At 49.6% G+C, this 137156-nt stretch overlaps 9 protein-coding genes and 1 long non-coding RNA gene across 25 annotated transcripts in view; 6 read left to right on the top strand and 4 right to left on the bottom strand.

The window, feature by feature from the left end:
• The window catches only part of Tm4sf5 (transmembrane 4 L six family member 5), a 6822-nt gene extending 3146 nt beyond the window's left edge, over window positions 1–3676 (top strand). The window contains exons 2-5 of the mRNA XM_052759706.1: window positions 2464–2544; window positions 2860–2996; window positions 3212–3392; window positions 3477–3676. Of these exons, the coding sequence (XP_052615666.1) occupies window positions 2464–2544; window positions 2860–2996; window positions 3212–3392; window positions 3477–3491 (414 nt within the window). The 3' untranslated portion in view covers window positions 3492–3676. The remainder of the gene's footprint in view (window positions 1–2463; window positions 2545–2859; window positions 2997–3211; window positions 3393–3476) is intronic.
• A 2439-nt stretch (window positions 3677–6115) lies between these two features.
• Window positions 6116–12769, bottom strand: Vmo1 (vitelline membrane outer layer 1 homolog). Of its 4 annotated transcripts, XM_052758112.1 has the most exons (4): window positions 12478–12769; window positions 11993–12221; window positions 6799–6914; window positions 6116–6490 (listed from the first exon to the last, which is right to left on the bottom strand). In XM_052758112.1, exons 1-4 carry the CDS (start codon window positions 12540–12542, stop codon window positions 6193–6195), a joined length of 708 nt encoding a protein of 235 aa, XP_052614072.1. In that variant the 5' UTR covers window positions 12543–12769; the 3' UTR covers window positions 6116–6192. The 4 variants fall into 4 exon arrangements, 2 of the variants coding, with proteins under 2 accessions (XP_052614072.1, XP_052614073.1); XM_052758113.1 differs by lacking the exons at window positions 11993–12221; window positions 12478–12769 and adding an exon at window positions 7018–8838; XR_008222449.1 differs by lacking the exons at window positions 6116–6490; window positions 11993–12221; window positions 12478–12769 and adding an exon at window positions 11221–11615 and having other exon boundaries at window positions 6806–6914.
• On the top strand, window positions 9018–12035 carry Gltpd2 (glycolipid transfer protein domain containing 2). Its single transcript, XM_052758111.1, has 3 exons — window positions 9018–10995; window positions 11245–11411; window positions 11498–12035. The coding sequence occupies exons 1-3, from the start codon at window positions 10714–10716 to the stop codon at window positions 12033–12035; spliced, it is 987 nt and encodes a 328-aa protein (XP_052614071.1). The 5' UTR covers window positions 9018–10713.
• A 3031-nt stretch (window positions 12770–15800) lies between the features above and the next one.
• On the top strand, window positions 15801–17967 carry Psmb6 (proteasome 20S subunit beta 6). Of its 2 annotated transcripts, none has more exons than XM_052756738.1 (6): window positions 15801–15935; window positions 16324–16391; window positions 16687–16818; window positions 16928–17057; window positions 17487–17631; window positions 17732–17923. In XM_052756738.1, exons 1-6 carry the CDS (start codon window positions 15837–15839, stop codon window positions 17794–17796), a joined length of 639 nt encoding a protein of 212 aa, XP_052612698.1. In that variant the 5' UTR covers window positions 15801–15836; the 3' UTR covers window positions 17797–17923. The 2 variants fall into 2 exon arrangements, with proteins under 2 accessions (XP_052612698.1, XP_052612697.1); XM_052756737.1 differs by having other exon boundaries at window positions 15802–15935; window positions 17752–17967.
• A 3839-nt stretch (window positions 17968–21806) lies between these two features.
• On the bottom strand, window positions 21807–31167 carry CUNH17orf114 (chromosome unknown C17orf114 homolog). 3 transcript variants are annotated; one of them, XR_008222226.1, is made up of 4 exons: window positions 30823–31167; window positions 30322–30540; window positions 25286–25458; window positions 22108–22214 (listed from the first exon to the last, which is right to left on the bottom strand). XR_008222226.1 is itself a non-coding variant. In XM_052756498.1 (2 exons), exons 1-2 carry the CDS (start codon window positions 22753–22755, stop codon window positions 22051–22053), a joined length of 237 nt encoding a protein of 78 aa, XP_052612458.1. In that variant the 3' UTR covers window positions 21807–22050. The 3 variants fall into 3 exon arrangements, 1 of the variants encoding a protein (XP_052612458.1); XR_008222225.1 differs by having other exon boundaries at window positions 30322–31167; XM_052756498.1 differs by lacking the exons at window positions 25286–25458; window positions 30322–30540; window positions 30823–31167 and adding an exon at window positions 22683–22755 and having other exon boundaries at window positions 21807–22214.
• Window positions 31168–31360: 193 nt separating this feature from the next.
• Pld2 (phospholipase D2) lies at window positions 31361–49984 on the top strand. Of its 2 annotated transcripts, XM_052756496.1 has the most exons (25): window positions 31361–31663; window positions 31895–32004; window positions 32099–32229; window positions 32342–32484; window positions 32877–32982; window positions 33068–33133; window positions 33455–33513; window positions 33634–33726; window positions 33816–33968; window positions 34930–35079; window positions 43336–43419; window positions 43628–43706; window positions 44651–44761; window positions 44910–45080; window positions 45833–45959; window positions 46571–46689; window positions 46787–46900; window positions 47019–47123; window positions 47311–47399; window positions 47491–47604; window positions 47773–47822; window positions 48041–48175; window positions 48368–48521; window positions 48905–49019; window positions 49196–49984. In XM_052756496.1, exons 2-25 carry the CDS (start codon window positions 31896–31898, stop codon window positions 49418–49420), a joined length of 2802 nt encoding a protein of 933 aa, XP_052612456.1. In that variant the 5' UTR covers window positions 31361–31663; window position 31895; the 3' UTR covers window positions 49421–49984. The 2 variants fall into 2 exon arrangements, with proteins under 2 accessions (XP_052612456.1, XP_052612457.1); XM_052756497.1 differs by lacking the exon at window positions 33634–33726.
• Window positions 49985–52771: 2787 nt separating this feature from the next.
• On the bottom strand, window positions 52772–55506 carry LOC128121655 (uncharacterized). The gene is made up of 2 exons (XR_008222227.1): window positions 55067–55506; window positions 52772–53987 (listed from the first exon to the last, which is right to left on the bottom strand). It is a non-coding gene; the product is annotated as an uncharacterized LOC128121655 (long non-coding RNA).
• Mink1 (misshapen like kinase 1) lies at window positions 54646–110851 on the top strand. 9 transcript variants are annotated; one of them, XM_052756492.1, is made up of 34 exons: window positions 54646–54907; window positions 92481–92546; window positions 94130–94186; window positions 94270–94395; window positions 96379–96489; window positions 96755–96845; window positions 97236–97366; window positions 97759–97813; window positions 97970–98048; window positions 98469–98644; window positions 98950–99019; window positions 100101–100323; window positions 102424–102540; window positions 102995–103081; window positions 103284–103514; window positions 103716–103889; window positions 104170–104433; window positions 104868–104953; window positions 105116–105226; window positions 105358–105476; window positions 105698–105786; window positions 105976–105999; window positions 106116–106279; window positions 106607–106712; window positions 106793–106930; window positions 107126–107234; window positions 108011–108178; window positions 108287–108430; window positions 108614–108748; window positions 108860–108960; window positions 109040–109189; window positions 109279–109438; window positions 109533–109672; window positions 110014–110851. In XM_052756492.1, exons 1-34 carry the CDS (start codon window positions 54851–54853, stop codon window positions 110095–110097), a joined length of 4143 nt encoding a protein of 1380 aa, XP_052612452.1. In that variant the 5' UTR covers window positions 54646–54850; the 3' UTR covers window positions 110098–110851. The 9 variants fall into 9 exon arrangements, with proteins under 9 accessions (XP_052612452.1, XP_052612446.1, XP_052612449.1 ...); XM_052756486.1 differs by lacking the exon at window positions 54646–54907 and having other exon boundaries at window positions 106610–106712; XM_052756489.1 differs by lacking the exons at window positions 54646–54907; window positions 102995–103081 and having other exon boundaries at window positions 106610–106712.
• A 467-nt stretch (window positions 110852–111318) lies between these two features.
• Window positions 111319–124871, bottom strand: Chrne (cholinergic receptor nicotinic epsilon subunit). The gene is made up of 13 exons (XM_052758216.1): window positions 124801–124871; window positions 124243–124328; window positions 115321–115463; window positions 115188–115232; window positions 114961–115070; window positions 114694–114849; window positions 114132–114232; window positions 113616–113816; window positions 113425–113539; window positions 112101–112215; window positions 111841–112027; window positions 111648–111754; window positions 111319–111560 (listed from the first exon to the last, which is right to left on the bottom strand). Exons 1-13 carry the CDS (start codon window positions 124869–124871, stop codon window positions 111405–111407), a joined length of 1593 nt encoding a protein of 530 aa, XP_052614176.1. The 3' UTR covers window positions 111319–111404.
• An 8716-nt stretch (window positions 124872–133587) lies between these two features.
• Window positions 133588–136259, top strand: LOC128121930 (platelet glycoprotein Ib alpha chain-like). The gene has a single exon (XM_052757016.1). It carries the CDS (start codon window positions 133746–133748, stop codon window positions 135906–135908), a length of 2163 nt encoding a protein of 720 aa, XP_052612976.1. The 5' UTR covers window positions 133588–133745; the 3' UTR covers window positions 135909–136259.
• Window positions 136260–137156: the final 897 nt, after the last annotated feature.

Below are 137156 nucleotides of genomic sequence, written 5' to 3'. Positions count from 1 at the left end.
CATTTTTTTTATTGTTATTGTTTTGAGGCAAGGTTTCATAGCAGACTCACCTTAAGCTTACTGTGCAGCCAAGGATGGACTTGAACCCCTGGACCCCTTTACCTCCTAAATGCTAGGGCTGCAGACAGGCATCACTAGGCCCACCTTTTTTTTCTTTTTGGTTTTTAAGACAAGGTCACATGAAACCCAGTGTGTCTTGAACTCACTACGTAACCAAGTATGGGTCCTGGATCTCCCTCCTCCCAAACCCTGAAATTATGAGCATGCAAGACTGCATTGGCTCTCAGCTGTCTGCAGACGAACGCAGGAGAACTGAGAGCTTACAGCCTGTGGAAGAGGCAGCAGAGAGAGACCCTTCCTTTTTTTTTTTTATTGAGTCCTTCCCTGTTGGGGACTGGCCCCCACATTTATTTACCCCAGGACTCTTGTTTTTTTTTTTTGTTTTTTTTTTTCAGAGCTGAGGACTGAACCCAGGGCCTTGTGCTTGCTAGGCAAGCGCTCTGTCTACTACTGAGCTAAATCCCCAACCCGAGACCCTTCCTTTAAAAGGGGAATGATGGTGCTGGAGAGATGGCTCAGTGGTTAAGAGCACTCGGCTGCTACTGGGCATGGTGACGAACACCTTTAATGCCAGCACTTGGAATGCAGAGGCAGGTGGATCTCTGTGAGTTCAAGGCCAGCCTTGCCTGCATATTGAGCTTTAGGACTACATAGAGAGATGCTGTCTCAAAATAAATAAATAAATAAATAAATAAATAAATAAATAAAGCGCTTGCTCTTGCAGAGCACCCATATGGATGCTCAATACTGCCTATAACTCCAGTTCCAGGCAGGGACACACTTTCTGGTCTCCAGGGACACCAGGCACCCATGTGATACACATACATACATACACGCAGGCACTCACACAGATACATAAAACAAAAAATAAAAAGTAAAACTTTTTAAATTTATATGTACGGATATTTGCCTGCATGTGTGCATCACATGCATGCCTGGTACCCACAGGGGTCAGAAGCGCATCAGAGCCTCTGAAGTTGGAATTACAGATGGTTGTGTGTTACCATGTGGGTGCTGGGAATTGAACTCAGGTCCTCTGGAAGAACAGTCAGCGCTCTTAACCACTGAACCATCTTTCCAGCCCCCATTGAATCTTTTTTTTTTTTCAAATAGAGTCAGATGTGGTGGCTAAGACCTGTAATTCTAGCACTTGAGAGGCTGAGGCAAAAAGGACTGTTGCAAGTTCAAGACCAGCATGGGTTCCATAGTGAATTCCAGGACAACCCAGGCTACAGAGTGAGACACTCTCTCAACAAATAAATGAACAAAAATCGGTAAATCAAAAGGGCAATGCTCTCCAGGCCTGGGGCATGTGCCTTTAAGCCCAGTGCTCAGGAGGCAGAGGCAGAGGCTAGAGGAATGATGAGCATCTATTAGGGAGGTAGAGAACATCTTCCTCGTGGAAGGGGAGTAGGGGCTGAGTGTGTGAAAGAAGAAAAAAAGGACTGAAAGATTTAGAAGCCACCAAGGCAAAGCACAGAAGACTTGAAGTCAGCCCTGGTATAGGAGGATTGAAATCTTCCAGCCCAGGTGACTTGGTGGGTGTTTTTCCACTGATGAAGACAAGAAAGACAAAAGGCAGATGAATTTGGGGGGTGTTGTGGGGTTACCATGAGGCTCGCCAAAGCTGAGTGAACTAAGGCATTCAAATGAGCATGTCCTTCAGGGGGTTTGGTATGGCTCTCTAGGTCCCTGGAAGTGACTATTAGGGTAGGGAACAGCTGATCGGTTCCCTGGGAGGGTATGTATTTCATAATAAAGGATACAAGAAGGAAAAAAAAAGATTAGAAGTTGACTCTTAGGAAACCCTGCCATCCACACCAGAATCTCTGTGCGAATCCTAACCCATTCGACCACAGTTCCCGCTCCATGTCCTATCGTACTGTTGAAGATACGTATCAGCATGGGCGTTCTCTCAGCCTATCATGACATAAATTCATCCTGCTGTCTCATTAAATTCTGAGAACAGTCTTTGGAGATAGGTCCTGCAGATCTACTTTCCAAGAGACAAAACGGATATCCTGAGAAAGCAATCCGTTCATAGAGTGGGAAGAAGGTCCTGACTCCCCTTCAGTAGGTCCCTATCATGCGACTATATGTGTGTGGAACATATAATATTGCCACCCCCTCGCCCAAATGTTTGATGGTCTTTCATCTAAGATAGGTATAGTATATTGGACCCAACCCTCCAGGAAGCTACAATCTGGAGAGAGATAAGTCAGGCATATAAATAATGATAAATTAAGGTTGAGTCCAACAATGATCCAGAGAAGTATAGATAAGGTTTTGTAGTCCAAAGGGCTGAGGGCATCATGGGCAGCTTCCCTGAGGAGATGGGCCATGCAAGGACAGCCTGGAGGATCTAGGAGAATGCTATCATCACCAACAACTCTCATCCCACAGGTGCTGTGTCCAGGAATTGCCGCAGTCCGGGCAGGGGGCAAGGGCTGCTGCGGCGCGGGTTGCTGCGGGAATCGCTGCAGGGTAAGAACCAAATTAAGACGTTTGGCTTTTGACTGCTTCCCCCCAAAGCACCGTCGTACAAGCAGGTCTCGGGTGCTACCTCACTCCCAGTCTTGGGTCTCAAATGGACCTGACCAGAGGGACCTAGAAGCCCCGTGAACCCCTGTGGTAGATGACTTTTAGGATTCGCTTAACTTCAAACCTGGAGTTTAAAAAGAAATGAATTTTTAGGCAAGCTGAACAGAAGTACTGCAATACGCGGGAGGAATTTGGCACGGGTGGCCCTCCAAGGGAGGCGGCGGGCCTACTCACCTTACCTTTCCACCCCGGCTCTAGATGCTTCGCTCCGTCTTCTCCTCTGCCTTTGGGATGCTTGGTGCCATCTACTGCCTCTCCGTGTCGGGAACTGGGCTCCGAAACGGACCCAAATGCTTAATTAACAACAAGTGGGACTACCACTTCCAAGAAACCCAGTAAGTCCTTCTCTGTATTTGTGTCCCCCGTCCTGTGCCTCTCCCCACCTGCCCTTCCTACGTGTTCCAGAAATGACGGACCAGACCGAGCTTCTAGAGAGTCCCTTCCACGTGGCCCATCGGGCCCTTTGCAGATCTTAGTAGACCCTTGCCCTGGGTGATGGTGGGGCCTGCTGTGTGATCAGCTTCTCTCCAGTGACCCTGTCCATCCACAGAGGCTCTTACTTGCGCAACAATACTCTGTGGGATTTATGCGAGGCGCCACCTCACGTGGTACCCTGGAACGTGACACTCTTCTCTCTGCTGGTGGTCGCCTCGAGTCTGGAAATAGTGCTGTGTGGAATACAGCTGGTGAATGCGACCTTTGGCGTACTGTGTGGCGATTGCCGGAAAAAGGTGGGAACGCACGGGGTGGAGTTGGGGGGCGGGGGCGGATTCGGTTTGTTCTTGGCCTGCCTCTTCACTCTTTTCTTCTTGCAGGGCGAAGATCACTGAGTTCCATGGACCACTCATAATACCTCATTTGTGGCAGTCTGAGTGGTCCTTCCACTCCCTGATTAGCCGGAATAAACTGCTTTTGTTGTTCGATATTCTTTGTGGTATAAACCGCCCCAGCACCCTTCCCCAGTTCTGATTACCCTTTTGGAAAGAGTGTGCATGGGCCTTCAGACATTTCTCAGCTTCTGTTTCTATTTGTACCCCCACCCCCTGCTTGTTATTTTCTTAACAAGTAGTTATTGTTCTGAAAATGAAATTCTGTGCTCTCAAGGAATTTAATGGGCCAATGATGAAAAACGAGCAATTTTTAATTAATTGACTTTACATTTATGTGTGTGTCAGGGAATAATGTGGGAGTTAGTTCTCATACCATGTGTCTTCTGGAGATCAAACTCAGGTCCTCCAGCTTGGCACCAAGAACCTTTACCTACTGAGTCCTCACTTCACTCCTTCCCACTGTTGGGTAATAGCCTCAGGTCAGGAGGTCAGGAGGAATTGAGTCAGGCTGTACTGGGCAAAGAGCCCCAAGCCATAAAGAACAGCTTAGCCCCAGCCTGACCCTTCCACTTCACCTGCAGAAACAAAATATTTCCAGGTACTGAAAACAACACACCCTGCTCACAGTCAGACCACACACACACACACACACACACACACACACACACACACACACACACACACACACACACCTATAACTTCTGTTTGCTTCTCTGTCTCACTTACACCAGCCACTGGCAATTTCTTTCTTTTTTCTTTTTTTTTTTTTTTTCTTTTTTTTTTTTTTTTTTTGGTTTTTCAAGATGAGGTTTCTCTGTGTATTCCTGGCTCTCCTGGATCTCACTCTGTAGACCAGACTGGCCTCAAATTCACAGAGATGACGCTGCCTCTGCCTCCCTAGTGCTGGGATTAAAGGTGTGCACCACCACCAGGCTGGCAATTTCTTTTTAAAGTGAAGGATTATTTCAGTTGCTGGTAAATGTTAGATCTCAAACCCTGTACAAATGACTGAGGTTGCCTATTTAACATATCAAAGTGGACCTGGCTGCCAGGTTCTCCTGGCATCCCTCAGTTTCTACATACAGGGTATGGCTAGCATACCCCACCCCCTACCCTAAGCCTCTCCAGCCCAGGGGCTAGGCTGCCCTTTTCCCAGCTGCCCTTCCCTATATAATCCAGCCATTTTGGTTACCCCCCCCCTTTTTTTTGGTCTTCCTTTTACCCTCCTGGCCTTTTGGTCTGGCTCTCCCCTCTCTCCTCCCCTCCCCACTCTCTTCCCGTGGCCCAACTCTGGGTCATGTGCCCTCTGGACTCTCCCAGATGTCTCTGTCTCTGCCTATGCACTCCCTTTTATCTACAATAAACCTTCTCCTCCACCATACCCAGGAGCAGCCATGTCCTTCCTTTTTTTATTATTAATTTTTTTATTCAATAAACATTTTTAAAAACATGTTGATAATGAGATAAGCATTGGCTGGTGGGTAGAAATACTTGTCATGATAAGGGAAGTCTCATTCTGAATATGGATACCTGGGAGATTCCAGACAGAGAAAACTACGTGGAAAGACTAAGTCTTCAATGGCAATCTCTGTTTAAAAAAGCCATATTTGGGCTGGGCGGCAGTGGCACATGCCTTTAAACTCAGCGCTCAGGAGGCAGAGCCAGGTGGATCTCTGTGAGTTCAAGTCCAACCTGGTCTACAGAGCGAGGTCCAGGACAGGCATCAACACTACACAGAGAAACAGAGAAACCCTGTCTCAAAAAAAAAAAGAAAGAAAGAAAGAAAAGAAAAGCCACTTTTTGGAATTTGCAAGGGGAGGGGAGATGGAGAGGGAGCAGAAGAAACTATGGGAAAAGATTCTTTAGTCTCGAAGCTCTAGAGAATTAAAATGTAAAGTCATTGTATTGTCATCTAATTAGTTGCACTGGCTCTGTGGGCACCTCCTACCCACTTGGGGACTTCCACACCAGATGCAGACCCCACCTGGCCAACTCAAACCTGGGGACTTCCACACCAGATGCAGACCCCACCTGGCCAACTCAAACCTGGGGACTTCCACACCAGATGCTACCAATAAGGGATAAATTGGATCCAATCACGGAGTTTCCCTGAGTACAGAGGTGGGGACTTCCATTCCACGCCTTAATCTGAAGTCATTGATACATCAGTTCAGAAGGGAGACAGCTCATGCTCTTAAAGGAGCATAGTATCTGCAGTCCTCAGAAAGCCAAAAGTCCAAAAAATTATGTATTTAAGTTCTTTGTTCTGAACTATGTGACCTACAACTCCTGAAGCCAAACCTGAACACTGACCTTGATCTATGCAGGGTCAAGAAGGACGCAAGGGGGGCTGGAGAGATGATGGCTAAGAGATTAAGAGCACTGGCTGTTCTTCCAGAGGTCAGTCCTGAGTTCAATTCCCAGGAACAATATGGTGGCTCATAACCATCAGTAATGAGATCTGGTGCCCTCTTCTGGCCTGCAGGTGTATATGCAGACTGTGTACATCATACATACATACATACATACATACATACATACATACATACATACATACTTAGATACATAAAAAGTCAGGAGGCAGCTTCTCTCATTTCTAAATCGAGCAACAGCAAAAACCAAGACCAAGACCAAGAAGCTTTAATAGTAAGAAGCACAGCACTGGCAGGGTCCAGTGGGAGAGTGGGCCGCAGCAACAGCATCAGGAGTTACAGCAGAATATCCTGACGTCATTAAGACCAGTGTCATCACGGGGGCCTCTAGGCTTCTGGATTTTGGTCTGCAAGCCACAGACACCTTTGGCACACGAGTTGCTCCAGTCTCCATAATCTCCCCAGCTCAGCCCAGGCCCCTCCAGCTCCACACCGTCCGAGCAACGGAAGCGCACGTTGTTCACCGAAGTGTTGTCCCCGGGAAATGAAAACGGTTCCACCCGAAGGGAGAAAGCCACTAGGAAGTGGGTGCCAGGACACCACAGAGGCTCGCTCCATGAGCCCCAGCTACAAGAGAAGGGAAGCTGTACTGGTTCTGTGAGCACCTCCTACCCACCCGGGGACTTCCAAACCAGACTGATTGGATCTAATCCCCTGTGTTTCCCTGAGTACAGAGGGGTGGACTTCCATCCCACTCCTCCGTAACTGTAACAGAGTTTACCTCGGGAATGTAACAGAGGGCACGGGGCGTCCCTTTGCACTAGCAGAGTGCCCTTCCATTGGGCCAGTGGGGATTGAACCTAGAGCTTTACACACGCTAGATAAATGCTATCCTACCTCTTTTTTTGGGGGGGGAGGGGGTCCCGAATTCCCACCTTCCAGATTGAGACTCCACAACATGGGTGTTTTGCTTGGCATTCCCTCGAGTACAGTGCAGCCGGATCCCGTTCAGAGCTGTGTCATCCCCAGGAATGCCCTGAGGGGGCTCCACCTAGGTAAGGAGGAGAGAAGTGAGGTCCAGTGAGGGGGATGCCATTCTCAGCTCTGCAATCTGGCATATCTGTGTCCTTTTAGACCCAGATCTGAGCCTTCACCTTGATGGAGAACCCACTGGCGAAGTATCCATCAGGACACATCTCAGGCCAGGCCCAGTCACCCCAGGTCCCACCGTTGGTCACGTCAACAATCGATGCATATCGTGCTTCTTTCACTCTCTGCGCATCTCCACAGTATATCACCCACAGCAGCAGCAGCAGCAGCTTGGCTCCAGCCTGCAACTCCATCCTGCATTACCTATGAATCTGGTCACTTACATGGGTTTATATCAACCCTGCCCCTATCAGAATTCAGGTTGCCGGTCTATACCAGCCCTGTCCTTTCATGGCTCAGGTTACGGAAGAACGACCAGGATTAAGTGACATTCAAAACTAATCTGCTCCAGGAACCCTGAAGATTTGATTCCCAGCTCCAGGAGACAGAGGCCTCCAAGAGCTTGGGGAGGAGGTGCAGTGAAAGCCATTGAGTTGGAATTAGCACCTACTGAATATTTACTATAGACCACTAGCTGTGATTGGCACTTTGCAGTCATATTTCATGTAATCCTCACAATGATTGTAGAAGACAGAAATTGTATTTCCTGGTTTGTAAATGAGAGAGCTGGGTCTCAGAAATGACAGGTGACTTGCCCCCAGTAAACTGAGGAAAATCCCAGCACTGGAAATGGGAGCCAAGGCTGGAGACTGTAGCGATCCAGTGGAAGTCTGCCAGGGACAGGATTAGGCAGGGGCAGTTCGAGGACGAGGGGCAACTTTACAGGGTGTGGGAAAGCATAGAGTTAGTAGATCAAGAGCCTGTGAGGTGTAGGGGCTGGAAAAGCTCTTCTTAAGTCCGTGGCCCTGATCCTTTGAGAGCCTTGTTCACCAGACGTACCCAGAGTGGGTCGCTGTCTTAGTCAGGGCTTCTATTGCTGTGAAGAGACACCATGACCAAAAAGCAAGTTTGGGAGGAAGGGTTTATTTAGTTGGCTTACACTTCCCCTGAAGGAAGTCAGGACAGGAAGTCAAGTGTGTCAGGAACCTGGAGGCAGGAGCAGATGAGAGGCCATGGAGGGGTGCTACTGACTGGCTTGTTCCCCGTGACATGCTCGGTCTGCGTTTTTTTTTTTTGTTTTTGTTTGTTTTGTTTTTTGCTTGTTTTTTGTTGTTGTTGTTGTTGTTTTGGTTTTTTTTCCGAGACAGGGTTTCTCTGTGTAGCTTTGGTGCCTGTCCTGGATCTCACTCTGTAGACTAGGTTGGCCTCGAACTCACAGAGATCCGCCTGCCTCTGCCTCCGGAGTGCTAGGATTAAAGGCATGTGCCACCACCGCCGCCGCCACTGGCTCAGTCTTTTTTATAGACCCCAGGATCATCAGCCCAGGGATGGCACCATCCACAATGGGCTGAGCCCTCCCCCATCAATCACTAATTAAGAATATGTCCTACAGGCTGGCCTGCAGTCTGGTCTTATGAAGACATTTTCTTAATTGAGGTTCCTCTTCTCGGATGACTTTAGCTTGTGTCAAGTTGACATAAAACATCCAGCATAGTAGCTCAGACGGACCTTGAATTCTCCACGGATCCCTCTGCCTCAGCTTCCCAAGTGCTGGGATTACCAGCAGGGGGCACCACACTCCGTGAGACAGGAATAATTCTAAGACTTTATGGACAGGGACTGAGATAACTAAGAATAGATGCGGCTGTTCTTCCTCTGCTTCTTGTATTCTTTTTTTTTTTTTAAAGATTTTTATTTATTATTTATACAATGTTCTGCCTGCATGTATGCCTGCAAGCCAGAAGAGGGCACCAGATCTCATTACAGATGGTTGTAAGCCACGGTGGCTGCTGGGAATTGAACTCAGGACCTCTGGAAGAGCAGCCAGTGCTCTTAACCTCTGAGCCATCTCTCCAGCCCGCTTTTTGTATTTTTTTTTTTTTTTTTTGGTTTTTCGAGACAGGGTTTCTCTGTGTAGCTTTGCGCCTTTCCTGGAACTCACTTGGTAGCCCAGGCTGGCCTCGAACTCACAGAGATCTGCCTGGCTCTGCCTCCCAAGTGCTGGGATTAAAGGCGCGCTTCATGTATTCTTTAAGACAGGGTTTACTATGTAGCCAAGACTGGCCTGGAGCTCATTGTATACCCCAGGCTGGCCTGGAACTCTTGATCCTTCTGCCTCAGCCTCCTAGGTTCTGGAATTATATTATCCCCTTTACCCGGCTCGGTGATATTTTTGCATCCTTTCCCAGAATGCCTTCCCTTCTATGACTAGCAGATGGACCCCTAATTCACAAAACAAGAAGACAAAACCTGGCTAAATTTGTCAGGGGGCACCAGGGCTGATTTACTGGCCTCATATACATTCTTGTTTCTTTAATGAATATTTGTTTATTTATAATGCATTCGGTGCAAGCAATATTCTAAATGCCTAAGATGACCGAGAAAAGTAAGGTGCCTGGCCAGGCCTAGTGGATTAAGCCTGTGTATAATCGCAGTGTGTGAAAGCTAAGGTCAGAGGATAGAAAGTTCAAACCCAATCTGAGATGTGGGGCATGGTGATGCATGCCTTTAATCCCAGTACTCAGGAAGCAGAGGCAGGCAGATCTCTGTGAGTTCGAGGACAGCTTGATCTATATCGTGAGTTCCAGGATAGCCAAAGCTACACAGAGAAACCCTGTCTTGAAGGGGGGAAAAAGGGCTTAATTTTTTTTAGCTTTCTGACTCTGTATTTGTGCTTTCAACACTCTCACAGTGGTTTTCTGCTCCTCAATTAGGAAAACACTAGAACCTTCATGAACACATTTATCACGGTGGAATCACTGAATACCCTGCTAACATTTTTATTGATGTTGTTTTAGGCAACGTCATGAGGACGTTAGGTCTCATGGCACAAACTCTTCAAAATCTGCCTGGACACACACCACATGTGCATTTTGCTGCTTTCTCACACTCCTTGGAATAAAAATTAACAATTCTGTTACCAGGGGTTCCAAACAGACATTTTTGTTAGAGTCCTTATTTTAGGGAGACCTATAATGGTATATCAAATGCTGGGCCATTCTGAGCATCTCTAAACAGTGTTATTGGAGTAGGAATGCCTTTTTATACTTTAAGAAAAATTTAAGGCAGAGTCTAGATAAGTTACACAGGCTGGCCTTGAACTTTTGATACTCTTACTTCGGCCTCCCAAATACCTAAGGTTATATGAAGGCCTGGGCCACCATGCCCAGCTGTGAAAACACTTTTGTATTCTGGGGAATCTAGTATAGGGCTTGCCACGGTGAAGTAGAGAGTAAAGGTTGATTTAATAAAGGAAAAACTAACGGGGAGCTTAAAAAATTAAGTCTTGAGACTGTAAAGGGAGCATCTACAGCCCTACCATCTCACCCCAGCAAGTAAGATCTGTTGGGCAACGGTGATCAGCTTTTCCACTTCCAATGCTTCCACTTGATCCTCACATGAGAGTTACAAAGACCCATTACCCTCAGTTTACAGTGGATTCATGCCCAGGGTTAAAGCAGGACCCATAAGAGGCTGCCTCTTGTTTCAGGCTAGCCCCACATGTAAAGGCAATACAGAGACATGTCACATGCCAAATCCCCCAGATCTTCATTAGGTCCCTCACCCCAGGGTCTGACCTCTGGGGCAAAGGACACAGGGGAGGGGGCCTTAATTGGTTAATTATTAACCATCTACACCTCTGGACGCCACGGGAAGCGAAAAGCCACCACCCAGCTAGGTGAGGTGTGCCAGCGACGGTCATGGGGGTCTCGCTGACACCCCCAGCCCTGGGACGCTGGTTCTGCCACGCGATTCCGTTCGCTTTCTTCACGCTGTTACTTCTTTACGCCAGTGTGCGGCTCTTCCCCGACCGGCCTCTTGTGCTACCGGCTCCGAGAACCCAGCAGGCCCGCCTGTGGGAACTCAAGCCCCCTTCTCCTTCTCCAGTCCTCACGGCCTTGCTTCGGTTCACCTCGGGTGTCCTGACAGGCTGCAGGCCCGGGATGCAGTCCTGCAACCCAGAGGGACCGCTACCTTCCCAGGTACGCTTGAGTTAAGGCCAGAGCCTGAGAGCTCTGAACAGGGAAACGGGGAGGGGCGCGGGGAGGGACCCAGACTGAGAAGCTAATGAAAGGAGGCGCCTCCCTCTCTGTTCCCCTCTCCCTTCACATGCCAAGAATAACCAGGAGGAACCCTGGCTAAACCCGAGGGGCAATTTTTTCAGAGCCCAATAGTTAAGTAGGCCTAGCAGGTTAGGAACGTCTTACCTATCTCTTATGTCTACCTGCCAGATCGGTCCAGAGTTGAGACCTCTGGTGGTCCCGGAGAAGGAGGAGCCTCCCTGCCTGGGGCCTCAAGGGGTGCTGGGTCGCATGATGAGCCCCTTCCTGGCCTGTATGAGCCCGGAAGGGGATGTGGAATTGTCTCAGTACCTGGCAGGATGGAGGGAACTACTCAGGTGGGTGATCTCCCTCCCCAAAGCCCGTCTTCCAAATGATTCCCTGCTCTTTCTCCGGTCATCACCTCCTTTCCACCACCAAACAGGTTCCTAACCCCCCTTGGCTCTGTCTTCGCCTTCGCCACCAGTGAGGCCGTCATCAAAGTGACCGCCCTCGAGGCTCGCGTGCATGGCCCCGAGGCTTCGCACTACACGTCGCTGGCGACTATGGCGACGTGGGAGCGGCAAGCAGGACTGCTGGAGCGGCCGGGGACCGCGCCCCGGGTCCCAGCCGGGTCCTCGGGCTCTCGAACGCTGCTTTTGCTGCACCGCGCGCTGCGCTGGTCCCAGCTCTGCCTCCACCGGGTGGCGACAGGGACGCTCGGAGGTCCGGACGCGGGCGTGCAGTGCGGGGACGCTTACAGCACCGCCCTGGCCGCGCACCACCCCTGGCTCATCCGTCAGGCCGCCCGCCTGGCCCTCCTCGCCCTCCCGAGTCGCGGCCGCTTGCTCCAGCTGGCGTGTCCCGGAGCCAGAGAGGCAGACGCGCGGGTTGCCTTGGCCCGGGCCGCCCGAGTCCTGGAGGACGTCTACAACCGTACCCAGGGCCTGCTAGCCGGCCACGGCCTGCTCCAGCTGGCTTGATGACCGCGGTGTCCGGGGACTGACCAGGAAGGCACGGCTGTAGGGAAGGATCGACGCACCGGGGTTTCACCGAGGACCGGGCGCCCTGGGTAGCCGTCCTCCTCCGTGACGTCACCACAGTTAAGGCCCGCCCCCAGCAGGGCCGAGTGCGTGGTGTATGATCCTCTCATCTTCAGCCTCCCGAAGCTGGAAGAAGCAATGAAAAATAAAGAATTCTTTAGTAGCTGTCGACATAGGGCGTTGTGTGTGATGACTTAGAGCTAGCTTAAGGGGGCGGCGGGGAATGTGGGAAGATGTGTTATCCCTGTTCTCTGCGTCTGATCCGCTCATATTCCCCAGAGTCTGTTTCAGTCACTCCCAACCTTCAGTTAACAGCCCTACACCAAGCCTCCAGTCCAGACCTGTCCTCCGAGCTCCACACAGCAAACGCAACACGTCCCACCTGAGTTCCACCAGAAGGACATCTCCTTTTGGGTTCTCTGTCTCCAACCTGAAGCTTTGCATCATGCCTCACACCAAACAGGCACTGGCTCCACGAAGTGTCTATCAAAGGTCTCCTTGGTCTCTCCCATACTCGTGAACATGAAAGAGTTAACCGGCCGGGCGGTGGTGGCGCATGCCTTTAATCCTAGCACTTGGGAGGCAGAGGCAGGTGGATCTCTGTGAGTTCGAGGCCAGCCTGGTCTTCAAAGCGAGTTCCAGGAAAGGCTCAAAAGCTGCACAGAGAAACCCTGTCTCGAAAAACCAAAAAAAAAAAAAAAAAGAAAAAAAAGAAAGAGTTGACCATTTCATATACTAACTCCAAAATTGTACCTCAAATCTGCTTTCTTCTGAATTCTATATATCCGACTGGCTATTCAGCATTTCCATTGGGATGTCAACTAGGCATAGCACACCTAACAGGTTCAGACTGAGTTTCTAATGCCTTCTTCTCCTAAAATATTCCCTTTGTCGTCTTGTTAGCTCAGTAAGGAATTCTATTTTTCCAGGTCTTCAGACCCAAAATCTTGTTAAACTGACCTTCACTACACCAACATTGAATCTGTGAAAATCTGACCATTCCCCACATTTCCCCCACGTTTCTTTGTCTAAATCAACCTACGTATCGCTTGGATTAATGAACTAACTTAATTGTCACCCTGTCTTGAAGTGAGAACCAGAGTTTGGATCCTCATCACCCACATTAGCAGGGTGGGTTCTGGACAGTGGTGGCACACGACTTTAGTCCCAGCACTATAGAGGCAGAGGCAGGCAGATCTCTGCGAGTTCGAGGCCAGTCTGGTCTACAGAGCGAGTTTCAGGACAGCCAGAGCTACATGGTGAGACCTTGTCTCGAGAAAAACAAACAAACAAAAAGCAGTGTGGGCCGGGCGGTGGTGGCGCACGCCTTTAATCCCAGCACTTGGGAGGCAGAGCCAGGCGGATCTCTGTGAGTTCGAGGCCAGCCTGGGCTACCAAGTGAGTCCCAGGAAAGGCGCAAAGCTACACAGAGAAACCCTGTCTCGAAAAACCAAAAAAAAAAAAAAAAAAAAAAAAAAAAAAAAAAAAAAAAAAAAAAGCAGTGTGGGCATGACAACCTACCTATAATCCCAACAAAATGAATGTAGAGGGAGGAAGATCGGGAGTTCAAAGCCAACCTTGGCTACACAGCAAGTTTGAGGCTACATGAGATGCTATCTTAAAAAAAAAAAATCAGAAAAGCCAAGCCTGGTAGCAGGGACTTGCAATCTCAGCTACTTGGGAGGCTTAACAATTTAACAACCACAGTGCCTGCCTGGGCTACAGATAAGTTCAAAGCTAGCTTTGGCAATTTAGGGAGATCCTTCCTTAAAATAAAAAAAGTAAAGAGTCCTGGGGATGGAGCTTAGTGATAGAGTGCTTGCCTAGGATGCATGCACAAGGTTCTGGGTTTAAACCCAGCAACAAAAGCAAAAGCTAAACAAAAATCTTAGAAAGCCAAGCATTGATGCAAAGGTTTTGGGGTATTAATGAAGAAACACAACCAAAAAAAAAAAAGAATAAATTTGACTTCACCAAAATGTAAAACTTTTTTTTTTTAACATTTAGTTATTTGTTGGGGGAGGGGAGGGTGCATTTGAGCCACAGTGATTGTGTGTGGAGGTCAGAAGACCACTTTCAGGAGTTGGTTCTCTCCTTCCACCTTGTGGGAGGGACACCTTTACTGGCCAAGCTATTTTACTTGCCCAAAATTTAAAACTTTTGCTGTAATCAAATGGTAGAAACATACCTGCAAATCATATGTCTGATGTTTCTAGTACCTAAAATATATAAAAAAAATAATACTCATGCCTTTAATCCCAGCACTTGGGAGGCAGAGGCAGGTGGATCTCTGAGTTTGAGGCCAGCCTGGTCTACAGAGTGAGTTCCAGGACTACAGAGAAACCCTGTCTCAAAAACCCAAAACAACAACAACAAAAACACACCACTTGCCCAGTAGTGGTGGTGATACCTTTAATCCCAGCACTCAGGAGGCAGAGGCAGGCAGATAGATATCAAAGCTAGCCTGGTCTATAGAGCTAGTTCCAGGGCTACCAGGACTGTTATATAGAGAAACTTTGTCTCAGAAAACAAAACAAAACAAAACCCACTTATAACACAACAATAAAAACACCAACTAACCCTTTCTTAAAGTTTATTTATTTTTATTTTATGTGCATTGGTGTTTTGCCATGGGTGTCAGAGCCCCTGGAACTAGAACTACAGACAGCTGTGAGCTACTATGTGGGTACTGGGAATTGAACCAGGGTCCTCTGGAAAAGCAGTCAGTGCTCCAACCCCTAAGTAACCTTTTTTTTTTTTTTTGAGCTGAGGATCGAATCCAGGGCCTTGTGCTTGCTAGGCAAGCACTCTACCACTGAGCTAAATCCCCAACCCAAAGTAACCCTTTTTAAAATGGGCAGACTTCGAATGGACATTGCTCCAAGAAGATACACAAATGGCTCACAGCCATAGGAATATGCTTAACTAATAATTATTCGGGAAAAACAATCAAAATCACAAGATTGCATCCACATGCACTAGAATGGCCATGATTGAAAAATATAATACAGAGGGGGAGTTTAAAAAAAAAAGATAATAATAGATAGATGATGGATGGATAGATAGATAGATAGATAGATAGAGATACAGATACAGATATTACACCGGTGATAATGCATGAAAGTGGAAACCCTCAGAAACGTCAGGTGTGGTTGTCAAGTAGGACAGATGATCCAGAAAACAATTATAGCTTCTTCAAAAGACCCAGAAAATCAACTCCTAACACACACTGCTAAGTTTGTGACCAAGAGGGATGAAAACATGCCCCGATCATTCCAATCTTTACTCTATCTTGAGGCTCTTGGAACCAGGACACCAATCAGGCGTGGCCACCCTTTTGACATCGCGACACAACGTTATCATCTACAAAACCTTCATACTCCAGACCACACAATCGAGTTACCAAAAACAAAAGCAAAAAAAATCACACACTCACACACACAAATCTCATAAAGTTGGGCCGCATTTACAACTATCTTTAGCCTCAGGGCTCCAGCAAGCCTCAGTAAGAGAAGAGGCTCCGCCCCGCCTTCCCTCCCCGTACCCACCTCTTTTTTTTTTTTTTTTTTTTGTAACTTGACACACTGCCGTCAAGCGTCCACTGTCGCAACCGGGCGGTCCGTTTTCCCTTCTGCCGTCAACCTCAGCCCCGCTTCCTTCCCAGAAGGCCTCGGAGAGCTACTACAGGGAGTGACGGAGCGCTTTACGACAGTTGCTTTGTGGCAGCAGTAGAAGAGGAAGATGGCGGCCACCTTAGCTGTTCGAGGAGGGGTCTCTGCACCGGCTTTTGGGCCGGAGGCTCTCGCCCCAGACTGGGAAAACCGGGAAGTCTCCACAGGGGTGAGGAAAGAGTTGGGATTCAGAAATCACGTAGTAGGCTTGGCGCGGGGGGAAAGCGTGGAGCCCGAATGGGTTCGGGCTTCGTGGGTTGGGAGAGAGGTGCAGTGTTGTTTTGCGAGAGGGTTCTGTGGAGGCTGGAGTGGGTGATACCTTCCGCGGGGAAAGGTGAACGGTGCACTGAGCGTAAGATTCTGGATCCTGGGATTTGAAGTTGGGGCTTTTTAAGTTCTTTGAAGTGTTGAGCGCCCCCCCCCCATATTTGATAATGGGCCCGCGGAGCACGCATTTTGTGTTCGAGACCCCGGGTGAGGAATCCCTGAGGTTGATGTGTGCTCGAGAATGTGGTAAAGGCTCAGCTTCACCTTTTTTACGCTCTGCTTTTTCCCAGACCACGATCATGGCTGTGCAGTTTGATGGGGGCGTGGTTCTAGGAGCAGACTCGAGAACAACCACTGGGTGAGCTCATAACAGAAAAAGGTCTGGCTGTGCCCCCACCCCATACACACAGCCCATTCTGCCCACCAGTCCATCCTTAGCGCCCTCAGACCCCTGTGAGAAGAGACGTTTCTCCTCTACCTGGAGATAAGGATTTGTTCGCAATTCTGTGGCTCACCTTTTGGTGAAACACTGACGAAGGGCTGGTCTCCGTTCACCTGCTTCATTTTTCAGAACTAATAGGTAGTACCAATGTTTCTCCCTGAAGCTGGTGGGAGGCAAGTGGGGTCCTTCTCACCGTTCTGCCATCCTGCAGGTCTTACATCGCCAATCGAGTGACAGACAAGCTGACCCCTATCCATGACCATATCTTCTGCTGCCGATCTGGCTCAGCGGCCGATACCCAAGCAGTAGCTGATGCTGTCACTTACCAGCTTGGTTTCCACAGGTGCTTGGGGGCAGGGGAGGAAAAAATATCCTCGGGGATCTGGGACATAAAGCACTAAGAGGCCTGACTCCAGGTCCTCATACAGCCTTCTTCCATCCCCACCTTCTAGTATCGAACTGAACGAGCCTCCACTAGTACACACAGCCGCCAGTCTCTTTAAGGAGATGTGCTACCGATACCGAGAAGACCTGATGGCAGGAATCATCATTGCAGGCTGGGACCCTCAAGAAGGAGGGCAGGTTAGGCCCTCCTGCACCGTTTTGTGTGTCTGTCTGTCCATCCGTCTGTCTGTCCTGTTGCACATATTCTTGTGGGTGTCTGCGTGTAGATGCAGATGTGTGTGTGGAGGCCAGAGGTCTGCTGGGAGTGTCATCTTCTGGTCTCTCCATTTCTTGAGACAGTCACGCTGAACATCAGGCTCACCCCCTCCGCCCGCTTCTCCCACTGCTAGGGTTGCAGGCATGCCTGGCCTTTAGACAGTGCTAGGGGTTTGAAGTCAGGTCTTCAGGCTGATCCAGCAGTCACTTTACCACCCGAGCCATCCCCAGTCCCACCCCAGCCATTTTTTGGTTTACCATAAACTTTCCCCAGACCAAAATCAAAAGGGACAGGTGGATGTACATGTGTGGGGTGCAACTAATGGTTTTTCTCCTCCCTCCCTCCGGCAGGTGTACTCCGTTCCCATGGGGGGTATGATGGTAAGGCAGTCCTTTGCCATTGGAGGTTCTGGGAGCTCATATATCTATGGCTATGTTGATGCTACCTATCGGGAAGGCATGACCAAGGACGAATGTCTGCAATTCACCGCCAATGGTGAGAATTTGGGCTTCTGTGAACCTCAGCCCTTGTTACCCAAGCCGTGCCAAGATATCTTATTCCTTGCCACATTCTCAGCACCTAACTCTAAACCCAATTTCCTCCTTTTGTCTACAGCTCTCGCTTTGGCTATGGAACGAGATGGCTCCAGTGGAGGAGTGATCCGCTTGGCAGCCATTCAAGAATCGGGGGTAGAGCGGCAGGTACTTTTGGGAGACCAGATACCCAAATTCACCACTTCCACTTTACCACCCCCCTGAATCCTAGTGTTCTAGGGTGTCATAAAAGATATTCATACTGATGCAAAAGTTAATAAACAGTTTGTCAAAGAGATGTTTCTGTTTTGGGGTTCTTTACTTGACTTCAAGCTTGAACTTGTCAGGTCCATTCTCTTGTGCAAACTACTGCACTGTCACTGAGCTTGGTGGGAATTAGAGAGGTAATGAGGAAGGTTTAGAAATGCTCTGTTCTTCTATTATTACTACTATCATTGAGTTATCTTGGGTTGGTTAGTTTTTGAATTAATTTTTTATTGACTTTATGTGCGTTGGTGTTTTGTCTGCATATATGTTTATGTGAAGGTGTCGAATCCTGAGCAACTGGAGTTACAGACAGCTGTGAGCTGCTGTGTGGGTGCTGGGAATCGAACCCAGGTCCTCCGGAAGAGCAGTCAGCACTCAGAACCACTGAGCCAGCTCTCCAGCCCCTTTGTTTTTCTATTTTGAGACTAGATCTCTTATAGCTCAAGCTGACCTTGAACTCATGGCAGTCCTCCTGCCTTTGCTTCATGAGTGCCCAGGTCACAGCTGTGTACCAATATATTCTGAATCTTTCTGTAGATCGTATTCCCTCTACATTCCCGCTACTGAACGGTTGATATGGGGCCTGCAGCAACCTCCTAAGTCCAAGCTAAAACTCCCCCTAGCCTAGCCTCTTGGTCCCCTTTTTCTCTCTATCACTTAATCACACAGCAATGTGACTTCTTTGTCTTTGGGGAAAGAGTGGGCCTTGTATACAAGTGGAAATTAAGGTGGATGCTAGGTGGCAGAGGGCAGCCATAGGGAGTTCTTTTGGCCAGTCTGTAAGCCACCGTCCTCATTTGGCTGAGAATGGACTCCAGCCCCTTCAGAGCTGTCCCCATTCAAACCAAGGACCTAAAGGAACTCACAGGTGTTCAGTGACTCATCTCCCAGTCTTACTTTCTCTAGTCCATTGATCAGGGTACCATAGAAGCCACATTTACAGACCTTGTTCTGGAGTAGTTCAGAGGGCAGGAAGGACGGTTCCTATGGAATCTAAGAAAGGAAGGGAGAGGAAGCTAAAATACTCTCATGAGCAATCATGGCAGAGGGGACACGGTGTGCCCATGAGCAGGAAGCAGTGCCACAGGGCTCCCTCTCTTTTTATTTATTCTTGGACTCCAGCCCATGGAATGGGGCACCCTTACATTTAGGATGGATCTCTCCACCTCAGTTAACTAATCTGGAAACTCCTTCACAGAAGTGCCCAGAGGTCTGTTTTCCATGGTGATTCCAAACTCATCAAGTTGACAACATTACCATTACAAGGGGTAAGGTCCTAATTAAGTGGAAAGAGAAGAAAGGGATCTCTGACTCTAAACATTTAACTAAAATACTTTAGATTTTCATGCCCAAACCTGTTCTTCCTAAATTCTCTCTCTTGTACTTAACCTAACAGTTCAGCTCTAAAAACTTCCTGAAAGTGTGTAACCGACTCCGAGCCCCTCCCCTCATCCATGCCTGCCCTTATGCAATCCTTTAACTGTAGATCTTTGTAAATATGAGCCCATGTTGCTTCTCTGTGGCACAGTTCTCGAGATCAGGCCAGGTGTAGCACTCACCTTTTATACTAGGCTGAGGCAGATGGTTCTCTGAGTTTGGGGCCAGCCTGGTCTACATAGGGAGTTCAGAGTTATCCAGGGCTACCTAGTGAGACCCTCTTTCAAAACAATAACACCCCCCACCAAAAAAAAAAGACAAAAACACTCCTTAGGAAATTGCCATTCCACCTAGAATACTGGCTACTTAAACCTAGAAGACCAGACAGCTGCCCCGGCTTTGACACTAATCACTGGTGCTTTTTCTGTTTTCTAAATTTAGGGATTTTGTACTTAAATATTGGTGGGTGGATTTTGCTGTTTGTTTTTGTTCTGCAGTGCCGAGCATCTGAGAAAGGGCTCTGCAGTGCTAGACAAGTAATTTACAACCGGACTACATCTTCTGCCCCATGAATTTAAACAAGGTTTCTCTGTGTAGCCCAGGCTGCCCCTGAGCTTATGGTCCTTCCTCACCCTCCAGAGTGCTGGGGTTATAGGTGTGTGCTACAATGTCCAGATTGCCAAGTTTCCTGAAACTCACTCTGTAGACCAGGCTAGCCTCAAACTCAGACATCCGCCTACTTCTACCTCCCGAGTGCTGGGCACAAAGGTGTGCACCACCACCACCCAGCCCCAAGTTTCTTAAGACAGATTTCACTCTCAGACTGGCCTGGAACTCACTATGTAGCCCAGGCTATCCTGGAACTTGCGGCAACCCTCGTACCTCAGCCTCTCAGACTTTAGACAGGAGCCACTGTGCTTGGCAAAACTTTATTTTTAATAGAGTATTTTGAGGTTTGCTGCAGAATTAAGTTGAAGTTAAAGAGACTTCCTAAATACCACTTGCCTCCACACATGCACAGCCTCCCTCATTTATCAACATCTGACACCAGAGCCACACTGACCTGTTAGTCAGAGACCTGCATTGACATATTGTAGCTTTCCCCAGCTACATTACCCTGGTCTCAGCTCAGAGGTCTCCTTATCAGGAAGGCCTTTTCTGATATCTTAAAATGGAAGAAACATTCCTGACCCCTGACCCGTTCTCACATTACCCTGTCTAATTTTCCTCCTAATTGTTATCTCCTGTTGGCCTGCTTGCTTTTTTACTCATCTACTGTCGCTACCAGAAAGTCAACTCAGGAAAAGAAGGAATTCTTCCTGATTCATTGATAGATCATTGTCACTGACCAGCAGGGAGTAGACAATTTCATACATTTATACATTATACCTTGATTGTATCCATTCCTCAGTGCCCCTTCTTTCTCATCTCTGGATCCTCCCCCAACATGTCTCTCTTCCATTTTCATGTCGTATGTATCGATACCCATCTAGATATAGATGAATGGATGGACGGATGGATGGATGGACGGACGGACGGACGCACGCACGCACGCCACTGAGTCCAGTTAGTGCTGCCTGAATGCACACGGGTATGGAGCCATCCACTAGAGCATGGCTAACATACCAGGGGCCACACGTCAAGAAAAACTGACTCCCTGGCAGCCAACAACTGCCCATGGCTCCTCAGCTAGGGTGGGGACTCGGAGCTCCTCTTCCATCCTTGCTGAAATTTTGACTGGGTTCATGAGTTCAAAGACCAGGCCACCTAAAAGCATTTCTCAGCATTCCTTCCCATTCTTCATCTCTTGCATGCTTTTCACTCCCTCTTCTCACTTAAAATTTTTGAAGGTTTTAGTGTGTGTGTGTGTGTGTGTGTGTGTGTGTGTGTGTGTGTGTGTGTGTGCACACGTGGTGTGTGTGCTCTCGTGTGTTCATGACACAGCACACATGTAGAAGTCTGAGGACAACTCTCTGGAATTGATTCTCTTCTACCCTGTTAAGGCAAGGTCTAGCTTGTTTCTTCCTATGCTTTGTACTGTCTCCACCTCCCGTCTCTCTAGGAGTGCTGTGCTGGGATTACAGCTGTGCTTTGGGTATCTGGCTTTTTACAAGGGTTCCAGTGATCAAACCCAGATCTTAAGGCTTTATGCAGCAAGCATCTTTACCCACTGAGTCTTCTCCCAGCCAACACTAGATAATAAATTCTTTAGCTGGGTGGTGGTGGTGGTGGTGGTGGTGGCGGCGGCGGCGGTGGCGCATGTCTTTAATCCCAGCATTTGGGAGGCAGAGACAGGCAGATCTCTGTGAGTTCAAGGCCAGCCTGGTCTACAGAGCAAGTTCCAGGATTGCCAAGGCTACACAGAGAAACCCTGTCTCAAAAACAAAGCAAAACTTAATTCTGTTTCCTGTCTTGCCCAGCCCCCAACTTCCCCCAGCCCACTTTCCCCACACTCAACTCCGACGCCTCATTTCAGTAAACTTAACTTTCCCATTGACTATACCTGGGATCTGCCTCAGATACACCACCCCCGTTTGATACACACTTCCCACCTCAGACTTGTTTGTACCGCAGACCTAGTATAGCCGTCCCAGTCAGCCCTACCCGACACTCAAACACGACACTTTGCAACTCTGGACACGTTTAATGAGGTCATGACAGACTTGGGACCACCGAGAAATGTGACAGAAGGTTGCCAAGACTTCCTGGAGTAAAGTGTAGCCCCTGGTGGTCCCTTTCAAATGGTAGAGTCGTTGGCGGAGGCCACGTCATGCAGCTGGTGGCGGAAGGAGAGCCGAGCTTTCCGGCTTAAGTAGGCACCGGCCCCTGGAGAGGACAGTCCTCCAGCCACAGTGGGGGTTACAGCTGGGCTGGGATCAGGCGGGGAAGCAGGTTCCAGGCCTAAAGAGGACAATCAGAAGAGGAAGGAGGGTTGGAGGGGGAAGGTCAGGGTTTAACTCCCCTATGCCTCCCATCATGGCCATAGAGGAGAGGTGACAGAAGAGAGTGAGACTGAGGGGTGTTGGTGACAGCACCCAGGCTGTGGAGAGGGAGCGTCTAAAGTGGGGACAGCTCCCCCAGGATATGGTTGAGCTGTTGTAGACACCCCTCCAAATCCCTCTCCTGCTCGAAAGCACCCCAGTGCTTGAGGCAGTAGTACTCTGCTGCCACCATCTTGAAATCCTTATGCTTTCACCACTGGCTTCCATCTTCCTGTTTTGCAGTAGTCTCTGCGAAATCTTCAGATGGCCCTGAAGAGACGCGAGAAATCTGCCTCCCACCTAGGCAACAGAATCCTTTTCCTTCCCTGGTTTGAGGGTTTATCTTTCCCCCCCAATTCATGTCAATCAGCCTTTTCTTCCCCCATACCTGTTCCTCCTTCAGTCCCCCGCTGTCTCCGGCACCCACACCATGGGAAACACCAAGCCCCCTTCAGACCCATCTCAATAGTGGAGACTGGGACGTTGGGAAGGGCCAGGAGGGCCCCAGGGGGAGGGGTGTGGTTTTCAAGTCCCCCCACCGTGGGCAAAACTACCACTTAGCCTCAGACCGCCTGGTGATTATAGGCGCCGGGAGATAGAAGGAGGGAAAGAGGGAGGGAGGAAAGGGTGGTGGACTACCCCGTTCAAATACTTGTATTTGGTGCCCTCTTGATTTGGGGGTTCTTTTACCCCCATGCAAATGGAGGAGGTTGGGAGAGATTTCATGACAGAGGCAGGCAGAGGGGTGCCGTGACAGTGAAAATTCAGTAGAGCAATACCCCTCAACTTGGAGTCATGCTGGACACTGCTGGGATGGGAATCTGTTTTGTTTTGAATGTTTGGTATTGGTAACAGAGCCCAGGGCCTCCTGTATGGGTGAGGGCTCGGTCGCTAAGCTATCCCCTCCCCACCACCATTTCTTTTCTTTTTAACGTTTATTTTAGGATGCAAATTCGAAGTGGCCAAGGTATACAAATTTAAAGAATACTAAGTTTTTAGCATGAGAAACTTTATCCAGAGAAAGAAATGTGTTCTCACTAAGTCTGATAACGCTTTGTTTTTTGTTTTGAGACAGTCTCACAATGTGACTCAGACTAGCCTGGAACTCTTGGTGATTCTCCTGCCTCAGTCTCTCAGTGCTGGGATCACAGGCATACACCACCAGCCCCAGCTGGTCTGGTGACTTGTCCCTGTTTGCTATTTGCTGTGATTGTTTTACAGTGTGGATCCCATAGTATTGCCCAAGGCTATCCCAACAGTAGGTGAGGGCTCTGTCACTAGTGAACTTCTGAGGTGCTGTTACTATCCTGATTTTACAGATGAGGAAAGGGGGGTCACTAAGAGATGGGTAACTTGCCCGAGGTCGTGCAGGCAGTTACCCAGAACTGGATAGATGCCTCTTCAGCCCCACCCTAAGTTGGCCTTACTCCAGATCTGACTTGTTAACTCTGCACTTGTCAAGTGTGTCACTTAGGCCCTGATGTCCTTAGCTAGGGGTCAGGGTGTGGGGCAGGACCCAGGCTGGGAACTTCAGGTGCTCAGCACTATGACCAAGTACCCTGTGTAGAGCTGCTCACGGTCCACGTCATCATTCCCTGAGGGTGCCCCCAGCAGGAGATGGTCAGAAGCCCTGCTGGTCGCTCTGTACTGAGAAGTCAGTGGGCTGTGTTGCTTACTTTTTGTTTGAGTTTTGCAGTGTTGGGGATGAAACCCAGAGCCTCTTATGTGCTTGGAAAGCTCTCTAGCCCTGAGCAAAATCCCAGCAATTTTTTGATTTGGGGGAGTGGTGTGTTGTTTTTTGAGGGAGGGTTGTGTTGTTGTTTTTCTCTTGTTGGGGGGCCTGCCACCCAGCTCCCAAATAAACCATTCCTGGAGGCTTATGAATGCCCGGCCTTAGCTTGGCTTCTTTCTTGCCAGCTTTCCTTATCTTATCCCATCTACCTTTTGCCTCTGGGCTTTCCCCATGCTCTTACTTCTGTAAATCTTTCTCTTACTCCGTGTGCTGTGTAGCTGGGTGGCTAACCCCTGGAGTCCTCCTCCTTCTCTGGCTCCTTGATCTCCTTCTCCCAGATTTCTTCCTCTATATATTCTCTCTGCCTGCCAGCCCCCGCCTATCCTTTCTCCTGCCTTGCTATTGGCCGTTCAGTTCTTTATTAGCCCATCAGGTGTGTTAGACAGGCACAGTAACACAGCTTCACAGAGTTAAACAAATGCAACATGAACAAAATATTCTACAGTAGGGTTACATGCCGCTGGCCTCAAACCCTCTATGTCGTCAAGGCTGGCCTTGAACTCCTGCTATTCTGCCTCTGTCTCCCAAGTGCTGCTATTATAGGTGAGGGCTACCACACTTGGGTTTTGCCTTTTGGTTTTTTTTTTTTTTTTTTTTTTTTTTTTTTTTTTTTTATATTTATTATGCATACAGTGTTCTGCCTGCATACATCCCTGCAGGCCAGAAGAGGGCACCAGATCTCATTGCAGATGGTTGTGAGCCACCATGTGGTTGCTGGGAATTGAACTCAGGACCTTTGGAAGAGTAGTCAGTGCTCTTAACCTCTGAGCCATCTCTCCAGCCCCCTGGTTTTGTTTTGAGCTGGCAGTGGTGGTGCATCCCTGAAATTTTAGCAATACTCAAGAGACTGAAGCAGGAGGATAGCTACTTCAAGTTCAGCCTGAACTATACAGTGAGACCTTCCTCCGAACCCCTGAAAAAGTACCTTATTGAAACAAGCGTGTTCATTAGTTTTTTTTGTCAACATTGACACAAGCTGGAGTCATTTGGGAAGAAGGGACCTCAATTGAGAAAATGCTCCCCATCCGATTGGCCTATAGGCAAGCCTGGGGCGGGGGGAGGGGGGGTGTTCTTGATTGGTGATTGATGTGGGAGGTCCTGGGCAAGTGGTCCTGGGATACAGAAGGAAGTAAACCGAGCAGAGCAGAGGAGCAAGCCAGGTAACAGTGTTACTTCTTGACTTTTGCTTCGGATCCTACCTTGAGTTTCCATCAGTGGACCTTGACCTGGGATACCCGAGCCAAATCAAAGTTCCTTTTTGTTTTATTTGAGTCGAGGTCTATCTATGTAGCCCTGGCTGTCCCGGAATTCACGATGTAGACCAGGCTGGCCTCAGACACACAGAGATCCTCCTGCCTCTGCCTTCTGAGTCCTGGAATAAAAGATGTGTGTCACCATGGCAGCCCAAGTTGTTTATGGTCTTTATCATATTAACAGACACTAAGTATGTACATCTTGAACACCTATATCACACCATATAGCTCCATTGAGTTTTGCAATCAGACATTTCTCGTGTGTGTGTGTGTGTGTGTGTGTGTGTGTGTGTGTGTGTGTGTACGGGGGGGGAAGGGTTATAAGTGTAGGTGTACATGCATGTGTACGCAGAGGCAAGGGGTTAACATCAGGTGACTTCCTCTATCATTCTCCATCTTTTTTTTTTTTTTTTTTTTTTTTTTTTTTTTTGAGACAGGATTTCTCTGTGTAGCTTTGGTGCCTTTCTTGGAACTCACTCTGTAGCCCAGGCTGGCCTCAAACTCAAAGAGATCTGCCTGGATCTACATCCTGAGTGCTGGAATCAAAGGCGTGCACCACCACCGCCTGGCTCTCCATCTTATTTTTAAATTACACTTTAAATTTATTTTGTGTGTGTGTGTGTGTGTGTGTGTGTGTGTGTGTGTATGTGTGCCACAGCATAGCATGTGTGGATGTCAGAAATCAACTTGCTGGAGTCAGTGCTCTTCTAATACCACGTGGGCCCCAGGAATTCACCTCAGGTGGTCAGACTTGGTAGCAGGGCCCCAGGGGTTCACCTCAGGTGGTCACACTTGGTAGCAGGGCCCCAGGGGTTCACCTCAGGTGGTCAGACTTGGTAGCAGGGCCCCAGGAGTTGAACTCAGGTGGTCAGACTTGGTAGCAGGGCCCCAGGGGTTCACCTCAGGTGGTCACACTTGGTAGTGTTTACCCTTTGAACCATCTCACTACCACCCCCCCCCTTAGTCTTCGAGAGAAGAAGGGTCTTTACTGAACTTAGATCGCCAGAGACCCACCTGTCTCTATCCCCTGGAGTGCTGGGGTTGCCAGCCACCATGCCCGGTTTGTGTATGTGAGGGTTTGGTAAGTGTGTACACTCACCTGACATCTCTCCAGTCCCCAGCCTGGCTCTTGTGTGGATCCTGGGGCTCTGAACTCGGGTTCTCACACTTGGACACCAAGCACTTTATCTATCGACTCATCTCCCCAGCCCTGGAACACATTTTCTATCACTCTAAGAATTCCCCTTATAAAAAGCCCCTTTTAGGCAATCTCTTCTCATGCCTTGCCTCAGGCAACTACTTATCTGATTTCCATTACTGTCAGTTGTTTTTGTCTGTTTCAGAACTTTGTATAAATGTAATCATACTGCATTACTCTTTTGTGTCTAGTTTCTTTCAGCATCATGGTTTATCGATAGTAACAATTTATGTGGTTTATAGTTTATTGCAATGTACTTCAGAACATACATGAAGTTCACCCTTTTAAGACACAATTCCATGGTGGTTTTTGCTATATTCACAGAGTTACATAACCATCACAACTAATTTTAGATTTTTCCATTACCCTCAAGAAACCCTTGTACTCATTAGAAATCATTCCCCATTCCTCCTTCTCCCTACTCCGACAGCCACTAATCTACTTCCTGTTTCTGTGGACTGTTTTTTTTTTATTCTGAACATTCCATATTGTGATGGTTAGCTAATTTTTTTAGGTCAACCTATCGACTAACTATATTGACAAGATACTTGTTGGCTATATGTTGAAGAGACATATAATACAAAAGACAGGAAAAGCTGGTCCATCCCTTTCCTCTTTCCTCCCTATCCCCCCCAATACTCCTCTTTGTGATTTGGTCAGAACAGGGCTTAGAGTGGTGATGGATAATTTGATTGTCAACCTTTTTTCCCTTGAGACAGGGTTTCTTTATGTAGCCCTAGCTGTCTTTTTTTTTTTTTTTTTTTTTTAATTTTCTGGAGCTGAGGCCCGAACCCAGGGCCTTGTGCTTGTTAGGCAAGCGCTCTACCACTGAGCTAAATCCCCAACCCCACCCTAGCTGTCTAGAACCAGCTCTGTAAGCCTTGAACTCACAGATCCGCCTGCCTCTGCCTCTGGGATTGAAGGCGTTCACCACCGCCACGGCCACGGCTGCCAGGCTTGAGTGTCAACTTGATTAGATTAAAAACCACCTAGGCAGGGCTGAAGAGACGGCTCAGCAGTTAGAAGCACTGACTGCTCTTACAGAAGTCCTGGGTACCCACATAGCAGTTCACAGGTCCCTATAACTCCCATTCCAGGGCCTCTGACGCCCTCTTCTGACCTCCTTGGGTTCCTGCATGCACATGTGTGTGTGTGTGTGTGTGTGTGTGTGTGTGTGTGTGTGTGTACATTACATCATCACACACACACACACACACACACACACACACACAAAATTTAAAAAAAAACAACTTGCCGGGTAGTGGTGTCGCACGCCTTTAATCCCAGCATTCAGGAGGCAGAGGCAGGCAGATCTCTGTGAGTTCTAGGCCAGCCTGCTCTACACATCAAGCTGTAGATCATCTTCTATAAACAGCAGCAGCAGCAGCAACAACAACAAAACACATAATTCATGGATGAGCATACTTTTGGCCAAGTCTGTGAAGATGTTTCCAGAGAGGAAGGTTGTTTGGTTTCTTGAGATAGGACCTCCCTCTGTAGCCCAGGCTAGCCTCAAACTCATAATGACCCTCAGCTGCCTCAGCTGGGAATACAAGTGTGAATCACAATTCCTGCTATCTAGACACATTGAGCGAAGAAGAAAGACGCGTCCTGAGTGTGGATGGTACTGTCCCATGTGCTAGGGTCCCAGAATGAATAGAAAGAGAAACAAGAAGAAGCCACCTTAGCACCAATATTCACCTTTCTCCACTTCCGGGTCCCCCGTGAGCAAGCAGGCTGCTGCTACAGCCTTTCTTCTGTGGTGGACATTTTCCCTTAAACCATGAGACAAAACAAAAATAATCAAAGCCCTCCAGTAAATTGCTCTCTGCCTGAGATTTGATCCCATCAAGGAGAAAGTAACTAATGTACTGTGGAGTCTTACAATATGTGGCTTTTTGTCCATCTTATTTTTTTTTAAACATGATTATTTATGTATTTTATCTTTATGGGTACTTTGTCTGCATATACATCTGCACAGCAAATGAGGGCATAAGACAGCTGTGAGCTGCCATGTGGGTGCTGGGAATTGAACCCAAGACCTTTGGAAGAGCAGTGAGTGCTCTTAACCACTGAGCCATTTCTCCAGCCCGTTTTTTGTCCATCTTATTTTACTTAGCTCACTGTTTTCAGAGTTCCTCCGTGTTGAGAGTACACGCATCAGTACATAGCTTCTCTTTATGGCTGAATGGTATGGTATATGGCTATATCTTCATCGGCTGACGTACATTTGTCTCCTTTTCACTTCCTGCCTCTTAGGAATAATGCTGCTATGAGCATTTGAGTATATATTTTTCTGTGGATATATATTTTTTAACTTTAAAAAATATACATACATGGGACTGGAGAGATGGGTCAGTGGTTAAAAGCATGGACTGTTCTTCTAGAGGACACAGGTTCAAGTCCCAGCAACCACATGGCAGCTCACAAGTGTCTGTAACTCTAGTTCCAGGGGATTTGACATCCTTACACAGACATACACACAGGCAAAACACCAATGAACATAAAATAAAAATAAATTTAAAAAATATACATGGGGGAGAGAAAGAGAGAGGGGGAGGGGAAGGGAGAGGGGGGGAGAGAGAGAGAGAGAGAGAGAGAGAGAGAGAGAGAGAGAGAGAGAGAGAATGAGAGAATGCATACCTTTAATACCAGCATTCTGGAGGCAAAGGCACCAGATCTCTTGTGAGGCCAGCCTTGTCTATATAGTGATTTCCAGGCCATCTGGGACTATATAGAGCAGTGTTTCTCAGCCTTCCAAATGTTGCAACCATTTATACAGGTTCTCATGTTGTGGTGACCCCCAACCATAACATTATTTTCATTGCCACTTCATAACTAATTTGCTACTGTTATGAATTGTAATGTAAATATCTATGTTTTCTCATGGTCTTGCAAAGACCCCCAAAGAGGTTTCGACCCAAAGGTTGAGAACCACTGATATAGAGATCCTGTCGAATATGTATGTATGTATGTATGGTTTTTAATATTAGAAAAAATGAACAGATATTTAAGCATATGAAATACAGTTAAGATCATTAATATTCAGAGATGTACAATTTTTTTTGGAGAGAGGATTTCTCTGTGTTAACGACCTTTGGCTGTCCTAGAACCAGCCTGGCCTCGAACTCACAAAGATCTGCCTGCTTCTGCCTCTTGAGTGCTGAGATTAAAGGCATGTGCCATCACGCCAGACCAGAGATGTACTATTAAGATTGCAATGCCAACCAGGCGGTGTGGCCCACACCTTTGATCCCAGTACTTGGGAGGCATAGCCAGGCGGATCTCTGTGAGTTTGAGGCCAGCCTGGTCTACAGAACGAGATCCAGGACAGGAAACAAAACTACACCGAGAAACCCTGTCTTGAGAAAAAAAAAAAGATTGCAATGCCACACCTTTCACACCACTTGATGGACCTACAGCGTTGGGTGTGCACCGTACTATGGAGTAACTATAATAGAAGTACCATGCACTGGTTTTTAGAAATGTAAAATAGACCTGGCTGTGGTGGCACACAACTTTAATCCTGGCACCTGGGAGGCAGAGGCAGGCAACTCTGAGTTGAAGGCCAGCCTGGGATACATGTACAGAGAAATCTTGTCTTGAAAAAAAAATTAAAAATTTTTAAAAATGTAAAAATAAAAGTAAAATAGAAGAGCCATTTTGGTAAGGGTTTTTAACTTAATTTTTCTTTATTTTTATTTTGTGTGTGTGCATGTTTTGTGTATGTGCAGTGTCCATGGTGGCAAGAAGAGGGCATTAGACCCTCTAGAACTGGAGTTACCTCTATTTGTGGGCAGCCTTGTGGGCGCTGGGAATCGAACCTCTGTCCTCAGCCAGCGCCTTGAAGCACAGAGCCGGCTCTGCAGCCCCTGGTTTTGTCTTTTGGCAGTGCTTTTCTGGGTAGCCTCAGCTGGCCTCCACCCCCAAGCTTTACAATCCTCTTGCAACATTCTCTTTGCTGCTGGGCGACAAACTGCCAAGCCCAGGTCGTGACAGTCTCCTGTAAGTTAAACATCCACTTATATGACCCAGTACTTCCACTTTAGTTATTTACAAAAGAGAAATTAAAACGTAAAGTCCACAAAAATGACTGGTACATGAATGTTCGTGGCCGCTTCATTTCCAGTGGACAAAAAAACCCGAAAACAACTCAAATGTTTATCAATGGAAATTTAGAAGAAAAGAAGGAAGGAAAACGACCTTTAGGATCTGGGGGGAAAAAAGTTTTTTCTAGACTGGCGCTGACAGGTAAGTAGGTTCTGAGGCTGATCTGTTACAGTACCTCAGCGTCTGGCTAATCCCTACTGAGCGACAAATGTTCTGTGAATGAAGAATGCGATTTCTCATACAGCAACGATCTTGGAGTCATCATCCTTCTGGTGTTTTATTCTCTTATTACCTCCCATCAACAAATGCCATCTGTACCGGGCTCAGCAAGAGCACACCGGCAGGTCCTCGCCACGGTGGCCGGTTCCGCCCTGATTCCAGGCAGCGCTGGAGACCGGACGACCCAAGGCCGGCTCGCGCGCGCGCAGTAGAGGAATGTGCGCACGGTGGATCGCACACTAAGGGTGCCGGATCTTGAAAGCCTTGTGCCCCGAGGGCATCCAGAGGGAGAGGACGGCCCTGGGGAGTGGGCGGCCCCGGGAGTGGGCGGGCCGGGCCGGGGCGTCCGTAGCGCAGGGCTGCCGGAGGGCGGTGGGGGCGGAACGCGGCTGACGCGACACCGGCGGAGGAGAGGCCGGGGGCCCGGCCCGCCCCCGAGGGCAGGCCCCGAGCCCCGGCCCCGCCCCGGCCTTCTGGGGTGTGGGCTCCTCGCTGAGCTCTGCTCCCCGGGCTTGCGAACCCGCGCGGGTGCGGGCACCCGCAGCCAGGGTGAGGGGCCGGGGACGTGGCGCGGCTGAGCTCGGGGACCGGGTCCGGCTGGAGCTGCTCCGCCTTCTGACTTCGGGACACCCAGATTTCGGGATTTCTCTCCTGGGCGGGGAGCGCGCCCTAACTTCCTCATTCCCGCCGGGACCCTAGCTTCCAGCCCATCTGGCCTGACTTTGAGCCCCGCTGTCACCCGGATTCCTCCCTTGGACTTACATCGCCCCAGTTCGAGGCCATCCCAGCTTGGCTAGGTGCTTCTTGGACCTTGGATATGGAATGAGAGGCGGGGCTGTTGGGCTCTGGTTGAAGGACTGCGGGAGGGACTGGGGGTTGCAGGGAGTGGAGGTTAGAGGGGCGTCGGGCTGCTACTATAGAAGTTGGGAGTCAGCTGAATGAGACGGGTGAGGACGGGGGCGTTAGGATGGGGAAAGGGGTGTTCCTGTATGGGCGAGTCCCTTTCTGAGGCTTCCTCATATTCCTAGGATGACTGCAACCCCGGAGAACCTCTTTCCCTATGGGGACTACCTGGACTCCAGCCAGTTACACATGGAGCCAGATGAGGTTGACACTCTGAGGGAAGGAGAGGATCCAGGTACATTTGGAGATTGGCCCCCAGGGAGGGGAGGATAGGGATCTGGGGCCTCTTAAGAGCTATACCCTTGGGCCTTTTTTTTTTCCCCTCCCAGCTGATCGAATGCACCCCTTTCTGGCCATCTACGACCTTCAGCCTCTGAAAGTGCACCCGTTGGTGTTTGCTCCTGGAGTTCCGGTTACAGCCCAGGTGGTGGGCACCGAAAGATACGCCAGTGGATCCAAGGTGGCTGGGCTGGTACCAGGGAGGGTGGGAGACGGGAGGTCTGGCCAAAGTGGAGGGATGGGTTGGGCCGGAAGACCCGGAAGACATGACTTTGGGAATTCTCATACCCCAGGTGGGAACCTGTACTCTATATTCTGTCCGCCTGACTCATGGTGACTTCAGCTGGACAACCAAGAAGAAATTCCGACATTTTCAGGAGCTGCATCGGGACCTCCAGAGACACAAAGTCTTAATGAGTCTGCTCCCTCTGGCCCGGTGAGTGGGACTAGACTGCTTCCTGTGTAAGGCAGATATTCCTCACCCCATGGCGGCCTTCACTCCAGTCTGCCAGTCTCAACTCCAGCTTACCGAAACCTTTTCTCCCCCAAGGCATTTTCCCTCCCCCTGCTCTGTGCTGGGCCCCCTCCCTGGACCCTGGTTCCCAGGAAACTTTCCCTGCCTGGTTCTCTCTGTCCATCGTACTGTGCCAGCGTTTCAGCCAGGCGGGATGCCCAAAATGTCCTTGGCAACACCCCACCCCACTTGCTTCCGTTCCCAGGATAGAGACCCCTTCTTCTGCCAGCCTTTCTCCCACTCCAAGGCCCCGTCTCCAGGGTGTCAGGCACTAGCCTGCGGGCCCTTCCCTGAGCCTTCTCTCATCTCTGTAGCTTTGCCGTGGCCTATTCTCCAGCCAGAGAGGCAGCCAATGAGGACATTCCCTCCCTACCCCGAGGAGGTTCTGAGGGCTCCACCAGACACACAGCCAGCAAGCAGGTATGACCCAACACCAGGTCCTATAGCAGAATGTGTCGCATGCACAAAGCTCTGGCTTCATCTGTTTCTTTCCCTTCCCATTCAGAAATACCTGGAAAATTACCTAAATCGCCTCCTGACCATGTCTTTTTACCGAAATTACCATGCCATGGTAAGGTCCAGGGTCTAGGGTCTAGATGCTTGGGTGTTGGGTGTGTGAGTCCCCGCCCCCAATAACACAAGGTCTTACTGTGTAACACTGGCTGGCCTGGCACTAACTCTGTAGACCAGGCTGGCTTTGAACTGACAGAGATCTACCTGCCTCTGCCTCACAAGTGCTGGGAGTAAAAGCATGTGCCATCATGTCCTAGGATGCCTGGGCTTTTTAAAGTAGATGAGGATCTTCGGATCCCCAGGGGACAAAGGGGTAGAGTTAGTAGGGCTGAGGGGCTGAAAGCCAAGTCTCCCCCTGAGCTTATTTCTTCCTCTACAGACGGAATTTCTAGAAGTCAGTCAACTTTCCTTTATCCCAGACCTCGGCTCCAAAGGACTGTGAGTGTGGGAACCCCTTGCCCAGCCTCCTTCAGGCATCACTCCCCATCTACCTGCTTGAAAAACTAAACACGTAGTACAGGTGTCTAGAGTCCCCAGCTCTCCTGATTGTCCCCATAGGGAAGGGGTGATCCGGAAGCGCTCAGGCGGGCATCGAGTTCCTGGCTTTACCTGCTGTGGCCGAGACCAAGTTTGTTATCAGTGGTCCAAGAGGTGAGGGCTGGAGCTGAGCAGGGATCAGTGGACAGGTGAAGAGGGAGGTCTGGAGGACCTGAAGCGTCTACACAGCCCTTCTCCTCCAGGTGGCTGGTGGTGAAGGACTCCTTCCTGCTGTACATGCGCCTGGAGACCGGCACCATCTCATTTGTTCAGCTCTTCGACCCCGGCTTTGAGGTGCAGGTGGGGAAAAGGAGCACAGAGGCGCGGTATGGGGTGAGGATCAACACCTCCCACAGGTAAGGCCTCCCGGTGTGAGAGCCTTCTGTGGCCTTGAGGGGAGGTGAGCTGGAGACACCATGGGGGAGAGGAAGGCTCTTCAGTCCTCCATGCCCTGGTCCAGCCAGAGCTTTGAATCAGGGAACTGGTCTATCCATATATTTAGGATAGTCCCAGAGTAAGGGCCTGTAGTGCAGGGGCTTGGACTAAATGGGGATGGGGTGGAGGCTGGAGAGAGAAGAGAGAGCAGTATTCTTGCAGAGGCCCCAAGTTCTGTTCCTTGCACCCATGTAGGATGGCATATGCCCACTGGTAACTCCAGCTCCAGGGAGGCTGATGCTCTCTTTTGGATTCTGTGGGCATCTTCACTCACACTTGCACACACACACACACACACACACACACACACACACACACACACTAAAAACTTGTAAAAAAAAAAAAAAAAAGGAGCCGGACATGGTAGTGCACACCTGTAATCCCAGCCCTTGGGAGGCTGAGCCAGGAGGATTGGCCCTGCAGAGCCTGAGCTCTGTAGTGAAGCTCTGCCTTAAAAAGGGAGAGAATTTGCCACGCGGTGGTGGCACATGCCCTTAATCCCAGCATTCGGGAGGCAGAGGCAGGCGGATCACTGTGATACCCGGATAGGCAGGACTGTTTCACAGAGAAACCCTGTCCTGAAAAACTTAAAAAAAAAAAAAAAAAAAGAAGAAGGGAGAGAGGGAGGGAGGGAAGGAAGAAGGGAGGGAGAGAGAGAAGGAAACTAAATTCCATTTGTTCATTCAACAATGTTGTTGTTGAATGAGTGCCTAACTGGGAACCCAACTATGAATAACACAGATATCCACACTATGTCTGTGGACTGCAGCTTAGGGGCTAATGGGGGAATTAAGAGAAGGTAATAGTCCAGAGGGGGAGTCTCTGGGCAGGACTGTCGGCTGAAGGAGAGGGATTAGTAGTACAGCTTCTGTTTCTGTCCAGGTCCCTGATTCTCAAATGCGGCAGCTACCGGCAGGCACGGTGGTGGGGCCAGGAGATCACGGAGCTGGCACAGGGTCCAGGCAGAGATTTTCTTCAGCTCCATCGGCATGACAGCTATGCCCCACCCCGGCCCGGCACCATGGCCCGGTGGTGAGACCCTGATGTCCTTTTTGGGCTTCTGTGTGGCTTTCTTTGGTATTCTCTGAGTTCATGATCCTCCCTTTTATCTCCTCTGACCTCATGACCCTACTTTTGTATCTCTCATCTCTCTGACCCCTGAACCCCCTTAACCACATTGATTTGTCTGCTTCCCCTTGATCTTCTAACTTGGCCCTCGCCTCTGTCCTCTTACCTCCCTGATTCTTAGGAGCATGTTAACCCCAGGAAGCTCCCCTCCCAAATCGTTTTGATTTGTTCTATCCCTTAAATACTTAATAAGCATTTAAATCTTAAGCACTTGCTATGTGCTCCGTCCGGTACTGGCAATAAGACACAGGCTTCTCTGGTTTAGGGAGGGAGGTGATCTAATGATAAAACAATGTGAACTCACCACATGGGTGGTAGATGTAGGGAAGGGTGTACAGAGGGGAGCACCTGCCCCAGGAAGGCTGTGAGGACAGGCTTCCAGAAGGCATAGCCCTCAGGTTTCTTTAGTAAGATACAGTGCAGAAGAGCGGTCCAGGCTGAAGGCCCGGAAGCTGGATGTGTTGGTGAAGAGGGGGACTGATCACAGCTGAAGAGCGGGGGTGGGGGTGGGGGTGGGGGGGGTGGGGGGGGTGGGGGCGGGGTGTGCAGTCAGAACCTGTGAGTCCGTAGCTCCAGATCTGAGTCCAGCATGCTCAGCCAGGAGGTTGAACTTCTTCATAGGCAAAAGTGGGCGTGAGAGGAAATTTTTCTTAGAAGTGGTGTTGAGGTTTTATTTTTTTATTTAATTGCCTTACTTTTGCAGTATTGGGGATTAAACCTGGGGTGCTACATATGCTAGGCAAGCATTCTACCACTAAGCTAAAGTGTATGTGTGTGTGTGTGTGTGTGTGTGTGTGTAAATCAGAGATTGACCTTCGGTGTCTTCCTCTATCATTCTCCATTTTTTTTTTTTTTTTTTTTTTTTGGTTTTTCGAGACAGGGTTTCTCTGTGTAGCTTTGCGCCTTTTCATTCTCCATTTTTAAAAGTTTGATTTTATTATTTTGTGTGTGGGTGTTTTGTGTGCATGTATAGCTGGGCACCACATACATGCAGTGTGCCCTAGAGGCTAGACAAAGGCGTGGGACCCCCTGGAACTGGAGTTATGGATGGTTGTGAGCCACCATATGGGTGCTGGGAATCAAACTTGGGTCTTCTGCAAGAACAAGTGCTCTTAACCATTGCACCATGTCTGCAGCACCTCCATTTTAATTTTGAGACAGTGTCTCTCATTGAACCTGGAGCTGATTTGGCTAGACTGGCCAGGCAGCAAGCCCCTAAGATCTGCCAGTCTGTAGCTCTGCCCCAGCACTGGATTTATAGACATGCACTGCTCTGCCTGGCTTTCTTATTTTGGTGCTGAGGATCTGAACTCAGGTCATCATGCTCGCACAGCAAGCCCCTTAAGCCATTGAACCCAGCACCCCGTTACCTTTTTCTTTTCTTGTTTGTTGGTGTGTGTATGTCTGGTGTGTGTGTACATGTTAGTGTGTGCAGGTGTGTGGGAACAAGTGTACATGTGCACGTGAAAACCTGAGGACAGCTGAGATTTTCCTCAGTAACTCCTCACCTTAGTTTTCACTGACTTGTTTGTCTACTTGCTTATTTTTAAGTGTGTGAGTGTTTTACCTGCGTGTATGTGTGCACACGCACCATGCGTGTGCTTGGTGCTCAGTGGTGCCAGAAGAGAGGTATCAGATCCTTTGGAACTGGAGTTACCGATGGTTGTGAGCAACCATGTAGGTGGGTGCTGGGAACCAAACCTGGGCCCTCTGCAAGAGCAGTAGGCACTTTTAACTGCTGAGATATCTCTCTAGCTCCAATCCACTTTTTTTTTTTTTTTTGAGATAGGGTCTCGCTGAACCTAGAACTTACTGATTTAACAGTAGTGGCTAGCAAGCAGGCTCTAGGGATCTGCCTGTGTCTGCCTCCCCAGTGATGGGCCAACAGACATGTGCTAACCTCATTTTGTTTGTTTTTGTAACTCTTGCTAGCTTGGAACTCACTATGTAGACCAGGCTGGCCTGGAACTCACAGAGATTCTCTTGGTTCTGGTTCAAGAGTGGTAGGATTGGGGCTGGAGAGATGGCTCAGTGGTTAAGAGCACTGGCTGCTCTTCCAGAGGTCCTGAGTTCTATTCCCAGCAACCACATGGTGGCTCACAACCATCTGTAATGAGATCTGGTGTTCTCTTCTCACCTGCAGGCAGAACATTGTGTACATAATACACAAATGAATCTTTAAAAAAAAAAAAAGAGTGGTAGGATTAAAGGTATGTGCTACCAGTGTGGGTCCTGGGGATCTGAACTCAGGTCCTCAAACTTAAGAAGGAAGCGTTTTACTGAATGAGTCATTTCTCCACCCCTTCCCCTCCCATCTTTTTTAAAAACTGTTTTGTTTGTTTACTTCTTTTAAAGATAGTGTTTCATGTAGTTCAACCTGGCCTTCAACATTTGCTTCTTCTTGCCTCAGTTTCCCTGAGTAGCAGCAGTGATAGGCCTGGACCAGGAGCCCTGCCTATTTGTTATTTATTCATTCATTCTTGGTTTTCTGAGACAGGATCTCATGTAGTACAGGATTACTGTGTAGTCAATGATGACCTTGACCACCTGACCCCCCTGCCTCCACCTCCCAAGTGCTGGGATTGAAGGCATGTGCCACCATATGTGGCTGTGTATTTATTTTATGTGTGCAGCATGGGTAGGGTCTCACTTTGATGTAGCTCCAGCAGAACTGGAAGTCAAAATGTAAATCAAGCTGGGCTTGATCTTGTGGTGATTCTCCTGCTTCTGCCTCGTGAGTACGGGCTTTAGGTGTGCACCATTAGACCTGGTCTATTTAAGACAGGCCTGACTATGTGGTATAAAATGGCCTGGAATTTGCAAATCCTGCTTCAACCTTCCAAGTACTGGGATTACAGGTGCATGCTACCACATATGGCTGAGACTTGTTTTTATTTTATGTGTTTTGCATGTACGTCCGTGTACCACATGCATGCCTGGTGTCCATGGAGGCCAGAATAAGGCATTGTATTCCCCTGGAACTGGAGTTAAACACTGTTGCAGACGGGGTGGTGGTGCATACCTGTAATCCCAAGCAGAGGCAGGGAGATCTCTATGAGTTCAAGGCCAGCCTGGTCTACAGAGCAAGTTCCAGAATGGTCAAGGCTACACAGAGAAACCCTGTCTTGAAAAAAAACCAAAACCAAACAAAAACTGTTGCAAACTGCCATGTGGGTCCTGGGAACTGAACCTGGGTCCTCTGGAAGAACAACCAGTGCTCTTAGCCACTGAGGCATCTCTCTGACCCTGCTTTATTTTTAATACACTAGTAATAGGCACTATTTATGTAGAGCTTACTGTGTGCCAGGAATGAAGCATGTTTCATATGGTAACCTATTGGATCCTCTGAACACTTTCCAGGCAAGTTCAGTTGTTATCTTGGTTTTATCCATGAGAAAATGGAGGCAAGGACATGCTGGGTAACTTACCCAGGGTCCTACAGCTTGGGAACAGTGGAACTGGGATTTGCATGTAAGCAGCTGGGAGTCAAGACTGCTCTTTACCACCACCCTCCTAGACTGAGAAGTCAAATGAAAGGGTGTAGCTTGGTGGTAGAATATTTGCTTATCACCAGGGAGACCCTGAACTTGGTCCCCAGCACTTAGGGAAAAAGAGTTGAGCAGTACAGTAACGTGTAAGTAAAAAAAATTCTAACTAGATGTGATGGTGGCTGCCAGTAATCCCAGCACTTGAGAGACAGGAGGATTGACATAAGTTTGAGGACAGCCTGGACACAGAGTACGAGGCCAGCCAGGGCAAGAGCTAACCTTTTTTTTTTTTTTTTTTTTAATTTGGCAATACCATTCAGTTCTACATATCAGCCACGGATTCCCTTGTTCTCCCCCCTCCCGTCCCCCTCACCTTCCCCCCAGCCCCCCCCCCTCCATTCCCATTTCCTCCAGGGCAAAGCCTTCCCCACAGACTGAGGTCAACCTGGTAGACTCAGTCCAGGTAGCTCTAGTCCCCTCCTCCCAGGCCGAGCCAAGCAATCCTGCATAGGCCCCAGGTTTCAAACAGCCAACTCATGCAATGAGCACAGGACCTGGTCCCACTGCCTGGATGCCTCCCAAACAGATCAAGCCAATCAACTGTCTCACCCATTCGGAGGGCCTGATCCAGTGTGGACCCCTCAGCCATTGGTTCATAGTTCATGTGTTTCCATTCATTTGGCTATTTGTCCCTGTGCTTTATCCAACCTTGGTCTCAACAATTCTCACTCATATAAACCCTCCTCATTCTCGCTAATTGGACTCCCAGAGCTCCACTTGGGGCCTAGCCATGGATCTCTGCATCCAGATCCCTCAGTAGTTGGATGAGGTTTCTAGCACAACAATTAGGGTGTTTGGCCATCCCATCACCAGAGTAGGTCAGTTCGGGCTGTCTCTCGACCATTGCCAGCAGTCTGTTGTGGGGGTATCTTTGTGGATTTCTGTGGGCCTCTCTAGCACTTTGCTTCTTCCTATTCTCATGTGGTCTTCATTTACCATGGTCTCCTATTCCTTGTTCTCCCTCTCTGTTGTTGATCCAGCTGGGATCTCCCGCTCCCCCAAGCTCTCTTTACCTCGACCCTCACCTTTCACTACCCCCACTCACATCCAGGTTGTTCATGTAGATCTCATCCATTTCTCTGTCATTGGGCGATCCCTGTGTCTTTCTTGGGGTCCTGTTTTTCAGGTAGCCTCCCTGGTGATGTGAGTAGCAGACAAGTCATCCTTGTTCTATGTCTAGTATCCTGCTATGAGTGAGTACATACCATGTTTGTCTTTCTGAGTCTGGGTTACCTCACTCAGGATGATTTTTTCTAGATCCATCCATTTGTCTGCAAACCTCATGATGTCATTGTTTTTCTCTGCTGAGTAGTATTCCATTGTGTATATGTACCACATTTTGTTTATCCATTCTTCAGTTGAAGGGCATCTAGGTTGTTTCCATGTTCTGGCTATTACAAACAATGCTGATATGAACATAGCTAAACAAGTGCTCTTATGGTGTGGTTGAGCATTCCTTGGGTATATGCCCAAGAGTGGTATAGCTGGATCTTGGGGGAGATGGATTCCCAATTTTCTAAGAAAGCGCCATATTGATTTCCAAAGTGGTTGTACAAGCTTGCATTCCCACCAGCAGTGGAGGAGAGTTCCCCTAGCTCCACATCCTCTCCAGCATAAGGTGTCTTCAGTGTTTTTGATCTTAGCCATTCTGACAGGCGTAAGGTGGTATCTCAGAGTTGTTTTGATTTGCATTTCCCTGATGATTAGGGATGTTGAGCAATTCCTTAAATGTCTTTCGGCCATTTGAGTTTCCTCTGTTGAGAATTCTCTGTTTAGTTCTATAGCCCATTTCTTAATTGGACTGTTGGGCATTTTGATGTCTAATTTCTTGAGTTCCTTATATATTCTGGATATCAGTCCTCTGTCAGATGTGGGGTTGGTGAAGATCTTTTCCCATTCTGTAGGCTGTCGCTTTGCCTTGTTGACTGTATCCTTTGAAGAGCTAATCTTAAAATACAAACAAACAATCTAAAAATACAAACACAAAACAATTGTGATCACTACTCTTTACCCCGCCCCTGCTGTTGTATAGCCCCTCCAATCAGTTGCATCTCTCTTTCCAGAGGTGACCCTTGGCAACAGTTCTGTGTCCTCCATCATCACCTGCATATCCATGTACTCATGTACACATGTTACCTTTTACTTTAACGGACATGGGATTGTCAACTCTATTTTGTGCTTATTTTTCTTCTGTTTAAAGATGGCTCAGTGGTTAAGAGCACTGACTGCTCTTCTAGAAGACCCAGGTTCAGTTCTCAGCACCCACATGGCAGTTCACAACTGTTCGTAACTCCAGTTCCAGGGGACCTAACACCCTCACACAGATGTGCTTGCAAAACACCAATGCACATTAAATAAAATCTTTAAAAAAAAAAGGACATTTAGCCGGGCGATGGGGGTGCACACCTTTAATCTCAGCACTCAGGAGGCAGAGCCAGGCGGATCTCTGTGAGTTCGAGGCCAGTCTGGTCTACAGAATGAGTTTCAGGACAGGCTCCAAAACTACACATAGAAACCCTGTCTTGAACACCCACCCCCCAAAAAAAACTGGAAATTTAGGGTTTTTTCTTTCTGTCTTTAAGATAACATCCCCCATAAACATAAACATGATCTTTGCCTAAATATTTAGAATATGTATTCCTAGAAATACAATCACTGGCTGTTGAAATGGCTCAGCAGGTAAAGGCACTTTGCCAAGCTTCATGACCTGAGTTTGGTCCCTGAGATCCACACAGTGTAAGACTACTGACCCCCTGAAATTGTCCCTGGCCTTCACAGTTGTGCTGTGAAACATGTACCTTCCCCCAAATAAATCAATGTAATAAAATTTTTTTTAAAGATACAAGCTAGGTATGATGCCCTACACCTTTAATCCCAGCACTAGGGAGGCAGAGGCAGGTATATCTCTGTGAGTTCAAGTCCAGCCTGGTCTACATAGATGGTTTCAGAGTAGCAGGCTGTAGAGTGAGATCCCGTCAAAAAACAAAACAAATAAAAACAAAAAAGTTACTATATGTATTTAATGGCATTAAAGAGTATGTATTGGGGCCGGGCGGTGGTGGCGCACGCCTTTAATCCCAGCACTCGGGAGGCAGAGCCAGGAGGATCTCTATGAGTTCGAGGCCAGCCTGGACTACCAAGTGAGTTCCAGGAAAGGCGCAAAGCTACACAGAGAAACCCTGTCTCGAAAAATCAAAAAAAAAAAAAAAAAAAAAAAAAAAAAGAGTATGTATTGGAAAAAAAATTGAGGTTTATGTTGGCCGGATGTAGCTCAACAGTAGAGTACTGTCATGTACGAAGTACTGAATTCAATCCCCAAACAGTTCAGAAAACAACAACAACAAAAAACAGTATGTGTTTTTAACATTGTGATTGATACTGTGGACTCATCTTCTAAAAAGTCAATATAGTCAACTGGGCGTGGTGGTGTAATGCCATCACTCAGAGGCTTGGACCGTAGGGTCAAAGCTTCAAGGCCAGCCTGGACTACAGTGAGACCCTGTCTCAAAATACCTGGAAAAAGGTCAATAACCAGTTCCCGTGGTCTGTGAGAATCCCCGCTTCTCCATACCCTGATGCTGTGTTACAGATGGTTTTCTTTCCTGGTTTGGTTTGGTTTTGTTGAAACAGGTCTCATGTAGTCCAGGCTGGCCTGGGCTTCACAGCAGTCTTCCTGCCTCGCCCTGCTGCATGCCGAGATGATAGACACAGAGCACGGCAGAGGCACTGGTTCCTTTTCAAAATTAGTTTTAAGTCAGGCGTGGCAGTGCACGCCTTTAGTCCCAGCACTTGCAAGGCAGAGGCAGTCGGATCTGTGAGTTGGAAGCCAGTCTGATCTACATAGTGAGTTCAAGGACAGCCAGGGCTACTTATTTAATTTTAATTTCTTGGGATTATACATTGTGTATGTGAGATATATATATATCTCCTCCACCACCTTCTCTTCTTCTTTTTTTTTTTGAGACAAGGTCTCACTATGTAGCCCGGGCTGACCTGGAAATCGCTGCGTAGACCAGGCTGGCCTTGAACTCAGATCCGCCTGCCTCTGCCTCCCAAGTGCTAGAATTGAAGTCATGTGCTACCGAGTCCAACTTTTTTGGTATTTTGGAGGCCGAGTCTTAGTATGTAGCCCAAGCTTGTTTCAAACTTTCAGTAATCCTCTGGCCTGAGCCTGGGATTACAGGCCCGTGCGCCACACCCTGCCCTCATTTCTTATCAGTGAGTGAACTGAGCATTTCCCCTCTGACTGACCATCCTGACATCTGCTGTGAACTGTCAATCTTTGCTCACTCTTCAGCTGGCGTCCATGTTTCTCTCTTCATTTGCCGCTGCCTATTGTTTTGCTGAAGCTACTTTACGTGTGGTGTATGCATCTTTGCGATCTCTGGCCAGTTTCTCTAATTTATTGTGCTTTGTCATTTTTATTTAGCTCACACTGGCACATCACACTGGTTAATCCCACCTGATGTGTTCGATGCACTCTAACCTCTCTGATCATTCCTGACCTCTGACCCTGCCGTCACCTCTGACCCATGACTATCCTCCGGTCTTCACTCTCCAGAACTTTCTGGCTTCTGACCCCCCTGACTTCCTTGGCTTGGCCTCCCCCCAGGTTTGTGAATGGGGCAGGTTACTTTGCTGCTGTGGCAGATGCCATCCTGCGTGCTCGAGAGGAGATTTTCATCACAGACTGGTGGTGAGTGAGGTCAGGTGCCCTGGAGAAGAGGGCGTTGCGGGGGAGGGAGTGGGGGGCAGAGTAGTGCAGGGGGGGGGGCGGGGGGGAGCGGGAGCGGAGAGAGGAGGGGCTGTCTTTAGGGGGGAGGGGGCAGAGTAGCCCACGGGTCAGGGTCGGGGGGGGCTCTCTTCTGCTCAGCTTGCTCCTTACCCACCACCCTGACTTCTAGGTTGAGTCCTGAGATTTACCTGAAGCGTCCAGCCCATTCCGATGACTGGAGACTAGACATCATGCTCAAGAGGAAGGCGGTGAGGACCGGTTGGTTGTGGGTGGGAGTTAATTGGAAGGACTTCAGCAGGAGTCTTCCAAGGAGAAAGTTGGGAATCGGAGGCTTCAGGACCTGGAATCGTACCCCTCCCGATCAGTGTTTGTCAACTATCACCTCCGGGTTCCCTCTTCAGGGTACTCGTATAGACTAGGTTCCCATTACTCAGACCCTTTTGGTACCATCTGGGGGTGTAGATGTCTGTGTCTCTTCCCTGAGGAACGTCACAAGTTTCACTAGAAAAGCATGGCACCTGTTGTGTATCAAGCATTTGTGAGTGCTTTGTTTTTAAGACAGGGTCTCACTCTACAACTTGACTGGCCTGGAACTCACTTTGTAGACCAGGCGGACAAACTCAGAGATCCCACCTGCCTCTGCCTCCTCAGTGCTGGGATCAAAGGCGTGCGCCACCACACCTGGCATTTGTGAATGTTGATGTGAATGTGGACAAGGATTCATGGATGATGGAGGGTGAATGGATAGATGGTAGAAAAGGAAATGGGTGTGGTGGCACCCACCTGTAATTCCAGCACTTGGGAGATGGACACAGGAGGATTAGGAGTTGAAGGTTAGCCTTGGCTATATACTGAGTATATACCAGCTTGGACTAAAGTCTGTGTCTGGAAAGGGGAAAAAAGAACAGGGAGATGGGTGGAAGGATAGGACTTGGGAAGGTGGAGGTGACTGGAAAGAATGATAGACAGTAGTTAAGATGATGAGTAAATAGTCGGGAAGGTGGCTGGCTAGATTATGAAAGGTAGGTGATAGATGAGTGGGTGAGCTGTTTGCTGTAAGCATCATGACGGGTGGGTGCACGTGGGAGAGCACCCAGGAAGGGTGGAGGCATGCAGGAATCCTGGGCATGGGGGTTGGATAGGGGCCACTCAGGGAGAGGCACTAGGATTTGCTTTTCCCACTTACTACCAGGAAGAAGGTGTCCGTGTATCCATCCTGCTGTTTAAGGAAGTGGAACTGGCCTTAGGCATCAACAGTGGCTATAGCAAGAGGATTCTGATGCTGCTGCACCCCAACATAAAGGTGATGTTTGGGCCTGAGTCCCTTCCTACACTACAGCCGCTTCCCATCCTCTCAGCCCTTCCTCTCCCTAAAAACTCTCGTCCTCCATCTTTTCCCACCCTGTCCTCTCACTGAAACCTCCCCCATGGACTCCTCCACCCTACTCTAGGTGATGCGCCACCCAGACCTTGTGACACTGTGGGCCCATCATGAGAAGCTCCTGGTGGTAGACCAAGTAGTGGCTTTCTTGGGGGGGCTGGACCTTGCCTATGGCCGCTGGGATGATGTGCAGTACCGACTGACTGACCTTGGGGACCCCTCGGAACCCGCAGCCTCACAGGTAATTAATTGCCCCAAGGCCATCCTGAACTCCCCCAAACCCAGGCACTCTATGTTGACACCCTTCCCAGTACTGCTGACCTGCAGAGGTCCTCAGCAGTTCAGAGACCCCAGGAAGCTATGTTTGTTATTGTTTCCGAGACAGGGTCTAACTGTAGAGCTCAAGCTATCTAAAACTTGTCATCCCCCTATCTCAGCTTCCAGATGGCTGAGAGTATAGGTATGTGCCACTTTGTCAAGAAATGTCCTTCGGGGGCTGGAGAGCCATCTCTTATGGCTCAGCGGTTAAGAGCACTGGCTGCTCTTCCAGAGGTCCTGAGTTCGGTTCCCAGCAACCACGTGGTGGCTCACAACCATCCGTTATGAGATCTGGTGCCCTCTTCTGGCCTGCAAGCATGCATGTAGGCAGAACACTGTGTACATAATAGATAAATCTTAAAAAAAAAAAAAAAAAAAAAAGAAAAAGAAAAGAAATGTCCTTCAAAATATTGTCATGTGGTCCACATCTGTAATTCCAGCACCAAGAACACTCAGGCAGGAGGATTTCAAGTTTGAAGCCAGGCTGGGACGGACACACACACATACACACACACACACACACACACACACACCTCCCTTTTCCTCCATTTTTACTGACTAACGGCAGCTGAAGGAGGAGACTGGGGAATCAGACTCTGGGGCAGTGCACTTCTCTTCTCTTTGGTCTGACCCCATGACCTCACCTTCCCTGGATGTGGTGTATTCTTCCTGCAGATTCCCACACCAGGGGCAGACCCTGCAGCCACCCCAGACCTGTCCCACAACCGATTCTTCTGGCTGGGAAAGGACTACAGCAATCTCATCACCAAGGACTGGGTGCAGCTGGACCGGCCTTTTGAAGGTGAGGCTCCCTTCCTCAAGGCCTCCAGAAGCTGGCAGCTGGGGCGGGAACTGGGACTGGGACTGAGTGTGGGGTGTAATGAGTCGCGAACAGTGTGGCCTTCCCTCTGGAAGGTTCCTATCGTTTTCATTTTCCTCCTTGTCTTAGTCAGGGTTACTGTTGCTGTGATAAAACACCATGACAAAAAGCAAGTTGGGGAGGAAAGGGTTTATTTGGCTCACACTTCCACATCACTGTTCATCATCAAAGGAAGTCAGGACAGAACTCACACAGGGCAGGAACCTGGAGGCAGGAGCTGATGCAGCGACCATGGAGGGGTGCTGCCTGCTGGCTTGCTCCCTGTGGCTTGCTCAGCCTGCCTTCTTATAGAACCCAGGACCACCACCCCGGGGGTGGTCCTACACACAATGGGCTGGGCCTTCCCCATTCATCACTAATTAGGAAAATGCCCTACAGCCTTGCCCAATCTTATGGAGGCATTTTCTCAGTTGAGGTTCCCTCCTCTCTGATGACTCTAGCTTGAGTCAAGTTGTCAAACCAGCACACTCCTGTCCCACGTATCCCCAACACACCAGCCCTAACGTCTCCCTTAACTCTTCTGGGACTCCCAGATTTTATTGACAGGGAGACCACACCCAGGATGCCATGGAGGGATGTTGGAGTGGTTGTACATGGCACAGCCGCCCGGGACCTTGCCCGGCACTTCATCCAGCGCTGGAACTTCACGAAGGTGCTGACTCTCTCCAGAGGGACTGGAGGGAGGGAGGGAGGGGAAAGCCTGTTTGGGCTTACCACCTTCTGCTGACTCTGCTCTTCCTTCATGGCAGACCACCAAGGCCAAGTACAAGATACCCATGTACCCCTACCTGCTGCCCAAGTCCACCGGCACAGCAAACCATCTCCCTTTCACAATCCCAGGCGGGCAGTGCGCTACTGTGCAGGTGACAGTCCTGACCAGCCAGCCCCTTCCCTCCCTCTCATTAGCCTGTGGCTCTCCTCCTCTCCCTGAGAGCCCCCCTTCCTGGGCTTAAAAACCACATTATATTCACCGCCCCGCAGGTCTTGAGGTCTGTGGACCGATGGTCAGCAGGGACTTTGGAGAACTCCATCCTCAATGCCTACCTCCACACCATCAGAGAGAGTCAGCACTTTCTGTACATTGAGGTCTGCCTGAGGCAGAAATGGAGGGAGAGGATGGGAGGGATGTCCCAGGAGAGGGACTGGGGCTGCCAGCAGGATCCGTCTCAGAGGGGTGGCCTGGCTGGGTGCGTAGCAAATGCAGGACCTGGGACTGGGGCCGGAGGAGGTCAGGGCCAGGATGCCGATGTCTCTCTTTGATCCCCACCCCCAGAACCAGTTCTTCATTAGCTGCTCAGATGGGCGGACAGTTCTCAACAAGGTGGGCGATGAGATTGTGGACAGGATCCTGAAGGCCCACAAGTAAGGTGGAGGTGGGGGCGCTGCATAGGCCCGGATGGAGGGGCCGAGTTCGTTTTGGGGACCATCGCACCTCTGACGGTTGTCTCCCCAGACAGGGGCAGTGCTTCCGGGTCTACGTGCTTTTGCCTTTGCTCCCTGGCTTTGAGGGCGACATCTCAACAGGAGGTGGGAACTCCATCCAGGCCATTCTGCACTTCACTTACAGGTGACCCCTCCCGCACAACCAGGTTCCCGCTTCGCAGCCCCATCCCACGAATATCCTTCCCACCCTCTCCCGATCCCCCGCTGCGGGAGCTTGTGAGGTCTGCCTCTCCCATCTCTTCCCTACCTCCTCCTTCAGCCTCTGCCTCCCTCACCCTTTCTTTTCTCTCAGGACCCTGTGTCGTGGGGAATATTCAATCTTACATCGTCTCAAAGCAGCCAGTGAGTGCTGGGGGTTCAAGCCCTGGATCCCTGGCAGGGAGGCAGCTTGGGTAGCTGGAGTCCTGGGAACTGGGGAAGGAAACTGTCATTCATGCGTGCCCCTTCAGAGTGCCGGTGGCTTTTCGCTGCTGGGAGTGAGAGGTGTGGGATGGAGTCCCAGCCATTCACAGCGGACTGCTCCCGCTTCACCGCCCCTCCCTCATCTCTCTCGTGTACAGTGGGGACAGCGTGGCAGGATTACATGTCCATCTGTGGGCTTCGCACACATGGAGAGCTGGGCGGGCACCTGATTTCTGAGCTCATCTATATCCACAGCAAGCTGCTCATTGCAGATGACAGGACTGTCATCATCGGTCAGTGCTGCACCTGATCCTCTGTCAGGAGGTGGGCTGGGAGGGTCAGAGGGTGATATAGAGTCTGCAGCTGAAGCTCATGGCCCGTGGGGGGGGGGCGGCTTCAGGCTAGTGCTCTGGTAAAGGTGATAAGGTGTTGGGGAGGCCCTCCTGGGCCCAGGTAGACACAGTGTGCCCTTGATCTCATCCCAGGTTCTGCGAACATCAATGACAGGAGCTTGCTGGGGAAACGGGACAGTGAGCTAGCCATACTGATTGAGGATACAGAAATGGAGCCATCCCTCATGGACGGGGTGGAGTACCAGGCAGGCAGGTTTGCCCTGAGTTTGCGGAAGCACTGTTTCAGGTAGGAGTCGGGGAGTGCGGATGGATGTGGGGGCGATGGGAGGGTTTCCTAGAGCTGGTACTAGACTTACCAGACTAATCCAGTTAAGGTATCAGCCAATTAGCAACTTCCTATGTGTGTGTGTTCCTATGTAGCATGGGCTGATCTTGAACTCTTGATCTCCTGCCTCTGCCTTCCAAGTGCTGGGATTATAGGCACATGTTACTATTACCATGCCCAGTTAAAGTAATTTTTTTTTTAATCAAAGTAAAGAAAGATAAATCAAAGCTCCCTCTAGGTTCACTAACCCTTCTTTTCACTGTTTATAGCATCTGTTTTGAAGTAGCAGGAGTTTAGGTTTTCTAAGGAACTTAAGTTGGCCCATTGGTCCCATTCTTCCATAGTGTCATTCTTGGGGCAAATACCCGGCCAGACCTGGATCTCCGAGACCCTGTCTGTGATGACTTCTTCCAGCTGTGGCAAGAAACAGCTGAGAACAATGCCAACATCTATGAGCAGGTAGAAGCTGGGGCAGGTCTGGCCTGAGGAATTGATGGGTTATCCTGTTCAGAGGGAGAGGAGGGTTGGGGAGCATGTCTGATTAGGCTTCCGTAGCCCAGGGGTCCAGCCCCGGCAGCCCAGACTCCTGATCTTCCTAATCTTAATCGGCTCCCGTGTCCTCCCCTCCACCCCAGATCTTCCGCTGCCTGCCGTCCAATGCCACGCGTTCCCTGCGGACTCTCCGGGAGTACGTGGCCGTGGAGCCCTTGGCCACGGTCAGCCCTTCTTTGGCCCAGTCTGAACTCACTCACATCCAGGGCCACCTAGTTCACTTCCCCCTCAAGTTTCTGGAGGATGAGTCCTTGTTGCCCCCACTGGGGAGCAAGGAGGGCATGATACCTTTAGAAGTGTGGACATAGCCAAGGCTTCAGCCTGGCAGCAGCCATAGCCGCCGGGCCCCACTGTGCCTGATCCTTGCCTCAAACCCCGAGTTCCGAGGGCAGTGCCCCTTGATCCCTAGAGAGGACATCTCTGAGGAGTACTAGAGAATCACAGAGGACCTTTACTTGAGAAGTAACCCAAGGGAGCACTCCCCAGCCAGGCCTGGGGGAGGCAGGAGAGAGTTCTAGAGAGGTTTGCCCTCCCACCACCTAGTTCACCACTGCATAAAAGCCTCTCTTACTAGGAGGCCTGAGGTCAAACCTTTCACTCCAGGAAAAGGGGCTCCTGTCCTGGGTCCTTCCTCATCTCACTCTTCCTCCTGCCCTTGAGCCCCCTATGTGCCCCCAGGGCCTCTCCTAGCCCATCACTGCCAAGATGGAGGGAGTATGGAGCCACTTTTGACTGCAGTCCCCCGCCAACGGTGGTGGGGACAACACCATAACGCCCTCCACCCGCCTGCCGACAAACACTAACTTTGTACCAGTTCATCAAACATTTCATAAATAAAAGTGTAGAAAAGGCCCGTGCCTCTTCTTGGCAGAGATGAATGTGTCATAGGCTCTCCCTGCCTGCACAGGACACCCGTCCTCACCTTCTCTCTGCCTCAGTTCTTGGTTCTGTCTTCTGTGTGCACCTCTGTGCTTCTTAGCAGCAGCTTCCAAGTTCATTCACCTAATTCCTGGAGGAAGATCAGGGCCAAACACACGTGCAGGTGCGCACGCGTGTGTGTTTGTGTGTGTGTGTGTGTGTGTGTGTGTGTGTGTGTGTGTGTGTGTGTGTGCGCGCGCGTGCATACATATATTCATAACTTTGTGTATGTCTGAGGTATTTTGCAATTACGAGATGTTGAGCACAGATAGCCACAGAAGCAGGAAGAAACTCAGAGGAGTGAAGGATTTAAGAAGGCTTCGTGGGAGGTATGTGGGGGGTGGTAATGCTTCGATGGGAGGGCATTCATTAGGCTGCTGTCCCAAACTCTGAGTGTAGCCCTCTAGTTCTCTCAAGAAGTGGCCTCTAGGGCCAGCCAAGTGGTTCCTGTCAAGCCTGATGACTTGAGTTCAGTCCCCAAGATCCACGTGGCAGGAGGGAACAGATTCCTGAAAGTTGGACTCGGACCTCCACACACAGGCATTCCTGTGTGCACATACACAATAAGTTGATTAACTTTTTTTTTAAAGTAGAGAGCTCCAAGCCAGGTGGTGGTGGCTCACATCTTTGGGAGGCAGAGGCAGAGGCAGGCAGATCTCTGAGTTTGAGGCTAGCCTGGCCTGCAGAGTGAATTCCAGAACAGGGAGGGATACACACATCTGTCTCAAAACGCACCCCCCCCAAGACCCTTAGCCTTGACCTCCAGCCTTCACTTGTACATGTACACACACACACACACACACACACACCTATGTACCTCTGAACAGATGCACACACACACACACAACAAAACACTTAATATCCAAGAAATCCCCCTCCTACACACAGCAGTTCCTGGTACTAATTGGCATCCAGTGCATTAATTAGTCTCATTGTTAGCACTTAAATATCTCTTTCCCTGGGGGACCATTACTTAACTGTGAGGTGGAGGCAGCAGTTGCCCAAAGCTGGGCCAGGGGATAGATTGACTTCAGGTTCTTAGTTCTTAGTCTTGGAGTGTTTGAAGACAGGGTCTGGCTATGAAGACAATCCTGCCTCTGCTTCCTGCCCAGCTATGACAGGGTCTTGCTGTACAACTCAGGCCTCTAATTCATGATCCTTGAGCTTCCTGCCTCAACCTCCTAGGGCAGGGATTGCAGGGGTCCATAGTCCAGCTGTAGTCCAGGTTCTTGATAGAAGGCTAACATAGTGTGGGGGAGGCAGGTAGCCACCCTATCTCAAGAACCAGCTCCCACCAGTCTTGCCCTCCCCGCACTTCCCACTCCAGGGATTACATGGCCTCCTGAGGTGAAGGTGGCCGTTTATCCCATCCGAGAGGTGTTGGTTTGCTCATTCGTTTATTAACGTCAAACATTCCAGGAATCCAGCATCAGCAAATTTATTGAGTATATACTGAGCGCCTCTCTATTAATTATTTGATTCATTTTAGACAGACTCTCACTGGCTGACTTGAAATCCACTGTGTAGACCAGGCTGGCCCTGAACTTGCTGTGATCCTCCTGCCTGTGCCTCCCACATGCTGGGATTACAGGTGTGCACCACACCTGGATTTTTGTTTGTTTCTTAAGACAGGGTCTTGCTGGGCAGTGGTGGCGCACGCCTTTAATCCCAGCACTCGGGAGGCAGAGGCAGGCAGATCTCTGTGAGTTCGAGGCCAGCCTGGTCTACAGAGTGAGATCCAGGACAGGCACCAAAACTACACAGAGAAACCCTGTCTCGAAAAACAAAAACAAAAACAAGACAGGGTCTCATATAGCACAGGTTAGCCTGGATCTCACTCTGTAGCCCAGGCAGCCTTGTATTTGCAGGAATCCTCTTGCCTCAGCCTCCAGAGTATTGGAAATAGAGATTTTAGCCACTGCACCCAGTTTTTAACCTCCCTAATATCTACTTTACAGATAGTTATAATTGAGTTTCAGAGAAGTTAGGGATTTGCCTACAGCAGTCACTTCAAATTTTGTTTCTTGTACTGCACAGCGGTCTCGACCTTCAACTACTATAGTTGCCTGCTAGACAACAGAAGCCTTGATTCAGTTTAGCATTCTCAAAGCATTTGAAGGTGCTAGACCCTGTGCTGGACAAGACTGACATCACTTCTGCTTAGATTCACATACTTAAAATTCATAGTATCGGGGCTGGAGAGATGGCTCAGAGGTTAAGAGCACTGGCTGCTCTTCCAGAGGTTCTGAGTTAAATTCCCAGCAACCACATGGTGGCTCACAACCATCTGTAATGAGATCTGGTGCCCTCTTCTGGTATGCAAGCATACACACAGAACACTGTATACATAATAAATAAATAAAAATCTTTAAAAAAATTCATAGTATCAAACATTACCAAAGGACTAAGGCAGCTAAACAAAAGAGCCAAACTCACCAGCTCAAGAAAGATGCCAGGGCCAGCAAGATGCCTGTCTCATCAAGCCTGGTGACCTGAGTTAGATCAACAAGACCAACGTGGTGACCAAGGAGAGCTCCACCCAGAGGTAGACCTTTGACCTCCTTATGTACACCCTAGCACTCGAGCATGCACCCAAACCCATGTAACAAAATTTTGTAAAACAATGTTCGTAGAGAGGTGATTCCAACATGTATCTCAAAGCAAAGGCCAGTGAGAATGTTGACAGCTAGTGTCTCAGTTGGGTTTCTACTGTGTAGTAAAACGCCATGACCAAGAGCAACTTGGGGAAGAAAGGGTTTATTTCAGTTTACAGCGCTCAGGTCACCCTCCATCACTGAAAGAAATCAGGGCAGGAACCTGGCTGATGCAGAGGCCACAGAACAGTGCTGCTTACTGGCTTGCTCCACCTGACTTCTTACACAACCCAGGACTTGGGGGCACCACCCCTAGTGGGCAGGGACCTCTCACGTCAATCATCAATCATCAATCAAGAAAATGCTTCACAGGCTTACCCACAGGCCAGTCTGGTGGGGGTGTTTCTCAACTGCGGTTCCCTCTTCCCAAATGACTCTAGCTTGTGTCAAGTTGACATAAAACCAGCCAGCACAACTGGAAGTCGGAGAACACTCCAGGGGAAAAGAAAAGTAAGTGCAAAGACAAGGAAGCGATGTCGAGGTCTGGGCGCTTCAAGCAGAATAGCAGCAGCTCAGTGCAGCTGGACCGAGTTTAAGTGTGGCTTATTAAAACACAAGACCGAAAAAGAAAAACATCCGTGGGGCCAAAGAAACGGGCAGAATGTTGAAAGTCTTTGATATCCCTACCCACAAGGCAGCGGGAGTCGGCAAAGGGTGTTCTTACTCATTTTTTCTTTTCAGCTAGTCACTACATAACCCAGACTAACAGAAAATGTAATCCTCTTGCCTCAGCTTCTTGAAAACCATTTTAAACAGAAGGATGTCAGGTTTAAGTTTTAGGAAAATCACTTCTGGATGGGAAGAACTGAGGGTGTCAGGCAGAGAGGCCGTGTAGGAGAAGGACAGAGTGATGGGGGGAAAGGAGGGCTGGGCAAATGAGTCAGGGGGGCATCCAGACCAAGTCCATCCAGATGTGCCAAGACGGCTCCCGAGAATTCAAACTCACTGAAGCGATGTTTATACTAAGGCTGGGAATGGGAATTTTCAGAGGGAGTATTAGTGTTGGAAGAGATCTTGAGACACGCAGAACACCTTACCTCAACTCCACAGAGAAAGAAAAGCCCAGAGAGGCAAATTCGCTTGCTCAAGGTCACACAGCACATTCGTCAGTGGCAGAACATGACTGTCTATTATATAGTTACACAGCATCACCCATCCCCTAGTGAGACTAACCGGCTGCAGGTGCTGTGTCAACATGAGTAGATCTAAGGTGCTGGAACAAAACTTGGAGGGATTGGATACAGCTCCTTCCTCTTCGGCTTCGCCACTAGCAACTCCAGCGATCGTACTTTCCTGCAGAGCACTGTTAAGAGGAGCAGAGAGTGCAGTCGGAGTGCCTATCCTAAGGGCTGAGATCCGCTCCCAACATTCCCACTCCAGCTAGGGAAGGGAGTAAAGGGCAGACAGCAAACCGCCCCCCCCCCACTTCCCTCCCACGTGGTCTCTCCAGCCAAGTTCTCACGGAGAGGCCCCTCCCTCGGCGGCTCCACTGTTGCCATGGCAATTGGGTGGGTGGACAGCCCGTCCTATCTAGAGGCCACCAGCCCTCGCGTGGGGAGTTGCCATAACAACCCCCTAGTAATAGAGGGGGTTGGGTCCCGCCTCCCTTCCCCCGCAAATAGAGAGGTGGGTGGTTTGATTGGCAGCTAGGCACACGAAAGAAAGAAGGAAAGGAGTCAAGTAAAAAAAAAAAAAAAAATCCAGGAAGGAATTAGGGGAGAGGAGGCCAAAAAAAAAAATTAATAATAATAATAATAATAAAAGGGGGAAAGGAAGGGGAGGTGTGTGCGCACGCGCAACCAGCAGGTGGGCGCGCTCCTGCCACGCCGGGCTCCCGCAGGGCTCGGGGCCGGCGCGCACCCTCCGCCCGCTCTCCTGCGCCTGCGCGCAGGTGTCGGCGCCCGGCGGGAGGGGGCGCCCGGCGCGCTCGCGTCACGGCCGGCTCCGCGCGTGCGCAGGGGCAGCCGGCGGCTCGGGTTGCAGGCGCGCGGGTGAGAGCGCCTGTCAGCCGCTGGGTCGGTCCTCCCGCTGGCCCTCCCCCCTCCCCCGGCCTTTGGGGCAGGCGCGGTGGAGCCCGCCCCCCCGGGTCCCCCCAATGGGGGAGAAGCGGCGACGGCGGCAGCAGCGACGTGAGCGAGCCGGAGCGTGAGCGGCCCTGCGGCGGCCATGGGCGACCCGGCCCCCGCCCGCAGCCTGGACGACATCGACCTGTCCGCCCTGCGGGTGAGCGCCGCCCCCAGCCTCGCCCCGGCCCGCGCGCGACCCCTGCCCCTCTCCCCGGCTCGGCTCGCGCCGCCCGGGCCCCCGCCCTCTGCAGATTCCCGGAGCCAGTTCGGTCCCCACCCTGTGCTGCCCTCCCCCACACTTGCCTGCCACCCCTACCTTGCTGCTGGGATTCCGGGTCCCCACCCTCCTAGGCGTGTGAGGGTCACCTCTAGTGTCCCTAAATCCAGTTCGGCATCACCTGCAGAGTCTTTGTGTGTGTGTGTGTGTGTGGCCCCCTCACCCTGCCTCGGTCCTCATGTCTCCTTCCACCTCCACCTCCTCCTCCGGCTCCTGGAATTTTGACTTTGCAACTGCCTCCGCCTCCCCCACACCCCCCGTTTTCTTCCTCGCCTACCCCTGAATTGCAACTTGGGCGGCATTTCACCTCCTCACTCCACCCCACACACCACCTACGTCTCCATCCCACGTTCACTTTCTCTAGCCCTTCTCTCGCGTTTCAAGTGCAGCTTTCCAGCTCCAGGCATTTCCGGTCTCGGGGTCCCTGAATATTACATTACTAACTCTGCAGCCGTGTAGGGCTGCGAGGACGGACAAGTGCAGGGGGGGGGGGGGGAGGAAGGGAAGCCTTGATTTCCCTCGGAAACTCGGGCCGGAAGACGATGTTTACATACATGTACACACAGAAAACACATGCTGCCTGTGGTCGGTAGTGAGGGGTTGGCGAAAGTCGTGGGGGTGGAGGCCAAGGAGACCTGGAGGGAGGGGGCTCATTAGGAAAGCGGTTAAGAGGAAGCAACTGTGTCAGGAATGTGCTTTGAAATAACCCAATTATTGTTCCACGTGGGGCGCTTACTCTCCCTCTCTCCTTCCGGAATTTTTAATTCAGCAGCATTTGTATGTTTTTCTTTAGCGGGCAGCTTTGTCTTAAGGGCAATATTGTGATTTCAAGGTGAACCACTCCAGACTGTGTCCCAGGAGGTGTTTTGATTCCGTGCCCTACGAGCTTTCCCAACCGGCCAAGGTGTAGATAGAGCAGGATTTCCCACCTCATGCTTAGCTTCTTAGAAGATCCCCGAGCAGCACATTGTCTTCTGGCTTTTGAATTAACCAGGGAAAAGGCATTCAGCCCACAAGTGCCCCGGATATGACTGGAGGGGAGAGAGAATTGAAGAGAGCAGAGTCATGTTGTTAATTGGGTTTCTCTAGGTGACACAGTTTTTTTTTTTTCCCTTGCCATTCAGGTCATAATTTGTTTGGTGCAATGTTGGGTTATGCTGGAGATAAGTTTTAGGAGAACAAGGCTGAGCATTGGATCTCGATCTCTCTCTCTCTCTCTCTCTCTCTCTCTCTCTCTCTCTCTCTCACCCCCCCTCCCCTCTGTCCCTCTGCCTCTGTGTGTGTTTCAATGGGGGAAGGCCATGGGAGGTCAGTTCAGTCAGTGTTTAAACTGGGGTGCTCAAGTCCTTTGGAATGGAAGGTGGAAATCCAGGTTTTGAGTAAAGTCTCTTAATGTGCTTGGATTTGGAATGATATTGCAAATTGAAGTTGTTGATTAACTCTGGCCACAGGTTCTCTGGTGACCGAGACACTGTGACACAGTGAGTAGGTGCAGACCATGACCTTTGATTGGAACCTCGGTCCTCTGGTTGCTTCTCTTTTCTTTTGGTTTCTCTGGTAACTTCATCTGGGCCCCCGACTTGGGATTTCCAGCAATTCTGCAATTGCTATTTGACCTTGGACATGGCATTTCCCTTCTGGACTTCCCTCCTTGAGTGTGTTGGCCTCCTCCTGGTTCTCCGCTCCTTCCCTTCAAGGGAGCTGGGTGACCTGTTCCCTGTCCTTCTGTCCGTCCTGCCTTCTGCCTCTGAAGGAAACAAGGCACGTCTCTCGATCCGGCACCCCAGGACTCGAGGTAGAGCCATGCTTTCTTGAAATGGAAAGGCTGCTGTCTCCTTGCTGCTGGCTTCTCTCAGTGGCCAGTCCCATCCAGCACACCTCCAACAAGTGCTGTGGCCCCATCGGACGGCTGGCTCAGTCACACCTTAGTCTTCTGTTCCTGTTTTCTAGAGGGACATGGTACTGGTGTTGGTGGTTGGGGTAGGGTGAGCAAAGCCTTAATGAGCCTAAGATGTCTTTCTCCTCGTGTTTCAAGATAAGGCTTGGTTTTCAGCTGGTAGTGAGAGTAACAGTCTGATATTAGAGGAAGATTGAATTGCACTAATCTCTTAGCAAGGAGGCCAGATGGACCTGCTACTTTGCGACCACACCACCCTTGACTTCTTGGGCTGTTGTCCAACAGTATGGTGGGATAGTGTAGTCGGGGAGGAACATCAGTCTGGAGTTGCTTTCCTGAAGTCAAGTCCCTGTCTCCTCACTTCCTGTAGGATACAGGCCTTGGTCCTTTATCCCTACTTCCCTCCCTGCAGACTCTGCAATGAGTCTTATTTCCCTAAGCTCCATTTTCTTGCCTGTGTGGTGGGAATGTCAGAATAGCACTGAACAGAGAGTTACTGAAATTAAATGAAATGCAACACATTAAGTTTTTAGCTCAGTTCCTAGCACAGAATTGAGAAGCATCCCAGGACAACTCTAATAAAAAGCACTCTCTTCCCTGCTTTATGTTTTTGTAAAATTCCTTTTTCATAGTTCTTATCACTGGTTGACATAGATGTATTTCTGTCAGTCTTGACTAAAATGTGAATTAGGGCTCGAGGTATAACTCCGTGGTAGCTGTCTGTTTAGCATGCATGATATCCTAGGATCCTCAGTGCCACAAAAATAAAAGCACACTATCAGCTAGAATTTTGACTGTTTTGTTGTGTCTGTGTCCCCAGTGCCTAGAGCAGAGTTTACATAGTGGGGCTCAGATATTTGTTAAATAAGTGCATGGTACAGTAACTGAAAGCTGTTAGTATAATGCTTGCTTAAAATACTCAAGCAAAGCCGGGCGTGGTGGTGCATGCCTTTAATCCCAGCACTCGGGAGGCAGAGGCAGGCGGATCTCTGTGAGTTCAAGGCCAGCCTGGTCTCCAAAGCGAGTTCCAGGAAAGGCGCAAAGCTACACAGAGAAACCCTGTCTCGAAAAAAAAAAAAAAAAAAAAAAAAAATACTCAAGCAGTGGTAGACCTGCCGGGCCGTGGTGGCGCACGCCTTTAATCCCAGCACTTGGGAGGCAGAGCCAGGCAGATCTCTGAGATTGAGAGCAGCCTGGTCTGTATAGTGAGTTCTAGGACAGCCAGAGCTACACAGAGAAACCCTTTTTGGGGGGATGGAGGGGGAGAAATGGTAGTCGTGACCAGAGGAGATGGCTCAGAGTAAAGGCAGTTACTATCAAGCCTGATAACAACCCCGAGTTTGAGCCTCAGAACCCACGTGGTGGAAGGAGAGAATAGACTCTCCTGGGTTGTCCTCTGATTTCCACATGTGTGCCATGATGCATGTATGTGTGAGTGTGCGTGCACACACAAACAAATAAATCTACTAGGTGTTGTAGCACACACCTTTAACCCTAGCAGAGGTAGATGGGATCTCTTTGAATTACAGGCCAGCCTGGTCTACATGGTTCCAGGACAGCCAGGGCTACATAATAGAGAAACCCTGCCTCAAAGAAACCAAGGTTCAAGGGCAGCTTGGGATGCATGAGAACCTGTCTCAAAAACAACAACAAAAAGAATGTCCTCTGAGATGTGTTGGAATCAGACCTTACGGTAATGCAGAGCTCTGGATGCATCCAGCCAAGCCGTGACCCTGAAAGTTAGTATATCTGAGAGAAAATTTGGGCCTTGAGTTTTAAGTCATCTTTGTCTGTGTCCAAACTTGGTTATATTCCAGAAGAGTCTTCTGATTTGGCACTGCGGCTTCTCCCAAAGAATAAAGCGCGGACAGACAGAAGTAGCTGGGAGAGGGACCAGCGGGCCCCGGGATGACCTCTTTCTTTTCACATTCCTGCTTGTTGGTTGACCCACTTCATAAATCAGTTTCTTTCTACTGTCCAGCGGCTGGAAGTTTTAGACTGCAGTGTCTCTGAAGCCGTGCAGCCAGGCAGTGGGGCTGTGTTGAAGTCAGGCCACCGCACACCTTCAAGGGACTTCTTGTGGGGTGGTGGTTGTTGACAGGCGTTTTTTCTCAAATGCTTCTGCACGTTCTTTTGTGTCTCTCCAGTGGTTGTCTGTGTTCTTTGAAGATGTCTTTCCTCCTTCTCCTCCTCCTCCTCCTCCTCCTCCTCCTCCTCCTCCTCCTCCTCCTGTCTGATGCTGTGGAGCCCGCATCACCAGGAAAGCTGGCAGTGGGGCATGTGCCTAGGCTGCTGAGCAGTGTGGCACTGCGGGTGTGTGCTGAGATGCTGCTGTCCACAGGGTGATGACAGATGCCACAGGCAGAGGGATGGGAGGACTGACCTCCTGCAGCAGCAGGGAGGGCATGTGGTGACCTTTCTCCTAGAGAATGACAGAAGGGGCAGGGGATTCGAAGGCCTGTGGCATTTGAAGTGATGTGAAATGTCGCTGTGGTCAAATGATAAAAAGATGACAATGGAGAACATGGCTGGGACGGGCGTTCAGCCCTACCCAGACAAGGAGGGGGACGTGACCACTCTTGTCTATGTAGGATGGGACAAATTGCTATATCCTTAGTAGCACGTGAAGGAGCAGTTCTTTGGGAAATCGAGGTGTGTGTGTATGTACACACGTGTGTTCATGTGAGAGTGTGGGTGCACATACCTGTGGAAGTTAGGGAATGTTGGATGCTTTTTTTTTTTTTTTTCATTCTCCACCTTATCCCCTTGACACAGGGCCTCACTGATCCCCAGGCTTGTTATTTGGGGCTAAGCTAGCTGGTCAGTGAGCCCCTGGTACTGTCTACCTGTTTTATCCCCCCCCTCAGTGTTGTGGTTACAGGCACACATCCTGTGCCTAACTTTTGGAGTAGTTGCTCCCCACTTCCAGCTGACAGCAAGTGCTGTTCCCCGCAAAGCTGTCCCTCTAGCCCCGAAAGTGAGGGTTTGACAGTGAAAGGAAGGGGGAGTGGGCTGAGAGGTGGTTCAGTGAAGTGTCCGCTGTGCAGGCATGAGGGCTTGACTTTGGATCGCCAGTACCCATGTACAAGCCAAGTAGTATGTCACATACCTGTCATCCCAGTGCTGGGGGCTGAGGCCGATGGATCCCTGGAGTTCATTGGCCTGTTAGCCAAGCCAAGTGAATGAGCTCTAGGTTCAGTGTGAAACCCTGTCTCAAAAAGTAAGGTAGAGAACCATTAAAGAGGGAAGGAAGATACTGATATTGACCTCTGGCCTACACACACTCACTCTCTCTCTCTCTCTCACACATACACACACACACACACACACTCACTCGCATGGCACCTACATGTACATGTACACACATGATTGTATATGTTACTCTTTGGTATCTCTCCCCCCACCCCCATTAGCAGGAAAGGGGGTCAGCAAGACTTTGGTCTGGTTTGCCCCTCACTCTCACCCCAAGGGCTTATGATAGTATATAGGGTCCAAATCCATTCAGCTACGAACTGTGCCTGAAACAGGATAACACACACTATTTGGTCTATTTAGAACACTTTGTCACTTAGTGGAAAGGATGGCAGAAGTGTACAACTTCTGTTGGCAAACTTGCAGTTTGGTTTAGGTCTGTAAACACGGAGTGCAGTCACCTGTCCACCCAATCACACACACACAATCGTCCTGGGATTGGACAGTATCTCTAGAAGCCATCTGAATCTGCCTGCAGACTTTGTGTCCAGAGTCCTGTCAGAGTTGTGGGTGCTGACCTTTCCTTCGTCACTGAGCATTGTCAGTATCCTGTTGACATCAGGCTCTAGACCCTATGGGAAGGATGTGATACTGTACTCAGTTCTGTACTAAGCTTTTGAACCAGTACTCTGTGAGCATCCCACTAAGAAGTGCCTTTGCAAACCCACATCTTAGAAGCACCGCCCCCCACCCCATCTCCTGCCGGGGTCTTGTAGTGCCCAGGCTGGCCTCAGATTCCTGGGCTCAGGTGGTCCCTCTGCCTCAGCCTCCCACGTGGTTGGTACTACAGGCATGTACCACCATGTCCTCCTAGGCTCTCCTCATCTTTTTGTTTTGTGAGTGTTTTGCCTGCATCATATGTGTGTTTGGTGCCTGCAACAGCCAGAAGAGGACACAGGAGTCCCTGGGACTGGAGTTACAGGCAGTTGTGAGCTGCCATGTGGGTGCTAGGGTTTGAGCCCAGGTCCTCGGAAGAGCATCCATGCTTTTAGCCTCTGAGCCATCTCTCCAGCCCTGTTCTTATCTTAATGGTTAGTGCTTCCTCAGTATCTTAGAACCCTCAAGGTTGGGCATTCTTGTTAATTCTGATTGTTATGAACTTATATTTATTTTCTGTGGTGCTGTGATTGGTAGCCAATCATCTGGAAATCCAATGTTCAGTCCCATACTCTCTCAGAACCCACTTTATAACCCACTTATAACTCAGTTTGTGCCACTAACTCTCTAGACTTTCCCCTCTTAGGTTGAAAAATAGAAGAAAGTAATTAAGTTAGTTAGTTAGTTAGTGAATGGACCTTTGTTTGTTTGTTTTCCGGAGCTGAGGATCGAACCCAGGACCTTGCGCTTGCTGGCAAGCGCTCTACCACTCAGCTAAATCCCCAACCCCGTGAATGGACTTTTTAAAATAATTTGCTCATATATGAATGTGTGCATGTATCATGTATGTGTGTCCCATGGTGTGTGTGCTTAGAAATCAGAGGACAACCTTGGGTGTGCATCCTCACTTCCCACTTTATGTGAGGCGGAATCTTCTGTTCATTGCTGTGTGAGCCAGGCTAGCTGACTCCAGCTTCCAGAGTTTCTCCTCTCTGCCTTTCATCCTGTCCTAGGAACCCTGCATCTGGCTTACACAGGCCCTGGAGGCTTGAACTTGGGCGCTGTGCTTGCGGTTAGCTTTACCCACGGGCCATCTCCCCAGTCCTAATCGACTTGGTGGTGGTTCTGTTTTGCTTTTGCTGGTCCTACTTGGTTGCCCAGGCTGGACCGGAATTCCTGTAGCACAGGCTGACTCAAACTTTATCCTCCTACTTGAGCTTCCCAAGTGCCGGGATTACAGTATGACTGCACAAGTTTCGTTTTGTTCTGTTTTTCTTGTCACTGTTCCCTGAACAGTATGGTATGGCAACTGTTACATGGCTTTTAGATTTATATTAGGTATTAAAAGTAATCTAGAGATGATTTAAAGTCTATGGGAGAGTGTGTAGCTTCTATGCAAACACTACACGATTTAGCTATGCTTGATGACAAGAGCATGTAGTCCTAGCGGTTTTGTTACGTTGAGGCAAGAGAATTGCAAGTTCAAGGCCTGCCTTACTAGAGAGTAAGCTTAAAGCTGGCCTGGGCAACTTAATGAACTGTCTCAAAACCAGAAGTAATAAGAGGACCGGTGAAGCTGGGTGTAGTGGCGCACACCTTTGATCTCAGCACTGGGGAGGCAGAAGCAAGTGGAGCTCTGTGTTTGAGGCTGGCCTGATCTACATAGTGAGTACTAGGACATCCAGAGCTACATAGTGTGACCTTGTATTGGGGGGGGAAATACGAAAAGAAAAAAAGAAAGAGGGCTGGTGAGAAGAAATGGCTTAGTAGTTAGGAAGCACTTACTGTCCAGTCTGATGACCCAAGTTCAGTCTCCAGACCCACCTAGTGTTTGTTTTGTTGTTTAAGACTAGAGTCTGGTTGTTAGGTTAGGTTAGCCTTGGAACTGCTATATATCCCAGGCTGGTCTCAAACTTGGAATTCTCCTGCCTCCGCCTTCCAAGTGCTGGGATTATAGGTTTGTGCCACTCTGCCAACTTTTTTGCATTATTTTTCTGATTTGAATTGTTTTAAGACAGGGTCTTACTTTGTGTCCTGGCTGGCCCAGAACTGAGTATGTTAACCCCCTGAGTGTTGGGATTAGAAATGTGAGTCAACACTCCTGACTTGTTTTTACAAGACCAACTGGTTGGTTGGTTGGTTGGTTGGTTGCGAGGCATAAGCCTAGCTGGCATTGTTTTAAGAAAAAGAAAAGAAAATAGAGATGAAGCAGCAGGTAGGTAGAATTAGTTGGTGGCTAAAAATGGAACTGCATCATTGGTCAACAACTGTGAGCCATGAGTCTGAGGAATTGAAAACTCCAGACTTAGCTTTGGTCCAAAGAATTTATTCTCAACCTTTCTTGAGGAAAAAAAAAAAAAAAGAAATGTTTTATAAACTAAGAGATTGAATGTGGAAAGGGCACAAGACTATAATCTCACATGTATTATTGGGGGAGGGCTCCTGAGTCTTGAGTCTGTGGACTCACATGTGGTTCTGTGGGGGTGGGTGTCCCTGTGTCCCTGGGAGCTGAATTGTTAGTGTGAGTGGTGGCTGAGGTAAACGTGTCTCAAGAGTAAGAACAGCCAGGCTCGGCCTTGGACTTAGCTCTTACGGTCTGCGGGAAGTGGGATCCTTCCTCTAACATTAGATAGCTTCTCTATATAAATAGACGAGACTCATTTACATTGTGTGCAAGTGAAGGATGAGTGGGGTGTGTAGGGGGAGTGTTAGTGATTTTTGAATGCTCCAAAGGAAAGAGGGTTGGGGAAGCCACAAGTCTTGGGCTTCTTGGAGGAGCCAGACTCTAGAAGCAGCTTGGATGTCTGGTGGCTGGCGTGTGGAAGATGGTGGGACGGGCTGGGAGGAATTGGGTGGCACAGCCTGCGGGGGGAGGAGTCTGAAAGGCTTGAAGGAGATGAATGGAGGAAGTAGGGACTGTTTGAGAAGAATGAGGATGGCTGGTGAGGGAGGAGACCTTCCATGGAGAAGGTAGTTAAGACCTCACACTACAGAAGTTCATGTCCTCACAGCAGGAGGCCATTCAGGCCAAAGCTGACAGGTGAATGGAACATTCCTGCAGCCTGGGAACCCCAGCCAGCGTTCAAGGCTCACTGAGTGCATATGGCACTGAATGCTTTTGACTCACCTTTGGTACCTCTGCCTCTTCTGCGGGCTGATAATAGTTGGCCTTCTGAGGGAGGGTGGAAAATTCTCACCCTTTTCTGCCAGGAACTGTTTGAGCATGGGATTTGAAGAGTGGACTGTAAATTGTTCCTAGAACAAGGAGTTAAAGGGAGTTTTCCATGGACAGCGATTCTTTTTTTTTTTTTTTTTTTTTTTTTTTTGGTTTTTCGAGACAGGGTTTCTCTGTGTAGCTTTGCGCCTTTCCTGGAACTCGCTTTGGAGACCAGGCTGGCCTCGAACTCACAAAGATCCGCCTGGCTCTGCCTCCCGAGTGCTGGGATTAAAGGCGTGCGCCACCACCGCCCGGCGGACAGCGATTCTTAACAGGGAGAGACTGAGAATCAAAAAGTCTGAGTAAAGAAAATTCCACCTTCTTCAAGACCTACCACAACTTGTTTTTTCCCACAAAGTGTTTGTCGTAGTGCCAGCCCTTAGCTGATTATCTTATCTGTTTCTTATAGGCCATATGACTTAATTTGATTACATATTACTGTATATACCACTTCCTTGTGCTGGGGATCCTGACCCATATTTCCTATTGATCTGTTACTGCCTATCAAGATGCTGAGTACATGCCAGGGATTCAGTAATTATTCACTTGGCTGGAGACAGGGCTCTTGACTTGTTCTGCTGGGTTTAGTTCCCGAGCCATAAAGGATGGCTAGAATATAGTGAGCCCATGGGGAGCCCAACAGTACAAGTGAGTGCTCAGTGGTTCTCAGCTGAGTGGCACTGCCCTCCAGGGTGTGTTTAGAACCGCTGAGGAGGGAGGTTTAACTGTTAACTATGTCTTGGGAACACTAAAGGCACTTAGCATGTGGGGACACGGATGTTAGCCATCCGGCAGTCTTGCAGACATTGCATTGAAGAATTGTTTTTCCACTCTTGGTGGTTTGTAGGACTTCTGTGACTTTGTTATGGAGATGGGAGAGGCTAGTTAGGTGTCTTCTGTAGGTAGGAAGGAGTTCTTGTCTCCTGTTCACCTCTTTCTGGGAAGAGTGAGGAATTACTTTTGCACATGGCACATATCTCTCAGACTGAGAGCTGTGTCTGCCAGTACACCTCTGGTTACCTGCCAGCCTGTAGGGAGGTTTTCATGTTCTCTTCACTACCCACCTACTTTTCAAGGCACATTTGTAAGAAAGTGGTGGAAACCTGCAGAACCTGGGCTTTCGTTCTCAGTAGCTCAGAGAGGAGCCTTCAAGAAAAGAGCTGAACAGGGAACCCCAAGAGCAGAAGTGGGTGTGTGTGAGCAGTGTTAGAAACAGAGGCCAGGGTATCTGTTTCCTCGCTCGTGTCTGTTCTTTTGCTTGTCCCCTCAAGCTGGAGGAAGGAGTCTCATTTCAGATCAGTCGCTAACAAACTGAGAGGCGTACTTGGCCCTGCCCTATCAGTTCTTCCCTCAGCTTTCCCTCACCCCTCTACCTTGTGGGGAAGTATGAGAGGGCAGAAGGCACCTTGCCACAGTGTACCGGGCCACAGGAGCCAGAGGTGTGCAGCAGGACTTGACAGACACTTGTGTTTGTTTAGCTGAGGTTCAGAGAACCTGGAGAAGTCCCTCCAACCTTAGCAAGACTGTGTGCACTGCTGTGGGACAACGCAAGGCAGGATAGGGCACAGGAACACGTGGGCCAGAGTCCGATTTTCTGGCCCTTGAATCCTCTCTCATAAGGCCTTCTTTTCCTGTCTTTCTTCAGTTCAGAACAAAGGATGCTTTGATTCGAGTCATTTGTATTTTAATGTGTTCGTTTCAGAAGGGGGTTTGGAGCTGGAGCAAGGAGCACTCACTGTGCGCTAGGTTCTGTCCTTGTGTGATCTCAGTTTCCCTCACAGTAGCCCTTTGAGAGGTGGATGATGAACCACGCTTTCGACAAGAGAAACTACTTGGAAGTTTAGTAACCTGTCTGAGATCTGAAGCTGGGCCTGGATTGGGTCTCAGATCAGACTCACCACAGAACCAGAACTTTTGTTAATTGCCTATAATTGGAGGCAAGGGAGTATGGGGGTGGGCATTGAGGGGAGGGCGGGAGGGCAATGTCTGATCAGCACCTTGTACTGTTTTCTGCTTGCTTCAGTTGCAAATGTGTAAGATTTCTATGACCTGTAGCAAATGGGTTTTGTATGTTTGCTGAGGACTTGTAAAGTCCTTGGTGACTTTTAGGACATGGCTCATTTAATGGATTAGAGACAGCCAGTGTGAAAATGGTTTCTGCCCTGTAGGAGCACAGGGTTCAGATATCCAGGTCTGTGTCTTAAAAAAAAAAAAAAGATTTATCTTTATTTTTCATATATGAGTGTTTGCCTGCATGTGGGTATGTGATGTATGTATGTGCACTGTGTGCATGCCGGTGCCCATAGAAGCTTGAGGAAGGAACTGGAGTCCTTGAACTGGAATTACAAGTGGCTGGGAGCGTCCATATGGGTACACGGAACTGAATCCAGGTTCTCTGCCAGAGTAGCAAGCATTCTTAACCATTGGGCCATCTCTCCAGCTTCTTAAAACAAAACAAAACAAAAAAACTTTCAAATGGTTAAAATATGTAACGTCGGCTTTACATTTAGTATACTTTAAGTGTCCAGTTTTGCAGCATTAAGTAAATTCCATCACCATCCTCCAGATGTTTTCCTGTGTCTCTGAGTCCGTCAAACACTCTTCTGTGCCCTGCTTCCCCAGCCCAGACTTCTTCCCTCTTTGTGTTCAGAATTGAGCAGAGGACTGGGCATCGACAGACGCTTACTATTTGTCAAGTCAGGAGAAGTGAACTGTTTCAGAGCCGTCAGCTGACTTAGAACATGGCCCTCGCTGCTGGCTCTGATGCACACTCACGGGCCTTTGAAAGGGGCTTCCAAAGAAAGGGCGTCTTGGTATCACAGGGGATTGGGTGGGCAGTTAGAAGGGAAATAAACGGTCTCTGTATTCAGCCCACGTAACTTGCAGGAACTCCTGGCCATGCTGCTGTTCTTGTATCTGTCATCAGCTTTTTCCTTCATTTCATCCTGGTGCTCTGAGGGGCATGTGTTAGAGCAGTGGTTCTCAACCTTCCTAATGCTGCAACCCTTCAATATAGTTAGTTCCTCATGTGGGGACCCCCATCCATAAAAAAAATTTTGTCGCTACTTCATAACTAATTTTGCTACTGTTACGATTCGTAATGTAAATATCTGTGTTTTCTGATGATCTTAGGCCACGCCTGTGAAAGGTCGTTCTACCCCCAAAGGGGTCGTGACCCCACAGGTTGAGAACCAGTGTGTTAGAGAAAGCTGGAAAGAAGTTCATGTAGAGGGTGAAGATAATACAATTTAACAGCTTGCTGCATTTGTGCATGAGGGGGGCACACGTGCTACTGGGGCAACTTAGAGTGAGGTCAGGCTCTGCTTTCCTCTGAGGTGTTCACACCGGTGGACAGACTCAAAGCATGACCCAGAAATAGCTTGTGTATCTTAGAACAGAGCCCTGCCGACCTAACTTTTCCTTGTCCATGCCATCTAACAGTTTATTCTTTGACTTTTAGTGGGATATGGGAAACATGAGAGAGATAAGTCTTGGTATTCAAGTAAGCCAGAAAGAGTGGTGGCCTCCGGGGGAGGTCAGGTGCAGGCAGTAGAGGCCTGCAGGTCATGATTTGGAGGTAGTAACTCCAGGGTGCATGTGGTTAGGACTGTGCCCTAGATTATCACTCAGAAGAAGCCTGCCCTCCCGACCTCCCCATTTTCTCAAGATAGTGTTGATCCAAAGTCAGGGAAAGCCTGTAGATCAAAAGGTCCCTTTCTCTGTTTTTAGAGGAGGCTCCATGTGTTCAGCCCAGTATGAATTGAGGCTGGTTGCTTTTCTTGGATGCAGGTTACCCGACCCTACTGCTCCAAGTCTGACTAAAGGAATGTTCTATTGCTTCTCTTAGAACTTGTCTCCCGTGGGTGTCCTCCTGTAGTCCGGTATGTTGTTGCCATCTCCGTCCCTAAGAGAAGCCAAATGGGACTTTACTGCTGACTGTCTGAAGCAGAGCACCCGCCGGCCACCTTGCATTTTAAAAGTTGGTAGCAGAAGGCCAAGGCTCTAGAGCTAGAGCTGACTTCTCATACTTAGGTGCTTGGTAACCCGTTGGATTGCCCAGTCCCTGGCATATTTGAAGTGTTCGTGAGTGCTGGTCATCCTGGGGTCCTAGGTGTGTAGCCCGTTCAGCAGGTTAACAATGAGTACTTCCCAATCCCCTGCCCTGGCTTCATGACCTCATTGAGTAAAATTGATGTCTAGAGAGTTCCCAGTCGGAGGCCTGCCAGGATGAGGGCCTGCTCATCTTCAGTAGCTGCTTTTGAGCAACTAGACCCATGGGGCGGGATTGGTGCCAGGAGACCCGGCACTCCTTCCCATTCCAGCTCTAGCAGAAGTCTCCCCCGGACTTGGTTTCCTCCCCTGAAAAATGAGGGGGTAGGAACTCAGTGGCTTCCAGTCAGAGACTCAGTCAAAATCACCTGCACATAGCCAGGCCTTGTCCAGGTGATTCACCACGCTCAGGGTGGGGCCCTGGTGTCTTGGTTTCTTGTCCAGAACTGCAGAACCAGACTCGAGACCTAGAACTCTTTCCGTAACTCCGAGTTCATATTATAAGGTGTTTTGTTTGTTCTTTTTTAGTTGTGTTGGGTTTTTTTGTTTTTGTTTTTTGACAGGATCTCACTGTGTCACCTTGGCTGACCTGGAACTTGCTCTGTAGCCCAGACTGGCCTTGCATTCACAGAGATCCACCTGCCTCTGCCTCCCGAGTGCTGGGATTAAAGGTGTGTGCCCCACACCTGGCTGTTGTGTTTATTCTTACCACTGATTTAGACATACAGATCAACCAGACGGGCCGTTTGTGGTGGTCTCTGTCGGAGGAAAACTCCTCTGGGTGTTAAGCCAGGCAAGGCAGGAGTTGAGAAGAATGATATGATCTTGGAGAGGCATGGGGCGATAGCAGGTAGGCATGCTGTTGGAGTTCAGGCATGGGACGGAACTAGGGACACAGAGTAAAACGAAGGTGACTTTCGGGATGTTGATAGCCAAAAGACTATCCAGATCTGTTGGTGCTGAGAGGAAAGAATAGGCAGGACCAAATGAGGATTGACTTTGGAAGTCAAAGTATTTACTTAGGTTTTGAGGATTGGGGGTGGGGCTGTAATAGGTGCAGCCCTTTTTCACACAGGCCTTGGCAATAGGCTTGGATTCAAATCCTGCTACTCACAGTGTGACCTTTGGCAAACAGCCAACACTCCACACCTAGTTTTTATCCTTTATAAAACGAGGATAATAAAACCCATATAATAGGGCTGTTGAGAGTATTAAATGAAAGTGCTTAGCCTGGTAGATGCTTATTAGATGGGGGTCATTGTGAAGCCCCTTCTCTTATTGAAGAGAGGGAATCTACAGCTCAGTTAACATTCTCTCCTGACTTAGTGTTTTGTTTAAGAAGGAGAAAACTAGCCAGTCAATTGATTTCATAATTGCTGTAATGAGTCACAGCCCCAGGTGTAGGTCTGGAATTCTGGAGCCTGGCTCTCGTTTGCTTGTCCAGGAGCTTTCCAACAGCTCCTGAAAGTCTTCCAATGTCCCCAGGAGAAAAAATGACTTGAAAATCTTATCCAAACATGAAACTCCTGTTTGACTTGCCCCTTGAGTCAGGATTCCCAGCAATCCCTGAGCAGTCTCTTTGGCCCTGCCTGTGTGTGTGTGTGTGTGTGTGTGTGTGTGTGTGTGTGTGTGTGTGTGAAAGCTGTGGACCCACCCAGAGGAAGCACTCAGTCCGGTGGGGGTACAGTTGGGATGTGAGAGGTAGGGCATCTGTATAAACATGCAAGAGCTTTATGTGAGGCACAGACTCTGGGCTGCTGGTGGAGACACACTCTTCCCTCGGAGTCCTTGGGCCCTCCTGCCCTCCAGCCTTGACTTGGTTAACTCTTAACTGTGCCTGTGGCTTCGGTTTAAATATCATGTCCTTAGCTGCCCTCCCTCCCTTCCCTACCATGTCTTCCTTTAATCTTTCTAACAGTACTCGGTCCTTTTTCTTTGCTTTCTTACAGCCATGTAACTATGTCTTCCTTCAATAGCTGCTTTGCCAAGTAGACTGTAAACTCCCTGAGGGAAGGGACTCTTTCTGTTCTGTGTATTACCTGCCACATTCCAGATTCTGCTGCCTCTGCATCCCAGCTACTTCATTTAAATAAATAAAAGATTTATTTTATGTGTATGAGTGTTTGCCTTTGTGTGTATATGTGCATTGCATGCATACTAACCTGAGGAATCAGAAAAGAGCATGGGAACCCCTGCAGCCAGAGTCACAGATGACTGTGCGTATCGGACTGTGGGTGCTGGGAACTGAACTCATCCTCTGCAAGAGCAGCAAGCACTCTCAACTGCTGAGCTGGCTTTCCACTGTTGTCCCCACCTAAGAACAGGCTAGCTTTGAACTTGTTATGTAGCAGGTGACCTTGAACGTCTGAACTTCCTGCCTCTACCTCTTGAGTGCCGAGATTACAGGTGTGCACCATCCCTTCCAGTTTTGTGAGATGCTGAGGATGGAATCTGGGGCTTCATGCATGTTAGGCAAGCACTCTCCCAACCGAGGTACACCCACAGCACTAGGTACTGGATGTATATTATTTTGTGTGTGTGTGTGTGTGTGTGTGTGTGTGTGTGTGTGTGTGTGTGTGTGTGTGTGTGTAGGTCTGAAGACAACTTCATAGAGTCATTTTTTTCCTTCCACCTTTACGTATGCTCCAGGGAATGAACTCAGGTCCCCAGGCTTTCACAGCAAGCTCCTTTACTCACTGATTGGTGTTTATTGAGTGAATGCATGAACTGGCCCATAGAGTTGGTGTGAAAGGGGTCAGAGAAGGTTTTGCAGGCACAGGAAGAGAGCCAGGCTGGTGAAAAGTCAGATGGCTGTGCTGGTGCCATCCTGCTGGTCAGGACGCTCCTTCCTAGGTCCCTTTAGCTGTAATTTCTTCTGGGTTGGTTCTTGGTGGAGCCAGGAATATCTGGTCTCCACCCTGTGGAGAGTAACCCGGGCCTTCCTTTCTAAACCTGTGATTCAAACAGTCTTTCTTCCACACCCTGCTGGCCCTACCCTCCACCTGATCTTCTTCCCCTGACTCAGCCTGGCACCCCTGTGCTCATTTCTTGATTCTCTTTGTTGGCCTCTGAACACTTTAGAACCTTCCAGTAGTTGTCTGAGGGAAGGGAGGGGTCCTCACCTTCTGCCCTTCTCATCTGGCCTCACCTTTCTGTCTCCAGTGGTGCTGGGGATTGAACCCAGGGCCTCCTCTGTGTTAGGCATGTGCCAGTCCTCTGAGCTACACCCCAGCGCCCCTTTTACCTCTTGTTGGAGACAGGATCATGAGTTGCCCAGACAGGCCTTGAGCTCTGCCTCTGTCTCCTGGGGAGCAGGGATAACAGGCATGTGCCAGCAGACCCAGCTGCTCCTTTTTTAAACTTTCTTTTCCCCCTTACCTCTCTTATGGCACTCTGTTGGACTTCTTGTATAATTAGAAGCAATGTAGAGCACGGGCAGGGCACAGGTCTCTTCCCTGGCTCTGCGGACACCTGATTTGACAGTAGGAGGCTGGCAATGAGGCATAATGATTTGTTTGTGCTGCAGTTGAAAATCAGCAGGGAGAAGCCTTGTTATTACCCAACCCCTGATTACTGGTATAGTCCTCCTCCGTTAGCTTGGTATCTGCCAGAGTGAATGGGCCTGGTGTCTCGTGCCTCCCTCCCCGCCAGGCACAGAACCTACCATCTCCTTTCTTACCTGACTCTTCTCGGTTCTGCTCATACTGTTTTCTTTCTCCTAAGCTGCTCTTTTTTACTCTAAATACAAGAAACATCAGCCGTCTTAGAAAACCACCTCTTGCCACAGTTCCTCTGTTATGTGGAGGTCGATTCTTCACAGTGACTAATGCAAATTTGTAGCATGTTATGGACTTGAAGATGTTAAGAAAGAGGCTATGAGAGGTGAAATGACGTGCTCATTTGTCTAAACTACATAAAGGATCAGAGCTGGTACCCAGAACTTTTAGTTCTTGGCACCATCAGACCCTTAACTAACGGCTACCTGTCACTGCATCCTGTGCTCCTGACCTCTTTCCATGCCGTACAAAGCCTGCCCTTTGGCATCCTCTGAGTGCTTCAGGGCCTTTTAATAGGCTGTTGTCTGGCGCGGGGCAGGGGACCATCACCTCTGCCCTCCTCATCTGGCCTCACCTACCTTTCTGCCTCCATGGTGCTCTGTTAGGCTCATGCCTGCCCTCTGAGCTACATCCCAGTGCTCCTTTTACCTGTTGTTGGAGACAGGGTCATAAGTTGCTCAGACAGGCTTTGAGCGTGTGGTCTTCTACCTCAGTCTCCTGAGGAGCTGGGATAGCAGGCATGTGCCAGCAGACCCAGCTGCTCCTTGAACTCTGTTCTTCAGGAAGCCTGAGCTTCATCTCTTCATGGCCTGCTGCCTGTGGTCTTCGGGCCCTTACTCTAGTGTTACTGTTTGGGTTTTGCCAACCATAGGAAAGGTTCTGGTAATACCTACTCACCAAGCATGTAAATCATAGGGTACTGATCCATATGAGCCTCCCCCCCCAAAGTCACTTTTAGAAAACCTTGTTTTCTTTCCTCCTTTTCTGGAGACAGGGTCTCATGTAGCCCAGGTTGACTCACACTGTGTATCTGAGGATGACCTTAAGCTTCTGCCCTCCTACTTAGTGAGTGCTGGGACTATGGCAGCTGCCACCATCTGCCTGGTTTTATGTGGTGCTAGGAAGCAAGCTCAGGGCTTAATATATGCTGGGCAAGCACTCTACCAACAGAGCGACAGCCCAGCCGTAGGATTCACCTCATGAACTGAAGTGTCATTTCCCCTCACAGTCACTTTGAAAGGATGGTGATAAACCCAATCTAGTGTTAGAAACCACCGCTTTAAGGAACAATTTATGTTTATTTCTTTGTTTATGTGACAGAAAAGTCAGCCCTGACCATCAACAACTTGGTCTGGCAGAATAGACAGGCAAGGAGTTCGTTTATAAATATCTGATTGGTATCCTGAATGGATGGCCATAGGGTACTTTGGAAACGGGACACTTCCTATAGGTAGCCATGTTTGAATTGAAATCTAGAGGGCTAGGCATGAGCCATCCAGGTACTGCAGAGGGGAATGAAATGTGTAAGACAGGCTGAGGTGCAGTAGACCTGAGAGAAATCCAGTAATGTGTGGGCCTCGCGCCCACATAGGCAAGAAACAGAGGGGCACCATGCGTATTGGTAAAGCTCCATGTAATTTAAAGCATTTTGACTTTTATTTGTTACATGTGGGTGTTGGAGGACGGGCGCTTTTGGCTTTAAATTCAGGTCACCAGGTTTGTGCTATTAAGTGCACTTAGCTGTTGAGCCGTCTCGCTGGCTGGAAAGTCTCCATGTAAATCATACTGTGACCATCAGATATGAGACTGGACAGCTGAACGCGAAGCAGCCATCTCTGGCTCATGGATGGCAAATGAGATCTAGTGGACAGAGCTAGTAGGGGTAGTGGGTTTTGCCATCAGAGCACTAAGTGGGCTTGAGTTCTGGCTTTACCCCAGAGTGGTGGTTCTCAACCGGTGGGTCATAACTCCATTGGGGGGGTGTCGAATGACCCTTTCACAGGGGTCGCCTAAGACCATCAGAAAACACAGATATTTATACTATGATTCATAACTAGCAAAATTACAGTTACGAAGTAGCAATGAAAATAATTTTATGGTTGGGGGTCAGCACAACATGAGGAACTGTATTGAAGGGTGGCAGCATTAGGAAGGTTGAGAACCACTGCCCTAGACAGACATTTCACTTCTCAGAGCCTTGGTTTTCTTATCTGCCCAGCCTTCTGCAGGTCTGAGGCACAAATGAGATAATGACTGAAATCACTTCAGGATTGCAGAGTGCTGGGCAATAGGGGGAAGGAAGCAGCCGTGAGATGATAAACCAGTTCTACTCACTGTGGACACACTGTGCATGGGGAGCCTGTTCTAGTTTATTGTTTGTATGCAGAGACTTGGGGTTTCCCTGTGTGGCCCTGGCTGTCCTGGAACTCACTCTGCAGACCAGGCTGAACTCAGAGATCCTCCTGCCTTTGCCTGAGGAAGGAGCTTGTTCCATTTTATTATTTATTTATTTAGAGACAAGGTTTCTTTGTGTAGCCTTGGCTGTCCTGGAACTCACTCTGTAGACCAGCCTGAACTCAGAGATCCTCCTGCCTCTGTCTGAGGGTTAGGGCTAGTGCTGGGATTAAAGGCGAGCGCCACCACCTCCCACCAGGTGTTTTGTTTTGGTTTTTTAGCTTGTTCCATTTTTAAAATGAAGGCCTTTACTTAACTTGGGGGTCATTTGGGAAGGAGTCCTAGAGAAATAAAGGCAAAAACTACTTCAGCTGCCTGGAAGATTTGCGGGATTTCCAGACCAAGGACAGGGTGGCTACAATGACCCCCCAGCAGTCTCCTCTAGACCTGAGGCTAGGGGCCTGGCCTGCAGCTCTCTTTCCCTTAGAAAGCTCTGGAGGCAGGCGGAACCTCAGATGCAAGCTGTTTATCTTTCGGGTTTTTTCAGTTTATTTTTAAAATTTCTGACTGATGGTATTTATTTTTTCCTTGTCCCTTTCTCCACTTCCCCAGCTCAGAAAGGGACCATCTGTCCTTGCCTGTGGCCATTTTAGAAGCCCATCAGGCTGCTTGAGTTTTGGTTCCTTCTCTTTCCCTCCCTCTCCTGCTGCCTGTCTGTGTGCTCTGCACAGTACCGTAAGCCTTCCTTCTGCATGTGGCTCTCCGCATGTGGTGGGCCATCTGTGAAGACCTCTGGATGGACTCGGGCAGCCAGCCTAGGACCCCTTCTGAGTCTGCAAAGTCTGTGGGGACTAGGCCTGGGGACAGCAAAACCAAAGTGTGGAAGTTGGGAAGACGCCCTGCGTCCTCGCAGCAGGCCGGGCGCCCCTCTGCCCTGACTGGTGTCTGATGAGAATGGCATCTGTGGTCATGGATGTATCCTGTTCTAACTTGTTTCTGTCTCTGCATGTATTTGCAAGAGTGAGCGTGCGTGCGTGCGTGCGTGGTGTGTGTGTGTGTGTGTGTGTGTGTGTGTGTGTGTGTGTGTGTGTGTGTGAGACCCAGGAGGAATGAGTTATCGCCATCCTCCCTATATGAATACCCACCTTGCTTTCTTTGCCTCTCCTCTCTCGACTCATGGAACTTACTTGATTACTGTAAAAAAACACCTCAGAATGTGAATCCATGTCACCATGTGCAGTCAGAATACAGAGAACTGATCAAGTTTCCCAGTGTGAGAGGGAGGCCAGCAGAGTTGAGAGTCCATTTCTGACCATGAGGAAATCTGGGAACATGGATTTTGGAAGGCTTTGTAAGAGAGCCTAGTTGTTTTGAAGTGGGCATGCTGAATGATGGAACTTTGGCACATTCTCTTCTCTCCAGGTGCAGGTTCCTTGAGGAGGGGTCCTCTAGTCCTCTAGGGAGTCCTCATCCACTTCCTTTCTCCTCAGATATAAAACCTGTGTCACAGCCGGGCGGTGGTGGCACACGCCTTTAATCCCAGCACTCGGGAGGCAGAGCCAGGCGGATCTCTGTGAGTTCGAGGCCAGCCTGGGCTACCAAGTGAGTTCCAGGAAAAGCGCAAAACTACACAGAGAAACCCTGTCTCGGAAAAAAAAAAAAACCTGTGTCACGCTTTGGCCTGGGCCCCGCTTTCCACAGTTAGCCATCTGGGGTGGGAGTGGGGTCATACTGCATGCTTACCGTGGTCGGTAGATGGAGACCTACTCAGATCCCACAGGTCCCCTGTGGAGGCGGCAGCAGTCTGAGCTTGTCTTCCCTTGGGGTCCAGAGCTGTGTCTGGTTTGTGTCTGCTAGCCATGAAGGTAGAGGTGATCTCATGAGACTTTCTTAGGTCCCCTCACCCCCATCATGGTTTCTGTCTTACACATACTCACTCTTGCTGTCTTTCTCAACACTGCTATTATGTTTTTCCTCTCGCACACATCCTTAATTATGCATATCTAAATGAAGGATGTCGAAGACTATCCCTGCCTTACCAGCACACTTGCCTCTCCCTCCAAATTTCCGCCTGGACTGGGAAAGGTCTGTGTCCTGGTGGCTCTGAGCTGTTAGAAAACCCTGTTAGGCCCTCCCCTGGTGGTAGATCAGTGATCTGGTTGGGAGTGGGGCTGAGGGGTGGGTTTCAAAGTTAAATTTGCAGTGTTTACTCTGTAAGTATTCATGGTAATGTTTGGGGTGGCTTTGAAGAAGCTAGGGAGTTATGGGAGATCAGAAATTCCTTCTCCCAAGCTGCCCATTGGTTCTGCTGCTGCCTTTACCAACACCACCCCATCACTCCCCACCCCCGCCCTGGTGTGGGCCTTCTGGATTACAGGAAGAGCTGAGGAAAACAAGCCCATTGTTTTCCTTCGGGCAGGGAGGCAGAAGCCTGCTCTAGCCTCTCTCTGAAACGGTACCAGATACACAGAGACGGCCAGGGCGAGTTATCTGGCTTGGGACTTTTCTGCCCCCTCTTGTTCATCTTCAGAGCTCAAGTTCCCATTCTCTTCCTGTGTGACCCCTGGTCCCTTCTGTATCACATTTCCCTCAGGTCTCTTTTGGACGATGCTGTTGGTCTGCTGTGAGTGATGAGGTGGGACTGCCGGAAAGCGGGGTTCCTCCCTCCTCCAGCCTCACAGCTGGCTGGCCATGACTTGTCCAGCCCTCCCACACCCTGCAGCAGCTTCAGCTCCTGGCACAGTTCCCATGGGGCAGGGAGTGGTGAGGCACCTTGCATGCCTTTTAGAATGGCATTGGCTGCCGTGGGATGGCCTGCTGAGCATAGCTAAGCAAACAATTACTGCTGGACTTGAAGCACAGGTGAGACCAGTCCTTCTCTTGTTTCTACTTAGCCTTTTTTTGTTTTTAGTGTTTCTTTCCTAAGAACTTCCTCCAGATTTTATGGTTCCAGATCTTTCTACCATTCTAGCAGCTTCTCTCAAATTAGTAATGGACCCTTACAGATCTGAATTTCTGTAAGACTCATGGATCATCAAAAAGGCACAGGTCCAGCCTCCTGTCCTCCATCCTCTCCTGCAGTTGCTTCATAAGCAGTCTTACCCTTTACAGTTTATCCAGTGTCGCTAGCCCTCAGGAGTTCTCTCCCCTGTGTTAGTGCCTGAGTGGTAAGGCAGAGCCAGGCTTTAGGGAGGTGCTCCTCAATGCTGGCTATTGATAGTCTGCCATTCTTTTCTTGTTTTTGTTGTTGTTTTGAGACACATAGTTCTGGCTGTCCTGGAACTATGTATATCAGGCTGGCCATGAACTCACAGAGATCCTCCTTTGCCTCCCAAGTGTTGGGATTAAAGGCGTGTTCCACTGCGCCCAGCTTGGTCATTACCTCCAGGAGACTCACCTACAGGAAAAGCCAGCCCACCAGGAATTACTTTGCCCATTTGGAGATGGGCAGTCTGAGGTACAGTGGGGAGGGCCTGCTGTTAGAAGGAGGTGTTGTTACTGGAATGAGGATGGGGGCCAGAGTTCTAACCGCTAGCTTTGAGCCACTTCTAGAAATACTACCCCAGGCCTTGTCTGCTGTATTCTTTTTCCCATTCTGTTATCATTGCCTTTTACCTGGGACTCCGCTGTGACTCAAGGCTGTTCTCTGAGATTCTAGACTGTGAGAGAGTGGAGTGGTTGGGCTTGTTCCTTTCTTTCCATGGCCCGCAGCCGGAGCTCATGCTTCCAGCAGCTGAGGTTGTTAGTTTCTCCTCTGGACTCTCACCCCCACCCCCTCCTCTACCAGGGTAGCCGGAGTAGTCCTGACAGTACATAAAGCATTTTCATTTTCTCTTGGGAAGTCACGAAGCCTTTGTTTCTAATCTAGTCTCAGGCTGTCCTACCGCATAGAAATGACTCCTTTGGACATGTCAGGGAAAGGATAAGAAAATGTCAGCTGATGATGGGCTCCACGCATCAAAGTCAAAGCTGGGCTTGCTGTTCACTGTTCATGGTCCCCATGGTAACTATGGGAGGAGGATCAGCAGAAGAGGGCAGGAGGAGCTCAAGGCCAGTTTGTGACTGTTTCCTAGTTAGAGTTACTGTTGCTATGCCCATGACCAGAGCTTATACTTCTACATCATAGTCCGTCACTGAAGGAAGTCCGGGCAGGAACTCAGGATCCTGGAGGCAGGAGCTGAGGCAGAGAGACCTTGGAAGAGTGCGGCTTCCTGGCTTGCTCCCCATGGCTTGCTCAGCCTGCTTTCTTACAGACCCAGGGGTGGCTCCACCCACAATGGGCTGGGCCCGCCCACATCAATCACTAATTAAGTAAATACCCTACAGGCTTGCCTATAGCCAGATCTTCAGGGGGCATTTTCTTAATTGAGGTCTGTCCTCTCCAGTTACTCTAGCTTGTGTCACGTTGACATAACTAGCCAGCGCAGCCTGCTTCTCTCTCGGTCTGCTCTAGCAAGCAGAACCGCAAATGGTGTTTGGGGAATCAAGGTGCTGTGCCAGTTGTCATTCAGCCTCTTTCCTGCCTGGGCTGGGGAGGATGTGAAGCCCAAGGCTGTCTTCAGGAAGTCCTGGGCTGTAACTGGGGAGACCAACACACCCGCTTTCAGACAGACAGCAGGCCTCTGTCCCCTTGGACACCTAAGGCAGTGTCTTTTCTTCTGTGTCCACTCAGCCTCATACCCCTCACCGTAAACTTCTTTATTCTTATTTTTGTGTGTATGCTCTGTTTGTGGGCTCACGCCGTGCTCTCTCTCATGTGGAGATCAGAAGACAACTATGTGAAGTCAGTTCTTGGTTTTTTGTTTTGTTTTTTAATTTTATTTTATGTATACAAATGTTTCCCTACATGTATGTAAGTGTGCCACCACATAAGTGCCTAGTTCAAATGGAGCACTGGATCCCCTGGAACTGGAGTTTTGAGTGGTTGTGAGCTACCATGTGGGTCCTGGGATTGAATCCTGGGTCTCTGTAAGAGCAAAAGCCGCTTTTTGATGAGCCGTTTCTCCAGCCCTGTAGAGTCAGTTTTTGCTTTCTGCCATTAGGTTTCTAGGGGCTCAACCTCAGGTCGTTAGACTTCACCCACTGAGCCAGCTTCCCAGTGCTTCCTCCAGCCTTCGTCTTCAACTTCTTCCACAAAGTTTCCCTTAACCAAGCCTATCTCTGCTCTACCTTGTTCGACTTGGCACTTACACAGTATGTGGTCCTGAGAATGGAGTGCAGGGCCTTACATGGTTTTGGCTGTCAGTTGTAATAAGAGTCCAACACTTTGAGGCTACCTTTTAGAGTCTCCTCATAAGCCAAAAAGAAAAAGGAAAAGAAAAAAGAAAAAAAATTAAATGTGATTTTATTCTGTTTGACAAGGTCTTACATAGCCCAGATTGACCTTGAACTCATTTTGTAGCCAATGATGGGCTTGGACTCATGGTCTTCCTGTCTCTGCCTCCCAAGTGCTGGAATTGCAGGAGTATGCCATCATACTGAACTCATATGTAAAGGTTTGTCGTCCCTCTCCCTCTCTTTGGGTAGTGACTCACTGTGTAGACCAGGCTGGCCTTGAACTCAGAGGTCTGCCTGCCTGTGCCTCCTGAGTGCTGGGATTAAAGGTGTGTGCCACCATACCTGGCCATAAGTAGAAATTTTAACGTAAGTAAAGGATGAAAGGCTGAGAAATGCTTAGTCATGGAAGCACTAGTAAGAGGATGCAGCCAGAGCCTGACTGCATGTACTTACTGTACAACAGAGTGATTTTTGCATATGCCACAGAATCAGAGCTGAAGGGAAGACGTGGCTGCGGCTGCGTTTCATGCAGGCACATGTCTGCCCAGCCCTCATTTCTGTGTATAATACCCAAGTGCTGTCTTCGTCTTGTCCTTAAATGGCTCCCGTTCTACTAGGGAGGAGGAAACCTAACCTTGTGTAAGGTAGAATAGCAGCATGTGGTCCAGCCTCTTTGGTTGTAAGAATTTACTTAGATTAGGTCAAATAAGGGGATGGTTGGTTCTGGAAGCAGCCATGTGCCTTCAGATCTTACATCTTGCCTCCACCACTTGACAAGCTGCCAACCTTGAGCAAGTTACAGACCTTATGCTGTGTGACAAAACTTGAGGGGAGCTATATTTAACACACAAGGCTGCTCACCCCAGATATGGAGCCCGCAACAGACCAAAGTACAGATATCACCCAAGTCCAACTTGGTAAACCAGTGAGCTTTATTGGGGTTACTTATGGGACTGTGGGTGAGGGGTTCTTAGAGGAGCAGAAAGGACTCAAAGACAGCTGCATCCCCAAAGCCCACCCCAGCTTGAGTGACAGCTCACTAAAGCTGGGAACCTGGAGCACACTGCACAGCCTGCAGGCAGCTCAACAGGTTGGAGAGTCCTTCCCAGGTGCTTTTCTCAGTTGGTGTAAGCCTCTTCCAGACTGGCTTCTGGTGCTTCCAGGCAGCTGGTCTGGCCTCAGAGTCTTTGCGGCTTAGCTGAGTTAGTCTTTGAGGGACTCTCAGCTTTAATTGCTTATTCTGGCAGGGAGGGGCCTAGTGGATCTGGTCAGTTTTGGGGACTTCCTGAAGCTATTTTGAGTTGTTTATCTTCCTGTTTAAGGGGCTTCCCTGCGGAGTGGAATGTTTCAATCTTGGAGGAAACTGTTACACAACACCTTGGTTGTGGCTTTTGAATCCACTAAGAAAGACCAGAGACTTAGTTTCAATTTAAATTTAGATTAAATGAATTTATTCTTACTGCTAGCAGAAGGATAGCAGCCTTAGAGCCAAACAGCATGCTGTGCTAAAGGGGGCTAAAAGAAGGGTTTATAACATGGATATCAAAGGTGTACACTACTGTTTCCTATGGAATCCACTGCTGGGCAAGAAGTGGTTTTAGTCCCCTCGGGTGTTTCTCTTTCCCGATATACAGTAATAAAAACACCACTTCATCCTTTAGCCATCACAGGGGAGTTATGTGTAAATTATTACACAGGTCTGAGCTCTCTGGGGGAAGTGTCACTAATGACTGGGCTAGAGCAGTTTATTTCTGAGCAGGCCATAACACAGTGCCATCAGGTTAGGGCTGGCTCACATCCTTACACCTTCACAATCCAGATTTCTAGACTAAGGATACTACAACTATCTACCTTGTGGGTTATCTGAGGAGTAAATCAGTTGCCGTGTGTAAAACAGCGTGGTGTGCGTCTGTTAATATTGGGGCTTTGCTGTCTCTGACAGAAGCTTGCTTCCTTGGCTGGCTAACCTTGAACTTGAGGTCCTCCTGCCTCAGATTCCCAAGTGTTGGGACAGCAACATGTACTACCCCGGGAGGTCAGTATTTCTTTTCTTTTGTGATTTATTTATTTTTAGTTTTGTGTGCATTAGTGTTTTGCCTGCATGTGTGTCTGTGTGAGGGTGTTAGATCCTCCGGAACTGGGGCTACAGACAGTTGTGAGCTGCCATGTGGGTGCTGGGAATCGAACTGAGGTCCTTTGGAAGAGCAGCCAGTGCTCTTAACTGCTGAGCAGTCTCTCCAGGCCCCAATCTTTTAAGATTGGAAACCTTGTTGGAATCTTGTTGAGCATCAGAACTGAGTGTATGATTCCATAGACCACAGATGGTTCTGGATTTTTGGAAACAGCAAGGGCTGAATTGCTACCGTCTAACTCAGCTTTCCTGCCTTAGACTCCTCCTCTGCAGCCCTTCCCCTGTCCTCTCTCTCTCTCTCTCTCTCTCCTCTCTCTCTCTCTCTCTCTCTCTCTCTCTCTCTCTCTCTCTGTGTCTGCTTTGATCTCTGTAATCTTGGTACTCTGTTCGCTGACAGCTCCTGCTTCCCTTTACCCGAGGTGAGAATGACTTCTCCAGCCCCGACTCCATCTTCTCTCCCGCATCTTCTCTCTCAGTAGGAATGGATAGGGGCAAGTTTGCTCTAGTTAGTGTTATTGTTTGTATTTGCTCTTTTGGGGGGCCCGTCACCCAGCTCCCAAATAAATCACACACAGAGGCTTATTATTACTTACGAATGCTCAGCCTTAGCTTGGCTTGTTTCTTTCCAGCTTTCCTTAACTTAAATTATCCCATCTACCTTTGCCTCTGGCTTTTCCTGTTCTCTCACTCTTTTCTCCATGGCTGGCTGTGTAGCTGGGTGGCTGGCCCCTGGAGTCCTCCTTCTCTGGCTCCTCGATCTCCTCGCACCTCCATCTCTTTTTTTCCCCTTCTCTCAGATTTCTTCCTGTATATATTCTCTCTGCCTGCCAGCCCCGCCTGTCCTTTCTCCTGCCTTGCCATTGGCCATTCAGCTCTTTATGAGACCATCAGGTGTTTTAGACAGGCACAGTGACACAGCTTCACAGGGTTAAACAAATGCAGCTTAAACAACGGTAACACACACACCTTACAATAATATTCCACAATAAGCTAGCATTCCCCTTCAGTCTTGGACTGGCAGTGTCCAGTCAGGAACCCACTTCTTCAACTCTCTCAGTCCCTCAGACAACAAGAACTGAACCAGGCAGAGTAAGCTTCTGGCCTTGGACTTAGGTTCTGAGGGTGGGCTTGGCTTCATCACTTCCTAGTTGTCTGTGACTCTGGGCATAGCATTTAATTGTTCTACCCTTCCTTCTCCTGTGAGGTGGGCGTAACAATAGTAACCCCTCCAAGCTTTTGAGATTATAGGTCTGAAGTGCTTGACAGTACCAGGATCAAAGGAAATGCTTTCAAATTACTACTGGTGTAGGCTCAAGATTACGGCTCGGTGGCTAAGCATTCCTATTGCTCTTCCAGAGGACCCAAGTTCAGTTCCCAGCACCCAAGTCATATGGCTCACAACCACCTATGACCCTAGCTCCAGGGGGATTTAATGCCTCTCACCTCTGTTGGGTCCTCTGGAACTGGAGTTCCACACAGTTGTGAGTCACCATGTAGGTGCTGGGAACCAAACTCGGTACTTCTATGGAACTATCTCTGGCCTCCTAAATTGCCTAACTTTTAATCATATGAGTTACTATGGATTTTGTTGTTGTTTGTTTTGTTTTGAGGCAGTCTTTTTGGCCTAGGCTGGTCTCAGTATTGCTTTGTAGCTGAGAATAGCCTTAAACTTGTGATCCTCCTGCCTCCACCTCCCAGGTGCTAGGATGATAGGTATCTGCCACCATGTCCAGCTATTTTCTCTGTTTTACTACTTAAGACTTTCATGTGTGTTGACCTGAAGCATTTAAGGGTCCCACAGTAGTGGGGTAGCTTTCTTCAAGTGGAGGGATTGTCATAAATCATAACTGATTGAGCACCACAGTAGGCAGTCTTAGGATTTGGTTTTGGTTCTTTTTTTTTTTTTTTGGTTTTTGAAGACAGGGTTTCTCTGTGTAACCCTGGCTGTCCTGGAACTTGCTTTGTAGACCAGGCTGGCCTCGAACTCAACAGAGATCCACTTACCTCTGACTCCTGAGTGCTGGAATTAAAGGGGTGTACCACCATGGGCCAGATAGCTAATTATTTTTAATAAGTCATTTGAGATAAAATTCACAACTCACAAAATCTACCCTTTGAAAGTATCTTAGCTGGGTGTAATGAGTTCCAAGCCAGTCTGAGCTACACATAAATTCTGTCTCAAAAAAGTAAGTTGGTTTGGTCATTTTAGAATGACTTTAGTATATTCAAGATTTGTGTGATCATTGCACTAATTTAAGAACATTTTCATCAGTCCTAAATAAAACTGTTCTCATTGTCAGTCACTACATATTTCCCCTCTCTGTTCAGCCCTTGGCAATCACTTTCCGTCTCTGGATTTGCCTCTTATGAATACACACATAATGGAGTCATAAAACATGTGGCCTTTTGTGACTGGCCTCTTTCATAAACATGCCTTTTCTTTTCTTTTAAACAGGATTTCAAAGTGTAGCGAAGGCTTGCCTCAAATATAATCAATCCTCTTGCCTCAGCCTCCCAAGTGCACATTACAGTCATGAGATACCACACATGGCTCATTAGCATATTTTCAAGGTTTGTCTAGCTGCAGTACTTCATTCCATTATTTTCAGTAATGTTTCATTATGTCATTATGTGGATACAATACAATTATCAGTTGACATTTGGTTAATTCTGCTTTAGGACTTTTCTGAATAATGCTACTATGGACATTCATGTGCAAACTTCTCTGCCTTTTAGTTCTCTTGAGTGTCTGCATACGAGTGAATTCTGGTTAACATTTGCACAATTATTTCAGCTGCCTTTCTTTTTAAAGACAAGGTCTCACTGTGTAGCCCTGGCTGGCCCTGGAACTCGGTGCATAGACAGGCTGGTCCTGATCTCACAGAGCTCTTACCTCTACCTCCCCAGTGCTGGGATTAAAGGCACATGCTGCTCTTCCTGGCTGAAATTGTTTTCAAAGTGATCACGTGATTTCACACTCCTACCAGCAGTCTGAGAGTTCCAGTTTCTTCCTAACTAGCCTTCACCAGCATCTATTGACTGGGCTTTGCTGATGGCCGTTCTGAGGGGTGTGAACTGGCGTCTTGTGTTTATTTGCATCTCCTTTATGAGTCATGTTCAACATTTCCTGGATGTTTAGTGGCCACTACATATATCTTGGAAGAAGTGTCTCTTCAGATGCTTCGCTTCTTTTCTAATTTAATTTTTTCTCTTTCTGCTGGGTTTAGACTCCCTTGCTCTTGGCCTTACAGGAACAGTAAGTGCTGCCTGGCGTCTGCGACTCACTTGAACAGGACTTCTGCTCAGGGTCAGGCCTTCTGTGGATCCCTGGACAAGGGCGACTAGGGCCCCCAAGAAGCTTACCCCAGCCTAGGAGCTCCATGGCCAGCACATAAAGACCAGGCTTTACCTACTGCTTACAGGTGGCCGTGGTGGCCACTCCCATACTGTGTGTGTGTGTGTGTGTGTGTGTGTGTGTTCTCACGCACACATCCGAGTGTACATATGTGTGCTGTTTACACATGTACGTACTACAGTGGGCAAGTGCTCTATCGTTGAACTCCCAGAGTGTTATTTGTTTTTTTTTGTTTTTTTGTGGATGAAATATAGTAGGAATCCTTTAAAAAATATTTTAATTACATTTTAAATTATGACTATGTGGGTGTATCTGTGTGTGGGTATATGAACATGAATCAGGTACCTGTTGAGACCAGAAGGGTGTTGGAACCCCTAGAGCTGGAGTTAGAGACAGTTGTGAGCTGTCTGATGTGGGTGCTGGCTACTGAACCCTGGTCCTCTGGAAGAACAGTAAGCACCCTTACTCACTGAGCCATCTCTCCAGCCCAGGTATCCTTTTGAAAATAGTTACTTAGTTATTTGCATTTGTCTTAGTTACTATTCTAGTGTTACAATGAACCACCATGAGCAAAGCAATTTATAAAAGGAAGTGTTTAAATTCTGGACTTGCTAATCCCAGCACTTGGGAGGCAGAGCCAGGCGGATCTCTGTGAGTTCGAGGCCAGCCTGGACTACCAAGTGAGTTCCAGGAAAGGCGCAAAGCTACACAGAGAAACCCTGTCTCGAAAAACCAAAAAAAAAAAAAAAAAAAAAAAAATTGGGGGCTTGCTTACAGTTTCAGAGGGTTAATACATGATCGTCATGGTGGGGAGCCTCGGAGCAGGCAGTCAGGCATGGCGCTGGAGTGGTGACTAGGAGTTTAACATCTGATCTGCACCAAAGGGCAGAGAGAGCCAGATGGGGCCTGGCTTGGGCTTTTGACGTCTACTCCCGGTGACACACTGCCCCTGGGACAACAAGGCCACTCCTCTTACTCCTTCCCAGTCTGCCAGTTGGGAAGCAGATATTCAAATTGGTAAGCCTGTGGGGGCCATCTGCATCCAGACCACCACACGTGTGTTTGTGTGTGAGAGTGCATGCCACCGTGTACATGGATGTCAGAGGGACAGCTGAGGAAATGGGTTCTTTCTGTCCACTGTTGGATTGCAGGAACTAAATGCAGGTCATTGGGCTTGGTAGCAAGGCCAGTGTGTCTCTACCTACTGAGCCATCTGAAGGACCCGAGGAATAATTGTTTTAAAAATGCTTAATTCTCTGGGAATTTCCTGTGCTGTATTTTGATCATATTCACCACTACCCCCAGCTACTCCCAGATCCTCCTCTAACTCCCTGCTGCTGCTTGTTTTGTTTTGTTGGTTTTTTTGTTGGTTTATGAATGTTTTACCTGTGTGTGTGCCAGCTGCATGCCTGGTGCCCTTGGAGGTTAGAAGATGGCACCAGATCCCTTGGAACTGGAGTTACAGACCGTTGTGAGCCAATATGTGGGTGCTGGGAGTTGAACCTGGCTCCTCTGTAAGAGCTTTAAGTTCTCTGAGCCAACTCTCCAGACACACGAACGCATGTGCGTACCCCTTTTTTGAAATGGGGTTTCTCTATGTAGCCCTGGCCGTCCTGGAACTTGCTGTGTCCTCCTTTTTTAAGAAAACAAAACAACAAATCAAAATTTAAAAGACAAGTCTAGTATGTGCTGTTCAAATAAGGGCACACCCTTAAAGAAAACTGATTCTCCCTCTCCTTGCCAGTGGGTCCTTGGCTGGGGTAGGAGACTGCATGCCCACCAACCCCCTGCATGCCGGGCCTGGGCCTGGGCTGAGCTTGTGCAGGTCTTGTGCATGCTCTCACAATCACCGTGAGTTCACACATGTAACCGTCCTGACGTGACTAGAAACCAGTTTCCTAGTCAGGCAGCCCCTCTTCCACAGAGACCCCCATGGCTCTGGGGCTGTGTGGTGTTCAGGTTGTGTGCTCCACGGTCTCTTACTCTCACACTGCCTACAAGTTGACCAGTTGTGGGTCTCGTGTTAATCACCATCTACTGCAAAGGAAGTTGCTCAGCGGAAGGTTGAGAGAGACGCTGATCTCTGGATGTCACAGTAAGCCACTAGGGATCTGCAGGAGTCTGTGTGTGTTCGTTCATGTGCTTGTCGGGAGGGACACTGACATCATACTTGCTCTCTCTGTTTCTCCACCTTACTTTTTGAGACTGACTCTCTGAGCCTGGGACTCACTGAGTGCTAGGCTGACTAGCCAGCAAGCTCTAGGAATACCATTCCCCCGGGTTTTAAGGCAATGAGCTGCCGCATCCACCTTTTTGTGGGTGCTGGGGAACTAATTTAGGTCCTCACACTTAGGCAGCAAGCGCTGAACCATTTCCCTAAGTATCCCCCACCCTTTTGAGACAGACTCATTTATTTTGAGTTTAGTGTCCCAGCTAGCCCCAAACTCACTATGTAGCTGAGGATAACCTTGAACTCATGATCTTCCTACCATCACTACTGGAGTGCTGGGATTCCAGGTGTGCATCACCACCCGGGGTGTATGAAGAGCTAGGGATCAAACCCAGGACCTGGTGTGTGTTAGGTATGCACTGTACCAACTGAGCTACACGTCTGCATAGCTTTTTACTGGTTATTTTATCTGGGGTATATATTGTTCAAGCTGGTCTCTGACTCATCCTCCTGCCTCCATCTCCCAAGTAGCTGAGGCTCGAGATGTATGCCAGCATGCATGCCTGGCCTGGTTTAGGTATAATGTATTAGAAACGGTTACTGATTCAAGGTTCTGAAGGCTTCCCACATCATGTATGTCCTCACTCTAACTGGAAGTGAACTTGCCTCCAGCTCCATCTCTATCAAGGCCACGGAATATTATTAAACTCCTTCATCTGCCTTTTTATTTTCTTCAAAGATTTATTTTTATATATGTGTGTGTATGTCCCTCTTGAGTTTTATGTGTTCCACATGTAGATACAGACAGGACCCCTCAGAAGCCAGAAGAGGGCATTGGATCCCCTGGAACCGGATCTCAAATGGTTGTAAACCTCCATGTGGGTGCTGGGACCTGAACTCAACTCAGCTCGAAGAGCAGCTGGTGCTCTTGACTTGGGGCCCTCTCTCCAGCCCCTCGTCCTCGTCCTCGTCGTCTTCTTTTTAAATTATGTGTTTATTATTTGTGTGTGGGTGTGCTGTGTGTTGGGGAGGGGAATCCGTGCCGTGGAGTACTCGTGGAGGTCAGAGAACAACTTGGTGGAGGTGGTCTTCTCCTTGCACGTCTGGGCGGGAGGCTGAAGCACCTTTTCCTGCTTAGCTGCCTCGGTGACCTCAGCGGATCTCGGGAGTTACCCTGTCCTGGTGTTTAATGTCTTCCACTTGGGTAGCTGGCTAGATAGGAACTGAGAGGAGGAGGCTAGGGAGGCCCCGGCGCTCGCTCGCTCGTTAGAGCAGTGCCAGGCCAGCCAGGGAGCACGGGTAGCCCTGTGGGGACTCCTCACCTTTGAAGACGGTGACCGAGGACAGACTGTATTTGTTGTCTAATCAGGGTACTCATCAACCCTAAATTCTTAGGTGTCTAGGCATTCTGAATCATTGGGTATGCAGAGAGAGAATCAGACACCACTGGGTTTTGTCCCTAATGTAGAGAACAGTAGTTTACTTCCTCTGGAATGTAACTCAGAGGGGGACCGTTTGCCTGACAGTTACCACAGAAACAATAACCACAACAGCAAAACCTGACAGGTGTACATACAAACATATATGTTATTTAAAAATTGATTCCTTGGCTGGGCAGTAGTGGCGCACACCTTTAATCCCAGCACTTGAGAGGCAGAGGCATATGGATCTCTGTGAGTTCAAGGCCAGCCTGGTCTACAGAGCGAGAGATCCAGGACAGCCAGTACTACAGAGAGAAACCCTGTCTTAGGGAAAAAAGAAAAAAACAGCTTGATTCCTTTTGTCTCCTCTTTTTGTCTTCTTCCAGCCACAGTCATGAGAGATCTACCCTATTTTGAGAACCTTGTCTGACCCTGCCGCCTTCTCTAGGCGTCATCTGATTTCCCTCTTCCGCTCTCAGAATGTTTCTGGGAGGGTGCTCCAGCACGCCTTGATTTCCCCACCCTCCCATTTCCTCTGGCCCCGCTCTGCTTTCCGCTCCCACAAGTGCAGTTCCCTTGAAGTCTCTCTCTGGTTGTTTAGAGGCTGAGGCTGTTGGGGTCTCTGCAATGTCCTCTGACCTGCTCTGTAGCATTTGAGACTGTCTGGTCACTCTGTCCTCCCCACATGCTCTGGTGTCTGTCCTTTGTTCCTCAGGCTGGCCTTGGCTTCTTTTTACCCCACTTTCCTGTGCTCTTTTCTCTTCCTACTTCATCACCGACTCGCACGCTCCTGAGTAGCTCTGGATAGACATGCTCCCTCGTTTCCTGACTTCTCAGAGGAGTGTCTTAACCACGGCACTGTTCCTCAGCAGGGCATGCGCTAAGCCACTCTGCAGTCTTTACGTGTGGTTGGAAACACCCAGCCTCCAAACCCCTCAAGTTTTGTCTCCTCTTGAGCCCGTTGGACACTCTGAGTTAGAGCTGAAGTTTCTCTCCAGAACCACAGGACAGACTTTGTACCACAGCCTTTCCTTGTCAGTTTGTTGAAGGAAAATGAGGCCCCAAACACACACTTGGCTCGAGGACATACAGCCAATAGACACCCACGTTCTCACCGGAAAGCCACTTCCTGGTGCTTGTGTCACCACACCAAGCGGCCCCTCAGTGCTGTTTGGGCTTTCAGCTGTCTTCTGACGTACAGTCAGCTGTGTGTCGTCACGTCAGATGGTGAGGTGACGCATTTGTCAGTGTGGCAGAGCTGGTGTGCCTGCTTGAGAAGCTGCCGTGGAGTTATTGGCACCTAGTGTAACAGGTGCAGTGAGATGAGACGTCTCATCAGTTTCTCTGGACCCGGGCTCAGCCCGTGCAGGGCAGCTGGAGGCACTCTCAGTGCTTACCGGCTGACTCACGATGGGCACACTGATGTTGGACTGTCTTCAAGCAGTGGGGCGTCACGCTGGTTTGGGAGCAGAAAAGAAAGCTTAGTTAAGGAGGCTCAAGTGGGCAGGGGCAGCTGAAGGGAGAGGTGGGGAGGAGGGTCTGCAGGAGAGAGGGGTAGAGATCTGTAGAGCAGATGGGTCTGAATAAACCGAGGACATGGAAGGAGAAAGGACGAGGTGACCAGCACAGGGGAGGAGCCACAGAGTCAAGGGGGTTGGTGAGAAAAGATGCTGCAACTGATTAGTGGGGCCAGGTGCTGTGACCAGTATGTCACACACACCTCCCCCCCCCCATTCTCTGACTCATCCTTTCCAGCCAGCGGAGGGGGTCAGAAAGCAGGGTTGAAACCACTGAATCTCAGTGTCTGGGTCCATGGGTCTGTCCTCAGATGACCTCATTCCTCAGCACCCAAATACATGTAAAGAGACAGACTGAGAACTTTGATTTTAAAATTAAACCATTTTGGCCAGGGGGTGGTGGCGCACACCTTTAATCCAGGCACTGGGGAGGCAGAGGCAGGAGGATCTCTGTGAGTTCGAAGCCAGCCTGGGCTATAGAGTGAGTTCCAGGACAGGCTCCAAAAGCTACACAGAGGAACCCTGTTTGTGGGGGCGGGGGGCTGTGGCAAATTGAGCTCATGGTGGCGTATCACGTGCCTTTAGCAAGCCATCATATTCAGAAACCCACACCATCAGTCTACTTTCCTGCTGCTCCCTCTGCTGAAGGGACTGAATGGAGTCAGATTCAAGACTTCCCAAAGCCGGCACGGGAAGCCTGGGAATGGACGAGCTCCTCCTGGGAAGGTCCTCGGGGAACTGTGCCTCCACATCTAGCACTACAGCCAAACTTCGGGTCCCTTGTAGCTGTCAGGTCCAGGCAGAGCTTTAACTTGCCTCCAGCCCCAGTGAGTGGCTGATGGGGTAAAGGTACTGCTGCCAAGCCTGACATCCTGAGTGCTGTTCCCCAGGACCCACATGATAGACACAACAGACCCCCACAAGTTGTCCTTCTCCTTCCGTACATTCTGTGCTAAGCCAGTTATTGTGACATACTCAGCAGTGAACAAGAGATCCTGTGTCAAACGGGGTGGAAGGGAGGACCAATGGTCTGGAGTTGTCTCTGACCTCCACACGTGCCTAATGGCATGCATACACCCTCCCCACACAAATGCCTTTTGGTAGCTAGTAAAATAACTGACTGTTGACATGAGGTCTGTAATCAAGGAGCAGGAGGGGGCCCTTGGGAAAGATGGGGTACATGGTCTCCGGCTGCTGAATGCCAGGTCTGGTTGAGATGCAGGACAGATTTGGAGAGTAAGAACTCAGGCACTTCCTCCAGGGAGTTTCCCAGCAAGTAAATATGCAGTCACAATGCCTTGTGATCCCTGCTGTGAGGGAGCCAGGGTGTGTTTCTGCCCTCCACTTCCTTTTTGAGAAAATGGACAAAGTACAGAGCACACATTCCTAAAAAGTCTTGGGCAGGGGTCTCCTGGTCTGCCCCGTGCCTAGAACCTGTCCCTGTAGATTCCTTCAGTGCAACAGGATGTTTTTATTTTCAGAAATCCTGTATTGGTTCTTAAAATCCGTGAGAGGGAATGTTAGGATGATCAGCCCAGAGACTTCACATGTTGCCTAGAGAAGTTGATTCCATGGTGGTGGTCTCACTCCTGGTCCCTTCCTGCAGGATGGGGGAGGGGCAGTCTCTGCAGCTTACAGCTACACCTCCCAGTTTGGAGGTGAGGGGCAGTCCTGCCAGGAGAGTGTGGGTAGGAGAGGCCTTAGGGTAGGATGACAGATAGGTCAGAGACCAGGCTGCCTGCTGTGAACCAGCGGGAGGAGGGGCATCTTTGAAAGCTTTGTTCAGCCTGTGGGCCTTCTCCTGGCACTGCATGGCTCAGAAAAGGAGGACAGACAGAATTCAGTCCAGCAATAAGAGGCCCTTTCTCTCGTTTTGTGGAGAATCCTTCACATGCCCCGAACACTTCATGTCCTAGCTGGAGGCCCTTATTTTAAGAGGACTAGGGAGGGGAGACCAATGGGTGGTACCTCCTGTGCCCTGGTAGCATGGCTCATCTCTGCCACCCCCCCACCCTTTTAAATTAATTTATTTTTATTTCATGTGCCCAATGTTTTGCCTGCATGTATGTCTGTGTGAAACTGTCTGATACCCTGGAACTAGAATTACAGTCGTGAGCTCCTTTGTGGGTTCTGGGAATTGAATCTGGCCCTCTGGAAGAGCACCAGTGCTCTGAACCACTGAGCCATCTCTCCAGCCCTTCATTTCTGCCTTTAAAGTAATATCAATAATAATAAACTCTTATTGGCGCACACTGCCAGCCCGGGCCCTGGTACTTTGTAGGCATAACCTCACTGAAAGTTTAGACCAGCCAGGGCTTTGTTCTTGGGCACCCTCACTTGCTGCTGGAAACGCAGATACCGAGCTGGCCAGTGAGTCAGGAATCAAGAGCATGTCTCTGAAAAGTCACCTGGGCCCTTGACTTCCACGTTCCCCCCTTCTCACTCTTCCCATAGGACATTGACTCAGACCATCCAGGGAACGGGCATCTAGCCACCAGGGCTTTCCACAGTCCCTAAGTGATAGCCTTCCCTGCCACTCATGTCCTGATTGACACCTCCTTCCCCTCAGCATCCCAGTCCTTGTTGAAGTGATGACACCTTGTTCTCCCTCCTCCCAGGACCCTGCAGGGATCTTTGAGCTGGTGGAGGTGGTTGGCAATGGAACCTATGGACAGGTGTACAAGGTAAGACATGGAACAAAAATACAACCTTCAAACCAGCGGGATCCCTCTTTAGAGTAACGTAGGAAGTGAGTCCTGGGTCTGGCAGTCTGAGGGAAGCTACAGGAGATGACAGGCTGGGCCCTCAAAGAGGGAGAAAAGCACAGACCACAGAGAGCAACAACAGAAAGAAGAAGGGAGATGTCATCCCTGAGTGCAGACATGCTCCTGGGTGTGGCAGGAACTGGCTGCAGCTGGTGGTTGTGGGATAGGAAGCAGGAAGAGCACATGGGGATGTGGGTGTCAGAGCTCACCTGGAAATTCACAGCCCATGCCAGAAGAGTGCATTGACACCTCCCAAGACCACAAAGAGACTTGGGGTGGATGAGACCTCATTGGTGGCCTGCAGAGAGGAAGCAGCTTTCTTGACCTCCTGCAGCTGCATGCAAGCAGGGAGCCAGCCAGAGCCCCTGCTTTTGAGCTGCTTCTCTTCCCCACAGAAGTGGCATTTCCTCTGCTCCTGATAGCTTTTCAGCTTGGCCAGCTCAGCCCTCTCAAGTGGCTGGACCTCCGCCCATACATGAAATGTCCACATAATGAAGGGGATGTTTATTGGGTGCTACTCCCAGACATTTAGTCCGCTGCTTCATCTCCAGGCACAGTTCCTGATGTTTCCACAGGTGCCCTGCCTGTGAGTCTCCTGGTCACTGGGACTACCAAGCTCTCTCATCTACCCCTTTCCCTTTGTAAGCATGGGCTTTGGGGGAACAGACGTGCACAGCTCCTGCTGAGTTGTGTCTATATAGACAGCTGTGCTTTTCTGTGCTTGGGGTCGTGGGAGGGTGGCTGCTGAAGACAGGACTCAGGGGTGGCAATGCCTTTGTCCTTCCCATGAACAACTACTGTCCAATCCTGCTCTTCTCAGGAAGCCTGGGACTTTCTTGTCCAAGCCATTGATGGTTCTTAAAGGATTTTGGAAGGGTGGATGGGGTGGGGTTGGAGTTGAGGTCGAGAAGGCTGTGGCACGGACACACTGAAAGGTTTCCCACTATTAAGACGGATGACTGTAGGTGTGGCACGCACGTCAGCTGGCCCCATTGTTTACCTGCGTTTCCTACACTAGCTGTGAGTCTGTTCTTTCCCTGCTAACATAAAACCCCTTGGGCATGAGATCGATCTGGGGAAAGGCCTCCTTTCTAGAGTAGCTGGGCCAGGAAAGCACCGGACATTTTATCTTACGTAGATGGGGAGGGCTAGCCCCTTTCCAGCCTTCATCAGGTTATGGAGAAGTCCCCGCTCGGGAGGCCGGAACAGAGGAGTGGCGTCTGTCCTGCACCTCAGGTGTTGAGAGTCTTCATCTTTGTTGAGCTCTTATCTTTACAGCCTAGAAATGTCTGGGCAGTTTTGTGTTAGCTGTGATGGCTCAGGAGCCTCCCTTCTGCCTTCCGCTTTGTTAAGCAAGGCGTCTAACCACATGAAGGGCACGTTCTAAGGGAGAAAAACACTAAGAGACTTGGCTTTTCCCAGACTCATTCCCTCTCCATTATTTTCCTAAATGAGCATATATCCTAACCCCTCCACACTCACTGTACTTGGCTTTCTTACAGGGTCGGCATGTCAAGACTGGGCAGCTGGCTGCCATTAAGGTCATGGACGTCACAGAGGTAGGGAATGAGGTTGGGAAGGGTGGGGCTGGCAGTCGAAAGGGGCTGTAGGATCTCAGGCCTTACCTCCCCCTTTTGTCTAGGATGAGGAGGAAGAGATCAAACAGGAAATCAACATGTTAAAAAAGTACTCTCACCATCGCAATATTGCCACCTACTACGGGGCCTTCATCAAGAAAAGCCCTCCTGGGAACGATGACCAGCTCTGGGTAAGACATGCCCTTCCCGCCCCTCCCAGATTTTTCTGCCCTAGGCCTCTCATGTGGCCCTTGAGGCCAGTATCTGTTCTGACATTCCTGCCTACATTGTGGATCCAGAGGAACCTCATGGCTCACACAGAACTCTGCTTTTTAGTCTTGTGTGCTCAGTGTCTTGTCCCCTTGTGTGTGTAGTGACAGGGATCCTAGCTTGGACACTGGTGCCACGGAGTTCCTGGCTTCATCCTTTGTGGTGCTGGGCCCATAACCTGAGGGGAGAGCGGCAAGGGGCATCATTATGGCTATTGGGAGTTTTGGAGAACATGCTGGAAGTCAGCTAGACTTTAGCTATTTAATAAGCATCTTCTATATACCCTGCAAAGCTGAGCATGAGTCACGGTTCCAGTCTCAATGGCTCCAGGGATTTAGGAGACCGCTGAGGACTGGCAGCTAGGCAGTAGTGACCATTCTCTTGTTAATGTATAGGGTACTGGGCCTCTTCTCCGCCCACTGTGCTCTACTGTCCCAATAGTAGGGCACATGCAAATTACTTCGATTGCATAGCACACATACCAGTCTCAACCAGCCTGTTCCTAAATGAGATGTCGATTTTAGTGAAATTGTTCCTAAGTTCTCTCCAGCAGCACACTGAGTGGGACCCCATCAACCTCCGTAGCAGACTCAGCCCTTCTTGCCTCTGAGTCCAGGATGTTGAGCTTTTTTGTGACGGTCCCAATAGTAAATGCTTTAGGCTTTGTTGGTCATGTTTGCTGCTGCCATCACTCAGTTCTGCTGACACTGTGAAAGCAGTAGACAGTACATGAACAAATGAGCTGGCTAGCTGAGCATAGCAGCTCACACTGCAGTTCCAGCACTCAAGAGGCTGAGGGCGGGGGGATCATACGTTTGAGGCTACCCTAGCCTACATAGAAAGACCCTCACTCAACCAAACATGAGTGTGCCTGAATCCTCAAATTTATATTTAGGTCACTAAAATTTAATATTATCCTCATGTGTCATGAAGTAGGACTCTGCGCTTTCGTAGGGGGTTTTTTGGTTTTGTTTCCCCCTAATCATTAAACATAGTGAACGCACGCTGAGGAGGAAGCTCAGTTGGTAGAGCCCTTGCCCTTCAAGTGTGAGGACATGAGTTTGGATCCTTAGAACACAGAAATAGCTGGTCATGGCGGTGGATGTTTGTACTCCCAATGACGGTAAAAAATGGGAGACAGATAGGCAGATCCCTGGAAGCTTATTGAGCCAGCTAGTCTAACTTGATGAAGTTCTACACACACACACACACACACACACACACACACACACACACACACACATGCACAGGTAGGGGTGGGTGGGGGGTAAATCCATTATCCATTGATTCAGGCTGGGTGTAGCTCACTGGTAGGTACTTGCCTAGCACCTCAATCTGTAGCACTCCATGTATACACAAGAATAACTTACAGGGTTGTGTGGTGGTGCACGCCTTTAATCTCAGCACTCAGAGAGCAGAGGCAGATGGATCTCTGGATTCAGGTCCAGCCTTGTCTGTATAGTGAGTTCCAGCTAGATCTACGTTGTGAGACTCTATCCCAAACAACAACAACAGCACATTTTCAAAGCAGAACAGAGCAGCCAACCCCAGGTTCTCTGGCCGCCTGTAGCTGCCGACCTCTGCTCTGAGCAGTGGTTCTGACAGTTTGGGTTCTAGGGAGAATGCGGTAAAAGCAGAGGGCACTTCAGGGAAGATGCTAACCCGCATCACTGTGCTGACAACTGCGGCGTTCCTCACTACCAGTTAGTCTCCCCGCTGTGTGCCCTTTCTCTCTGACCTCAGCAAGTCTTGCGGCTGCTAAGGGACCATCCAGCCCTGCTGTTGGACTCATCCAGTTCTGGTCTGCACACCTCTGGTCTTCCTCCGGGGCCTGGCTCGGGGCAGAGGCCTTGCCTGACAGATATTTTTCTTTCTGACTCTTTCCTCGGCGGACCTGGGACCAGCTGGTGATGGAGTTCTGTGGGGCTGGTTCGGTGACTGACCTGGTAAAGAACACCAAAGGGAACGCACTGAAGGAGGATTGCATTGCCTACATCTGCAGGGAAATTCTCAGGGTGAGCTGGAAGCCCTTCACCAGTCCTTCCCCATGCCACCCTGGCTAGAGCTTCTCCGTACTGATCATCCCACTGGGGAAGGCGCTGGCCACTCTGAAGAGTGCCCCCCACCACACACACACCCAGGACAACTCTGGCTGCGGTTGAGTATGTCTGTGCCTTCAGCCTCACTCTGAAGTGAGGACTGATAGCTAGTTTCGCACCTCCATGCTCTTTCCCACCCCCTCCAACACCGTGGCTGATTCTCCCTGCTCTTTTGTCCCAGGGTCTTGCCCATCTCCATGCCCACAAGGTGATCCACCGAGATATCAAGGGGCAGAATGTGCTGCTGACAGAGAATGCTGAAGTCAAGCTAGGTACTGTGGGTCCTTCTGAGGCCCTTTCGCTGTCAAGCCAGGGAACAGGGTCCCCTTCCTCAAATGTCTGGCTTAGGTCCAACTGCATTTGTGCTGAGGGAGCCTCTTCCCTATCCCCATCTCCCACACCGAGATGTCTGCCTCCTGCTGAAAATCCCGAGGAGCCTTTCACCTGCTGCCCATCAGGGCGCAGCTGCTCTACACCCTTCTGTGGAGACAGGGCATTGAGTTCTCTCCTGCCTGCGATGCCGTCCTGAAGAGGATGTTGAGGTTTCTGAGTAGGATCTGGGCCTCTGCCAGATCTCAGGCCGGGCACATGAGAGCATGTAGTGGTATGAAGCAGAAGAGTAGAGAGGGATTTCACGCTGACCCCTTCCTCATGTCTCATAGTGGATTTTGGGGTGAGTGCTCAGCTGGACCGCACTGTGGGCAGGCGGAACACTTTCATTGGGACCCCATACTGGATGGCCCCAGAAGTCATTGCCTGTGATGAGAACCCTGATGCCACCTATGACTACAGGGTATGAAGTGGGAACGCAGGAGTGCTGGGCTGCTGGGGTTAGGAAGTGAAATGGGGTAATGGATAGATTAAAAGTTTGGGGGCATGAGCAGGGCGAGGGGAAGTGACGCGTGAACAGGAAGAGACAGAAACCTCTTAAGGCGAGTGGCCAGGCCTGGGAAGCCAAAACCCGGGATTGCAGTTTGAGGCCCTCAGGGCTGCCTAGCAAGACCCTATTACAGATAAACTAATTGAAAACCCAGTATTGTATGGCAGGAAATGTTTATATGGGAAGGTGGAGTGATTTGGAAGAAAGGGTGAGGATATGGTAGGTTTGTGTGGGGTGCTGGGTGAAGGGAGTTACGTAATATTGTCAGTAACAATTCATGCCTGTCCCTGCTTTCCCTTCTTTAGAGTGACATTTGGTCTCTAGGAATCACAGCCATCGAAATGGCGGAGGGGGCCCCCCGTAAGTGCTGACTTGGCTGTGGAGTAGGAGGGCCAGGAGGGAGGGCAAGGGAGAGGGCGTAGGGAGGAGGTGGACTTCCGAAGTCAGTTGAGGGGGGGGATTCCTTGGCCTCTCGATAAGGCAAAGAGCATTGATAGTGTCTCTTCTGTGTTCCAGCTCTGTGTGACATGCACCCCATGCGGGCTCTCTTCCTTATCCCTCGGAACCCTCCCCCCAGGCTCAAGTCAAAGAAATGGTATGTCTGTGAGTGTTTTCAGTCTGACAAGAAAGGTTTCTAGGCAGGGCCACCCTCACCCTAACACTTCCTTGTGTTCAGGCTTTGGTGTCCACCATAGAGGAGGTGTGGGGACTGTAGGTAGCAGCTGGGGTTGGGATTTGGAGAAGCCAGGAGGGGAAGACAGTTCAGAGATAATGGCCCACCATCTTCTGGGACTCCCCTTCCAAAAGGGCCCTCCCAGTGTGAGCCACTAAAGGGCCCTCCCAGTGTGTGTGAGCCACTAAAGGGGCCCTCTCAGTGTGTGTGAGCCACTAAAGGGGCCCTCCCAGTGTGAGCCACTAAAGGGGCCCTCCCAGTGTGTGTGAGCCACTAAAGGGCCCTCCCAGTGTGTGTGAGCCACTAAAGGGCCCTCCCAGTGTGAGCCACTACTCTTTCCAGGTCGAAGAAGTTCACTGACTTCATTGACACGTGTCTCATCAAGACTTACTTGAGCCGCCCACCAACTGAACAGTTACTCAAGTTTCCCTTCATCCGAGACCAGCCCACAGAGCGGCAGGTCCGCATCCAGCTCAAGGACCACATTGACCGCTCCCGGAAGAAGCGGGGTGAGAAAGGTCAGTGATGGGTCAGGACTAGAGGGCTTGGGGGATGTCTCTGCCCTGTCTCCTCCAGCTTTGCAACTCCAGGGGGCTTTTTCCACTTGTCTCAAGTTGTACTTGCAGGTGAGGATGGCTGTGTGATGTCCTCACAGAAAGCTCATTCCAAGCCTGTGCTCGTGTGAGCATGTGAGCCTGTTAGGGAGGTGCCTCGTGCTGGGCTCTGCACATAGACTGAAATGATATTCCCAGCTAAGGTTTCCTTACCCAGGGTGGAGTCTGGAGCTTTGGGTGGAAAAGCATCAGTGGTCTTCCCTTTGCAGAGGAGACAGAATATGAGTACAGTGGCAGTGAAGAGGAAGATGACAGCCATGGAGAGGAAGGCGAGCCAAGGTGGGTTTGGCAGGTGGAGGTGGGGCTTGGGGTCTCTGTGTATTGTCCAAAGGGACAACAAGGATCCTTGGCTTTAGGAATTCTCAGGTAATGGCACATAAGAGACAGAAGCTTGTATAAACTGAGTCCCTGGGTTGGTGATTGTCTCAGCAGGCAGAGGCACCTGCCCAAGCTGTAGTTCCTGGGATCTGCATGTTAAAAGGAGAGAATTCTTCCAAGTTGTCCTCTGACCTCCATCTGAATGCTGTGGTGCACTCAGACATGCACACATGTGCTGCTTAAAAGCATGCATATATGGGTTGGGGATTTAGCTCAGTGGTAGAGGCCCTGAGTTCAGTCCTAAGCTGGGGGGCGGGGGGAGGCATGCATGCGCATGCATACTAAATGATGTAACTGAAATAAATAAGTAAATAAATAAATAAGTAAGTAAATAAATAAATAAATAAATAAATGGAGTCCCTGTATAACAAAGAGTGAAATAAATGAATGGTAAAGAGAAGGTTGGAGGGCCTGGAGAGATGGCTCAGAGGTTAAGAGCACTGACTGCTCTTCCAGAGGTCCTGGGTTCAATTCCCAGTGACCACATGGTGGCTCACAACCATCTGTAATGAGATCTGGTGCCCTCTTCTGGCCCACAGTCATACATGCTGTATACATAATAACTAAATAAATCTTGAGAGAGAGAGAGAGAGAGAGAGAGAGAGAGAGAGAGAGAGAGAGAGAGAGAGAGAGAGAGAGAGAGAAAGAAAGAGAGAGAAAAGGTTGACTTAGGCCTGACACAGGTATTGGCTGGAGTCTTTAAAACGGCACTAAACACTAGACAGAAGCCACAGGTGATGATAGATGCCTCTAATCCTAGCATTTGGGAGGCTGAAGCAGGATAGCAAGTTGCAGACCAGTCTGGGCTACGTACTTCAGGCCCTGTCTGAAGCAGGGAAGATGGACAGAAAAGAAGACAAGTCTGCCCCGCTTTGGGATCGGCCATCGGCAGGGTGTCCGGTACATTTGGAGGCATCCATGCAGGCAGGCTGCCCACCAGCATGTTCTGACCTCCATATGCCCTTGTGCCGCAATCCTCCAGCTCCATCATGAATGTGCCTGGGGAGTCCACACTCCGCCGAGAATTCCTTCGACTACAGCAGGAGAATAAGAGCAACTCAGAGGCTTTAAAGCAGCAGCAGCAACAGCAGCTGCAGCAGCAGCAGCAGCAGCAGCGAGACCCCGAGGCCCACATCAAACACCTGCTGCACCAGCGGCAGCGTCGCATAGAGGAGCAGAAGGAGGAGCGGCGGCGTGTGGAGGAGGTGGGTCCGCCAGGGCAGGAGGAAGAGCACGGAGCCACGTGGGCCTTGCCTAGCTCTTCTCAGGCTTCATGGAAAGACTCTACTGTTACTAGAGGCTCCGTCTCCAGGTCCTGGTCCCCCCTGCCCAGCCCTGTGGATGGTCAGAGCAGAGCCATGTCTGAAAAGCGAAGGCTGTTGCCATGGTAGAGCTGTTTCTGCTCACACTTCCTTCCATTCTGGGCTCTCCAGCTCCGTAGACTGTCAGTCTCGGCCCGCTGCAGGTCTGTGCCCAGGTTTATTGGGGTAGCCGATCTGCTCCAAACAGAAAAGCTGGAAAGACCCTTCTCATACTTCTGATTCTTTAGTTATAACATATAGCCTTCCTGTTTTGGACTAATTAAGGTAGGTATAGGGAATTCATTTTAATTGAAGAGAACCTTATGTTTAATTACACTTTTCTATTTGTTATATTTATTACTCATTAAAATATTACAGCTTGGTGTGGTGGCTTTGTCCTCTACCCCCAGCATTTGGGAGGTAGAGGCAGGAAGATGTATTCCAGACCAGCCTAGTCTCAAAAACAAAAAAACAAAACCCCCAAATAACCAAAAGGCTGTGTAGCTCAGTTAATAGAGAGCTTGCCTGAAACCCCAGTCCAATCCCCAGCACCATATAAAACTGGTTGCAGTGGTATGTACTTATAATCCCAGCAGTCTGAAGGAGGAGGCAGGAGGATGAGAAGTTCTAGGTCAGCCTCAGCTATAGGCCAGTCAAGTTGAGGCCTTGTCTCAAAAAAAGGGTTGGGGGCTGGGGCTACAGCTCAGCCGGTAGAGCCTGTCATACCTGAGACTCTTGGGTTTGATCTCTAGTAACACACACACACACACACACACACACACACACAAAATAACAACTTGGTGTGTGTGTGAATGTACTTCTTATTGATGCATGATGGAGAATAAAAAATCTGCCATGTTTTTTTCAAAATTAGTAACTAAACAACAAAAACATTGTCTCAGAGGCAGTAGCTCCAGCATCTCCTCTGTCTGCCGTTCCTCAGCATAGGCCTCTGTTCCACCTGAGTAAGAAGAAATTTGCAAGAAAGCTTGATGAAGCCTTTGTGCTGTTCTCTGTAATAGCAGTTGATAGCCAGTGACAGAGGCCTGGCCAGCAGCCTCACCACAGGAAAATACTTCTGCGTGTCAGGGTCCAGAGGCCTGGTCTTGGCCATTTTATTGTTGGTCTTGTTTGGGACGGGGACAGACACTGGCCAGAAAGAATATCCTGTGCGTGTCCTGGACGACTGATTATGAAGGTGGTTCTGTAAATCCAAAGGTTGCTTTTCTGTGTACAGACACTTGGTGCCCCCTGTTGGCCGAAGGTTGTCACTAACATCCATCTCTTAAGAGTTCAAAGCAAAGTCAGATTTGGGGTGCAAGGAGCATGTGAGGGGGAGCGCTGTTCTTGACACTTGTGTTTTTGTTGGGTAGCTGTCTTAGGCTTTCAGCTGCTGTGATAACACACCACAACCAAGAGCAACCTGGAGAGAAAAGGGTTTATTTTGCTTACACTTCTGTATCATAGTTTGTCATCAGAAGTCAGGGTAGGAACTCAAGGCAAGAACTGATAAAGAGGCAGAGAGGAGCACTGCTTACTGGCTTGTACCCCATGGCTTGCTTGTCCTGCTTCCTTAGCAGTCAGGACCACCAGTCTAGATTTGGCACTGCCCACAGGAAGCTGGGCCCTCCCACATCAGTCGTCAGGTAAGAAAATGCCCCACTGATCTGGTGGGGGCGTTTTCTCAGTTGAGGCTCCCTCTTCTAAAATGACTCTAGCTCGTGTCCAGTCGACATAAAACTAGCTGGCACAGTGGGAAGAGGAAAATGTCTTCCCGTTCAGCCCCCCGCTCCAGGAGCAGCGGTCTCTGTCTAGCCCCATGCCCACAGCTACCCCAGACAAACTACAGGGCTGGGGATATGTGCTTGGAAGTGTTAAAACCTTCCTCTCGGCCGTCTCTAACTCACCCCTGCCTTGTTCTCCACGGAGGGGTGATCCCTCCAAGGCTGTGCTGTGCTGGGATCTGTCAAGGTCCGTAAGACACACCACCTCCTTGGTCCGCAGCAACAGCGGCGGGAGCGGGAGCAGCGGAAGCTGCAGGAGAAGGAGCAGCAGCGGCGGCTGGAAGACATACAGGCCCTGCGGCGAGAGGAGGAGAGGCGGCAGGCAGAGCGGGAGCAGGTACCGGCGCCAGAGCACACACGCACACCCGCCGCCCTCCGCCCTCCGCCCGCCCGCCCCGCCCCTGCTGCCTGCCTTCCCGCTCCTCCTCCTCGGTGCCCTGCCCCTCTTGCTCCCCTACCCCTAGATTCCTCCTATCTCTTCTCGCTTCACTCTTTCTCTGTTTTCTCCTACCCCTCTACCCCACCCTGCTCCCTGCCCTCCTGTCTCTCTGCCCATCCCTGACTCCTCCCTGGGCACTGTCCCTCATGATACCCACCTGATTCCTCCTCATCCCGTGCCCTCTTATTCCCATCTGTACCGCATTGCCCCCCTGGGGCTCATCTACCCCTGTTCCCCCTCATCCTCACCCCGCTGACTCCCTCCCTTCGCCGCTGCTGCCACCCTCCTCTGCCGCCTCCCTCTCTCCCTGCCCCGTGCCCCCGCCCCCCCCCCCCCCCCCCCCGCCCCCCAGGAATATATCCGTCACAGGCTAGAGGAGGAGCAGCGACAGCTCGAGATCCTTCAGCAACAGCTGCTCCAGGAACAGGCCCTGCTGCTGGTAACGGGGTCCCTCGGTGTCCTCGGGAAGATGCCATCCTGAGCTGCTTTCCTGCACTGGGATGGGGACACATCAGGGAAAGGGGCTTCCCACGATCAGGGAAGCAGCTCCTGTCTAGGCAGTAGAGGAAAGGAAGGGCCTGCCTGCTCTAACTTCCAGGGCCACACTCCGCTGAGCCCTCTCTCCCTACCGTTGGACCCAGGAATACAAGCGGAAGCAGCTGGAGGAGCAGCGGCAGTCGGAGCGGCTCCAGAGACAGCTGCAGCAGGAGCATGCCTACCTCAAGTCCCTGCAGCAGCAGCAGCAGCAGCAACAGCTTCAGAAGCAGCAGCAGCAGCAGCAGCAGCAACAAATCCTGCCTGGGGACAGGAAGCCCCTGTATCATTATGGTCGGGGCATTAATCCTGCTGACAAGCCAGCGTGGGCCCGAGAGGTACTCACTGCCTGTCTTGTCCCCTAAGAGCCCATCGTACCGTCTCACTGAGGGCTGGAAAATGTGAGAGGGGTTGCTGCACAGTAATGGGCACTGAGAAGGGCGAGGAGCAGAGGCCGGAGCGGTTGGAGCAAGTGAGGGTCTAAATTTTGAGACCAGGAATGCAGACACTGGCCTGCTGACGGCCCTCTTGCGTCGTAGGTGGAAGAGAGAGCAAGGATGAATAAGCAGCAGAACTCTCCCTTGGCCAAGACGAAGCCAAGCAGTACGGGGCCAGAGCCCCCCATCTCCCAGGCCTCTCCTAGCCCCCCAGGACCTCTTTCCCAAACTCCTCCTATGCAGAGGCCTGTGGAACCTCAGGAAGGACCGCACAAGGTGAGTCTGTCCCCATTCCTGTCCAATGCAGGTGGCTTTGCTTAGAGCCAGGTCCAGAGCTGTACCCAGGAGCACGCGCATGCAATCACCAGTGTCTTCTGCACATCCCGGGACACAGCCCTGTGACAGTCTGCTGCTGCTGCATGGTCTTTAGTCCTCTTCTCCAGCTTTAGAAACCCCTTGTCTTCTGATAGGAGAAGGGACTTTTCTCAGCCCAGACCCTAGTTTGCAGGATGTGCCCCAAAGCAGGCAGCCCACCCTTCCTGGTCTCTCCCTACAGAGCCTGGTGGCACACCGGGTCCCACTGAAGCCATATGCAGCACCTGTACCCCGATCCCAGTCCCTGCAGGACCAGCCCACTCGAAACCTGGCTGCCTTCCCTGCCTCCCACGACCCTGACCCTGCTGCCGCCCCCACACCCACTGCCACACCCAGTGCCCGAGGAGCTGTCATCCGCCAGAATTCAGACCCCACCTCGGAAGGGCCTGGCCCTAGCCCAAACCCCCCCTCCTGGGTCCGGCCTGATAATGAGGCTCCACCTAAGGTAAGAACAACCCTGAAGGACGAGAAACTAGAGCTCAGAGTGGGAAGGAGGAAAGCAAGGCAGCAGGGGACCCTGCCTACAAGGTTAGCATCCGGAGGGTGGAAAGACAGAGTGACTATGGGGTGAGAAATGGCCAGGGGTTGGGGTTGGGGATTTAGCTCAGTGGTAGAGCACTTGCCTAGCAAGCACAAGGCCCTGGTTCGGTCCTCAGCTCTGGAAAAAAAAGAGAGAAAGAGAAATGGCCAGGTGCTTGATAGCAGAGGGGACCCACGTGGCCATTTTCTTGCTTCCTAGCCTGGACATACTCGTAACCGCCCTAACCTGTTTGTTTCTCCGTGGATGCTGAAGACTGCTTTTCTCGGATTGACAGTGGAATTGAGTATGTGCGGTGTCTGTACAAGACTGATGGCTAGTCAACTGCTCTTTCTCTCCAGGTTCCTCAGAGGACCTCGTCTATTGCCACTGCCCTTAACACCAGTGGGGCCGGAGGGTCCCGGCCAGCTCAGGCTGTCCGTGCCAGGTACAGAACGCCAGGGTGGGGTCATGTGGCAGCCTAGGGAGTAGGAGACGTAGGGACTTTGCCAGGTTATCTACATAGGGGTGGGACAAGCCCCAAACCAGGCACCTCAGCCCCTCCTTGTGCCGCCACCACCCGCCCCGGCACCCTGTGCTCCCTCCACAGACCTCGCAGCAACTCCGCCTGGCAAATCTATCTGCAGAGGCGGGCAGAGCGGGGCACCCCCAAGCCTCCCGGGCCCCCAGCTCCGCCCCCTGGCCCGCCCAACGCCTCTAGGTAATGGAGTTGGCCCCACTCACTCTCACCTTTCACTCTGCCACTTGCTTCCCTGGTGATGGGTCCTCCCACAGTGCAGTTGACACTCACAGATGGGGACACATCCCTGACGGGAACTCTGTCCTTCACAGTAACCCTGACCTCAGGAGGAGTGACCCTGGCTGGGAGCGCTCAGACAGTGTCCTCCCGGCCTCTCAGGGACACCTCCCTCAGGCTGGCTCACTGGAGCGAAACCGAAACCGTGTGGGAGGTAGGTCAGCCTGGGCCTAAGCCCGCTCTGGGCCTTGACTTCACCTTGATCAACACTGAAAGCAGGGCCTGTGGCCTTTAGTGGCTTAGGACCAGAATACCACAGGGACAAGAGGGATGTGGGTGGGTTTGGGGCCCATGGTCAGCCCAGGGCATGGGGCACGGGCCTGGGGCCACTTGTAGGTGTCTGTGACCTTCCTTCTCTCACCCCGCCATGCCCAGCCTCCACAAAACTGGACAGCTCCCCAGTGCTCTCCCCTGGGAACAAAGCCAAGCCTGAAGACCACCGTTCAAGGCCAGGCCGGCCCGCAGTGAGTGATCTGGGAGCGGGATGTGGAGCCTTCAGAGTCTCGGGCACTGGGGTCGGGGCCAGCTCCTTCACTAATGTGAGAAGACAGGGGAGTTCCAGATCTCACAGGGCACATCTCATGTTACTAACCTTTCTCCCCATCTCTCCTGCTTCCTCCTGGCTGCCTTTCCTCCTCTGCGGCCCCCCCCAGAGCTATAAGCGAGCCATTGGTGAGGTCAGTGAGAGGGACTGTTGGGGGGTCCTCTCTTCCCCGTCTGCAGATCCACTGGTACCTGTGTATTGCTTCTGCCCAAGCCCCGTGCGTCCCCTCACACGGCTTCCTCCCTGCAGGATTTTGTGTTGCTCAAAGAGCGGACCCTGGATGAGGCCCCTAGGCCTCCCAAGAAGGCCATGGACTACTCCTCATCCAGTGAGGAGGTGGAGAGCAGTGAAGAGGAGGAGGAGGAAGGCGATGGGGAGCCATCAGAGGGGAGCAGAGACACTCCCGGGGGCCGGTATGGGGTGTCCTAGGGCAGGGCCTCCCTCATCAGGAAAGGAGAGCAGAGATGCAGGGAAGGAGGGAAGGGGGCTGTGCCGGGTTGGAGGGAGCAGGGTGGAGTGCTAGCACCCCACCTCTTCCAGTGTTCTGTCGGTTGTGGGGGACCCTTGCAGATGCTCCTGTCTCTTTGCCAGCCTGCCCTGAGGGCCACTCAGAAAACACCTGAGTCAGTGATCAGTGAGGGCTTTACAGGAGGCTGCAAGCCCAAGTCTCTGGCTGTCATCTGCTTCCTGTGGCATTGTATGGCAGGCAGGACCTGGCCACACCTTCCTCTTTCCCACAGCAGTGATGGCGATACGGACAGCGTCAGCACCATGGTGGTTCATGATGTTGAGGAGATAGCCGGGACCCAGCCCCCATATGGGGGCGGCACCATGGTGGTCCAGCGTGTGAGTGGGTCTCCCTCCCGTCTCCTACACCCGCCGCCAGCCCTCTGCAGCCCCACCCTGACTTTCTCTCTGTTCTGCAGACTCCTGAAGAGGAACGAAGCCTGCTGCTCGCTGATAGCAATGGCTACACAAACCTGCCAGACGTGGTCCAGCCCAGCCACTCACCTACCGAGAACAGCCAAGGTCAAAGCCCTCCGACAAAGGATGGAGGCAGTGATGTACGTGTGCTGGAGTAGGTCCACGACTAAAGAAAGAAGATCCCTGGGGTTTGCAGAGTGGGGTGATGGGAGCACGTGGTGGGTGAATCGTAAGGCATCACGCACATCGCAGGAGGAACCTGAGGTCTGTCCCGTCCAAGGACAGGGCCGCAGGCCCGAGCCACACGTGTTCTTGACTGTCCCCTCTCCCCACAGTACCAGTCTCGAGGGTTGGTAAAGGCCCCTGGGAAGAGCTCTTTCACCATGTTTGTGGATCTAGGGATCTACCAGCCTGGAGGCAGTGGGGATACCATCCCGATCACAGGTGAGGACAGGAGGCCCAGTCTGCCTTGAGGCTGGAGTGAGTCCAGAGCTAGCCTGGACGCAGCTCCTTGAGGCTGGAGTGAGTCCAGAGCTAGCCTGGACGCAGCTCTTTGAGAATGCAGCTTTGCAGAGTATCAGCATGGGGCTGAAGAGATGGTTCAGTGGTTAAAAGTACCTGCTACTCCTCCACAGAACCCAAATTTGGTTCCCAGCACCCACATCAGACACCTCACAACCTCCTATAACTTCTGGTCTGGGGAATCTGATGCCTCTTCTGGCCTCCATGGATAATTGAACACATAGAAAAGAAAGAATTAAAAAAAAATTTTTGTGTGTGTGTGTGGGTGTTTTCAAGACAGATTTCTCCGTGTAACAGCTCTAGCTGTCCTGGAACTTGTTCTGTAGACCAGGCTGGCCTGAAACTCAGAGATCCACCTGCCTCTGCCTCCCGAGTGCTGGGATTAAAGGCCTATGCCTGTGGCCTCTTTTTTGAGACTTAGCCCATGCCCAGGCACAGATAAGGGAGGGCTTCCGAGGGGCAATTGCTCAGGGTGGCTAAAGGAACTGGGCAGAAGTTGAATGTTGAGTAACAGAGGTAGTGAGCCAGACCTTGGCCTCAAGGCCTGGTTCTTTTATCTCTTTGTGCACCTCTGTTCTGAAGTCTTCCCCTTCCCCTTCTGAATATTTTGAAGTGTCAAGATCAGATGTAGGGGCATAGGAATAAAAACAGACACTAGAGGGCTGCAGCCCACCCTCCCTCCCTCTTCGTCTTGGCAGCCCTAGTAGGTGGAGAGGGTGGTCGTCTTGATCAGCTGCAGTTCGATGTGAGGAAGGGCTCTGTGGTCAACGTCAATCCCACCAACACCCGGGCTCATAGTGAAACTCCTGAGATTCGGAAGTACAAGAAGCGATTCAATTCAGAGATCCTCTGTGCAGCCCTCTGGGGTAAGCCAGGGCTGAAAAGGCTGGAAGGGGGCTTGGCACAGCTTCCGTGATCCTGGTCAGGGGAGAGCCTGGGTCTGCCTCTGACCTGTCCAAGGACTCCTATTGCAGGGGTCAACCTCCTGGTAGGCACAGAGAACGGGCTGATGTTGCTGGACCGAAGCGGGCAGGGCAAAGTGTATGGACTCATTGGGCGGCGACGCTTCCAGCAGATGGATGTACTGGAAGGCCTCAACTTGCTCATCACCATCTCAGGTGTGTGTGCGGAGTTTGGGGACAAGGGTCTCAACGCTGGCTTTGGTTTTCTTTTTTGTTTGTTTTTTTCTTTGTTTTGTTTTTGGTCGTCCCCTTGGTTTGCAGTTGTGGGAAGCAGCAATGGGGCCTTCGATGAGAGTAAGTGTGAGTTTGTATGCATGTACGCGTATGTCCATCTCTCAGGGAAAAGGAACAAACTCCGGGTATATTACCTGTCCTGGCTTCGGAATAAGATTCTGCACAATGACCCAGAGGTGGAGAAGAAGCAAGGGTGGACCACTGTGGGGGACATGGAGGGCTGCGGCCACTATCGTGTTGGTGAGGATGCCACAACACAGTAGCCAGGGAGACACGAGGTCTGGGCTAAATACAGAGATCAGCAAAGCCTGACAGCGGAAGTCACTGCATCCCCCTCTTTCCTGCCCCCAGTGAAATATGAGCGTATTAAGTTCCTGGTCATCGCTCTGAAGAACTCCGTGGAGGTGTACGCCTGGGCTCCCAAACCCTACCACAAATTCATGGCCTTCAAGGTAATGGGGCCTCAGCCTTGAGTCCATTCCAGTGTTGTGCTCCTGCACCTGTCTTCCCTGAGCCTTCTCTCCTCCACAGTCCTTTGCCGACCTCCCTCACCGCCCTCTGCTGGTGGACCTGACCGTAGAGGAGGGCCAGCGGCTCAAGGTCATCTATGGCTCCAGTGCCGGCTTCCATGCTGTGGATGTTGACTCTGGGAACAGCTATGACATCTACATCCCTGTACACGTGAGCTTAGCAGGGCTGTGGGGCGAGTGAGACCACCCCATTCTGGACATCAGACGTGGGGACCCCACCCAGCCCCTTCTTCTCCCTAGATCCAGAGCCAGATCACGCCCCATGCCATCATCTTCCTCCCCAACACTGACGGCATGGAGATGCTGCTGTGCTATGAAGACGAGGGTGTCTACGTCAACACTTATGGGCGGATCATCAAGGATGTGGTGCTGCAGTGGGGAGAGATGCCCACCTCTGTGGGTAAGTGAAGGGCCACCTCCCAGACGGACCGCTCGCCCTGAGGTGACCAGGACCACAACCTCCTTACGGCCCTTCTACCGCCCTCTCCCTTCAGCCTACATCTGCTCCAACCAGATCATGGGCTGGGGTGAGAAAGCCATTGAGATCCGCTCAGTGGAGACAGGCCACCTTGACGGGGTCTTCATGCACAAACGAGCCCAGAGGCTGAAGTTCCTGTGTGAGCGCAACGATAAGGTGAGGAGGCAGTGTGGCCTTGTGCTAGGCTGACTCTCCAGACCTTGTGCTGGGCAGATCTGGAGGGCCCAGTGCTTCTGCGCTTCCCCTCAAAGCAGCTCCTCCCTGTGGAAGCTGCCAGAGCAGCCCGGTCCTTCTTCCCCTTGGGTTCTGTTGTCTCTACCCCAGGGGTCTGGTAACACACCTTTGCCTTTCATGGGGGGCGGTGGAGGAGAAACCGGAGTCCTTGTGAAGCTTCTCTCTTGTCTTTCCCTTTCCCAGTTGAGGATCCCCCACCCATGAACACACACAGACACATTGACGCACTTTAGCCCTTGGTGATGCTTTTCTACCTCATCCAGGTGTTTTTTGCCTCAGTCCGCTCTGGGGGAAGCAGCCAAGTTTACTTCATGACTCTGAACCGTAACTGCATCATGAACTGGTGACCAGGCCCCTGGGCTGGGGCTCCCCAACATGGACCCAGCTCTCTCCCCACAGCCAGACTACCCAGGCCGCCCCTCCCCTAACCCGCCCCCCCCCCCCCTTGGGCTTTTGCTTTTACTGGTTTGATTCACTGGAGCCTGCTGGGAACGTGACCTCTGATCCCTGAAGCTTTTGTGATCACGTGACCATCCTTTCTCCCAACATGTTTGCAAAACTGTGCCTGTCCCCAGCTTCTGGGGGATAGCACAGCTTCCCCTCACCAGGAACTGAGTGGGACTTGCCCCTCCCCTTTTTTCAAGAGGAGAGTGCTTGGGGCTTGGACCCCCTTACCCCATTGCTGCTGACTGAGCAGGGCCCTGTACCCCTTTATTTGCACGCCAGGGGAGCCGGCTCCCCCCTTGAATGTACCAGACTCTGGGGGGGGGTCACTGGGCCCTGGGTTCTGGGGGGGGTGTCACCAGCCACTCCAGGGGCAGGGACCAGGTCCTTATTTTCTGAAAGCACTTTAATGATTCCCCTCCCGCCCCAGGCCCCAGGGAATGGAGGAGGGACCCCACAGCCAAAACATTCCTCCTTTCCCAGCCTCCCCCAGCCTCTCCCCTTCCCTAGAGGGAGAGAGCTCAGAGCTCTCCCATCTACCCCCTTGCTTGCATCTGTATATAGTGTGAGCAGCAAGTAGCCCTTCTCCGTCCTGTATCCTTTCTCTATGTAGTGGCCTTGGATATCCCGTTTGTTAATAAAGACAATTCAACCAGCTCCCACCATCTTAAGATCCCACCATTGTCGTCTCAATCCTGGATACTTTTCAGGGAGTGCTTTCAGAGTTGGGAGTGCAAGGGTGGAGGAAAGGTGTTAGAATCCGGTAAGTCAGTCTTAGGAGATGAAGTGGATGATTAGGCCAGGAAACCTAGAAGACATGACAGAGAGGGCCAGGGCATCCTCGGTTGTAAACCTGTGGGACACTTTGAGAGTATTTAGCTTTTACCAGCTCCCCCAGGGCAGGCCTGACTTCTGGCTTCAGTGTTCCTATGTCTAGGTCTGTGCAAAGCCTCATTGGCTGTCAACCAGGTCAGATGGCTCAGAGGAGCCAGGAGGTAGTAAGACTGAACCAAGGGCACGCTCTGCCCTAGAGGGTTGGCGTCAGGTGCCTGGCCAAACCACCCATCTACTTCTGCTGACCCGGAGGAGCCAGACCTACCCACATGGCCGCACAACCCCTCCTGGAAGTTCACAAAACAGATTTATTATCAGCCTGTTTTCAAAATGGACTTCTTGCAGGGGGAGGGGTGAAGTGGGTGCTGGTGCAGGCTCACGGTTGGATACACGGTGGATAGGGGAGATCAGGAACTTGGTTGAAGTAACCCCCAAGGAAGATGAGGCAGGAACCGACGCTGAAGAGCACCAGAGCTGCCCAAAAGCAGACGTTATCGAGGGCCTTCCCCATGCGCAGCCAGTCGGACACTTCCTGTGAAACACAGCTTAGCGCACTGGACCAAAGGACGGAGTGGGGCAGGGAAGGGCCGGAGTGCCGCTCCCCCACAGCCTAACCCACCTCTCCATTGGCTTCCTGGTCTCGTGTGCTCTCAGCCACAAAGTTCACAGCATCCACACAACAGCGGATTTCAGGGGCTGCAGCACCCAGGTTCTGACAGAGGGCCGCTGAAAGGGCGACACCCAGTGCTGGGTCATTAAAGAGCTTCCCCAACTTCGACTGTCTGCCTTTGACCCTCGAGAGCAGTGCTCACCGGTCCAAGTTCCATGCCGGTATCTCTGCCCCTCAAATACAAGCTCGCTCCGCGGCTTTTTCAGGATGAGCTCCTCTGCTCGGAGCAGAATGCCCACAGACGAGGCTCGCCTCGCGGGTGGGGCAGCTCCGGGAGCCTCTGGGGGGGAGCTCGAGCCCAGGAGGCGTGGCAGGAGCTCCAATAAAATCTGTGGCCAGGGCAGAGGTAAGTTCCAAGCCCGCCTCCCACTTTGGGCTGCCCTTTCCTCAACCAGCGCTTACTTGGCGCAGCCGAGGGGATGTGGCATGAGTGGTCGGCGTCCGCAAAGACACGTTGAGCACGATGACGCAATTCATAACAATGAGCGTGGCAACCACCATGACGAAAATAAGATACCTGAGACCCAAAAGGCATGATGTCACAGCGTCCCTCAAAATGAGAGGCCGCTAGCTGCCCTCTACCTCATAAACACCTCTGTACAAGTGGTGGGGTTACTCCCCTTGCTACCCCTCCATCACGCCAGTATTGTCCCCGCCCCCCTGCACCTACCATCTGTTGCGGACATGAAGGGGACTCCCAGCAACTTGGACACCCTGCTGTGGGTCTACCACTTCCACAGCTCCACCGAGGTGAGGGTATGAGAATGGCCCACCCAAAGGTGGCATCTGGAGAGGTCTCCAGCGCCTGCTGCTGTGACCCTTCCATGTGACCAGACCACTCTACTACCCCCCCCCCCCCCCCCCCCCCCCCCGCTTCTCCAGGTGGCCCTACAGCCTCCGCTTCTATCTTCCCTGGAACTTGCTGTGGCCGCAGCTCAGGAATATCTGGTGCAAAGGTTCAGAGAACTTAAGTCCCAGGAGTCCCTGGAATCCGATAAGCCGCCTGCCCAGAAGGCCACCTTAGGGCTGGTGCTAAGAGAAGCTGCGACCAGCATCATGAGCTTTGGCGCCACCTTGTTAGAGGTGCAGCTCTGGGGAGTTGAGGGATGGGAAGAAAAGGGGGAGGACGAAAACAGGGACCTCTAGCCCCTGTGCCCTCAATGCAGATCTCAGCCCTCTGGCTGCAGCAGGAGGTGCAGCGAGTGGACAGTGGCGACGGTTGCCTGGGCCCAGCCCCGGACACTGGGGATCCGGGTAGGGCGCTGGCCCGTGTAGCCCTGGCCGCAGGGCAGGGGATTCGGCAAGCTGGAGCAGCAGCTGGCGCAAGTGCCCGGTACCTGATCCAGGGGGCGTGGCTCTGCCTGTGCGGACGCGGTTTGCACGGGTCCACCTCATCCCTGCAACAAACCCTACGCCAACTGGGCCTTGGGGTCCCCCGGGATCCGGTGCGTTAGGAATAAGGGGTGTGATACGGGTCAGAGGAAATGGGATTGAGGATATACTGAGCCATACTGACCTCTCAACAGAGACACTCGGGAGACCTCAAGGTGGCATCCAGCAGCAGTGAGGAGAACGAGGGGACCAAATAATCCATCACTGTCCCAGCCCCACCCTGTGTCCAAATAAAAGCCCAGAACGGGACAACTGCAAGTCCCCTACGCCAGCCTTCTTGGGCTCCGCCCTCCATGCTGATACACCACCTCTGTAGGATCCACTTTGAGGTTACCTGCCCAGTAGTGGCACGCTCAGAGATGTCTCTGGAATTTTCTGGGCAATTAGGAACAAGAAGACAGTCTGGGCTAGCAGGACGTTGATTGAGACCGTGCATTTCTGGCCACCGGCTGGAGGGAGCATGCTGTGAGAGGCATCCAGGGAGCGAGCCCAGCCTGGGGTTAGGAGTCAGGGGTCATCCCTTACCCTGAGCAGGCAGGAAGTAAGCGAGCAGCACCAAACCAGAAATGAGCACACAAGGTACGATGATGTTAATGACGTAAAAAAGCGGCTTCCGGCGAATGATGAGCGTGTAGATGACGTCAGTTTCTCCAGGGACTCCTGCAGGGCCTCCCTCATAGCGGCGAATCGTGCCTGGGCAGTAGTCGATGGCCCATTCTCCATTCTCTGCAGGACGTGGGGTGGGGCACAGTCAGCCCACACACGTGCAACTCCAGGCTGAGCGGGTGGGTGCAGCTGTCTGGGCCTGTGTGAACCACTTGGACCCTGGGCTGTCAGCATGGGGGTAGTATGGGCAGAGCGGGGCATTCCTGGTAAGGGTGCAGAAAGACCATAGGGAAGAGAGTGGCCTAGTGTGACAACTGAGATTGACTTCAAGAAGAGCCAGCTCAAGCAGTGTGGCCCAAGTCAAGCCCCACGCTGCAAGTCCCCTCCTTGGGCCTCGCGTGAGAAAGGGTTTTTGAAAAAGGGATAGGCCTTCACCAGTAAAAGCTTCCGTGTCGATGTCAATGTTGTCGATGGTCTTGCCGTTGTCATCCAGTGCAAAGACGAACTCCACCTCTTCAGCACTGTAGGCCTGGGAGCTGTGAAACAGGGCCGGGCTTCACCCCAGAAGCTGGGGCCCTCCTTAGTCCCTCCCCGGAAGGTGGGATCTGGAAGGGCACTAGGGTCCACTCTGGCCCACATCCTCCCAGCACATCTGCTTCCAGATCTACTTCCGCTTCCAGATCTACTTCCTTTTGGTCTGGTTTGCTGGCCACCAGGGCTCGCCATGTGGTTCAAGGAACTCCTGGACTCACGTGATTTTTTTACACCTCAGACTCCTCCTGAGGAGTAGCTGGGACTATGGGATAAAACCACAAGATGGCAGCAAGAAGCCTGTGCCCGCCCTACTGCAAACCCAGGTCCAGCTTCCCACTCATTTCAGTGCCCTACTCCGCTGTCCATACGCACACCTTCCGCAGAGACCCCACCCGCTCCTCCACATCAGGCCCTGCCCCCTGCTCCAGGCCCCTAATCTCCTGCTTGAAGTGACTCTTCCCACCGAAAAATGAGAGAGCAGTTCTGCCAGTCGAAGGGGAAGTAGGTGACCTCCACTGCGCAGGTGCTGCGGTAGATGGCCGGGGGCAACCAGCTCACAAGGCCTCCCTCGGAGACCAGAACATTGCAGGCGTAGGCCACTTCAAACTGCCCATCGATACTGTGAAGACCGAGCTTGTCACAGTATTGAAAAGACTACTGGACCTCTTCCACCAACCAAGTCCCCCAGAACCGGTCCCCCTTGCAGCCTGGCCTCTTGGCCAATCCTCACTTGTTTTCCAGAACAATCTCGGGCAGCCATACAAATTCTGAAGGGACCCGCAGGGTTTCTATGCCTGCAAAATCGGCCTTGCTGAAGTTGAGCCGGTAGTCCTGCCAGTCCTAAGAGGTAGAGGATAGAAGGGTGTGGGTGTGTGTGTGTGTGCTCGCCATCTCCCGCCGGGCGGGAAGAAAGGGGTTGGCTGGGAACCCTCACACTGCTCCCCAGATCTGACTCACAATTCCGATCCAGACGTTGGTGGTCAGGGTCTCCTCCTTCTCATTCTACAAGAGGAATGAGCCTGTCTGATTCCAGGAGTTGGGGCTGGAAGTGAGGGTGCAGGCTTAGGATTGGGGGTGGGGGCAATCTTACCAGTGAGATGAGGTTGGTTAGGGTGACCTTGAGGGTGACGGTAACAGTGTCCTCAGGCCTTCTAACTGGCCGGGATCCTGGGTCATAATTGTCGAAGAGATGGTGGTACAGGTTCAGTTCGTCGTTCTTGCTCTGGCCCCTGCCTGGGATACATGGAGAAGGAAGGGGTCACTGGACATGAAGCAGCAGCCCACAAGGTGTCTCTCTGCTGCCAGGCCTGTGCAGACTTCCTGTGTGTATCTTTCTGGGTTTCTACTCAACCAAAAACATTGCATCAAGTACGATCTCCACCTACACCTAGTCCCTTCAGGTTGGAATACGGGTCCACCTGGCCCCCCTGATCCCTGTCCCTACCAAGAAATGCCAAGAGAAGCAGGGCACTGAGCAGAGCCCCTGCCATCCTGCTGTCTGGTTCTCAGGGTTATTCCGAGCTTTGACAGGCTGGAGGGGCAGGCCGGCCAAGGTGCCTGTGTGAAGAGGAGGAGGGTGTTAGTTCCGGGGCTGGGTTAGGGGACTGTCACCTGATCCTCTATCCTTGCCGCAGCTGGGGACAGTCTGGTGGCTTCCAGAGGCAGCTGCCCCATCCTGTGTCCCTTATCCACCCCATCCCAGCATCCTTTGCCTGGGTTTTAGCCAGCTCTGTAGCCACAGACCTGCTATCTCACGAGAAGCAAGCCTCCGATAACATTTGAAACCACAAGCCTTTAGGGGAGTCTTCAGTGTCGACCCCCATTCTCAACATGCCCTGGCATCCTCTGTGCGGCTGGCTGCCCTATCGGTGGTTCTGATGAGCGCAGCTCAGGGAGAGAACATCCCATGCCTACCATACTACACCTTAGTTACTCTTTTGTTTGTTTTTTTGAGACAGGGTTTCTCTGTGTAGCTTTGGCACCTGTCCTGGGGACTCACTCTGTAGCCCAGGCTGGCCTCAAACTCACAGAGATCTGCCTGCCTCTGCCTCCTGAGTGCTGAGATTAAAGGTGTGTGCCACCACCGCTCAGCTTGTTTTATTTGTTTTAAAGGCAAGTCATGTATAGCTCAGGCTGGCCTTGAACTTTTGAACTTACTGCCTCAGCCACCTGGGTGCTGGGATGACAGTCATGAGCCACCAAGCCTGGGTTTCATTGTTTTATTTGTTTTTAAGGCAAGTCATGTATAGCTCAGGCTGGCCTTGAACTCCTGATCCTCTAGGCCTTCCATGGGCTGGGACTGCAGGTGTGAGCACTGGTGCAGTGAGGTTCTCAGAATCTGCATTTGAGAAAAGCTAACCGGGTGTTCCTCATGGGGTAAGAAGTATAGGAATAATTTTGATTTTTGGTGGCTTTTGAAGGAGGGATTTCTTGAGAGAGGGTCTCACTATATAGGCCAGTCTAGCCTAGAACTTGTTGCATAGACCAAACTACACAATCCTCCTGCCTCATCTTCCTGGGTGTTGAGATTCCACGCATGTGCTGCCACAATGCCCAGCCGGAAGCCCTTTATGCCTTAGGCCTTACACTTCGCCTCAGTCCAGCAAAGCAACCACTTCTGTCCTAAATGCATGAAGAGTCTACAGCTGAGGGTCATTCACGCAGGTGCATTGGTGATGAAGCCTAAGACTCACGGGTCAACTTTATTCATCATGTGCCTCTGTGCTCATTTTACATTTCACAAACACTCACAGTCATCATTTCTTCACTCCTTTCCTACCTGTGAGATTCCCTCAAACATCTAAGGCCCCTTGTCTGTTCCTCACACTCTCTTGACACCCATTTCTGCTACCTGTCATTATTTCTCATTTTCCACTGCGGATCCCAGAAAGCATCTGTGGGCATGAGCTCACCACCTTGAAGGCCATGCTGCTGCTGCTTAATCCAGTCTCTGAGTTAGGGCCTGGGCCAAGCAGCACTGAGCTAAATGCAGACATTTGTCTTACAACATAGATACTATGATTATAGAGGTTCATGAGGCTTGCTTCTGGCCATGTGGTGGTGGCACTTGGGAGGCAGAGGCAGGCAGATCTCTTGAGTTCAAGGCTAGCCTAGGCTACAGAGTGAGTTCCAAGGCAGTCAGGGCTACACAGAGAAACTCTGTTTAAAAGTTGTGGGGCGGGGGCGGGGGGGGGGGGGGGAGAAAGGGAAGGGAAGCAAGGAGAAGGGAGGAGAGGGGGAGAAAGAGGCTTCTAGTATTTAGCAGCAGGGAAACTTATGAAGAGAAACAGCTAGAAAGGATGGGTCAAGGTGAGATGAGCTGTTGGTGGATCAGCCCCTCGAAGACCTATCTTAAGAACATCAAGGGTCCCTCTAGGTTTCCTGTAACGTATCCACAGTGGCCACAACACTCTGGAACAGTGTCTGCTGGGGACTGGCCAGGCCCTGCCTGGACTTTCTGCAGCTGTTTACCAGGTGCTCCCCTCTCTACTGACCTCTGGGTACCGCCTTTATTTTCTGTGTAGTTTCAGCCTCCCCCCAACATCTGCACCATTCGCCACGGTCTTGGCCCCAAACTGACCTCTTGGCTTCTCTGCAGATACAGCTAGTTCAGCCTGGGTTCCCATCACCATCTGCCTGAGGCCGTGAAGGCAGGGATGCCGAAGCCTGAGTCAGGAAACTGGCTTAAGACTCCCACGTGACCCACTGCTGAGCTCACCAAGTTCCATAGGATAGTTCCAAACCCATGGTCACAGGGACAGCCTTGGTGAAAACTCAGTAAGTCACAGAACAAACCAAAAAGACACCAATGTGGGCCAGTGAGATGGCTCAGGGTAGAGGTACCTATGCCAATGATGACCTGAGTTTGTTCCCCTGGACCCACCCGAAGAAAGGAGTGAGCAGACCAATTCCTGCAAGTTGTCCTCTGACCTCCACAGACGTACACCACTGCCCCATCCATTCCTGAGCATTAGGAGCAGAGCAGAAAGGGGGGATAGGGACAACCTGGGGTGTAAGCCCCCCCCACTCCCTCAACCAGCTGGGGGTGTTGGGAACATGCCTGTGAGCCCACCTTGGTTTTGTATTTGTTTAATGAAAACTCCCGTTTCTCTGGGGGCTGACTTACAAGCAAGCAAAGATCCCTGCTCAACAGGAAGCCACTCCCTTCGCCAACTACTCTTGGCTAGCAAGTCTGAACAGCTGCAGCTGCCACTGCCACAGAGCTTGGGGCCACTGCATCCTAGACACCAGGGCCCTTCTCAAAGGCCATGCCCCAGCTAGCCGCAGGAGGGCTCCCTCTGTGTTTAGAACAAATAGCTGCTCCCGTTTTCCTAGCAGGGGAGGTGGGTGAGCAGAGCCAGGCTAAGGAGCATCCAGTGGACACTAACCGAGCACCTCTTCCCTCCTTAGGAAGCAAGCTGATGGCTGAGCCCTACTGGCTGGCTGTGTTCAAGGCATTTAGTAGAGTCTGCGTGATAATTATCTCCTGGACAAATAAACAGCCTAAATGAACTGCTGGCAGCCTGTCACTGAAAACTATTCTCTCCTATCACAAGTCCAGAGGATTGATTGTCTGAATGAGACTGGCCCCCATAGGCTAATATTTGCATACTTCATCCCCAGCTGGTGAATTGTTAGGGAAGGGATGGAGCCTTGCTGAACAGGTGTGGCCTCGTTAGAGGAGAGCTGTCACTGGGGTGGGCTTTGAAGTTTCCAAAGCCCCCACCAGGCCTTTTGTCCATCTCTGCCTGCTGCCTGCGGATCAGGATCAGGATCTCTGGCACTGCTCCAGCACCATGCCTGTCTGCTTCTCACCATGATGATCACAGATCAGCCCTCTAAAACTGTAAGCAAGCTCCCAATTCAATGCTTGCTTCTGTGAATTGCCTTGGTCATGGTGTCTCTTCACAGCAGATGAAGAGTGACTAAGACAGCGAGCTGCTGAGACGCTCCTGCTCCTTGACCAGAAGTGACTCGTTCCAGGGAGGAGACCTGACCCAAGCCAGGTCCCTGGGAATTCTGTCAAGCAGGCAGCTCAGGAACACACTCTTTCGGCTACATTTTAAGTGCGCCAGGCTGCTGTTATGAGCTTACAGCTGACGGAGACAGTCGGGGACAAGAGCAGCCTTCAGCAATCCAGCCTGGCCCAGAGGTTCCTGAGGGCTGGAGGGCTGCTCTCCTACAGGCTGGCTACCCAAACCCTTTTTTTTTTTGGAGACATGGCCTCATTATGTAGCTCTGGCTGGTCTTGAACTCAAGAGATCCGTCGGTTTCTGCCCCCCGAGTGCTGATATTAAATAAAAGTGTACACCGCCACACCCGGCTGTCTCAACACTTCTTTTGGCTAAATGAATTACCTTAATACCTTTCTCTTAAGTCCCTCATTATTAGAATTTTTAGGATTTGGGATACAGTTCTGTGGTAAAGTAGTTGCCTAAGATAGGAACCCTGGGCTCTTCAGCACTGAAAAAGAGTGGAATATTTTCTTTTCATGGTACTGGGGATCCAGTTTACGCCTCAAGTATGCTAGGCAAGTGCTCTACTGTTGAGCTGTATTTCTAGAGCTAAGAAGTAGAAGTTTTCTTTTTGTTTGTTTGAGACAGGGTCTTTCTGTGGCGCTCTGGACCCTGAATAGTTTGAAATTCTGTAGACTATGCTAGCCTTAAACTCACAGGCCTGCCTCTACCTCCCAAATACTGGGATTAAAGGTGTGTACCACCATGCCTGGCTAAAAAAAAAAAATAATAATCTTTTTTCACATAATAAATGTGGGTACATACTTATTTTTCAAAATATATATTCCGAAGTTTTACAAGTACATGTAAATTTTTTTTTTTTATATTTAGGGTATGAGGCATGCATGTACAGTCAGACTATGTGAATTCCAGGGATCAAATTCAAGTCATCAGGCTCAGTGGCAAGCAACCCTTCCCAGCTAAGCCATCTCGCTGGCCCATCAAGTACAACATAGTCAGATGTGGTAGTTCATGCCCATAAGCTCAGCTCTTAGGAGGTGTCTTAAGGTTTCTATTGCTGTGAAGAGACACCATGTCCACGCAACTCTTTTTTTTTAAAGATCTATTTATTCATGTATTTTATGTATATGAGTGCTCTGTTTTCATGCACACCAGAAGAAGGAATCTGATCCCATTACAGATGGTTGTGAGCCACCATGTGGTTGCTGGGAATTGAACTCAGGACCTCTGGAAGAGCAGTCAAATGCTCTTAACCACTGAGCCATCTCTCCAGCCCTGTAAAATTTTTTAAATGGCAGGAAATGGAAGCCATGAATCAAAAGCTTAGATTCAGAGCTGAATAAAACCATCATAACTGCTTTTAATAGATTGGATAAAATGACTTACATAATCATTTGATCTTAGCTGGGTCAGTATGAAAGTCCTTCTGAGCCAGGTGGTGATGTCACACGCCTTTAATCCCAGCACTTGGGAGGCTGAGGCAGGTGGATCTCTGAGTTCGAAGCCAGCCAGGTCTACAGAGAGAATTCCAGGGCAGCCAGGGCTACAGAGAAACCATGTCTCAAAAAACAAACAACAACAAAAACAGGAAGCCCTTCTGGAAGGAAGCTTGCCTCACTGTTCTTTCACCCTGTCCTGAAAGCTACCTCAGGGTGCTATGTGCCCCCTTCCTCAGGAGGAGCTGCCACAGACAGAAGAACAGCCGGGTTCCAGGCTGGGTCCTTCAACAATGCGTTCTTTAGATTACTGTTCAGAAACAAGATCATGACAGTCACCCCCCACACCCCCCCCACACACAGTGAGGCTCACGTGGGCAATGGGGAGCAGCTGGGAGCAGATACAGCTGCCCCAGGTCCTGGCAGATGAAATGTACCAGGGCTGGACTTCAGTTCTTTACCTCATTTTTTTTCCTATTAGGAAATCCAAAACCAAACATCTGAGAGGGATAGACCCAAGTCCAAGGGAAACTGGACCTGTTGCAGATCTTAATCCTGAGCTAAAGTTAGGATTATTTTGCCCAACAATGGTGGTACCCGCCTTGATTTTCAGCACTCGGGAGGCAGAGGCAGGCAGATCTCTATGAGTTCGAGGCCAGCCTGGTCTACAGAGCGAGTTCCAGGAAAGGCACCAAAACTACACAGAGAAACCCTGTCTTGAAAAACCAGAGAGAGAGAGAGAGAGAGAGAGAGAGAGAGAAGAAAAAAATACTGGCTGCAGTTTCCTGGAGACTAAAGTGATTCATTCTGAGGGAGAGCTGATGAAGACAGGAAATACACACCCCAAAATAGCATTCAAGAAATGCATGGAACTGACAGCATTCGGTGTGTTTAACTCCCATGAAGAAACAGACAAACCGCTTAGAAGAGGGTCTGACGAACCGAGTCACGGTGACCGATGCTCTTTAAGCTGTAGATAGGCGACAGGTGTGCAGTGTTCGTAAGCTGTATCTCACGCTGGTTTGGAGTTCCATGATAGCAACTATCACTGAGTTCCCTGTGCTCCTCCACTAAGCAACTCCTTCCTCATATTCCTTAAAGTAACCCAAAGAAAATTCATTGACAAAAAAAAAAAAAGAAAAAAAGAAAGAAAGAAAAAACACTGGCTGCTCTTCCAGAGGGCCTGGCTTCAATTCCCAGCACCCACTTTCTTTCTCTCTCTTTTTTTTTTTTTAGGTGCCAGGTTCTCTTTTTACTGCATTTTATTCTTGCAGGAACTAACCAGAGTCCTGTGAGAACTACATCATTTCCCTGTGAAGGCAGCACCCCCAATTTCCTAACCATCTTCTACTAGACCCCACCTCTTAGAGCAGTGGTTCTCAACCTTCCTAATGCTGTGAACTTTTAATACAATTCCTTAGGTTGTCTGACCCCCAACCATAAATTATTTTCTTTGCTACTTCATAACTATAATTTTGCTACTGTTATGAATTGTAATGTAAATCTCTGTGTTTTCCAGTGGTCTTAGGTGACCCCTGTGGAAGGATCGTTCAACCCCCAGGTTGAGAAACTCTGTCTTAGAGGTTCCTCTAGCTCACAGAATCCTTGGAGTCCTACACCCAAACTGTACAGAAACAGCAGTACTTAACATCTTGCAGAAAATGTTAACACAGCAGTATACTTTCACAAGTCTGCCTAAATGAATATTCTTGATTTCAAATCAGTTTCAAGAAAGAATGAATTGTTTGAAAAAAGAGACGTGTTTCCAAAGCCGTGCTTGGGGGTGCATGCCTGAATCCTAGCACTTGGGAGACTGAGGCAGAAGACTGCAATTTTTTTACTTTGTTTTGTTTTGTTTGAGGCAAGGTCTCTCTACAAAGCCCTGGTAGGCCTGGAACTCTCTATGTGATCAGGTTGGCCTCGAACTCATTGGGATCTGCCTGCCTCTGCCTCTGCTCCCCAAGTGCTAGGATTAATGCAGCCCAGGCTAGCTTCAAAACTACAGTCTTCTAGCTGCATAGCCCCAGTCTCACAAAACAAAAGCACACTTGAGTATGTGGTCATTAAGAAGCAGAAGTCTAGTAGTCTTTTTATTGGCCTTTGCTTAAGAAATGCTGTACTGTTTTTCTTTCTGAACATGCTTATTCAATGGCAGTTAGACATGCTCCTTTCATCTTGACTTTTCTGTCTCAGAAATCTTCATGTGCAAGAAGTGGTCGGTCCACAGTGTGCTCTACACAGGCCTGTGCTCTGATGGCTTGCTGGAGCCATATGCTGTCTCTAAAGTGACTCAGCATTAGTCAGAGGAGCAGAACAAGAAATCCTGAGAGACTGTGACCGGCTCCCTACTTAGGGTGATATTTTTCCTTTAATTAATTAATTAATTTTATTTATTTGTTTATTTATTTTCTGGAGCTGAGGACTGAACCCAGGGCCTTGTGCTTGCTAGGCAAGTGCTCTACCACTCAGCTAAATCCCCAACCCCTTTCCTTTAATTTATTAGGTCATCTGATGTAGGAAAACGTTAACAGTTAGAAAACTCTAAAGGAATGTTAAGTTCTAGGCATGATGTCTTTATGAGCACTAGCCTGAATTCACTAAAATATGAATTGAGTGAATTTAATTCCCTTTCTTTCCCTGTTTTTCCACCCCATGAAATCTGTTGTCTGTACTATGAGAGACCATGGCTGTCCTAAAGGTACAATGTCAAAAAGTAAACAAAGGGGATGATTAGTTGACTATTTTCAGTACTGTTAATACAGATTATTGGCCAATTATCTCATTGAATTAACCCTAAAACAGGCATGCACATGGTGCACAGATATATATGCAGGTCAAACAAACACAACCAAAGTGTACAAAGAAAAAAGTCCTTGGGACTTCCTCAGTACAGGAACATCTTGGTGAAGGATATCTCATTTCAATTTCTCACCTCAGGTCAGAGGACTAACAGATGACGTAACGGGAAGGGGAGTCTCATGTAGGCAGAAACTGGATGACACATTCATGGGAAAAGCCAGGGCATCACAATTGGGTTCAGAGAACGAGATGGAGACGGTGAGACTCTGGGTGTAATGTGAGAACTCTGATAAGCCTGAAAGGCAGGGAAGTAAGGGTTGTAAGGATTCTGTCCTTAATTACGTCACCAGCCTGCGACGGCATCCCAGCCTAAAAAGCGGGTGGGCCCTCTGTGTGTCTCCTTCTCTTTCGTTCCATCTGTCCTATCTCCTCTCTCTCTCTCTCTCTCTCTCTCTCTCTCTCTCTCTCTCTCTCTCTCTCTCCCCCTCCCTCCCTCTCCCTCTCTCCCCCCCCCAATAAAGCTCTAAAAAAGGTAACCATGGCTTGTGATTCTTCCGACCAGCACTCTCCTCCGCCGTCCGGCCGAAGGGGGCAGCCAGCCACGAGCAGCACTGTTTAACCAACATTTGGTGCCGTTCAGACTCGGATACACCACCGAGCACCAAGGACCTGCTGTGACCACTGCCACCTGCCACCTCCCCCCCATCCTGCGAGACCGCGCGTGCGTGTGTCCTTCGCCGCCTCCACTGGACCCCCACACAGCTACTGCTGCCGTCACCACAGTGAGTCCGCCGTTCTCACGGCTGTAGTCTGAGCTATATTTCTTGCGATGGACACCCCAGGGGTTGTCCTCGGCTGTGCTGGCAATGGCAGGCACATTTTTGCTCCTGATGAGGGGGTCAATGCTGTCTGGGGTCCAACACCAACTGCAGTGCAGCCGCAGCCTTCACGATCCCTTGATGAAGAGGATCTGTGACTTGAGCTGATTCATAGATCTCTTTCCACTCTTTGGGGACGCCCGAGATTGGAATCTGATCCCGGTTTGTTATTTTAATTTTTTATTTTTCTCTCGGCTACAGCCATGGGACAAAGGGGTGGATACATTTACCACCTACATTGGTGGACAGGGGCGGGTACCGATAAATCTGGCCGCATAACAGAGTCACGGGAACTTCTGCCAGCGAACGGGCAAATAAAAAAGTTACTTTATCTCCAAGTTTTCTGCTAAAGCTCTAAACCCTTCTCCCTCCCCACTTCTGCATCTGCCGCGTGCAACCTTTTCTGTCTGACTTCCGCTGGCAGTGGGCGGGCTCAAATGGGCAGGTTTGTGCAGTTTCTACGACTCTTGCCCTAACTTACCTTAACTCCATCCACTCATTCTCAAACTGCCTTGAGAAGCACATATGGGTCTGGAAGCGGCTAAGATCCATACAAATAAGTTTACAGTAGTCAGGATGGCTCTTAAGCCAAAAAATCAACTTATAGGCTCAGATAAGTCTTCCAAAAGGATCGGTTTATAGTCTGCCTCCTGGCAGATCTTCCAAAAGCTGTCCTTAAGCCATCAATCATCAGGAAAAAAAATCAGGACATGGAGTAAAAATCCGTCTCTTGTTCCCCAGACCTCCCTGACTAAAACTTAAGCATCTGGAGAGCAAGGCTCCTGACCTCACAGGCAAAAGAGTCATCTGTGGTATTTAAGGTGTGCCAGGAAAGAGATAAAAACCTGAAAACAAAATTGTCAAGTCCTGGCACTCGCTGACTCCCAAAAGCTGTTGGGTCCCTGTTTTTTTTTTTTTTTTTTTTTTTTTTTTTTTTTTTTTTTTGGTTTTTCGAGACAGGGTTTCTCTGTGTAGCTTTGCGCCTTTCCTGGAACTCACTTGGTAGCCCAGGCTGGCCTCGAACTCACAGAGATCCGCCTGGCTCTGCCTCCCGAGTGCTGGGATTAAAGGCGTGCGCCACCACCGCCCGGCGGGTCCCTGTTTTAAGTGAGGGAAAGGCCACAGGCTAGCGAGTGCACTGCCAGGCCATCAATAGCCTTGTTGAAAGTGCCACCTAGAGAGACAACTGGTCAGCTGACTGCCCCCAGGCGCCAAGACACATGGGAACATCAAGCTAAGACCTCCAGCAGACCTAGGCTTGGCTACAGGCTTGCAGGGAACCCAGAACACAGCAGGGAAGCAATCCGTTTCTTTCATTCTGGACACCAGAGCCACAGACTCAGTCCTGGGAGTTTTGGGATGCTACCTCTCTTTTATTGTCGGGTACAGAGGACAGCCTTACCACCTCACCAGATTTAATTGCACTTTCAGAGTTACTTAATGAAAAAAGATTTCCACCTAAAATAAGAGCTCATTGCTTCACTCCAGATCCACTACCTGTGTTTCTCATGTGCATACAGACAGGGCCCTGATCTTTGCCTTGTCTCTAATTCCAAAAAAATAAATTCTCATGTACCACAAGCTTTTCTCTTCCCAGTTCCCTGTTCTAACTCACTGTTCAGCTAATTGTACAGGACCACCACAGAACCGGAGTCCAGAGATCATCAAGTAAGAAACTGTAACAGCTAAAGGTATTCACACCCCCAGACCCAAAAGCGTCTGGGCACTATAAAAAAGACTTTAATATAAACATCTATTACTGTGAGATGCTTTTAACAATTGATCACCTGTCTCCTGGATGCCAAACTAATAAAGGAAACAGGTGCTTTAAAATAATCTGTCTCTGATAAAGCTTAACATGTTTCAAAATCCATAGGGACAGGCCAGATCTACCTCAGATAAATGTCAATATAAAATAATAATGATTCTTTTCTCTCTCTAAGCTTTTTTCTGTGTCACCAGTATCTTGTCAAACAAAAAGTTCCCAGCCACAGCCAAGAGGGATACATGTCTCCAGAGCAAACAGATGACAGACAGCATCCCACAACGTCTGTCTACCTTGGAAGACTCGCCTTCTCCATTCCCCCCAGAGCCAACAGATGTCCAAAAGTCAGCTGGAAGCAGTTTTTGAGAGGAATGATGCCCCTATTCCCATCTACCTGCTTTTTTTTTTTTTTATAATAAGTGAAAATCTGGGATGTAAGGATTCTGTCCTTAATTATGTCTCCAGCCTGCGACGGCGTCCCAACCTAAAAAGCGGGCGGGCCCTCTGTGCGTCCCCTTCTCTTTCCGCTCTCTCCTTCCATCTGTCTCCTCTCTCTCTCCCCCTCTCTCTCTCCCCCGCCAATAAAGCTCTAAAAAGGTAACCATGGCTTGTGATTCTTCCAATCAGCACTCTCCTCTGCTGGAATGGCTGCCACAGGCTGCAGCCAACCACGAGCAGCACCATTTAACCAACAAGGGTTCTGTTAGGAAAACTTCTAGGGCTGGAGAGATGGCTCAGAGGTTAAGAGCACTGATTGCTCTTCCAGAGGACCTGGGTTCGATTCCCAGCACCCAAATGGCATCTCACAACTGTCTGTAACTCCAGTTCCAGGGGATTTGACACCCTCACACAGACATACATGCAGCAAAGCACCAATATACATAAAATAAAAATTATTAAAAAAAAAAGAAAAACTTCTAAGAAATTCTAGTCAGCAAGCAAGGCATGGTGGCATGCACTTGTAATCCCAGCACTTGACTTTAAGATGATAAAAGCCCTTAAAGAGGAAATGAAAAACTCCCTAAAAGAGGAAATAAAAAATTCCCTTAAAGAAATGGAAGAAAAAACAAACAAAATATTGGAAGAAACCAAAGAAAGCCAAGAGAAAGTAATTAAACAGATGAAGGAAACAGTTCAAGACATGAAAATTGAAATTGAGACAATAAAGAAGACACAAACTGAGGGAATGCTGGAAATAGAAATTCTGACTAAACGAACAAGAACTACAGATGGCAAGCATAGCCAACCGAAAGCAAGAGATGGAACAGAGAATCTCTGACGTTGAAGACACAATAAAGAAAATAGATTTGTCAAAAAAAACACTAAAGCCAAAAAAGTCATAACTCAAAAGTCTAAGAAATTTGAGACACCATGAAAAGACCAAACCTAAGAATAATAGGGATAGAAGAAGAAGAAGAATACCAACTCAAAGGCACAGAAAATATATTCAACAAAATCATAGAAGAAAACTTTCCTAACCTAAAGAAAGGAATACCTATGAAGATACAAGAAGCTTACAGAACACCGAATAGGCTGGATCAAAAAAAAAAAAAAAACCTCACCACATAATAATAAAACCATTAAACATACAGAACAAAGAAAAATTATTAAGAGCCACAAAGGAAAAAGGCCAAGTAACATATAAAGGCTGACCCATCAGAATAACACCAGACTTCTCAATAGAGACTATGAAAGCTAGAAGGTTCTGGACAAATGTTATGCAGACACTAAGAGACCACGGATGCCAACCCAGACTATTACACCCAGCAAAACTCTCAATCACCATAGGCGGAATAAACAAAATATTCCATAATAAAACCAGATTTAATCAATACCTGTCCACAAATCCAGTCCTACAGAAAGCACTAGAAGGAAAAATTCCAGCCTAAGGAAATTAAACACCCATGAAAACTCAGGCAATAGATAATCCCACACCAACAAATACCAAAGAAGGGAAACTGTAGATGTAATTCTAAATAGGCTTATTAAATAAGAAACACAGAGCCAAATAAAGAGTTAAAAGCCCAAGAGGTCAGAGCACTAGTGAATAGTCTTTAGCTTACCAGCCACTACAGTCCTTTCCCTGAGAAAAGATATCTACTGCTTTTGTGTCTGTATTTTTATTGCCTTTCTGTTCTGCCTTCTCATTGGTTCTAAACCCAACCACTTTTCGTCACTGTCTGTCTATACAGACCTCCAGGTGTCTATGGTTGGGACTTGGATTAAAGGGGTGTGTCACCAAGCTGGCTATGTCCTTGAACACACAGACTCTGCCTGCCATGTGATTGGATTAAGGGCATGTGCTACCACTGCCAGACTTCTGCTAAATGGCTTGCTATTAGCTCTGACCCCCAGGCAACTTTATTTATTAACATACAAATAAAATCACATTTCAGCACAAATAAAATATCACCATAGGAAACACAACACTACCACAAAAAATAACAGGAATTAAGAATCAATGTTCATTAATATCCATCAATATCAACGGTCTCAACTCACCTATAAAAAGACACAGGCTAACAGAATGGATACGAAAACAGGATCCATCCTTCTGCTGCATACAAGAAACACACCTAGCTGGGCGGTGGTGGCACATGCCTTTAATCCCAGCACTCGGGAGGCAGAGCCAGGCGGATCTCTGTGAGTTCGAGGCCAGCCTGGTCTACAGAGCGAGATCCAGGAAAGGCGCAAAGCTACACAGAGAAACCCTGTCTCGAAAAACCAAAAAAAAAAAAAAGAAACACACCTAAACTTCAAGACAGACACTACCTCAGAGTAAAAGGCTGGGAAAAGTCTTTCTAATCAAATGGACTTAAGAAGCAAGCTGGTGTAGCTATCCTAATATCTAATAAAATAGACTTCAAACTAAAATCAATCAAAAGAGATCGAGAAGGACATTACATATTTATCACAGGGAAAATCCACCAAGATGAAGCCTCGTTTCTGAACATTTATGCCCCAAATACATAGGCACCCACATTTGTAAAAGAAACATTACTAAAGCTTAAATCACACATAAAACCCCAGACACTAGTAGTGGGAGATTTCAACACACCACTCTCACCAAGGGACAGATCTACCAGACTGAAACTTAACAGAGAAATAAAGGACCTAACAAAAAGAAAGAAAGAAAGAAAGAAAGAAAGAAAGAAAGAAAGAAAGAAAGAAAGAAAGAAAGAAAGGACCTAACAGATGTTATGACTCAAATGGACTTAATAGATATCTACAGAACATTCCACCCTAACACAAAAGAATATACCTTCTTCTCAGCATGCCATGGAACCTTCTCAAAAATTGACCACATGCTGGATCACAAAGTGAATCTAAACAGATACAAAAACATTGGAATAACCTCCAGTATCTTATCGGACCACCATGCCTTAAAGTTAGATTTCAGTTGGGGATTTTGCTCAGTGGCAGAGTGCTTGCCAAGTGAGCACAAGGCCCTGGGTTCAATCCTCAGCTCAAAAAAAAAAAAAAAAAAGAACCAAGTTAGATTTCAATAACAACAAAAACTACAGAAAGCCTACAGTCTCATGGAAACTGAATAACAACCACCTGAAGCACCAATGAGTCAAGGAAGAAATAAAGAAAGAAATTAAAGATTTCCTAGAATTCAATGAAAATGAAAGTACAACATACTCAAACACTATGGTACACTATGAAAGCAGTGCTAAGAGGAAAATTCATAGCACTAAATGCCCACATAAAGAAGTTGGAGAAATCTCATACCAATGACTTAACAACACAACTGAAAGCTCTAGAACAAAAAGAAACAAACTCATCCAGGAGGAATAGACGCCTGGAAATAATCAAATTGAGGGCTGAGATCAATGAAATGGAAACAAAAAGAACAATATAAAGAATCAATGAAATGAAGAGTTGGTTCTTTGAAAAAATCAACAAGACAGACAAACCCCTATCCAAACTAACCAAAGGGCAGAGAGAGAGCATCCAATTAACAAAATCAGAAATGAAAAGGGAGACATAACAACAGACAATGAGGAAATACAGAGAATCATCAGGTCATACTTCAAAAACCCGTACTCCACAAAATTGGGAAATCTGGAAGAAATAGACAATTTTCTGGATAGATACCACATACAAAAATTAAATCAAGACCAGATAAACTATTTAAATAGACCAATAAACCCTAAGGAAATAGAAACAGTAATCAAAACTCTCCCAACCACAAAAAGTCCAGGACCAGATGGTTTCAGTGCAGAATTCTACCAGACTTTCAAAGAAGAGCTAATTCCAATACTCTTCAAATTGTTCCACACAGTAGAAACAGAAGGAACATTACCAAACTCTTTTTATGAGGCTACAGTTACCATGATACCCAAACCACACAAAGATGCAACAAAGAGAATTACAGACCAATCTCCCTCATGAACATTGATGCAAAAATACCCAACAAAATATTGGCAAACTGAATTCAAGAACACATCAAAAAAATTATCCACCATGACCAAGTAGGTTTCATCCCAGGGATGCAAGGATGGTTCAACATACAAAAATCTGTCGATGTAATACACCATATAAACAAACTGAAAGAAAAAACCACATGATCATTTCATTAGATTCTGAAAAAGCATTTGATAAAATCCAACACCCCTTCATGATAAAGGTCTTAGAGAGATCAGGAATACAAGGAACATATCTAAACATAATAAAGGCAATTTACAGCAAGCCAACAGCCACTATCAAATTAAACAGAGAGAAACTCAAAGCAATTCCACTAAAATCAGGAATAAGACAAGGCTGTCCACTCTCCCCATATTTATTCAATACAGTACTTGAAGTTCTAGCTAGAGCAATAAGACAACAAAAGGAGATCAAGGGGATACAAATTGGAAAGGAAGAAGTCAAACTTTCACTATTTGCAGATGATATGATAGTATACATAAGTGACCCCAAAAATTCTACCAGGGAACTCCTACAGCTGATAAACTCCTTCAGTATAGTAGCAAGATACAAGATCAACTCAAAAAAATCAGTAACCCTCCTATACACAAATGATAAAAGGGCTGAGAAAGAAATCAGAGAAACATCACCCTTTAAAACAGCCACAAATAATAAAAAATACGTTGGGGTAACACTAACTAAACAAGTGAAAGGCCTGTTTGATAAGAACTTTAAGTCTCTAAAGAAAGAAATTGGGGGCTGGAGAGATGGCTCAGAGGTTAAAAACACTGGCTGTTCTTCCAGAGGTCCTGAGTTCAATTCCCAGCAACCACATGGTAGCTCACAACCATCTGTAATGAGATCTGGCTCCCTCTTCTGGCCTGTAGAAATACAGGCAAACAGAACATTGTATACATAATAAATAAATAAATAAATAAATAAATAAACAAATCTTTTTTTTTAAAAAAAAAAGAAAGAAATTAAAAAAGGTATCAGAAAATGGAAAATTTTCCCATGCTCATGATAGGTAGGATTAACATAATAAAAATGGCAATCTTACCAAAAGCAATCTACAGATTTAATGCAATCCCCATCAAAATCCCAACACAATTCTTCACAGACTTGGAGAGAACAATACTTAACTTCATATGGAAAAACAAAAAACCCAGGATAGCTAAAAGAATCCTGTATAATAAAGCAACGTCTGGAGGCATCACCATCCCTGACCTCAAGCTCTACTATAGAGCTATAGTAATAAAAACAGCTTGGTACTGGCATAAAAGCTGACATATGGGCCGGGCGGTGGTGGCACACGCCTTTAATCCCAGCACTCGGGAGGCAGAGCCAGGCGGATCTCTGTGAGTTCGAGGCCAGCCTGGGCTACAGAGTGAGTTCCAGGAGAGGCGCAAAGCTACACAGAGAAACCCTGTCTCGAAAAACCAAAAAAAAAAAAAAAAAAAAAGCTGACATATGGACCAATGGAATCGAATTGAAGACCCTGACATTAATCCACACACATATGAACAATTGATTTTTTGACAAAGAAGCCAAAACTATACAATGGAAAAAAGAAAGTATCTTCAACAAATGGTGCTGGCATAACTGGATGTCAACACATAAAAGATTACAAATAGATTCATGTCTGTCACCATGCACAAAACTCAAGTCCAAGTGGATCAAAGACCTCAACATAAATCCAGTTACACTGTACTTGATAGAAGAGAAAGTAGGAAGTAGTCTTGAACACATTAGCACAGGAGATTACTTCCTAAATATAACATCAGTAGCACAGACACTGAGAAAAACAATTAATAAATGGGACCTCTTGAAACTGAGAAGTTTTTGTAAGGCAAAAGACATGGTCAATAAGACAAAAAAACAGCCTACAGAATGGGAAAAGATCTTCACCAACCCCACATCTGACAGAGGACTGATCTCCAAAGTATATAAAGAATTCAAGAAACTAGACATCAAAATACTGAACAATCCAACTAAAAAATGGGCTATAGAGCTAAACAGAGAATTCTCAAAAGAAGAATCTCAAATGGCTGAAAGACATTTAAGGAAATGCTCACCATTCTTATTCATCAGAGAAATGCAAATCAAAATGATTCTGAGATACCACCTTACACTTGTCAGAATGGCTAAGATCAAAACTACTAATGACAGCCAATGTTGGAGAGGATGCAAAGCAAGGGGAACACTCCTCCACTGTTGGTGGGAATGCAAACTTGTACAACCACTATGGAAATCAGTATGGCGGTTTCTCAGAAAATTGGAAATCAATCTAGCTCAAGACGCAGCCATACCACTCTTGGGCATATACCCAAGGAATGCTCAATCATATCACAAAGATACATGCTCAACTATGTTCATACCAGCACTATTTGTAATAGCCAGAACCTGGAAACAACATGAAATTTGCAGACAAAAGGATAAAATTAGAAAAAAATCATCCTGAGTGAGGAAACCCAGACTCAGAAGGACAAACATGGTATGTACTCACTCAAAAGTGGATACTAGATATAAAGCAAAGGACAATCAGACTGTAACCCACAAAAAAAGGAGAGATTTATTTATTTAAAAAATAAAAGAATAGAGGCCAGTAGCCCCAGGTTGGGGGAAGGGCGAATCAGTTTAGGGCTAGGAAAGATGGCAGTGGGGTGTAAGGGAGCAGAGAAGGAAAATTTGGCATCTCTAAGAATAGCTATGGAGGGGGAGGAAAGAGGGCAGCAGGCAGAAGCTGCACAAAGTTGGTGGTTGGAGAGTCTCTAGATCTTTCCAGGGTGGCAGGAAAGGGAGAGTATAAAACCAAAGAGGGTTCTGGGGAAAGCTGTGGAGAGAGATGATAAGGGCTTGTGGCTGGAGGGAGACTGTTCCCTGGGTCACAGGAGCTGGTTATCAGGTTGTCATTTCCTCCACAGGTCCTCTATCTTTTTCCTGCTCTTGGCCTGGCTCTCCTTGGAGCTGGAAGAGAGAAGGACCCAGTTATACCCTGGAAGAAGGTCCGTGCCTTCAGAGGTCTTTCTGCCTGACTGTAAGCTGGGGCTGGGACCAGAGGAGGAGGATCTGAGGGGGACTAAGAACCAAGGACTGAGGACAGGGGTGGAAGAGAGGGAAAAGTCTGGGACGTATGGAAGCTGTTTCTGGAAGGCATCCTGAGAGCTAGAGCAGTGGAGGGCTGGAGCCTAGGAAAATTATGCCAAGGGCCAGGGTGGCATCCTTATAACTCCCTTTGCCCACAGGTTCATATGGCTCTCCTCATCCTGCTCTTCCTGCTGCCGAGCCCCTCACATTTCCATCCCACTTGTGAGGTCTCCAAAGCGACCAGCTTGCTGGAAGTGAACTGTGAGGACCAGGGGCTGACTGCACTGCCCGCAGACCTGCCAGCAGACACAGGCATCCTCCGCATGGGCAAGAACAAACTGGGCGCCTTCTCCACAGCATCCCTGGCGCACTTCACTCACATCACTCAGCTGGACCTGGATGAATGTGAGCTGACCAGCCTGCAGACTAACGAGGAACTCTCGAAGCTGGATAACCTGAAATTATCCCACAATAACCTGCGAAGTCTGCCCTCCCTAGGACGGGCTCTGCCTGCACTCACTGTCCTTGACGTCTCCTTCAACCAGTTGGAATCACTGTCTCCTGGTGTCCTGGAAGGTCTAAGCCAACTCCAGGAGCTCTACCTGCAGAACAATAATCTGAGGAGTCTGTCCCCTGGACTCTTCCTGTTCACCACCAAGCTGAACAAACTCAATCTGGCCAACAACAAACTGCGTGAGTTACCCCCTGGGCTCCTAGATGGGCTGGAAGATCTTGACACCCTCTACCTTCAAGGGAACTGGCTTCGTACAATCCCAAAGGGCTTCTTTGGGACCCTCCTCTTGCCTTTTGTTTTTCTCCATGGCAACACCTGGTATTGTGATTGTGATATCCTCTACTTCCGCAATTGGCTCCAGAAAAATTCCAACAATGTCTACTTATGGAAGAAGGGTGTGGATGTCAAGGCCATGACCCCTAATGTGGCTAGTGTACGATGCGCCAATTTGGGCTCTGCACCTGTCTACTCTTACGCAGGGAAGGGCTGCCCTATCAGTGGTGATAGGGATATAGAATATGATGACTATGATAATTTCTCTGATGTACCTGCTACAAGGGCTGAGGTCAAGTTCTCTACTAACACCAAAGCCCATACTACCCACAGGGGCGTACTCTTAGGGTCTCCTACTTCTCCAGACAGCCAAATGCCTTCTTGGCCTCCAACCCACAAACCCACTAACAAACAGTACACAACCACCCACATACAGATCCCAGGTTTCACCACACTCCCACAGACCATGAAATCCAATGTACACTCTTATAGTCTAAAACCCAAAACTATACCCATCATCACCGCAGTCACCCTAGAGCCTGCCTCTACCCTGACTAGCTCAGAGCCCAGCACCACACCAATGCTTACAGCTTCCACTCTGACTATTCCAGAGCCCACCACCTCCACCCTGGCGACCCCAGAACCTAGCACCAACCCAGTGCACACCACTTCCACCCTGGCTCCCCCAGAGCTCAGTACCACTCCGATTCCTACTACCTCCACCCTGGCTACCCCAGAGCCTACCACCTCCACTCTGGCTACCCCAGAGCCTACCACCTCCAGCCTGGCTACCCCAGAGGCCAGCAGCACTCCAGAGCCCACCACCTCCACCATAACTACCCCAGAGGCCAGCAGCACTCCAGAGCTCACCACCTCCACAATAACTACCCCAGAGCCCAGAAGCACTACCCCAACCACACAAGAGCCCACCAACATCCCAACCACTCCAGTGTCCACCATCACTCCAGTGTTCACTACCACCTGGGCGTCTACCACAAATGAGACCATTTCAGAACCATTTTTTACCACAGAACTCACTTTACTCTTGGAATCCATCACAATGTTCCCAGAGTTGAACAGCTTCCTAACTGTCCAAGAGATGGCTCAAGGGAATTCTGACACATTCAAAAGCAATCCTTTTTTCAACTCTGAGTTCTGTTGCCTCCTCCCCCTGGGCTTCTATATTCTGGCTCTCCTCTGGCTCCTATTTGCCTCTGTGGTACTCATCTTGTTGCTGATCTGGATCTGGCACATAAAACCACACACTCTGGACTTGGGCCTCTCTGCTGCCTTGGCCACAAGCACACACACCACAAGTCTGGAGGTTCAGAGGGGAAGACAAGTAACTGTGCCCCGGGCCTGGCTGCTCTTCCTTCAAGGGTCACTCCCTACATTCCGTTCTAGCCTTTTCCTATGGGTAAGGCCTAATGGGCATGTTGGGCCTCTGGTAGCAGGACGAAGGCCCTCAGCTCTGAGCCAGGGTCGTGGTCAGGACCTATTGGGAACAGTGGGTATTAGGTACTCAGGCCACAGTCTGTGAAGGTGAATACTTTGAAGATCCTGAAAAACTGAAAAGGACTCTACTGGAATCTAGCTGGGAGTAGGGGGAAGATGAGACTGCCACAGGGGCATGCTATTTACTTTTTTATTTGAAGCCCCCTCTTCACATCCAGACCTCACACATCAAGAGAGGCAGTGAGGTGATGGAACCAGGTGGTCATAGAACCAAGGTCCCTATGTTGCTTAGAGTATTGCCAGGCCATATGGTCACTGCTACCATTATGGGGAAGAGCTAGAAAAGCAAATAGAAATAGAACTCGGTTCCCACATGGAAGTAAACTTGAAAAGCCATTAATCAAGACAGGAGCACTATCTCTAAGTATCATGAATATTTTTTTTAATTTATTTTAATTTATTTTGCAATACAGTTCAGTTCTACATATCAGCCACAGATTCCCTTGTTCTCCCCCATACCATCCCCCTCACCTTCCCCCCCAAACCCCCCCCCCCCATTCCCATCTCCTCCAGGGCAAAGCCTTCCCCACAGACTGAGGTCAACCTGGTAGATTCAGTCCCGGTAGGTCTAGTCCCCTCCTCCCAGGCCGAGCCAAACAATCCTGCATAGGCCCCAGGTTTCAAACAGCCAACTCATGCAATGAGCACAAGATCTGGTCCCACTGCCTGGATGCCTCCCAAACAGATCATGAATATTTTTTCCCTGTAACACTTCTTAGTTTTTCACCAGCATTTCTTGTATAATAAAAATGTTTTTAAAAAGAATGTAGCTTTCTTTGGGACTTGAGAACGGCTAGAACACCTGGTACAAGAATTCCCAAGTCCTAACTGTCCCCACCCTGACCCCAACCACCCAACAAACCTCCAGTTGTAGCTGAGGGTGGGTAGGTGGACATAAGGGGTACTTCCTCTACCTTAGTGATTCTTCTGCAGGATTTGAGGACCCACCAGGCTACCTCAAACATCAGCCTTAGATAGAATAATGCCCTAGAGCTGAGAGCCAGTGCTAAAGCCTGCCTGCCTGCAGCAGAGGTGGGTACATTCCTCACACCCACAACCTCCAGAGCACAAGTCTCCACACTGGCCAGGTCAGGACTGGGAAAGGGTGTGGTGAGTTTGACTCTTCTGAAGAGTCTTAGGTCTGTTCTTGCAAAGCTGGATGTAACAGGATCCTCCTATCCCCCAAACCCACTGATTCTGCCATTTGCTAATCTCACCAATGAGGCCTTCTTCCATACCTCATCTCAGTTCAGTCCAGGGCTTGGGGCCCAGA

The sequence above is a fragment of the Peromyscus californicus genome, unplaced genomic scaffold (genome assembly GCF_007827085.1).
Source record: "Peromyscus californicus insignis strain IS unplaced genomic scaffold, ASM782708v3 Scaffold_3__1_contigs__length_106647218, whole genome shotgun sequence".
NCBI lineage: Eukaryota > Metazoa > Chordata > Mammalia > Rodentia > Cricetidae > Peromyscus > Peromyscus californicus.
This window is presented reverse-complemented; position numbering and strand designations above follow the sequence as displayed.

Bases quoted from the DNA above. Each gene is read 5' to 3' on its own strand.
- Gltpd2 (XM_052758111.1), top strand. From the start codon at position 10,714: ATGGGGGTCTCGCTGACACCCCCAGCCCTGGGACGCTGGTTCTGCCAC. The intron at 10,996-11,244 runs GTACGCTTGAGT...TCTACCTGCCAG, and splicing joins AGGGACCGCTACCTTCCCAG to ATCGGTCCAGAGTTGAGACC. The intron at 11,412-11,497 runs GTGGGTGATCTC...ACCACCAAACAG, and splicing joins GGATGGAGGGAACTACTCAG to GTTCCTAACCCCCCTTGGCT.
- Vmo1 (XM_052758112.1), bottom strand. From the start codon at position 12,542: ATGATGCAAAGCTTCAGGTTGGAGACAGAGAACCCAAAAGGAGATGTC. The intron at 12,222-12,477 runs GTGGGACGTGTT...TGCTTCTTCCAG, and splicing joins GTCCTTCTGGTGGAACTCAG to CTTCGGGAGGCTGAAGATGA. The intron at 6,491-6,798 runs GTGGGAATTCGG...CTTCTCTTGTAG, and splicing joins GTGGAGTCTCAATCTGGAAG to CTGGGGCTCATGGAGCGAGC.
- Psmb6 (XM_052756737.1), top strand. From the start codon at position 15,837: ATGGCGGCCACCTTAGCTGTTCGAGGAGGGGTCTCTGCACCGGCTTTT. The intron at 16,392-16,686 runs GTGAGCTCATAA...GCCATCCTGCAG, and splicing joins GACTCGAGAACAACCACTGG to GTCTTACATCGCCAATCGAG. The intron at 17,632-17,751 runs GTGAGAATTTGG...TTTTGTCTACAG, and splicing joins TCTGCAATTCACCGCCAATG to CTCTCGCTTTGGCTATGGAA.
- CUNH17orf114 (XM_052756498.1), bottom strand. From the start codon at position 22,755: ATGGGTCTGAAGGGGGCTTGGTGTTTCCCATGGTGTGGGTGCCGGAGA. The intron at 22,215-22,682 runs GTATGGGGGAAG...TGTCCTCTTTAG, and splicing joins GGGGACTGAAGGAGGAACAG to GCCTGGAACCTGCTTCCCCG.
- Pld2 (XM_052756496.1), top strand. From the start codon at position 31,896: ATGACTGCAACCCCGGAGAACCTCTTTCCCTATGGGGACTACCTGGAC. The intron at 46,690-46,786 runs GTGCTGACTCTC...CCTTCATGGCAG, and splicing joins AGCGCTGGAACTTCACGAAG to ACCACCAAGGCCAAGTACAA. The intron at 47,124-47,310 runs GTCTGCCTGAGG...CCCCACCCCCAG, and splicing joins AGCACTTTCTGTACATTGAG to AACCAGTTCTTCATTAGCTG.
- Mink1 (XM_052756492.1), top strand. From the start codon at position 54,851: ATGGGCGACCCGGCCCCCGCCCGCAGCCTGGACGACATCGACCTGTCC. The intron at 103,890-104,169 runs GTGAGTCTGTCC...CTCTCCCTACAG, and splicing joins CTCAGGAAGGACCGCACAAG to AGCCTGGTGGCACACCGGGT. The intron at 106,000-106,115 runs GTCAGTGAGAGG...TCCTCCCTGCAG, and splicing joins ATAAGCGAGCCATTGGTGAG to GATTTTGTGTTGCTCAAAGA.
- Chrne (XM_052758216.1), bottom strand. From the start codon at position 124,871: ATGGATCTTAGCCGCTTCCAGACCCATATGTGCTTCTCAAGGCAGTTT. The intron at 114,850-114,960 runs GTGAGGATTGGC...CGGTCTTCACAG, and splicing joins GAGATTGTTCTGGAAAACAA to TATCGATGGGCAGTTTGAAG. The intron at 112,216-113,424 runs GTAACCTCAAAG...TTTGGGTCTCAG, and splicing joins AGCGTGCCACTACTGGGCAG to GTATCTTATTTTCGTCATGG.
- LOC128121930 (XM_052757016.1), top strand. From the start codon at position 133,746: ATGGCTCTCCTCATCCTGCTCTTCCTGCTGCCGAGCCCCTCACATTTC.